Here is a 144,179-nt window from a genome sequence, read left to right as displayed (position 1 = left end):
ATGAAATTAAACGCTGAGTATTTTTCAGTTTTTTAAACATGTATACTATATGGTCACTTGAAGCGTGTATGATGCCTTGTATGCAGTCTATAATCTAAGGAAGTCTAGCTATATATGGCTTTAAGTCACTGCTTGGAGAAAGGCTCCTTAAGATTTCCTGGTAAATACTAGTTTTGCACTGCCTCAATTATATTCTGAATGGGGCTTAACTTTTTCGAAGACCTTCTTTAACGATGCATGATATCGAACCTTCTTAGTTATCTAAGTTTATGAAATAATTGTAACCACTAGCATTTTCTACCCTAGACATGAATATAAATGGGCGTGGGATATATTCCGGCGGAGAACTGTGAGAAAACACGTCCGTATGGATAATGACTGGAATCCGAATCAAAAAGAGGTTATAGCAAGAATGTGCATGTAAATTACACTTTTACAACATTATTTTAACCGGCAATAATGAATACATGGTAAAAGATATTACACACTGATCAGAAAGGCTTATTGGTATCCTACCACCAAATATACACTACCCTAACACCCCACCCCGAATCATTTTTAGTTTTACTAAGGTTGGAAATACATGTATGAATATTTCCTTAGGTGGGGAAACATTTGTAAATGTTTAAACACGCTCTGCTGATCACAGCTGGTGGCTTCGTAATGTCTGTTGGAACAATGGAGTTGACGACAGCCGACTTGGTAGCGACATCTGGGCGAGGTCTGTCAATATTTTGGGACAGAGTTTATTGTTGACCTTCATCAGCTGATGAAGATAGCGCATCATGGAATTGACTCACGTCAAGCACTAACTATTGTCAATTCATTAACTCTCTGCTTGACTAATAGAGTAGCCATGCGACAGACTGAAATCGGGAAATGAACGACAGTTGGCGTGGCGGGATCCATCTTGGCGAGGTCACCCACTACTGTCAATATGGATACACTATTTCCAGGTTTTCCGCGCAAAGTCTAATTGTAATGGATCTAACTCTTCTGCTAACGTCTATACCAGCTTATGTGCGTGTATTGAAAAGCTGATAGTGATTATTAAGCTTGACAATTCCCTCTGTGAGGCTCGAATTATGCAGAGACCAGTTGATATTGGCAAAAAACATTGTGTTGTCTATAATGGCATTGAGAATGACCTACATTCCATATCATGAGACTTTACAAGTTTTCAATAACCATTCTCACAGGTTTAAAAACATGTTGGGCCCGTAAAACAATCTGGGTCAAACATGCTCTTCAGCAACCCATGTTGTCATAAGAGGGAACTGATGTGATCGGGTGGTCGTTCTCACTTACTTGTTTGATGCATGCATCGTATCCCACTTGTGAAGATCGATGCTCATAGTGTCCTGACCATGTTATATATGTACGTCTGTTGTGTTAGATATTGCTAAAACTGAGGCATATGTATTTTTATTAATATTATAGTAGAAACAATATGTCCATATGAAAATTTTCAAAGAATATCTTTGAGTTGTCCTTAAAAATAATCAGATAATGTGTTGTATTTATAGAGAATACTACACGAGGTCTCATTACATACGATTTATACGAAACGAGTGTCCTTCCTATTAGGTATCTAACCGAGCGAAAGCGAGGTCAGATACCATAGGAAGGTCACGAGTTTCGTATAATTCGTATGTAATGAGACCGAGTGTGGTATTTTATTTATTACCCACCTCTCACCTGCATAAAATTGACAAAATAGCGTAGTTTTTTGTCATTTTCAGGCTTCAACCCGAAACCGGTTTCATAAAGAGGTTGCGGAAGAATTTTGTTCTGTAGTACATTTTTGCATGACGTCCCACTGTATTGACGTCACTACGCCATTCTGGTCTGTCCCCTTGGTAACCGACGTCACGATGCATGTCAGTTGTCATCGCCTCGTACATCTTCCTACAGTAAACTACTCCGTACCACCCCGTTTCTTGGTTTGCAATTGCTTCACTCGGCTAACATCACTGGTGGAAACATCGCGTTTATGTTTTTTCGACGGATATAAGGTCTCAATTCGACTCACAATTAAACAGCGATACGGCAACGGTCGCAATGTTTACATTCCCACAATGCATATAAGTTGTAGAATGAATGAATTCTCGTGTTTGTTATGAATGAACAAGTAGTTCCGTCACAACGTGACCTAACTGAGAGGTCATCGGTTATCCACTCAAATCGTTAGAATCTCAGGTCAAGTCATTACGACACAGGTCAACGCGATACGACACTCGTGTGATGTACGAGATTAATATGCAACTACCCATACGTTGACCACGTGGGTAATAAAAAGCTTTCGCTCGGTCAGATGCCATAGGAAGGACACTCGTTTCGTATAAATCGTATGTAATGAGACCTCGTGTAGTATTCTCTATATACGTTTCTGTCGCAATAGATCTTCATCAAATATTCCTCTGCGATAGACTAAATCTTCCCCGTAGCCACAAGCAATTAGTTGTTCCTCGCTAATGTCCACCATAATGAGCTGTGACTTGGTTACAGACCCTAACGTGTTACCGGTCGCCTGCAAATATAAAAATTATTAGTTAAATGTCCGTATATTTCCAATGTGTTTGTTTTGGTTTGATTAAGCATTCATGTCCGTATATGGTCTTGAAAGGACATTCAATGGCACACAACTCCGTCTTATTCCAGATGGTATGACGGACGGACAGTTTATTCAATGTTTGAGGCCCCGTTTTCGCGGTACACTTAGACACATTGTATAGTGATGAATACAGTACGTGAGAATAAATGTTTCTATAAAAACGTTCTTTTTTCAGAAATATGGCTTATCCTTTTCAGGTTCTGCTGTTTCTTGTTGACGAGAGACTTAATAAGTTCTGTTTGAATGGATGTCGACGATAGTAGGGTAACAACATCTCTCTGCTTCATTTACACGACACGCTTATTAAAAAATATATCCGTCCTCGATCTCCATTAAATTAAATCTATCGCAGCTTAGTGATATTGGGTCATACATTTTACTAATGTGTTTCACCTGTATTTCTAAACCACGTGATAAACATTGGAATTTGACTGGAATCCTTATAGGGTATTTCTCAAATTTTGACACAATGTTTACTTTAGGTTCTAATAATGATTTATATGATCCGTAATATCTGTGAACTACCGAAGTATTTTATATACGAAGTTTGGATTGGGATATCAATGCACATGCTACCTAATATGTTCATAAAACTCAATCCAAAATTCTTTGGATATCCATACTTATGCAAATCCCGTTTCAAACAGTACACCCTGGCATATACAACACACCTGCCAGGATACACGACAGGTAAGGACACTGATGGCATACATTTGAGTATATAGCCCACTGACATGCATGTGGAATAGTGGAATGGAGTGTATTTACATCAATACCAGAACTGTTCCAACAGTCAAGAAATCGGCTGTTTAATAAGGATGAATAATGTATGGCAGATACAATTATCAGACATCTCATTTGTCATTAACAGTTTATGAAGCTACACAGTGTCATTCAGATTCAATTTATACTTTCTATTAATTGTTGAGCGGCTAAGCAGATAAAATGTGCATTTAATGGTAAAACCATGAAACTGTGCACATTTATAGACTGATGCATTGTGAACATTTTAGGATATGGAGGCACTCAAAATAATTTCATTTTACGCATGTGCAATAGATAAATAATATTTTGCCTTTTCTGGCCACTGTTATAGCTTTGGACCTGCTATCAATACCCTACTGGGACGACCTTCTATAAAACTACTGTCCAAAATACAAGTTAAACATCTTGAAAACATAGCTGAGTCAATGGTATGAACACTGGCTCTCGCACCAATGCATGTACGTAAGGACTGTTTTCACTTGCATCGGTTGTTACACCCCTTTGTACAGACAAGATACCAACTCCTGACAAGGTTTTGATGCTGGTGTAGTGTCGTCCAGTAGGGAACATACTGTCCACTCTCCTTCTGTATCCAGCCCTATTCAGCTGGAGGTGGGAGTTCAGGCTGTGGAAGAAGTGACTGACCCCAGATATGACTGGCCCCATATATGACTGACCCCATATATGACTGGCCCCATATGTGACTGGCCTGGTAATCTGCCCTTTTGACATGCTGTACAACAGCTGCATGTGTTGATGGGATGACATGAATTGAGTTTTTCTTCGCAAATAATCTCAAATAAAAATTATATAACATAAAAAGAAAAATATTCCAAAAGCATCCTTCCATGATGGTAGGGAGGGAGCAATTGGCATATGGTGCTCTTACTTCGTGTGGGTTGGAAGCTGAGGGAGGTTCTAAGCATACAACACTGTATGCTCGAAGTATCACTGATCTCATCCAGAAGGATATAGTTGTTTTGGATACTTCTGCTTTGACATCTCTCATGAGTGGGATGAAGAGTAGTCTTGACTTCTGACATCTGGCGCTCGTTCTACGTAGATAGATGCATACGACTCTGACCAGACGCAGTGATAAGTCTTCCTTACCTTCATTGCCAAGTATTGAAGATAATGGTCGGATGTGAAACTGTCGGTCTGGCTGATGTTTGGCAATAAAATCCAAACGGAGACCAAGAAGCACTGACGCATTTGTCAAATCTGGTGAGGCTGATTTTTATAGAATGGATCTCTGACATTTTGAGTGAGTTTTGAGCCTTAACCATGGTGATGACAGCAGATGGGTGCTAAAATTGAGCCCAATCTTGAGATTCTTTGAGGTTCTGATGTTGTATATCTGCTGGAATCCCCTTACCTTTGGCAAATTGGTCAATACTCTTCCACTTATCATCATGCAGACTTCTGGTAGATCTGCGCAGAGACAGGGAGACTACTGCTCTGCTGGAATAGCCGCGCCTGGTCAAGTTCTTCGTGATATGCTCCGTGTGTGCAGATCGAAGACACCCGGGTTTTGATGCTTCTGCTTCATGTGAGGATAAGTGAGAATGTTTGACCAACCTGGAACTTTCAGAACCAGATTGCCTGCTAGCTGGATGAGTTGGCTGTCCTGGTCATCAATGACTGATTGTACGTTCGAGGGGCCCAGTGGTTAATGGCCCGGTTAACTGCCTAACCTCGATGATTGATGTGAAGTAGCTTCTCTTCTGGAGACAACAGCCCTGAGGTTACATCTGTGTCGTGGTGTGCTCCCCAACCCTGTAGAGACTCATCAACATACTGATGCAGGTTGAAGATTTGCTCGCTCAAAAGGTCCCTTCGCAGACCTTCGATTTCATCGCCCACTATTGGAGATACTGTAGTAGGTGATGCGGTAGTTGTTGTCTGAAGTCCTGCTGGTCCAGGAGTGAGTTTTGATACCTCTGAATTGGTCGTAGTTGCAGTCTACCCCTCTTCGTGAGTGATTGGGTTGACATTGGGCAGCAATCGTAGGGTGAACGTGGGTTGTAGCAATCAAATTCAACTGATGTGTGAGTGTAACGCCTTGTTGAAGTGATTTAATGCTATTGTCAATCAATTGTCTAGGTAGAAGGTGCATCTATTTACCCTGTTGTGCAGGAACTCACAATGGGCTTGGTTGCCCGTGTGGATAACCACAAGCCATAAATTGGCTAACTGCAGAGCCCTCCACTGGTATTTTTGATGGTTGAACAGGAATCGTAGATACTTCCTGGACCCTGGGTGGATTGGCATATGCAGATATGCATCCCTTAAATTCATGCTTGCCAGAAAGTTGTTCTGTCTTATCATCTGCTTCAGCTGTACAAGGTGGAAAATTCTGAACTTCTCTGTCTTCAATAACTAATTGCTGTTCTTAGTCTGAACCTATCTGATAAATTGTCCTTGGGAACCAAGAAAATTGGGGAGCAGAACCCTGGGTCGAGTGCCTCTTGAGGTATAACTTCTGTTGATTCTTTGGATAGAAGTGACTTTATCACATGTGTGAGCTTGGGTTGTAGGGTTTCTGCATAATGTATCTGCGAAAGAAAGAGTGGAGCGATGGCGTCGTGTTCACCGGAATGGTATATCTATTCCTTATTTTTTGGTGATGAATGGGTCTTCCAGAATGTCCCACTTTGGCCAACACTTCCTTGTCTACGTAGTAAGGTGAGTCCCGCCGATGCGAGCAGATCTGGTTGAAAACAGACTCCTGGTACTTATGCTGGTTGACCATGGACAAAAGCATACGTCCTTTGTTGGACTGTGGATCTTTGAAGTGTGATATCATCGCCTTGTTGATGGATCTAGACATGGTGATGCCCAGGAAGACTCGTCTGATAATAGTATCAAGCTGAGCAAGCTGGGAAGACCCTGCATTCTGGTAGCTTTGGTTTTGATGACTTGCAAAGTTGCTCCAGTTGGTGGTAAGGTGAAGGAGGACGATCCTTCGATGGGAAGCTATGGGTAACCCGTCTTCAATCCTAGTTAGCAGTTTGTTATCATCGTATATTGATGCTGGCCCTTCATGGTGTGAGCCTAACCCTGTTGGCACTAATATGAGAGAGTGAAGAGTCACAGGCTTGATCAAGTGCATCCGCTGCACATGCGCAGCTTGGAATGTGTTGGGGTGAGATGTTTTTTACTATTGAAGGGGAACACAAGCACTTGATTTTCCACTATTTTTCGGAGATGAGATGAGATAAGCAATTAGTATGAGTCAGGATAAGGTAAAATTTGCATGTTTGCACTAAATTAGTTGATATTTACCATTAAACAATAAAACCAATTAAGTATGATTTGTAACGGAAAGACAATCTGAAGTATCTCCCTTGCTTGCCCTTGAGTCATGAAGTTGTGAAATAATCACATAGATTTTCTTTGTTAAATATATCCAAGACTTCTTTATTGCGCTGCATGTCTTTTGCCACTTATCATGTTCATTTTCAGTCAATTTGTATCTGATTAATCCCAAGCACACACATTTTCTCGAATAGTTCAATGGTCCAAAAAGCTATCTGCTAGCCACCATTTTGGGAAGAGGGAATGTTCATTGGTTCGAACTGTTTTGTATTAATCTAACATTATGTATTTCTTGTCATTTCATGAACCTGTAAATCACTATTTATGAAAATTATAGGCGTGTAATGAATGGCAATGTTAAAGATTTAATGGGAAACGCTGAAAATAGTATGTCAAAGTTTATGTACTGCGCATGCGCACAAGATACAAAATGTGAGGTGCCGCCATATCTGAAATTATTTCAGAAATGTTCTTTTATATCCACTATAACCAGTAGCTGGAAATATATTACATTACGTTACATTACTACTTAGAATTTGTACATTTGCTCTATTATTTCCCATCCTACCGAATTGTCAATTATTATTTTCGTGAGAGAACACCGCGTGTTGTCTGTGAAAATGTCTTATGTTAAAATAGGATTTTTGGATTTTTGTACAACCCCAAAAGAACAGAGAATTACTATGGTTTAACTGAACACGTTATGACAAATATCACACATACAAGGTTCTCAACATTCCAATGTCTCAAGAGTTACGAACCCCATAGATACGAACTCTTATACCAAATACGGCAACAAGTCCTAAAGAAAACAAAATGCCCGATGCCCAACCATAAACCCGATATATGAATCTTTGAAACAGACATTATGCGTGGGTCAAGAAAGCACTTTAAATTGTAGGGTATCACTCCACCACGTGTTTCTAATGATTTTAGTACATTATGGCGTGCTCGGAGGCGCTAATTACAACGAACCCGATGTTACAGTTACATTAACAAACCATTGAAATACATGTTAAATACGTGTCAGTCATCTGTCAGTGTATTAACACTCCATTTACCCATTACCAAGTATTTACGCGTACAGTACAACCAGAAATCATTGAGAACTTAAAGATTGTAAATTTGTTTACTTTTTTCACTCATTACTCACGTATTAAATGTGAATATTAGCTGAACATAACTCCAGATTCAAAGACAGGTGAACAGTTAGTATTTTGTCAAGTCACCATGGGAAGCAATGCAGGCTTCAATGCGGCGGGGCATACTACTGATAAAAGAAGTGAGAAAGTCGTGGTCCATGCTGTCCCAATATCGGACCACCTCTTCTTTCATTTCAGCAATATATGTCAGATTTTTCTTATTGACGCTTTCCTTCATAAGTCCCCAAACATTTTCTATTGGATTTAGGTCAGGGCTATAGCTTGGTCAATCTAATAATGTCCGAAACCAGGCCTGTGAATGCTTTGAACGATGTTTTGGGTCGTTGTCATGCTGGAAAATCCAAAAATGTCCATAGAACACGTAAGCAGATGGAAGTAACTGTCCCTCAAGAATATCTGTGTACCGCTTACTGTTCATATTCCCTTCAAATACACAGAGGGGCGTTGCCTCTAACACAGATATGCCACCCCACACGTTCAATTTCGGACTGTACTTTGGGCGCTGATACAAAGTTTTTTCAGTTTGTTTGGTCCAGAATTTCAGTGTATTAGGAAACAGCCACACAGAACTTTCATCTGAGAAAATCACATTGTCCCAGTTAAAATTTCCATGCTGTAAGCACCAGTTAAGCCTTCGCTCCTTTTGTTCAGGTTTCATGATCGGTGATGGAAGTCCTCGACTTTTCTGCCAACCCATTGCATGCATCTCAGTTCTAATTGTCTCCTTATAGACAGCCACAGTTCCTCTATCAATCATATCATATCACAGTCAATTTTCTGGGCCTACCTGCGCCTCCCTGGTGCTCAATGCTATATCCATTTGCAATATTTTTCATGTTCTACTTGAAATCACTTTAGCTGATCTGATGTCCTTGTTATAATACTCTAAAATCAACTTCCTCTTCTCTAAATCATCCATGCTGAGGATCACTGAAAATGTCGTCTGCTAGCAAGTACACAAAGGGGATAACTCTTCACAAACTAATGAAAAAGGATTAACGGAGTTGTCTCTCTTGAATGAAACCAAGCACTTGATAGCTGGTCAAGGTTGTTTACACTAGAAATCCCATTAAACATATTCCTAAAATTCTCAATAATTTCTGGTCATATTATAACAAAGCTAATTGATCTCCACGTCCTACATTCACAGCATTTACGTTTGCTACACACGCCAGAAAACACACGAAAACAATGCCCTGCTTTACCCACTTATGTATACCTGTAAATACAGAGTTGAGTGTTCGTTTATTTCAACACCTCCATTACCCGTGAAGATCCGGGTTAGAATATATTTCTTCAGTAAACCATGCTTGTCGTAAGAGGTGACTAACAGCATCGGGTGGTCAGGCTCGCTGACTTGGTGACATGTCATCGGTTCCCAATTGCGCAGATCGATGCACATGCTGTTGATCACTGGATTGTCTGGTCCAGACTCGATTATTTACAGACCGCATCCATATAGCTGGAATATTGCTGAGTGAGGCGTAAACCTAAGCTCACTCACTCAACACCTCTGTAAACGTGTACAAATCTCACAGCCAAATGATACGGAGATGTCAAACGTTGTTCATATGGTTGCCGTCTGAAACGTTCATTTCTCAGCGAAGGTAAATCTTTGGAAATACTGTTCCTTCGTGTGGTGCGAGTGCCGAATAGCAGGTACTGCATGACACCTAGACTGACAACTAGTCTCTGAAATGATTTACAGATAAAAAAAAAAAATATTTTGAAAATGAGCCTGATACTTTCATTATTTCTTGCCACGTATTCTAGACTTGCATGGGCTTTCTTGGATATATTTGTTTCAGGGTCTGTATGGCAGACTACACGACTCCATACAACAGTATTTCGGTGATTCACACGTAGATGTGAAAGTTTGTTAGTAAGTGCTGGACATCATACTGATGAGTGAGAGAGTGAGTTAAAATTTAAAGTCACTTTGGCAATATTTCAGCCACACCGTGACTAAAACAAGTTATAGATTAACAATAATTAAAGATAGATTATACAATCCTGCCAACGAAGGACAGTAAAACAACTAGAATATCCCAGATATAAATGCAAAACTAGTAATTAAATCTAAAACATTTTAATTATAGAGGACAACACAATATATAAATAGCCTATAGATCGCCAACAACTGAAGGTAGATCACCATACTGGGGACCATGGGGACTTACATCACCTTTGCTACCTACATGGACTCATACTGATGTAGCCCATTGCTGGTGTACCCCGCTGTGATATTGTTCAAATAATGCTTAAAGCGGCGTAAAACCTCACACCCTTACTCACTTGTATGAAACATCTTATTGCCCGTTCGCCTATTCTCTGTGTAGACTAACATCTCAAACAGGAGCACGAGTGGTGTATGTTGCGCGCCTCCAGATCCTGAACGAGCAGTGCACAGACAATGTGTGCACCAACACATGATTGATCCAAGACCAGATTACACTATCAGCCAGTCAATCTGTTTCGTGTATGAGCACAGGGAACATCCTTTGAAATGGTATTCTGATTCACCTGCGATAAAGTCAAATTGTGAGATGCTCGGAGACGGGTTGCTCCTGCACAAGAAGGTTAAAGGATGAGACACAATAAATTTATGGGCAGGTATCAGAAACGGTAATCAGGTCACTGAGTTCATGGGTGTACTGTTTAAAGTGTACTCATTAAAGTATGTTTTGATTGATACAAAGATATTTACACCATTGTATCCAGCAATACCACATGCCAATGATCATTCAATGTACATGTGTTAAGGACCTGTTTGGTTCCGAAGAAATGCTACTGTGTTGTGTTGAGAGATCACAGGATTAGCACAGTTTGTTATGAGGAAGATTTTCGCACTCAAATCCGTTTACTTATATTTGGCGAAACTAATTTCGTTCAAATAATATTTCGCTGTATTCGCGAACTTGGTGATCTCTTGTTGTGAAAGCAGATTCATAAATATCATCAATGTCACTATATCTACCCATCTTACAAAAGGTTATTAAATTAACCTGCATAATATCCGCATTGTCCAACTCAACTTGTTTTGTTGTTTAACGCCACACCCAGCAATAGTCTAGGTATATCACGGCGGTCTGTAAATAATCGCGTCTAGACCATACAGTCCAATGATCAAAAGCGTGATCTAGGCCACTGAGACACGGTGACATGTGTCAACCAAGTCAGCGAGCCTGACCACCCAATCCCGTTAATCGCCTCTTACAACAAGCATGGGTTGCTGAAGACCAATTCTAACCCGGATCTTCTTGGGGATTACTATTACTAGTGATGATACTCCTACTATTATTATCAATCGCAGGGATGCTATTAATACTAGTTTTTCCTACTAGTACTTTGTCATTAATGATTTAGATTTACACATATTCATTCGCATAGTTGTCATCACTGTTCCGCTCAATGATGATAATCGAGTCTGTTGTAGAAGTCATGTATTTAGGTATTTATACCATGTAGAATGGAATGGATGGATAAGAGCCGCTGAAAAATAACGTTGGTTCGTGAAGTCACTGTAACCGAAAACCAGCTCATACAAAACAGATAATTTCAAACACCTCCCTAACAAGGGTCCCTCAAGTGGTCCCTTGAGAAATTCAAAACGTAACCAAACACACCGTTTAGCCCTGACCTTAACATCGATCTTCATGTTCGATAGGGAAGGACAGAAGGTGTATATCCGTTTCATTGTAACAATTTCTGTTCATGTTAAGTGAAGTCCTTTGATTTATTGCTACAATATCTATTGGACGGAGAATGTTTACTGTATCAATTAATTCTCTGTCTTTTCTCCTGATGCAAAGACGATACCAAGATGATTATTACTGGTTGTATTACTTGGGATGCTGGTGCCCGAAATGTGCTACTTATTAGGAAGGCAGTGCAAACATAATTCCTTTTCATTAAGTCCTCATTTAGCTCAGTTCTTTTATCAGATCTTCATTCGCGATTTTGCTGCTGTCAAGATCTTATCTCCGCATGCTACAAGGTACACCTGGTTCATACAGGTAAGAACTGAACTTGACAACCACCAGTGTAGCTAATAATACTGAAAGTGAATTGATACTAACTGTCAGATGTGTTAATACTAATTGTTCCCATATGCAGAGTAGCTCACTGCGTGAATTACTGCTTCGTTGAATAGTCAGTAGTCTCATTGAGTTAATTAATTAATTTAGATCTAAGATATGCCCCATTCTTTGAGCCCATCTAGTGTCAACCTGAACTAGGGGCAGTGAGGTAGCCTAGTGGTTGTTTAAAACGTTAGCTCGTCACGCCGAAGACCCGGGTTTGATTCCCCACATGGGTACAATGTATGACGCCCAGTTCTGGTATCCCTCGCCGTCATATTGATTGAATATTGCTAAAAACGGCGTAAAACCCAACTCACTCACTCATACTGAACTTCTCTCTCCCAGGTATCAACGAGCTGAGAGTTATTATGTTTCTTCTTTGTTCTATCAATAACGTTGTTATGCAGTTGGTGCACCAACTCTAAACGTCTTGACGTGATCTTGGCGCCATTTGTTGACTGCTGATCCTTCGGATAACAGAAGTAAACACCAAGCAAGTGTTTCATTGTCCAGGTTAGCGGCTGTGTTCTGATCTTATTTTTGCGCAGTGTATTCTTGTGCATTCATCTGTGATTTACCTTCCACCATGATCTTATGTCTGTTACCTGTACGACACATTGTAGCACTAGTTCACATGGTATTATAGTTCATATGGTCTCATGTCATGACATGTGCATTTAACTTGTCACTAATTAATACCCTTAACGCTCATCTTTCTATTAGATGAATGACTTCTTCAAATTTGAATATAATGCTGGTAACAAAAATGAAGCCTCTTCCAAGGAATAGACGACACCCTACTTTTACCGGAATTACCGCTTGAGATGGCAAGGGAAGATATAAAGCACAATCATGTTTTTCTCAGTCATATCCATTTACAGCATCTCATGTAATGTGAGCGTATACTTACATGCTGACGTTGAACACAAAGCAAATATAGTCGAATATATGGTGAATACTGTCAAAGGAAAATTCATGAAAGAATGGGTGATTATTTTCAAAGATAGCACTTGTGCTTAATAAAAGCAACAAAACCCTTAGTATATTCAAAACAAAGCTGTGCTAAAAGCCGAGCAGAGTTTATGATGCTGACTATATAATGAGCATGCGTTTATGATTCCCTGTCAGATAGTGATGATAACAAGTGTCCGTGAAGAATAGGGCGTATCCTTCAACAGCAGCGGCAACTGTCACAAACACACGCCAAGGCATGCCAATTGTACCCATAACAACACGGGATTGTAGTATGGTACACGTTGAAATACGGAATTGCATTGGGCTCTTCTCTGTGAGGTGGGTTACAATAAGGTTACCTTATTGTGAAACCTGGTAACATTAGAAATAGAAATATTCGGTACAACTTAAATACTTCCATAACTGTAGTGTATTATTCACATCATTGCACACGACACCACCCTCCTCACACACCTGCACGCTATTCATGTCATACAATCACGTGACTATACAAGAGAAAAGACATTTGTGGAAGGAAAAAGTGTAAAAAAAGAATATAAATGTTTAAAGTGCAACCTCTGATGGGAGCCATGAACGCATGCTCTCGGTTACACTGATCGTATCACACAGAAAACACATAAGTCGTTCTTATGCCCTGATACCCAAGACAGTAGTTAGCATGTTACATCCCTACGGTTTTCCTTTACACTTTGAGAATTTGAACGTCAGTTAAATAAATGAGATGTCTCTTCAGAGTGACATTTCGGAGAGACACAAAGTATCAAATTTTCAGAACCATTTGCCTCTATTATCTAATGTATGTCAGAATGTGTTATCGTTACGTTTTGTTGTCGCAATTAAGTATGAAACCTCAGCACCAGAGAATGAACTTGATAAAGCTCTAGAAAGAAAATATTTGTTCATAGGCATTTCCTGTTTCAACTATACGATCTTGTTAACGTTACTTGAAACATATTGTCGTTTCTGTATTATTTACAGCACGGCTTGCAATATATTTCAGGTGGAAACCTTGCCGAACAGCTGATGTAGCGTGTTGTGTTTGTTAATATCAGTGACACCAACGTCTGGCGGTTGATGCTACTTTATCACATGCTGTGACGTCATGTCTACTGCCTCACAATGCTTAACAGAAGAACAGTCTGCAAATTCTGTTAGCTGTGTGTACTGAAAAAGAATGCAATACAAAGGTCTCTTCATTTTCTGAACCATACTGAGATGTCAGTTTGAATTAATATATGCGGACAAAATATGCGTCCACGTGATTATATTGCATCTCAATAACGTGGTTCTCGTATTTTGTGAAAATGAAGGTGACAAAAAACAAACACACATACTGATTAAAATAATCCTCACACATCCTAGAATTGGACGTGCCTACCTACCGGAAATGCTACCTTCAACTGGTCAACATCACAGATCATTTTCGCTTGTATAGAGGTCCGTGTGTTGGCACTTGATTTGTTGTTGTGTTACGGTAGAATGGGCATAAATTGTGAGTGATTTCAGCTAAAAAATGATTTGTACTTTTCTTCACTAAAGCTATCTTGGTTTCGAATTCGAAATATCGAACATTAATAGACACAGAGCCCATTTATTTAAAACACATTAGGTGTGTCTCAACCATATGTATGTCCAGGTGTATTTCTATGACGACAGATACCAAGCATATGTCTCTCATACAACATAATCAGTGTTAAATGTGATTAAATTCGTTTGAGTAATGCATTTTAATAGTTCTCAAAATTGTGCTCGACATTTTGTTCTTTTCCACTGACTACATTGTGGGATTGATAAAAGAGTGTTACTATAATTCTCAGGATTGTGTATATTTTAGCGCTATACCTGATATCGTTTCAATATAATCACTGGTTATGTCAAGGATAACAGGTACATACCCATGAAAGTAATTCCTGCACATGTGAATTCCTTATTCAGTGTCAACGAATAGTCAGCTACTGGAATGCTAGGATTAATGTTTTTATAGATCTTTTTATTGAAACACCAGACCCCTGATTGCTACCTGCTACCGCGGCGACATTTTGTCCACCCCTGGACATGTGCCCTTCAACTGACATATGTTGTCGACCAATATCCCGGCTACAATACACCCTTGACATGTGCCCTCAACTGACATACATTTTCGACAAATATCCCGGGTACCAATACACCCCTTGACATGTGCCCTTCAAATGACATATATTGTCGACCAATATCCCGGCTACCAATACATCCCTTGACATGTGCCCTTCAAATGACATACATTGTCGACCAATATCCCGGATACCAATACACCCCTTAACATGTGCCCTTCAACTGACATACATTGTCGACCAATATCCGGCTACAATACACCCCTTACCCCGTGACATGTGCCCTTCAAATGACATACACTGTCGACCAATATCCGGGTACCAATACACCCCTTTTGACATGTGCCCTTCAACTGACATACATTGTCGACCAATATCCCGGCTACCAATACACCCTTAACATGTGCCCTTCAACTGACATACATTGTCGACCAATATCCGGCTACAATACACCCTTAACATGTGCCCTTCAACTGACATACATTGTCGACCAATATCCCGGCTACCAATACACCCCTTGACATGTGCCCTTCAACTGACATACATTGTCGACCAATATCCCGGCTACCAATACACCCTTGACATGTGCCCTTCAACTGACATACATTGTCGACCAATATCCCGGCTACAATATCCGGCTACACCCCTTAACATGTGCCCTTCAACTGACATACATTGTCGACCAATATCCCGGCTACCAATACACCCCTTGACATGTGCCCTTCAACTGACATACATTGTCGACCAATATCCCGGCTACAATACACCCCTTAACATGTGCCCTTCAACTGACATACATTGTCGACCAATATCCCGGCTACCAATACACCCCTTGACATGTGCCCTTCAACTGACATACATTGTCGACCAATATCCCGGCTACCAATACACCCCTTGACATGTGCCCTTCAACTGACATACATTGTCGACCAATATCCCGGCTACAATACACCCCTTAACATGTGCCCTTCAACTGACATACATTGTCGACCAATATCCCGGCTACAATACACCCCTTAACATGTGACCCTTCAACTGACATACATTGTCGACCAATATCCCGGCTACCAATACACCCCTTGACATGTGCCCTTCAACTGACATACATTGTCGACCAATATCCCGGCTCATACACTGACATGTGCCCTTCAACTGACATACATTGTCGACCAATATCCGGCTACCAATACACCCCTTTGACATGTGCCCTTCAACTGACATACATTGTCGACCAATATCCCGGCTACAATACACCCCTTAACATGTGCCCTTCAACTGACATACATTGTCGACCAATATCCTGGCTACCAATACATACATCCTGGCTACCAATACACCCTTGACATGTGCCCTTCAACTGACATACATTGTCGACCAATATCCCGGCTATCCTGGCCAATACACCCCTTGACATGTGCCCTTCAATGACATACATTGTCGACCAATATCCTGGCTACCAATACATCCCTTAACATGTGCCCTTCAACTGACATACATTGTCGACGAATATCCCGGCTATAATGCACCCACTTGACATGTGCCCTTCAACTGACATACATTGTCGACCAATATCCCGGCTACCAATACACCCCTTGACATGTGCCCTTCAACTGACATACATTGTCGACCAATATCCCGGCTACCAATACACCCCTTGACATGTGCCCTTCAACTGACATACATTGTCGACCAATATCCCGGCTACCAATACACCCCTTGACATGTGCCCTTCAACTGACATACATTGTCGACCAATATCCTGGCTACTAATACACCCCTTGACATGTGCCCTTCAACTGACATACATTGTTGACCAATATCCTGGCTACCAATACAGACCAATCTTGTGAGTCACAACTGCCGATATAACTGTTTATGAACATTTCAGAAGTGCTTAAATAGTCGGGCTACTTGTCCCCTTTGTCTCGATTATCTCAGTTGTAACCACGAAACGTCAACTTCGAAAACATGCAATTACAAAAAACACCTGCTGAACACACAAATATCACACAATGTATGTTCTGAATCCCGTCTTAAATATGTACGATCCACGATAGATACAATGTACGTGAGCTGAAAAAAACCCTACAAAGTTTATTTAAACATAGTGTATAGCTTTAGATGAAAGGGTGCGGTTGAAATAGGCTTGTATGTAAACTGTGACCCGGTCTGCAAGGGGCTGGTCTGTGTATCAACAAGTTGTAAAGTATTTAGGAAGTGTCACTTTAAAGATGTATGAGTGGGCATATCTAGACGCAGTTCATATAAACAATTAAATTGTTGTGTATATTATTCAGTACGATTGCTGAATATTCAGACAGTTTAATATAAACAGTTAAGAAATAATTATGGTTTAGATCACTTTACAGTAAAAGTGTTGAACTCGCAAAGTGATTTTATCATGCAAAATGGCAAACTATCCATACTGGAAGCGATCTTTTGAAGCGGTGGGTGTTCGCATTTGCTAGGATTATTTTGGTGAAACCACTGCTCTTTAACATTTCAAATAAAAGAAAGTTCGTGTGTTTCATACTTTTAATGGTTATGTTTCGAGTTGATTCCTAAATTGCAATGTGAAGGTCTACACGGACATCGGCACAATTCTGGAGGGCACACCGTGGTACAAATAACAACAGCAACACATAGCACGCCCTATTACAACAGTCGGGCACTTACGAATGTCCACAGTGTGTTGAATAGGATATGTGCTCGGTTTTGAATCAAGGGAAGTGTTGGAAGCAAGCAGAAGGAAGCAGTTTCAGAAATGTGTTATATATGTCAGGCCGTGAAGGAATGCTGTTTATCGCAATGATATCGTTGATACCGATATCTATCTATCTGTCTATCTATCTGTCCCAGAGATTGATAACCGTAACCGCGCATGTTCAACTACGGAGCTATGACTACAAGCAGCTACAAGTAAGGGAGATTGCCAGGGGCCTGATCCATAAAGCTTTCGTAGCATTACGCCATCCGTAATCCTATGATAAACTGAATAGTTACGACAGTTCGTAACGTTAGGAACGCTTTGTGGATCGGAACCCAGATAATTTCTTGTCAAGGTCATAATCAACGCTCGATATTGTACGGACTCTTCAATCGAAAGAAATTTGCAACAAACACTGCGACAAAACTGTTGGGAACTCGACCGTACGGAAAGTGCATTGACATCTGTTGTAAACCACTTTTATTAGATCTACTGATCATGAGCTACTTTTAATGAACACTGTACATATGTGTATGTAGCCAGGGACATTTTGTTGGGAACGTTGAGGCCTTTCGCTGTATGTTTGGTTACCAAATGTAAATATGAAAAGTTTTGTTAACGAAACAGTTAGATAAACTGTGTAAATGTTCCTCGCCATTGCCAGAACCATACAAGAATGGAATTACATATTCACCTTCGTGCACCTTTTTATGCATTTATCAGCATTTTCACAAAAGGCATACAGCGACCGTTTTCAAACGGTACAGAGATATTGTTACGAGTGAAGGTGTGATAAGGGGTATATGACACCAATTCACTCGCACAATGAAAATGGATCACACATCAATCTGACTAATTCAGGAAGATTTATTTATACTATCCTAACAGAAGGCTGATACAAGATACCAATTTACAAATGTGGAAAGTGAAGAGGGAATTGTCTTAGATATATTATGGGCAAAGCAATATGGCATAGTCACCTCATTTTTAAATCCTTCCAAAACTGTACACCATGATTTCCTAGTTTCCATATTTGACACAGTCCCGACGTGGGTGCAAGTTTGTGAATTCACATCATGGGTACAACCACAACTGGCAAAAATCCCGTCCTCAAGAAACATCCCAGCTAGATCAGAATCACCGAGCTTCTCCCTATAAGCTGGCTGGCCACATTCAATTAACTGACCAAAGCTGAATTCATCAAACCCCAAGCTGTACCACTAGTTACATAACAATTTCTCGCTCACGCGAAGGCCCCTCACCCCAAGCTAAAACTAATTACACCAAGTATACTCATCACTATCTAAAACTGTACATTATATTTGCAAAATATGTTTCATCACCCATAACAATATACTAAAAGAAACATTACAGATACTATGCAATTATGACAACAAAACATGTGTAAACAAACCTCGCTTCGGGCATGTCAACCATTCATGTACAAATACAGGACCTATATACACACGCGTGTCTGCGTTAACAGTTTACAGATAACTGAACGCCAGCTATCTCGCATATCTGTGTGCCACAGAGATATGTAAAGTCCGGAAATATGCATAAACATTCGACTGATAAGATTCACCCAATAAAACTGTTCTTATGAGCATGATTTCCGTGATACCTTGGGTTTTATTTGTTCGTCAAGCTAACAAGATGTGCATGGACTGAAGGCCAGGTTAAGACTCTGTCTCACCCATTCCACGTGTCACCACAACGATTCGTAAGAGAACACTGGAATTTCCGGATTTTGGACTTGTCATGTGCTTTTTGTCATACGACACTTTTACGAGTGTGAAGAGAGTCTCTACACAGATGTTGTGTTCTGTTTATTGGGTAGAAACCAACGGAAGTATTGTATTTCTTGTATACTTGCTTGACAAATAACAATGTTAGCTAATGTTTTGCGATGTACCATCTTCTGTTACAAACTAGGCAACATACATAGAATAACTAAGCATGCGTTTAAGTTCTACGGGTGTTGTGAGAAGAATGTATTTTATATCAGTGACTTCACATTGTGTTTCCTAAACACATTAGCCCACGTACATGTTTGTGTGCATAGAAATATTGACGGATCCGCGTGTCGTAGTTGAATTGTTTTATGAGTTTCACTGCTGACAGAACCTAACTACAACTTTCAAATGGTCAACCAATAGATTGTCAACATTTCACCAGATGATAGAGTCTTTTGGTCTCTATTCCATTCCATTTAAGATACAAACGAACATGATCTTTCTATTGAGATTCGAAAAGTCATGTGACTTTAGTTCAAAATATGTTTAAACAGACGCACAGCGTTCAAGGTCTCAGAAATGATCAAGCTGGTCAGTTGTATAAGGTGCACATACTCCGCAGTCTATGTGGTAAAAGGTTTTTATAGGCCCTGTTAAGTCATTCTGATAAATGGCGATCATACAGACGGATGTATCAGTGATCTGTATCTTTATCTGTACCGTTTGTTCTCACATGTCCTTCCTTTTCATTAAGTGAACTAATTTGTCCATACACACTTCACTCACTCAATTAATTGTTCTCGTCACGATATGGCTGAAATATTGCCGAGGTGACGTTAACATTTAACTCACTCACTCACTCACCATACACACTTCTGTCCTACACTGGGACAGACCTATTACGTGTGACATGTTTACTATTGTTACATACTGAATACATTAGAAACAGACCACTTTTTCAAGGCACACCTATAATTGCTCCTGCACAGCCTGCCATGGAACATCGGTTTCATTTTCTTGACAACGTTGACATAGTCCGTGTTTGGAGATCTTACAGGAACACTGTGTGCATTATCTGAACAGTAGAGCTACAGGATTTAAATTTCATTGAACCTATTAGTTTACAATCGTAAAATATTTCGATTTGAAATTTTCAAATGAGTAATGAGTATTGACAATCGAACGTGTACATACATAAATTGTGATTCGTTTCTTGTACATATATAAGGTTACGTAGCCATGGTTACGTGATTTTGTTACAACCTAAAACACCGAGTCACAACTGCTTGCTTACATCATCAAAGTGCATGGATATGGCAAGTACGTATCCTCATGTTAAAGTGTACACTTACTGAACTATATTTCCAGGCTATGCACATATATCAGAATATATATATCAGGATTAACACAAGCCATTTACCCACTGTTGTTGTTTACACTTTCCCTTTTTTCTTTATCTTCAACACATCTGTTATTTGCGTTTCGCGGCCATTAAGTTCGTGCATTTCTTTGAAGTGCATATAGGTATAGTTTTAATCGAAATGTTTTGCATATAAATATATAGCATATTCAACAGTATTTTGACAGTTGTTTTGTGTCTAACCATAATGTTTCTTTACCTTTCGTTCCTTTCATCATCAAACCATGGGCCAGGCGATCTCACCATGGAAACTATAGATGAGTCTCCAGGAGTTAGGCTTGTCTAAGTTCAATATTGGTTGTGTTTTCTTTATCTCCTTATAAATGTCTAATCCAAGACAAATGCAACATTATGCTATGTAATTAATATGAGTGAGTGAGTGAGTGAGTTTAGTTTTACGGCGCACTCAGCAATATTCCAACTATATGGCGGCGGCCTGTAAATAATCGAGTCTGGACCAGGCAATCCAGTGATCAACAACATGAGTATCGATCAGCGCAAATGGGAACCGATGACATGTGTCAACCAAGTGAGCGAGCCTGACCACCCGATCCCGTTAGTCGCCTCTTCCGACAAGCATGGGTTACTGAAGACCAGTATTCTAACCCGGACCTTCACGGGTCGCAATTAATATGAATTGTAAACTATTGCAATAAATAACTGCCACTAACTGGCCATATACTTCTAATCAAAAGTTTAGACTCCCAAGTTTGTGGAGAAATCAATCTTCGATGTAACCATATATATATATACATAACATATAGTAATTGTTTAAAGTAAGTCTAAACTTTGGATGTGGAATATACTATGTTAATCTTATGTATACATTACCTTTATCAAGAAAGGTTACGGTTCAGGCTTTGTTTTGGGATAGGGTGAAGAAACAAGTGTTTATGAAAGCCAGGGGTTTCTGTTCCGACATAGCATAAAGCCTCCACAAGAGTAAGAACGGAGCTTGTAACACACGCGTGTTCTTCAGATCATCTGGCGCTATCGGTGATATACACCCGTGAAGGTCCGGGTTAGAATATTGGCCTTCAGTAACCCATGCTTGTAGTACGAGTCGACTTACGGGATCGGGTGGTCAGGCTCGCTGACTTGGTTGACACATGTCATCGGTTCCCAATTGCGCTGATCGATGTTCAATACTGTAGATTGCTAGATTGTCTGGTCAAGACACGATTATTTACAGACCGCCGCCATATAGCTGGAATATTGCTGAGTGCGGCGTAAATCTAAACTCACTCACTCGGTGACATACAATTACAATACATAATACTTTTACAGTCTGTATTTCTGTTGTACAACAGGTATTCGTTAAACCGAGTAATTGTGATGGCTACCCAATGTAATCTACACATCCATTTAAACGACATGCGAATAGGTACACCAACATCGTACAATGGCGGACACCGGCCATGCTCCTTGTAACCCGTGAAGATCCGGGTTAGAATTGGTTTTCAGTAACCCATGCTTGTCTTAAGAGGCGACTAACGGGATCGGGTGGTCAGGCTCGCTGACTTGAATTGGTTAACACATGTAATTGTATCCCAGTTGTGCAGATCGATGCTCATGCTATTGACCACTTAATTGTCTAGTCCAGACTCAATCATTTACAGACCACCGCTCTATAGCATGAATATTGTTGAAACAACAAACCAACCATGTTCCTTGCTCCACTCTCAATGTAGTATTTCCGTACATGTTGGTCACTTGGTATAATCAGCAAGGGATCCTCACATCACATCACCGCCTAAAGCACTCTGAGATAAAATATGAAAGAGTAAGCCATTTGAAAATATATGTATGATAACCAGATGCGATACTCGTATCTGAGATTAGACCGGCTTCAAAATATGATCAAAAGGTCTTCATGTTCAAATGTGTTATCCACGTTTGAGGGGTACATGGCGTGTGACGATGGTTGCTGAAAATATTTTACACATTGACTTCTTTTGACGTTTCTGTAAACAACCGTGATTTAAGATGAATATTATATGCTCATTTCCCTTTATGAATATCGAACGTATTTTTTGTGAAATATCAAGAGCAGTCAATTTGACAGTACAATGAAGTATGTACAAGAGTATGCGATGAAGCTCAAACGGAACTTCATATCAGCAGGCGATGGCAGAATATATCATTGTTCTGTTTGTATATAATGAAATGACGGAGCTCGAAGTGAAAGTACAACACATCAATGCCGTTTTGGGTTTGCTGATAAAGTCTTTTATGGCACACTGGTGAAGGGCATTTCCAAATTTGAATTCCATGTTTTGACCATGAGATAATCATCTCTTACAGAACACCTGACATCACTATTTGAGATTGATCAATGACCATATACTAATGATATGGTCGGAATCGTACAATGGACTTTGCTTTGAGCATATATTTGAAATGGTTTTGTCGCTTTAAATAAGAAATCGGCACAAGTCAAAAACATTTGCTTTGATGACACTGAAAATGTAGGTGTGTAAAATTATAAAGGACATTTCGGACAACCGGGCCATCGTGTCCTTGAGCTGACTTCCACATGTACAAACGAAAATCACAACACAAAAACCCAAACAAACAAACGAACAAAAACCAAAACTAGAGTGGCAGTTTAGATATCAATTGCAGTACAATTTTCAGTAGCAGTGTAGCAGTAACACATTCCTGGCACATAACTATTTCTGAATCGCGGCCATGCAGTTCTACGGAAACTTAACAAAAACAATTAATACACTTGTTTCATTACCGATGAAATATATTATATTACAACAATTTATAAACAAAGTATGTGTGAATTTATGTCAATGTGTCAATTTGAGTGATGTAAATGAAATATGTGCAATGTCCTTCAAAATTTGATTCCGTCAGTATTTTACGTAATGTTGGCTTACTGTTTGGGAAATCATCGAGAACAAGTCGAACTACAAATTTGTTGAAGGCCATGCGTCTTCAATAAAACAATAATCGTCCAATCACCCCTAACATCGTTATATAATTCTGTTTAACAATACTATCTAAAATATATGCACTTGTTACTATGCTTACTAGAAGAAAAGTTTCATTCAAATTTTGAACTGACATTGTGCAAGGTCATGATACATTATAAGCACCTGTCCAATACTTGCTTCATCTGGCTATAGTTGTCCTTACCATCTTGAACTATTCTTCCTTCAGATCCCATCTTTCAAAGCAAACGGCTTACGCGGACCTGTTTTAACACATGCGATGAATTAACCCTAAAACCGTCATATCATTATTTTCCTCCTTACAAGAGTCACAAACAATAAACACTACACATGTTTGATGACTAGCGATATGGGAATAAAGGCACGGGCATTTGGTTACTCGAATATTCTTTGAGGAGCATTTAACAAATGTTTGGGATCTATTTGCCTGTGCCGGTTTCGGAGAGAGAAGGTTCCGTGTCTTGTTATAGCTGGTATCTAAGAAATTCAAGGAGGTGCCTCCATAAAACGCTTTCCACTAATTCAGTGACAGGCGTCAGTATTTGTGAACATCTGACAAACGGGCATTAAAGACGTGTTACGATATGAATCGTTGAAACTTCATTTACAGAATTCTTAACCTTTGTATAACTCGCGTAAAGCAATATGATGTATGATGAATCATTTCACTCACAAACGTTTCCTGGAAAAGATTTCAATAAGTCCTGGTTCACTGGAATTTCTAATTCAACCATCCCTACAAAACATTTACAAATCGCCGATGGAAGGTATTTATTCTTTGAATGTATTATATAGATACATGATATAATGATGAATTCTGGCTGATTGGCCCATGCCTGTCATCTTAAAAATCTGTGCATTAAGAAAGTATTTTATACTGGAGGAGCTTTGGGGTTTTGTTCGCTCATCAAGCAAAGGCAAGTTGAGATGGGGGGATCGATTCATTACTTGCGTATGGTGTGACGTAAGGTACCCCCTCTGTTATATTAGTAGGATATTGCTAAATGCGTTGTGAACCATACTCGTTCACTTTCTGATAATACAAAAACTGTAGGAAATACATTTTCTACATTACTGTTTTCAAGAAACCTGCCTGACTTTTTTACACGCGGACAAAAATTGTTTAAGAGTTTATCGGGCCACATGAACCATTTCAGACTCGCTGCTGTCGCTACAATTATTCTTTAAACAGAACCACTGTATGACATAGTTACGCATTGTCTGCTGTTGACTCATGTTGACATGTTAAAACAGTGAAAAATAACGAACTGAATTGTAAAGACAGCAACTTTGCTCGTAACGATTTTGAACAAACACAACAACCCAGCAGAAGATTTATGAGCAAGGATGTGCGCTGTTATCGTAGCAAGTATGAAAGGCAAACACTTGTTAGCTTCTTCTCTGTCAGGAAGATAATGTCGCTTCGTGGTGAAAGCATTGGCTCGTCACACTGAAGACCCGGGTTCGATTCTTCCATGGGTACAACATGTTTAATCGTGATATCGCACGAATATTGCCTAAGGGGCGTACGTAACCGTCAAAGTGAATTACCTTGAATAACAAGCCCAAACAATTGGCGACAGGGTTTTTGTGTTAATTTGGTATCTCAGAAGCACCATGTGTCATGTTGTGCTGACTGTCTGTTTGTCCTTCATCAATAATACACTTAAAGATCGAAAACTCTGGGGACGTATGGCAGAACCATTGACTGTTCGTTGTGTTCTATCGCCAATACAGTGAGATAACTGCAGTCTGATGGATGAGTACTGATATATGTATGGCGTTATTCCACCCTGGCTCAGTAACCGTGGTGATGGATTAATAAGCTGTCATGCGTCCAACTGCGAGGTCTTACATGCCATAGCTCATACACCCAGCTATTGGCAAACTGGCATCATAACCTCGGGCGGACTGTTAGTTGTGATCCGTAAAGGATTGACTATTTTTGTTTGCTCCGACACTTGAAACGTTAACGTCCTCCGAGTAGTGTCTGTCGGATTGCTTTCCGGTTGTTTTCCGTTCTCAAAGGGTGCCTCCATTGGAGCAGAATCTGCTTACCTTTTCGCGGACAGCGGATTTAATACTTTAGCAAAGATGTCATGGTGATTATGAAAATGTTTTATAGCTATTTGTTTACATGTATATGTTTCCACGATACGTGAACCTCATAATAATTTTTAACAACTAAATTTTCCCTTACACAAATTGTAAATTTATCTATGATCTGCAGCCAAGGATTACACATGACGAATTTGCGCTGAAGAGAAGGTTAACGAGGAAATGATTACTGCTGTTTATGACTGGGTTTGTGCGCCTAAGAGAAGGCTAACGAGGTGATGATTACCGCTGTGTATGACTGGGCTTGTGCGGTGTCACTGATAACGCCAAATGTGTGATCGATGTCCCAGCTCTTTATCACAATAATTAAACTTCTCATTTGTGTCCAGGAATTCTGTTTTTATACAACCGCTTTATCTGTTCTCTTTCTTCATAATCTGAACTTGAACCGATATGTTCCAACACCCGGTGTTCCTGAGTGTTGTTAGAAGTAGTATCAACTCTTCAATAGATAATAACTGTTTGTACTGGTAAGTGAGTGAGTGAGTGAATGAGTTTAGTTTTACTCCGCACTCAGCAATATTCCAGCTATATGGCGGCGGTCTGTAAATAATCGAGTCTGGACTATACAATCCAGTGATCAATAGCATGAGCATCGATTCAAGCAATTGGGAACCGATGACATGTCAACCAAGTCAGCTAACCTGACCACCCGATCCCGTTACTCGCCTCTAGCATCGGTTACTGAAGATCAATTCTAACCCGGATCTTGACGGGTCTGCACTGGTAGGTACCAGAGACGATGATATACTTTCTTAAAGCTAGTGGAGAGGTACAATTATCCTTGCAGAGTTGCTTCCCTTTGATGTCTCCGAATCCTATGGTCGAGTGTGGTAATTCAATCTCGGTAATGATTAATATGATTCCTGGTTTGATGGCACTATGCCTGCTCTCGTTGGTCACTGGGGACAAATGGCCTTTGCACAAAGAGCGTCAACAACAATAAAAAAGAATAAGCATAAGGAAAAGCACAGAACAAAAACTCAACAATAAACAACAATAATCACTTTAAGGGTGACTAGATATCAGACTATTAATGGAGATACAGAAACTGTTCTGATAGTGTATGTAGTTCAGCTTGATGACTGAATCCTGTGGCTGACATTGATACACAGGTGATGTTCGACGAACATTGCTGGCATATGCTCCTGAGAACTTTAGCTTCATTTTCAAATTCGAGGTAACCAGCAGTTTATTTATACAAGATGCAGGAACTACTTCATCACGCATGATCCTCTTCCATAACATAAATGCACACTACATAAAGACATTTCAGAGAGGTTAGACAAGCGCTGTTAAAGGGCTAAACAACACTGCAGATTATAAAAATAGGAATGACGTTTTATCACACCCCTTACAGTTGTTTCCTGAAGTTTGCACAGCAATACGCTCTGTGTTCGTTGTCTGTGAGATCTGACGTATTTCTGATGAAGGCTGTCGTGTTTATTGGTAAACCCAGCATGCCATCTGATGCCTCTACTGCTAGGCTTTACCTCCTCCTTGTCTCTGTCTTTCATACAAACTAACTCGAACAATGCCCTATGCAATATAATCATGACATGCCGTAGGCGGCCATAAGAGGAACATTGTGCAATGAATTCAACACAATTTTTACTAACGTTTTCAAAATCACTGATCCTTGAGATAGCTATTTACAGAGATGCACACATCATGCAGTACATCTGTGTCACTACACACATGAGGATGGTCACCTACAAGCTGACACATGCAGTATATCTGTGTCACTACACACATGAGGATGGTCACCTAGAAGCTGACACATCATGCAGTGCATCTGTGTCACTACACTCATGAAGATGGTCACCTAGAAGCTGACACATCATGCAGTACATCTGTGTCACTACACACATGAAGATGGTCACCTAGAAGCTGACACATCATGCAGTACATATGTGTCACTACACATATGAAGATGGCCACCTAGAAGCTGGCAAGCAAGTATATCTTCGATGATGAAAGTGTCATCAAATGGCCGTAGTGTACTAACTTATATGTATCTTAAAGGATTACATTTATAACAATAATAAACTCAAACAGACCTCGGCTCACTTCTTGATGCTGATTAAGTACACAAACGTTATAAACTAGTGTTCAAGAGAAAGTATGGCAGTGTGCTGACCAAATTTGAAGAGAAAGAAAAAGCATATAGGAATGAAAATCTGTTTAATTTCAATAGAGTATTCGATTCTAGGCAAATGTACACAATTTCATTTCGAACAAAGTCAAAAGTTACGTTTGACTGACACTGAAAGACGCGCGGTATCATATGCTGAATCAATAGTGAGTGTGACCACCATTGGCTTCAACACACGCCAAAACACGTTGACGCATTGACGATGACAAATGACGATAGGCGTGATCCTGTTGGAGTTGTTGTTCTAGTTGTTGAGAGGTGACAAGTGGCGCTGGTAGTCTTCTGATATGTCGATCCAGGTAGTCCCATAAGTGTTCTATCGGATTCATGTCGGTAAAACATCCTGGCCACGGCAAAATAACGATGTTAACGTTATACAGATAGTCGTTTGTCAGTCTTGCTGTTTGAGGCCTTGCGGTATCGTATTGGTAGACATTGTCACATGGTTGGCAACGCAAGTAGTCGCAAAACTTCATCCCTGTATTCGAGCATTCGTTTTGAGATCGCCGCAGATCCCTCCCTACACCATCACGCTATCGGATCGAAACGGTCGGACTTACTGAACGCAAGTCAGCGCTAAACGTTCACCAACTCGTCTGTAAACAGGAGCTCGGCCGTCATTACTGTGCAGGCAAAACAAACTCTCGTCGGTGAACATCACACTTTGCCAATCACGCATGTGCAAACTCGCCTGGCCCATGTCAATCAACGACGTCGGTTTTGAAGAGTCGGTGATACGGTGTCCGAGTGCTTTGCTTTCGCTGCCGTTGACGTCGCCGTTACAAAACGATTTCTCAGATGAATTTTCCGGACGTGGCGATTGTCACCGTTTGTCACACGTGGTCGACCACTCCTAGGACGTCTGTTTGTGTTTGCATCAGTCTGATGACGGTTGCTCGGTTCGGCCGAGGGTTCTGGCAATGACGGTGTCATTAGTTCTTTGTTGGGCCATTCCGACATCTCTCTCTCTCTCTTTCGATTGGCGGAGTCTACTAATGCCTACAGGGAATAACACCTACAGTCTTAAATAAACAATTTTACGCACCAGTGCTTACAAATTGTACTGCCACTACCCTTTCACTAAAGTGGTAGGTCCCACTTCATTGTGCACTAATGCCTACAGGGAATACAAAACAGACTTTTAAATGACATTTTATAAGATTTTTGCATATCATCATTTTCATTTCTTCACACAAAATTACATTTCATTACATTACATATTATTGAATTATTTACTTGAGATGACATTACATTACATTCTAAATCATATATTACATCATTAATCAACATGAATTATTTACATATGTACAAATATACAAACATACAAATATACAAATATACACTTCTGATGACAACTGAAGTCATTCAAACTGTTTGAGTCATTAACGCCAACTTAATCAGATGTCCGGCAGCTGAGAGGAACTCCAGGGGGGTCGTGATTCCAGTTGTCAGTTGGTCCTTCAGTCTTGTGAGTCTGTGGTCGATCTCTGTGTAGATCCTCTTACGGGGTGGGGGACGGGCGCCGTGTGACATCTGCACCAACTTGTTGAGTCTGTATCTGTAGCCATCTAGTAGTATCTGCTGTCCTCCTTTCTGTGATGTTAAGTACTCGACATTCTTTTGATTTGCCATGGTTAGCAAAGAAGACTTTGGTTACAAGCATTTTAAAGCAATACATTTCCTCCCCAATAAGAAAAATCTCTCTCAATAAATTAAACATTTCCTTCTCACTTTGTTTTATCCCTCAAAATGTTTTTCTATCCTTCAACCGTGTTAGATGGAGCATAGCCTCTGCTAATTGCTCTTTGCCCTCTACTCCCCTAATCCCATTGTAGGCATTAGTGCACACTAACCGGTACAGTCCACTTGTGTGCAGGTTAAGCGTATCGATGTCACAACAAACTTTGTAGCTATTATTCCCTGCAGCTATTTTTCCCTGTAGGCATTAGTAGACCAAACCTTTCGATTTGCCTCAAACGTGCCATATTTTTGTGTTCTTTTTAACGCGTAGTCTGTTTCATACCGTCAGTATCCACGTGCATTTCGTGTTACATCGTTTTGAATTTTTTCGATGGTTAGGCGATTCGTTAAGTTTTGCCGTTTGTTCCCGGATTAAGGATGATTGTGTGACATGGCTTTGTATGGTTTTATAACTTTATTTTTATTTTGTGAATTTTTATGCAATATTTTACGGTGTGTAGTTTCTTTTGAGCACTATTTTAGTTTCAATAAGTTAAAATGCAAGCAATGGGTCTTTTCAATACTTTCAGCAATACCTCTTCTGTGATGTGATCTATTATGTAAATGTTTTGCCTTTTTTGCCAGTTGGGATCTGTTGGCAAATACTCGGCAGTGTCGGTGTCATTTATTATATACGTACATACAAACCCCGATTTCCTTGCTGCGCGAGCCCCACAACAATAATTGCTGGTCACACACTTTCTTCACCGTCCTTATTCGTGTTACTTTCCGCACACCAGAAACACGTCCCAGACACGCATCGGATCCTTTGCTAATTTACCACAGACTTCTTGGTCTTTACCATTCATGACAGTTCATTCGTTATGTGTTTGCATGGTTTTTTTCACGTGTGGTTATGCTTTCACTGAGAGCCATCATGGATAAGTTACGTGTGCCATTTTTACGTTGTCTGGCCATGTTTTATAATTTTTGTGTCACCGACACCAGCGTTTGTGAGCAAATGGAGTAATCAGGCCAGGCGCTCCTGTCAAGATGCTAAACTGATTACTTGTACCGAGTTTTACCGTTGTACGCTTGTTCATACACATTCCAACAGATTCAAGGAAATGTACTTATAACCTTTGGCTTTCAACCGAACAACCTAAAGATCAAAGGTTGAGTTAAAACATCCGATGTGTTATTACAATTGCTTCTCTTCTATTTTATGCAAGCGTGCCACGTATATGTACTGCACTTTTCAACTAATAGTCCAAACAATCATAATTCACAATTCAGCAGGAACCCATTTTGCTTCACTCAATCTGGCCACAGTCAGATGACACATTACACATGTCTGTATACACTAATCTCGCCTTATGTCAAGTGATTTGAAACACTTTCGTTAATGTAGTGTTGGTTTGTGTGACTCACAAATGTGCCATGGTAAATACGTCTATCATAAATAGAAGAAGTGTGCAAGCAAGTAAAATACATGCACACTGAACACTGTTTTGAGTGAAGGGTATACAAAAGCCCAATGGTCTGTAAGCCAATAAGTAAATGGGAGCAGCTATTAAAAGGATCCTTCACAGATATGATCTTGAAAAAGACATGCCATCTCTTTTTGATAGTGATGGTTTTAATGTTAAATACTGGTGTCAGGCACAATCATAATTTGAAAGTAAATTCAAGGGTCCCTGATTGGCAGTAGCTGTTGGTGAACACCTGATATCAGCCGCTTTCAAAAGTTGAGATAATAAGTAACGCTCTGTGAATGCTAATGATTCTCAACAATGATTCGTTACTGAACAAGGTGGAACATGCATTAACTGCGGGCTGGGAAAAAACCGTGTGCCAGTGTATTGTTTTCCTCATCCGGGTGACTTCATGATGGCGTCATACTAGAAACGATGTCACAGCTGAAGATAATTGACGTCATTTGATAACAGAGGTGTCCATAGACGGTGGTCGTGATCAGTGCATTTTCCTACAGAATATTTCAAAAGGATTAAGTTATTTCCTGTTCGATGGTCAGTGGCGCAATAAAGAATTTTTGACACTTGCATATGAGTCATAAACTACATTACCCTCTGTCGTTCCGAAACTCGTTTCGTAAATAATCTGTATACGATACATGTTCGTACAATAATCCTATTTCTGAACTTGATATTTATTTTATCTGTCTTGAGACAGAGAAGGAATTACATTAATTTTAATGGTGGAAGATGTATGGTTAACAAAAGTCAGCACAAACACATTGTAAGGGCAGGTGTATGTAACATACTCCTCATCCGGTATAATGACAGTAACTGACATCTGTCATGCCCTAAAGGTGTATTTCCATATCACACAACCACGATTAACAATGTAAACACGACTTTGACAAGATCAGATCTGGAGGCAAAGGAAAATATTTGTTCAAGGCATCATCTGTATATAAAAACAAGTGGACATGAGGTGCATTACGTTTCAACACCTGCAAATGCACTGCTCACGCGTTCCTGATCGTTTACTTTATCACAGAGTGCAACAAAAAAGTTACAGTTCGTAAAACATTCATGTACAATAGCAACTAATATTATCATCACATGATATACATAATCGTAACTTTAATATAACAAGAGTTATTGAAAAACGAACCTGTGATGCGGCAACCTAAAGCCCACTTTTCGCATAAGAATATATTTTGCATGTTTTAAGCATAGCGCAGGTTTTGAACTATGCCACTGCGTTTAGCATCTTATAAACGTGAATGGATGATAAAGGAGACTTGATGCGCATTCAAAATACTAAAAATGTCAAAACGTCTAAATAATATGAACATTGTTAAGATTTATAGTCTGCAGCTATTACAGTTAACCTCTTAAAGTGAGAAATACCACTTTTCCCTACACAGATTAAAAGAAGATAAACATAAAACATATCATTCTTGATCCCATATCACTGAAGTATGACTCGAATACATTTACAGTGATGCGCCAGACCATCTCCCCCAGTGTGTAAGCTGTACACTTCAACGTTTTGATTAGTGTGACACGGTGGCAATTGCTCCTAAGCAGGGTTTTTTACAACCGTTGTCTTGATGCAAGTAGAGGCTGTATGTGTCTCCCGTGGAGGTTACAGTTGTAGGCAGTTGTTTTTCACGAGGATTAGACGCGAGTAAATACACGTGTGTCGTAAGGTTCCGATACCAACACTGGTTAGTGGAAGCCTGGGAATGAAACTCTCGTTGTTCAAATGAAATGTTTCGTCTAAAAGATAATGCCGAGACAACAAGATTCTCGTTTCCTATTTGATCGTTCTTTCGACATCTATGTTCTGAAAACAGCATTACATCTCTAATTTGTTGCAGGAAGAGCAAAGGTATCTATACTAATACACCTAGAAGTGCAACACATTTCCGATATGAACATCATTTGTTTCATTGACAGGGTTGGGTTCGTGCCTTCAAAGCGGATATTCACAATTCCGAAGATATGAATGGTACACATTGCCTCATGAGTCGATTGATATGTAAGTCAGTGCAATATATATATTCACTACACTTTCGTTCATGTAACTAGATGAAGCTGAGAAAAAACCCACAAGAACCATATTAGAATGGTAATACATACTTACAAAATCCATGTAGCGAAATATAAAATACTAACTAAATGCAGTTTTGTGTCCATTGACCCTCCATAACGACATCACCTGTTATGTGTGAAAGGCTAAATACTATTTCATTGTGTCGGTTTCCTTTGCTATGTCTATGTAAACAGGGTAATGATTAATTGTTAGATTGACATAAATGTGAAACTAGCAAATGAGGGGGTGATTGAGGGAATTGCATTAAATGTGCTGGGACTGCTATTTATACCAAATATAATCCACCTTTAAAATTCAGTCCGATAGAATATTTTTTTTTCTCCCGCTTTATAATTATCACGGATTGGGGCAGCGATAAAAAAAACCAAATAGAGTGTTTAAATTGTTGACCTCAACAAATTTGAATGAGAGTAATGTTTGATTATGAATGCAACGCTCTGCTTCAAATGAAAATGAATTCCCTTATGGGGGGAAACATTTATCGATGATAATCACGAAAATATTCTTTAGGATGCTGCTCCGTATGTGGAAGCATCGTTACAGAAATTGCAAAGGGCCTTTGGCACCTCCAAGGGGTTAATACGTTTGGTGTGGAATTTGTGGATTGAAATATGTGGAATTATGAATAAATCCAAGGTTGCGTTTTGAAAGCTCATTATTTTGTATTTGATTTAGATCTTTGTGAGTATTTTAACTGTAGAATCAATAAACGCCAAGATGCAAGCACATGTTTCAGAACTCGTTTGAGATGTGGCAAACCGCAAATGTGAGTGTGTGTGGCTGTGTGAGAGAGTGAAATTATTTTTGTATACATATATACACTGGTCATATTGTAACTGTAGTAATTATTCACCAGATACAAAATAATCTAGGAGTATAATACTGATATTACCACAGAGAGACTGGTTACACCAACTGGGACAGTTAATCGCCGCTTGGACAAACATTCCAGTGATGAGAGAGATGTGGGAGAGTGAGAGGTCTGAAAGGTAGAGAGAGAGAGAGAGAGAGAGTTTCGACACTGGAAAGAGAGAGAGAGACTCTCTCTCACGCACATTCACACACACACACACACACATGCTCGTTCGCTAGCACGCCACACAAATACACACACATACATGCAGGCTCACAACCACACAAACATACATATATGTAATACAAGCAAGAACGTGTCAGATACGAGTCTATACGTAATCCCCATTCTATTTGAACTTTCTCCTCCTTTATCTTAGCTTGTTGGATTTGCAACCTTATGTAATGGATCATTCTTTTGACACCATGTAACCCGTAACCCGTGACATTTTCTCTTAGTTTTATAGATCATTATAGAGCGTCATTAAGCAGAATTACAAATTCGACATTCCACTATTATAGTATGAACATTATACCATATAAAGGTTTACATGTCTGTTTTACTGTTCACATAACATCAACACTTTCCTCTCACATACACACTCTCGCTGCTGGGGATATTGCTAACCATCATGGGGGCGTTGTTGCGCTCTGTATCCGCACAAAATTAATATCGTTCTCTCAGAAACCCCAAACAGGTGTACTAAAACGAAGAAAACATTTACACTAATTCGTCGTTCCTGTGCTCTGGGCGGTGTTGTCTGCACTGCCATATGCCAGATGGATGCATCTGGTGCATACTCCAGGTACTATGACGACGCGGAGCTCCATACAAGAAGGTTAGATTCGTTTTCTGTGATAACGGTGCCATTTGCTTGCTTGATGTTTGTCTACAGTTACAATGAGGATCAGCTGCGTTACATGAGAGTTGTGACCACGACAGGGTGGGTGATAGCCACCAATGACCTTCAACAGACTTACCTGGCCAGAATACGATTACTGACATGTTACCATGAGATATTGCAACGTATAATAGAAACCCTTCACCGACACCAGGACGGATCTGAAGCAGCTTAAGACATTCTGCGTGCTTAAGACAACTGGTTCATGGGGGTTCAAATTTCAGCCCTTGATCCGGCCGTCACGATTAAACCTATATGTCTTCATATATGCTATACATGCGTACAGCTGAAAATGTCATGAAGCACAATGATGCGCTCGCCTTTGGAACATAATGCACATTTGGACATGAACTGGTTACTGTGAAAATATGTCAGTATCCTGCACTGTGCATGCAACAATGCTGCCTATTTATTGGATCGTTGAGTTAGGATTTGCATGTTCGCATATCGTCTGAAAAAGCCTTAGCTGTGATGGACTGCTTTGATGTAGACGGATGTAATTATGTTTCGATACATGCGCCTAGAGGCTCCATACACACACGCCAACTCTGCGTGAGTTCCTGGATCCCACTGATGTAAAAGGCTTCCTCAAGGTGGTCTGAAGCGTCATCCACAGCAGGTATGAAGTCATCATCATTTGGACAATGACTGCCAGACTTTTACTTCATCTTCAAAGGTTGTTGTTTTAAAGTTTTGAATAAGGTGGCAAGTCTTCGCCTTGCTTACAAATTCTGATGTCCTGTGCGGAAGGAACGTTAATTGTTCACCCACAATCGTATCTGGCGTTGTATCAACATTTTCCTCTGCCTTGCTCTCTTGAACTTCGCTTTTCACCTCTACACGGTAACGGAAAAAATCTGGACCCATGTCTGAATGTATCTATCGGTCAAATGGCAGTTTTGTTACTTTTGTCATCCCGGACTAATTTGTCACACAGATGCCAGCAGAAACTAGCTTTGTTGTTGTGTTTTGGTTCAAAAAGAGTTGTAACCTAACCAAAGCAGCACTGTACGTAAGATGAACATATAAGAGTGTAAACATCATGCACGATAGACCCTTCATTCTGAAGGTCAGCACATCCCTCGTACAAAGGCGTCGCACAAGGAGAAGGAGTGTAAGAAAAGTTTTAAAATGTTAGAAATGTGTCTTAATTATCTCGCGATCAGTCCCCGCAGAATAGCAAACACTTGTATGCAGTGTCAGTTGAAAAAGGCGTTAAGTCAATCGATTCTAATGATATCTATCAATAAATTGCCTTGCTCAGATTCGATTATTTGCAGATTTCTGTAGTATTGCAGCAAGATTGCTAAGTGCAGCCTTAAACAAAAACAAATAAAAGTAGGTAAACCAATACACTTTATTACTCAAAGGAACCACCAACGGTGGTACATGAGTTACATTTTACACACAGTTATATAGAAATTACAGCAAGATGGCATACACAACATTAAGAAATCTTGACAGATTTTTCAGGACATGTATCTTATTAGTCCCAACAAGTTGCTTATATTTTGACATGTTAGGCCATTTATAATAATAATCACTGATAAAGAAGAACGTTTATTCGCCAATGCTTTACATCTAAATAAATAGTGGAATTCGTCGCCAGTTTGTTGAGAGTTACACAATGTACAAAATCTCTCTTCACGAGGAATGTTCGACCAACGACCCTGATCTATAGGCAATTTGTGATTACTTGTTCTAAAATATAGTAAAGGTTTATCCGTGAGTAATACATATATTTGAAAGCTTGGTCTATCTTTAATAATGAAATAATAGAAACCTTTCGGGGAATCCTGAGTGAAACTTCTCCAAGACTGCAAAAACTGGTCCTTTAAAGTTCGAACCACTTTTGCAGTTAACCATTCTTATGAAAAAAAAAATGTGGATATTCAAAACAATGCGGGATACCACAAGTTTTGAAAATATCTTTGATGTAATTTAACCAAGGATAAGAATAACCCTGTGTACGTTTACTTATCATGTAATTTAGCATAAATGAGGCAATTTTATTGGTAGGATTAGGACATGATAACTTGCACCAGTATGCTATAGCAGGTTTATCTATTTGTATGCGTAACGGTTCTCTCCCAAATTCACCGTAAACCATATAGTTGGGTGTTGACATCCTCATACCTGCCGCAAGCTTTAGGATTTCAAGTCTACACGTTCAATTACATAAGTGTTTTCCAAACCCCAGATTTCACAACCGTAAAGAAGGACCGGAAGAACAACTTTATCGAAAAAAGAGATAAGACAATTCAAAGGTAAATGTAAATTTTCGCTCGTTTTAATAAAGACATTGAGGCTTTATTACCCATATCTGCAGCATGTTTGATAGCGGTAATCATTCTTCCGTTTCTATGAAATGTTATTCAGAGGTACTTAAAGGCATCAACAATTTCCAGGTGGCAATGATTATACAGGAATTTGTTGTTATTTTTGCCCTCTCAACCCGATCCCAAATATAAGTATTTTAGTTTTATCTGAGTTAACTTCAAGTTTCCAGAAATCACAATAACGTGAAAACCAATCAAGTGCAGTCTGCAGATGGTAGTTACTTTCGGCTGAAAGAAAGTGTCATCAGTATATAGCAACACTAAAAGTTTAAGGTAGATGGTCAAGTGATCATTATCGTATTCTAGCTTCAAACCATCACACCGATTACAAGTTAGATATTCTTCAAGGTCATTAAGATACAATGAGAAAAGAAGAGGAGATAGGTTTTCTCCTTGACGGACCCCCGATAGACATGGAAGGCAGCTTGATTTCATCTTATTTATCATAACACATGATTTAATGTCATTATACATATTTCGGATAAGATTAAATATTTTACCTTTCACCCCCACAGCATAATAATTTTGTCCAAAGTCCAGCCCGCCACACCTTGTCAAAAGCCTTAGAGAAATCGATGAAAGCACAATATAACTTCTTGTGTCTATATTGTAATACGACTCTGTATAATAAAAACATTATCTGCTGTTTAAAATCCTTAGCGAAAGCCCGATTGATAATGGGAAATGATTTCAAAGTTTTCACAGAATTTCGTCAGTCGTTCATTGAGAATGGAAGAAAATACTTTGCCGAAACAGCTAAGTATCGAAATTGGACGGTATGAAATTGGATGATCGGCGTTTCCTTTTTTCCTATAAAATGGCTTAATAATACCTGTAAGCCATGCCTCGGGTAAAATACCAGTATTTAGTATCAAATTGAAATAGTCAGTACATACAGCTAATAATGTAGGTGATGATGTAATCAGGTATTCATTTCGTATCATATCTAAGCCAGGGGTTTTGTTTTTCTTGAGTTTGTTTAAAGCCGACAGTACCTCATAATCTGCAATAACTCCATTTAAAATCAAATCATCATATTCTGGGGTATCATCGATATCAGTTTCACCATTCACATTTCCACTTATCTCCGTTTGGTTTATTTTCTGAAAGTAATCATGACATTCTTCAAGAGATATTTGATCAGTACTGGGCATATGTTTAGGGTTCAACATTTTCCAATAATGTCTATGTGACGCTTTAATATTGTCTCGAAAACATTTTCTGAGAAAATGCACGTTCTGCTTTACATATTTATTTATTTATACACCGCTTATATTCCCTACTTTTAAGACGTAACATGCTTCTATTTCTGTCACTTTTGTTTCTTGAATATGCATTCTTTGCCCGAAAGAACTGATGTCGCTTTTGTTTACAGTCTTTACCAAACCACGATTTGTTGACACGCTTTGCCTTACGTTTGATAATTGCGTTTTCCTTATCAGGAGCATGCCCAAACGAAGTCCGTGCTGAATCAAGAAACACGTGCGTAATTTCATTGGCTAACGAGTTTATGACCTCAGCCAGATCACCTTGACCTGGCTGTGTTGACCTCATTTTACCAATGACTTTGTTTACACTATGCTGCTGCAGTTCTTTCTTAAATATTGGCACTTTGCTATTGTGAAACTTGCCTGGTTCTTGTATAGTAGCTTCGTTGTTAATGTTTACACACTGTACACTATCACAATCAACTTGATCTTGAAACTGATTAATACCAAAACTGAAGCTAAGAGGGCAATGTACATCAGAGAGTATGGGACAAAAATCATTCACACTAAAATGTGAAAATAATGGCAAAGATCTTGCAGAGGACAAAACGTAATCCACAATACTTGTATCTTTACAAGTTGTATTGCCTTCCAGTCTATCACAGCCAATTCGGCCATTACATATAAACAAATTATGACTTATGCATAAATCGATAAGTTTATGTCCATAATTGTTTGGGTTACCTCTGTCCTTTGTAGCTCTTTGCCTTGGTAAATTGAGATCAAATAATACAGATTCAGGATCTAGCTCTAGTCTTATCTCATCTATGTCCAGTTCTAAATCATTTATTATGTGCTTACTAAATGAACAATAATCCTGTAGTTGTTTGGTCCTTGCATTAAAATCCCCAGTGAGTATAACAAAGTCAGACTCTGACTCAAAATGACATAAACTATTTTCAATATCTTGGAACATGTCTTCTCTGTAATATCTAGAGCTTTCAGGTGGAATGCATACTACACCTATAAACACGTCCTGGTGTAAATGAAGCAGTTTACCTGATAGTCTCAGCCACAACACAGTATCAATATCAAAATCAACAATGGACACATTATCACTATATTCTTCATTGACAGCCGCACCTATCCCACCGGATTTTATAGCGAATGATTTTCTATTTTTCAGGTATACTTTATAACCACTTATAGCAATGTCATCTAAAGAGTCTTAGTTTCCTGTAGTCCTACTATATCATATTTGCCTATAAAATCAACAAACTCCGGGTAATCTAGCCTGTTTCTCACACCACACACATTCAAGCTGACACATTCCAGGTCATCAGGATTGTTCACAACTCCAGTTCTACATCTTGGTGCAGGATTGAAGAAATTAGCTGTTGTTTGATGAGGATCATGCTCAGTACCACCTTCTTCCCTCTAGGTCGCTTGTCTGGGGGTTGTTCTGGGGCAGGCCTGTATGGAGGAGGGGTGGGCACAGGATACAGGGTGTTGTCCACGTATAGCTTGTCCACGACGACATTAGCTTTCTTGTTTTTTTTCCTGACTTCCTTCATAAGTGGGAATAAGACATCTCTCCTATATTCACTCACTTCATCAGGGAACTGCTGCACCATTCGGTATGGTTTACCCTGGAGTTCCCTGCCTGCCCTTTTCACTCTATCCCTTTCCGCAGTTATGTTGAACTTAGCTATAATGGACCTAGGTCTGGTAGAGCCGCCGATAGCTTTCACTCGGGGTCCTATTCTATGGACTCTATGGAAGTTTATCTGATCAGCATCAACCGTAAGTTCATCCTTATTAAATGTTCTCAGTATCTGCTCAGTATCTTCGGGGACTTGTGGTGTGTCTTGTTCTTCGATTCCAGTGAATATAAGATTATCTCTCATTGATCTACAACGTAGTTCTATCATATATTCCTTGGTTCGAAGATGTTGTGCCTGTAGATCAGCAATCAACTTGGGTTGCTCTGAGACTTGCTTCTGAAGCACCTGTAAATCGCTCTCCAGCTTGAGTTTATCAACAGACCAGTCATCAAACTTAGAACTGACGATTTCTACACTTCCTTTCAGTATCTACTTTTGACTTTAGATCCTCTAGCTCCGCTACTTTGTTCCCTAGGCGAAAAACTTTACTTTGGATATCAGAGACAGATTTTTCGATACTGTCAAGCTTGGAGAGTTTACTCTCTATATTACTGAGTGAAGCAAGTATCGGTGACAAATAAGCAGATTGAGGACTTACAGAAAGTGGATGGAGATTCTGTCCAAGATTAGTTTGGGCAGGCGGTGATTGGAAGTAGAGGGCTGAGTGTGGTGTCATGAAGAGTGACAACATTGCCTCTCTCACTGCCGCACCTATGTTTACTTGTGACGTGTCACTCCCGGTGTTGTCCACGTTTCCATAGGTTTCGGGAGTATTAGCAGGCCTTATCTTCTTTGATTTGGGCTGGTTGGGGTTTTATTTGTGGAACTCATTTTGTTGTCTTGATTGGGACAGATAGGTTGATTTCTGGGTGAAAAGAAACAAGTAAGCTTCGGGGCTTTTCAAAACACAACCTACCCGTCCATCTTGCTGACGTCTTTTGAACATATCAGCTTAAGATTCTTTCATGTGAAGATCAGGTGTCATAATTTTATCTTTTGTGGATTTGCTTGCAATTAGGAACTGTTTAGGAACTCGATTTCCTTTTGGTAAATTGTGCGGGGACGTTTTAGACATTTTGAAATGATACCAGAAATTATGTTTTTCTGTTAGTCATAGAAGAAATAGGTTTCCACATGGCAGTTCGACCACTGGAAAGTTAGCATCTTGAAACAAGTATTCCAGTGTTAATCTGTCCTGGACCAAAGATTCCGATATTCCGATATACCAAGGTACGAGGTAACGGTGTCCTGGACCAAAGATTCCGATATTCCGATGAACAGGGTACGAGGTTACGGTGTCCTGGACCAAAGATTCCGATATTCCGAGGAACAAGGTACGAGGTTACGGTGTCCTGGACCAAAGATACCGATATTCCGATGAACAGGATACGAGGTAACTGTGTCCTGGACTAAAGATGCCGATATTCCAATGAACAAGGTACGAGGTAACGGTATCCTGGACCAAAGATACCGATATTCCGATGAACAAGTTACGAGGTAACGGTGTCCTCGACCAAAGATACCGATATTCCGATGAACTAGGTACGAGGTAACGGTATCCTGGACCAAAGATACCGATATTCCGATGAACAAGGTACGAGGTAACGGTGTCCTCGACCAAAGATACCGATATTCCGATGAACTAGGTACGAGGTAACGGTATCCTGGACCAAAGATGCCGATATTCCGATGAACAAGGTACGAGGTAACGGTATCCTGGACCAAAGATACCGATAATCTGATGAACAAAGTACGAGGTAACAGTGTCCTGGACCAAAGATACCGATATTCCGATGAATAAGGTACGAGGTAACAGTGTCCTTGACCAAAGATACCGATATTCCGATGAACAAGGTTCGAGGTAACAGTGTCCTGGACCAAAGATACCGATATTCCGATGAACAAGGTACGAGGTAAAGGTGTCCTGGTCCAAAGATACCGATATTCCGATGAACAAGGTACGATGTAACAGTGGCGAATGTATGTTGTAATGTTAGGTGCCACATGGTCAGATTTATGTGTCGCAAAGCCAGGTAAATAAGAAAAAGAAGATGTCTGTTTCTCGTGAAACAACGTGGAGTCCTGGAGATATATTATGCAGTGATGAGAAAATAATTAGGGTAACATACGCAATTCACCTAGAGCGTTTGTTCAGTATTTATGTATCTACTTTAATATGACAGAATATGTATGCATATAAAATGACCCAAGTCACGACACTTGACACGTCAGTTGAGTAAATTCGACACGGAAAACAATTTGCAAAGATCAATGTGTAATTAATTATCTTCATACAGCCAACCAGTAGATAACCACGACACAGAAATATTGTGAACCATAATCATATTGTAATATGTCTTCAAAGATAACCTTAAAATTATTCATTTAACATAATTTCGCTTCTTTTAAACGCACCTGCTTTTGGCTTTGACCCTGCACGAAGAATGCAATGGAATAAGTTCGTATTGGACATCTGATTAGGTTGCTGTGGCCGTCCACCTAACTCAATCAATGGCCATCTGACGTGGCCATCTGACGTCCCATCTGACGTTCAACGACCTCTGTCAGATGTTACTCTGTTATACTATTTATCTCATAAACGACACGAACTAACAATAGTTGTGACACCTATTTATTGAATATATCCTACTTTTGTAATCGTATATATTCATAAAGTGTTCCCCTTTTCTGCTGTGTCATTTGAATGCATACTAAAATGTTATTCCAAATGCTTTATCAATTAAATATATTCACAAACAGATTTCATGATGGTATCTGATGATATTACAATGCGTTACCTTGAGACAAAGATGAATAAATCGTGTAAATCCAGCCCCTTTTATTTGATACCTAGAAAACAAGATCTTTGTGTTCAGAGCAAGATCAAATGAAACATGCCGGCCACGCGTGGACGACTTAAGTCTCCATCTTGAAGGGACGATGTGGTCATTGTCATTTGATGACCTGAAACCTTCACCTTGGAATACTGATTGAAGTCTCACTACCGTGCCATCAGATGCACTTGTAAAGCATTTTTCACAAAACTTTCACACACAACATCTTTCCCAGTTTGTCTGTCAGCTTTCATGAGAGAGGTTAGTCGAAATGAGTGTCTTGCTCTTTACCTGAGAATTTATTACTTTCCAGATTTCGCTGTAATGTTATGAGCATATCTTGCATATTAAACTCATACAGAATTTGTGGAATGTTCCATACAGTTGATGATGCTATACAGCTGTGTGTGTGTACTGTTTTCACGATAAATCAAAGGTGTAACTGTTACTGATAATTAGTTGCCTCTTTCAGAGATTCATAAACTATATAAGTATGTTTTATATTTAAACAACAGCTGACAAGGCGTAAGTATAACACATATGTTAGAACATCAGGAAAAATCATCAAAAGAGGTATGCAGCAAAGAGTACGTGGGAAAATACGAATACATTTATATTGTAGGTAAACGTAAGAAATTTAATTTTCTACATACATATCTATGTATGCATGTTTTGCGAGGTTCGGGGTTTGCTCATTTTGGTATTTCACTGTTAAAACTTAACATTTAGATATACCCCAAATATTAAACTATCCTCGAGGGTACTTGTAACTGATAAAATATATACAATAAATATGTTGTAGAAACATCACGCTCCCTATAGTTCATGTTTCGTCTGACGTGTTTCACCGTTTGGGCACCATGATCAAACACCCGGTAGCGCCGCTGTTGTACAGTGATGCGTGAATACATGTTTCTGATATTGTCCACATCGCACAACAGACTGCTATTAGGGTATTGCATAGTGATGCGTGAATACATGATTCTGGAACTGTCCACATCGTATAATAGACTGACTGACTGACTGATTTTGGTTTTACCCCGCTTTTAGCAATATTCCAGCAACATCACGGCGGGGGACAACAGAAATGGGCTTCATACTCGTACAATAGAGTACATTTAGGGTATTGCATAGTGATGCGTGAATACATGCTTCTGATATTGTCCACATCGTACAATAAAGTGCTGTTAGACTATTGCATAGTGATGCGTGAATACATGCTTCTGATATTGTCCACATCGTACAATAGAGTGCTTTTAGACTATTGCATAGTGATGCGTGAATACATGCTTCTGATATTGTCCACATCGTACAATAGAGTGCTTTTAGACTATTGCATAGTGATGCGTGAATACATGCTTCTGATATTGTCCACATCATTACAATAGAGTGCTTTTAGACTATTGCATAGTGATGCGTGAATACTTGCTTCTGATATTGTCCACATCGTACAATAGAGTGCTTTTAGACTATTGCATAGTGATGCGTGAATACATGCTTCTGATATTGTCCACATCGTACAATAGAGTGCTTTTAGACTATTGCATAGTGATGCGTGAATACTTTGCTTCTGATATTGTCCACATCGTACAATAGAGTGCTTTTAGACTATTGCATAGTGATGCGTGAATACTTGCTTCTGATATTGTCCACATCGTACAATAGAGTGCTTGTTAGACTATTGCATAGTGATGCGTGAATACTTGCTTCTGATATTGTCCACATCGTACAATAGAGTGCTGTTAGACTATTGCATAGTGATGCTTGAATACATGCTTCTGGTATTGTCCACATCGTACAATAGAGTGCTTTTAGACTATTGCATAGTGATGCTTGAATACATGCTTCTGATATTGTCCACATCGTACAATAGAGTGCTGTTAGACTATTGCATAGTGATGCGTGAATACTTGCTTCTGATATTGTCCACATCGTACAATAGAGTGCTGTTAGACTATTGCATAGTGATGCTTGAATACATGCTTCTGATATTGTCCACATCGTACAATAGAGTGCTGTTAGACTATTGCATAGTGATGCGTGAATACATGCTTCTGATATTGTCCACATCGTACAATAGAGTGCTGTTAGACTATTGCATAGTGATGCGTGAATACATGCTTCTGATATTGTCCACATCGTACAATGGGAGTGCTGTTAGACTATTGCATAGTGATGCGTGAATACTTGCTTCTGATATTGTCCACATCGTACAATAGAGTGCTGTTAGACTATTGCATAGTGATGCGTGAATACTTGCTTCTGATATTGTCCACATCGTACAATAGAGTGCTTTTAGACTATTGCATAGTGATGCGTGAATACATGCTTCTGATATTGTCCACATCGTACAATAGAGTGCTGTTAGACTATTGCATAGTGATGCGTGAATACTTGCTTCTGATATTGTCCACATCGTACAATAAAGTGCTTTTAGACTATTGCATAGTGATGCGTGAATACTTGCTTCTGATATTGTCCACATCGTACAATAGAGTGCTTTTAGACTATTGCATAGTGATGCGTGAATACATGCTTCTGATATTGTCCACATCGTACAATAGAGTGCTGTTAGACTATTGCATAGTGATGCGTGAATACTTGCTTCTGATATTGTCCACATCGTACAATAGAGTGCTTTTTAGACTATTGCATAGTGATGCGTGAATACTTGCTTCTGATATTGTCCACATCGTACAATAGAGTGCTTTTAGACTATTGCATAGTGATGCGTGAATACATGCTTCTGATATTGTCCACATCGTACAATAGAGTGCTTTTAGACTATTGCATAGTGATGCGTGAATACTTGCTTCTGATATTGTCCACATCGTACAATAGAGTGCTTTTAGACTATTGCATAGTGATGCGTGAATACTTGCTTCTGATATTGTCCACATCGTACAATAGAGTGCTGTTAGACTATTGCATAGTGATGCGTGAATACTTGCTTCTGATATTGTCCACATCGTACAATAGAGTGCTGTTAGACTATTGCATAGTGATGCTTGAATACATGCTTCTGGTATTGTCCACATCGTACAATAGAGTGCTTTTAGACTATTGCATAGTGATGCTTGAATACATGCTTCTGATATTGTCCACATCGTACAATAGAGTGCTGTTAGACTATTGCATAGTGATGCGTGAATATTTGCTTCTGATATTGTCCACATCATCGTACAATAGAGTGCTGTTAGACTATTGCATAGTGATGCTTGAATACATGCTTCTGATATTGTCCACATCGTACAATAGAGTGCTGTTAGACTATTGCATAGTGATGCGTGAATACATGCTTCTGATATTGTCCACATCGTACAATAGAGTGCTGTTAGACTATTGCATAGTGATGCGTGAATACATGCTTCTGATATTGTCCACATCGTACAATAGAGTGCTGTTAGACTATTGCATAGTGATGCGTGAATACTTGCTTCTGATATTGTCCACATCGTATGCAATAGAGTGCTGTTAGACTATTGCATAGTGATGCGTGAATACTTGCTTCTGATATTGTCCACATCGTACAATAGAGTGCTTTTAGACTATTGCATAGTGATGCGTGAATACATGCTTCTGATATTGTCCACATCGTACAATAGAGTGCTGTTAGACTATTGCATAGTGATGCGTGAATACTTGCTTCTGATATTGTCCACATCGTACAATAGAGTGCTGTTAGACTATTGCATAGTGATGCTTGAATACATGCTTCTGATATTGTCCACATCGTACAATAGAGTGCTGTTAGACTATTGCATAGTGATGCGTGAATACTTGCTTCTGATATTGTCCACATCGTACAATAGAGTGCTTTTAGACTATTGCATAGTGATGCGTGAATACATGCTTCTGATATTGTCCACATCGTACAATAGAGTGCTGTTAGACTATTGCATAGTGATGCGTGAATACATGCTTCTGATATTGTCCACATCGTACAATAGAGAGCTGTTAGAAATGGGTTGTTGGGATTGTGGAAATGGTTTTCATACTTTTAAGTGAAAGTGGGATCATATACTTTTAAACGAATAGAGCCGAAAGTACTATGTACCATAAATATAGTATGGCAATAAGTGAACACCACTTTGACTTGAATGCAATGCTGTTATGCTGACACCTATATAAAAACCACGTCGACCTAAACTCTCACTATGACATATCCCAGAAACAAATGCAACGCCGAAATGTAAATACCTATATAAACAATGATTGAACCATCCATCTGACTGAAATATACTCTGGTATCTCTGTTCTGTAGACATCTTTCATCATACATGTAACACCGCATCGACTGAAACTTTCTAAATCACCTAAATATATTCTAGTTGTAGCTGTAGCTCTAACACTTGTGTGTGCGTTACCCCTGTTGTAGATCAGAGCTGATACGCGATGATATGTGCTTCTCTAACCTGCCTTTGGTCGTCTGAGATTTAAGAATGTGACAGGCCTACTTCGTGTAAATGATAATAATTTGCCATCTGGGATGAGTGTGCATACAAACTGAGTACTATCTTCATAAAACAACAGCCTTTAACAGTCGTTGACATGCTTTCATAAACACGCTGACATCTTATAACATATATGCCAGATGATCAGGTTACTGTTCACTGTGTGTACATATGTACGCTCGCATTACACCAGATTCGTATTGTACAGTTGATTATAACTGTTTCATACTATCACACGTTGTGCTAATGTTCGTGTTTCCATGCTTTCTGTGCGTATATTTGGAACATGGCTCGATTCATGCAAAGAGACAGCTGACGGCTGGACCGAGAATTGTTGTACAGTAATATATCCATACTTCCAAAGACACGATGCCAGGCAAGTATTATGCCAGATATGCCAGGTTATAATTCTGTCGAGGTCGAGGGCGATGAGGTTAACATTATAGCAAGACCAACCTTTTTGAACATACTTATGCTGATTCTAAACGTGATCTCATATCAAATTAATGGGAGTGTGAGGGACATTGGCTGACAAAATGTTGTATTCGGTTTGTGTCCCGTGCAATATGTGTACACTGATGTTAAACTGACATAAAGTTAAATACGGCAGTTGGTTGATTATTCACTGCTCAGTAACATGTAAGCTTTACCAAGGATCCTTGTGAATAATCGAACATGGACAAACCAAGGACAAAGTCACCACTGTCGATCCAAGTCACTCAATTCACGCGTGTGTTATGTGTTAGATGGTGGGCGGTACCTGATGTATGCTTCTGTTCGTGAATATATGACGTCGTGACAGAAGCATATCCATGTGTATATCAGCTACATGCCTTAGTGTCCTTGTCCTGATAGTGACGTAGTCACTACATGATAAGGTGTCATGAACATTGGTATGCTAAAACAGTGGCACACTATACATAAGCCTTAGACAGAACAGGATTTTCCTGCTTTCCAGTTTCCTCTATGTCTATGAAATACACGATGCCATTCCTCTATGTCCTCCTATTTTGATTATTATATTTACGATTAAAGAACAATATAAAAATATAACAAAAACTTAATTTATTCGCATTGTCAAAATGAAACACATCATAAACTATAACCTCCATGAAAACCACGTGACCTTGTATAAAACTGACCAACTGCAAGCACCGCATCTGGGCAGTGCTATTTTCATGGATGTGTACATATATATGTAGCTTACCATTGAATAATGGTCCTCGTTTAACGCACACAAAGGGTTCTCTTAATGAATGCCCCTTGGTATAGATAAGGTGATAGGCTTGATGTCAACGCCAGGGAAAACCGAGTCTCGACTGCCTACCGGAACAGACTCCTTTGGGTGATCATGGGGTCAACGTGATGTAACTGGCAATCAGTGATGACAATTATCTGTTCGCGAGACTACATGATGTTAAACAATCGTTCGAAATAATAGTGTGTTTGCTCCATTGTCTTTACCACTATCTCACATTATTCCAGTTTTGTCTGAGAGACAAAACATGTTATACGTTCACACGCGTGCACATTCACTGTCAGTTCGTTCGTTGGACAAGTCCAAGATGCTCATATCACCGTTGTCATGGAGGCATTGCGATCTCAGGTATATCCTCAGTTTGTGAAGAAAGAAAACAACTAAATACAAACAGGGTAGAGCCACAAATGTACTCAGAAACACAAGAGGTAGAGTCCGCTTCAGTTTGGACCAATCAAGAATCTTGTAGACATACGGTTCTCCCTTTTCATTGGTCCCACCAAGTATGTGATACACGACACTGAAAACTGTGTAGATGACGCCATAGATAATGGGGTAGATCACGTGATACACACGAACTGGCATGGCAGTGATGAAGAGATTGCACAAGACGTAGATGGAGTTCATACCGTGGAGGATGAATCTCAACACAGTAAGATTTTGATCTGAAAACGTAAATGTCCAGTTTGTCCAATAAAGGTATGAGACTTTGGAATGCAATGGGCATAGGATTCACGCAAAAAGACTACATTATGTTTCAACCATTAAATAGCATGTTAACGACTCTTCAAGTAATGCAACAACATTAAGGATAGCCCAATAAACAACACAAAAACAAAACAACAGCAAAACAAAACAAAACTAAAATATGAAATTGTAAAGGTTGAGGTGCTAAATGACAGCATTGGATAACGTTTGTGTATATATGTTGCGGGGCACTTGAAGAACGTACCTGTGAAAACAAAAATCCAATAGATGGCGCTGATGTGTAAACTCCCTTCAGTGACGACACTGTTGAGGAGCCAGGATACCTGCAGGTACCAGGGTAGATAGGATGTAAAACCTGAAAAAAGTAATTCAACATTAAGCCTTCTGTAACAATGATCAGAATCATTTACTGTTGAATGTTCCTTCAGTTGCAAGTTGGGTTGCGTTCCTTAGACACGCCAGAAATCCGTGATTGTGGGTTCGAAATCAAGCTCACCTAATTTTATATCAAGGTGAGTGAGTGAGTTGAGTTTTACGCCACACTCAACAATATTCCAGCTATATGGCGGCGGTCTGTAAATAATCGAGTCTGGACCAGACAATCCAGTGATCAACAGCATGAACATCGATCTGCGCAATTGGGAACCGATGACATGTGTCTACCAAGTCAGCGAGTCTGACCACCCGATCCCGTTAGTCGCCTCTTACGACAAGCATGGGTTACTGAAGATCAATATTCTAACCCGGACCTTCAAGGGTTTTATGTAAAGGTTGTCCTCACCATACCAGTGACCGTTTGACCAAAATGGTATATCTGAAACCTGCATTCTTTCAGACTTACCTTCCAAAACGCAGTGTTATATACGCAGTGTTATATAAGCAGTGTTAAAAGCGGCGTTAAACTAAGCTCACCCAGTACATCTGCTACCCCAACTGGATTTATGTTTTGAAGTAACAAGTTTAAACAGTGTGTCGTTAAATTTTACAGTGTGTCGACGATTAGAGGATGACGAGAGTAAACAAAGTCTGATCAGGACATTAACCTTGTTTTGGGTCACTTATGAGAAAGGATACTGGTCATAGATTGATATTTGTGGCTGACGTTCACGTGTATCATTTGTGCAACCACCAGTAACGACAAAAAGGAGCCGTGCTGACAGTTGTATGGTGTTGCTTAAGAGATTCCTTTCGCTGCAGTTTGAGATGACATTAGTATTATTTGTGCAACCACCAGTACCGACAAAAAGGAGCCCTGTTGACAACTGTATGGTATGAAATCCTGGCAGGGACATTGTTGCATTGTCGCATTGTCGCGTTGTCGCCCTCTCAAATACAAGCAAAATAAGGCAAAATTAACCAAAACGCGAAATTTCGCCCATTTGTCGCATTGTCGCGATGTCTCGTGTTGCGTTTTAAATAAAAAAAAATTTTTATTCCTCCAAAGGGCGACGCGCGACATAGCGATTTTTAAAGTTCAAAATATGTCGCGTTGTTGCATTGTCGCGTGTCGCGTTTTATTAGTTACGGCGGATTTAATAAACTATCACAAGCATGATTACTTTTCGATGTTTGGAGTGGAGCGGAGTGAGTGAGTGAGTGAGTGAGTGAGTGAGTGAGTGAGTGAGTGAGTGAGTGAGTGGAGCGGGGACCGGAGTGGAGTGGAGTGAAGTGGAGTGGAGTGGAGTGGAGTGGAGGGGAGCGGAGCGGAGCGGAGTGGAGTGGAGTGGAGTGGAGTGGAGTGGAGTGGAGTGGAGTGAGTGAGTGAGGGAGCGAGCGAGGGTTGATTTCTGGCACTCCAAGGGTACGCAACTCTGATTTCATCGGTTTTAATATCATAATGATAACAGTCCATTTGTATGGCGTTTTCCCAAGAAGAATATTACGTTCAAAGCCGACCTAAACTGTCTTTGAGGTGCTGGATGGTTAAGTGATACTACCATCTCATTCTACCTGGTATCCATCCACTGCTGGCTGAACAGAGGCAGATGTCGGACAAATTCATCAGCGTCGGACAGGACTGTACCAAGCAACTCTGTCAGGAGCTAAACTGTGGAACATAGTGACCCATTCGTGGATACACTTGATTGATGTTTCTGCTGATGTGGCCTGAATTTTAACAATATTTCAGTTTTTTCACAACCTGTCAGCTTGATATCGGTGAAATGTCCAAAGTGATGAGTGTGTATGGTGCTGGCATTAGAACCTATGATCATAGTTTTCTGGTGTGACTAAGAGACACAACTCTGCATAGCAAATTGCCCCGCCTTGAATGACAGGGCCACCGTGTGCCGTCATTACAATGAATAGTAGCGCTAATGATTTGTCTTGCTGCTAAAACACACTTGATTGGCCAAATACGTTTACAATATATACAATAATTTTCAAAGCATCAATGAAAGATTTGCATTAAGTTCCAGAAAAGCAGCCCCCATTATCATTACGCGTACTACTTCATTGTAAAAACCATTGGAGGTTACAAAAGACCACTGAAGTGTGAAATAGAGTATAACTTTTCCTGCGTATGCGTAGACTAATGGACTTTCTACGCATGCGCACCGGTAATCGAAAAGGGCGAATATGTCGCATTGTCGCGTGTCGCGTTTTAGTCAATTTTTAGGCTTCTTTTTACACATCATAATTTTTACGACATATTTTGACCTTGAAAATTGTCGCTATGTCGCGTGTCGCCGTTTGGAGGAATAGAGAAATATTATTCAAAACGCGACACGCGACATCGCGACGATGCGACAAATGGGCGAAATGTCGCGTTGTCGCGTGTCGCATTTTGGTTTATTTTGCCTCATTTTACTTGTTTTTGAGAGGGCGACAATGCGACAACGCGACAATGTCCCTTCTCGATTTCCATAGTATGGTGTTGCTTAAGAGATTCCTTTCGCTGCAGTTTGAGATGACATTAACGTGACTGCGGGGTCAATTTGCATTGTACATTTGACGTTGATTGTACCATCAACAATATCCTGTCTGTTGATCCTGACGAACACGACGATGACTGCGTCCAGGACAGCACTGATGGTCAGCAGGAGGTAGGTCCAGTTGGTGAGGTAGATGAACCACACAGCGCCACCTAGTGGTGACACCATGCTACTGACCAGCCAGGATGTATGAAACAGAGCCCAGAATATCCTCCAGGACAGGTAGAGACGGGGGTGGCCCCACTGAAATAACACACAATCATTGTAATCAATAAAACAGTGACCCGCGGCCTCCAATATTTCACAGATTTCGTGAAGGCTAGACCAAATTATAAGCATAGTCAAGTTGCTGTAACTTAGCACGGGGGCACAGCGAGTTTACTTGATCAGAATTGCTACCGAGATGGGGTGGGAAGGTCATTACCATTATATATTGCTCCGACAGATACAGCAGGAACAGTTCTTCATTGCAATATCTCTTACAATCACCAAAAGCAACGACGTCGACGGAGAGCTTTTCGACAATGGAAAGTTCGTTGTTCGCTATTCTTGACATATACTTGACAGTAAATAATATAATATGGACCCAGCAATCCAGTGATTGATATTATGACCCACGGTCCACGGCCTGGGGACACGCAGTTAACAGGTTACGAAAGAGTGACAACATTATCCATTAAGTCCCCTTGTACAGGTCTTAATTGGTACCTCTCCCGACCAACAGAGGTCACTGGGTACCTCTCCTGACCAACAGAGGACACTGGTACCTCTCCTGACCTCCAATCCCGGCGTCGTTCACAGGTCAAAGAGTACATTTAATAGGGTATCAGTAGCGAGAAGTCAGCTTCATAGTCATTGTTATCTACCAACAAGATTTCCGGCTATTAGCTATGTTCTGTCAATTGGGCATACTGGGTTTCTAGTCTATTACAGTTGCCCCATCGACGGCCCCAGCAGATAATGGCTACATTAACCACCAACGACAAGAATGTGACTGCTCTGTTCATTATCAGTTTCATTGAAAGTTCTTAATTTCGACGACCACTTTTCCAGTTAATAAAAGCTACAAAACCCTTTTCACGTTCATTAGAAACTGCGGCTATAATTATCATGTGCATCTGTGTGTTAACCACTATCAAAAGGTGTTCCCGAAAAGGTGAGAGTATCCTGCCCAACCGGTTCCAACTGTCATAAACAAATGCAAAGTCTGGTCAACTGTTCAACGGAAAAATCCCGGAAGGTATAGTTCAAGACAATAACGGGGAATTATTTCACACATCATTTTTGTCAGTTATGCTTCGACTTTGGAAATTACACGACATGTCAACCATATATGACATTTTAAGCGTTACAATACAAGCTATTTTAATCACAATTCCTAACTTGTTTCACTGCATATAACTGATAAACAAAAGGGTAATAAAACAATCTATTTCGAATACTTACCTGAGATGAAACGAACAGGTGAGGTTCACTGTGAGCTAATCCAAAATTACACATCCGGAATTCACCTTCGATGATCATTGTTAAATTTCTGTTATTCAAAGTTGAAACTACAGAAACAACGAATAGTTATTTGAATGAAACTTTTTGTGTAATCCCTGCTAGTGATTTCTTTACACAGACCTTAAAAGATTCCTCAAAGGCAGAGAAACATTCTTTCTACAGCGTGAATAGATATTTGAAAGGCCGAAAACCCCTCTTGGCACTGTAATCCACAATAAAGCAAATATTACACATCCGTACACACATTTCTACTACGAGGTCGTGAATTCATTCAGCAGGAGTGGATGTTACATCGACGTAGCTTCCATCTAACTGACGGGGGTGCTTGCAGCCGGCGATATACCCCCGGGATCGCGTGCAGGCAGAGGGCGCTGCGCGGAAGCCAGGAGTGTGAAGGAGTCGTGCTTACGGCGGCGGCTACAAAAGCTGGAATGAGGTAACCAGAGGATGACGCTATGCGGTTAGGGGTATCAGAGTGAGCGTTGATGAGAATTGGGATCTATATGCCTTGTAGTTTAGTTTCTCTGTTCGTGGCAATGTATGAGCTGTTGTAATAGACTAACATGGTTGAACAGGTATGGCCAGCATCAGGAGAGATCAAAGACTGGTTGCTTCTAGTTGCGCATGCATTGCATTCATTTTCTCAGATGTTTTGCTGAATTGGTCTCTATTTTTTTCATTTCATATCACCGTTCTCAATGACGATGACAGGTAGGGTAAATTGTCCCCTAGCAAGTTTACAGTATCATCCTGCTACGGCGTTTACAGTAACATGTTTCACTCTATAACCATCCTTTCATAAATGTGAAAACACGTGAGAAATTTTAAAGTTATGCACCTATTAAGTGCGAAAGAATTGGCTTCTTCTGAGAGAGGTACTGCTGTACGAGTGTTGGTCCAATAACGATTATGAGTTGTGCTGTAACCTTTGTAAACGCTAGTCGGGCTTGACCAGAAAATCAAGTCTCTGAAAATCCAGTTGTTGAATATAGTGATACTTACATTTTATCAGATAATATATCTTAATGGGTTCACGGTTCATGGGTTCTTTGTGTTTCACTCGCAAGTCAGAACCATTTCATCTATCTAGCCATAAATACTCACACCAGTGAGTAAGAAACATTTGACTTTATGGATAGTAATTTTAGGTTCATTTGAGATTATTACACTGTTATGAAGCTATAGTGCCTATCCAAAATTTACTCAAATTGGCTGTTGACATTATTACTAACACCAGAGGTCGCTGGGCACTACATGCAATCAGACAGTCATCCGATTCACCAGCGGTCCGACAATCAGGAGGTATTCCTACACCATGAACGGTACACATTCCTATTAGAAGGGACATGGTGGCACAGAGCCTCCCAGTATACGGTGCAGCCATACTGATCATGGGTTGTAATCTCAGATAAGAGGAGCCTATAGACACACATGTATCCATACGGAGCCTGAATCGCGATATTGTTTGTTGTTTCTCGTGGGAGATTTTGCCGTCAGTCCATACCTCTGTCAAACACAAATAATCCTAAACGTTGTGACACCTTTGTCAGATTCAGTGCAACCTTGGACCTCTATACAGAAGTTGATCTGTGAAAGGTGCTGTCAGTACATACACGTTAAAGTTGCATACGAGGTAGGTGCACTGACCTAAATCTTCGAAACCTACAATAATGTAACTTGTTGAACATATACATTAATTTCGAACTTAGCCAGTGATAAATGACCAAATGAAACTAAAACCTGTGAACATCACCTGGAATATGTACAACTTCTTCTTATTCTGTTAAAAACTGGTTTTGTTTACAGTCTAATTAACCTCATGGCTCATCAGCATGTACAACCCAAACCAGGGCTTGATCTCATTTTGACATAGAATTTCAATGACGTTGAAACTACGTCAAACGAGTTTGGAAAAGCACCATATTGATTCTAACGGGGAGTTCCGACGTCATTTGAATAACCTTGAAGCCATAACGACAAACACATAAGTGAAACTTTTTTAAACACAAAACTGAAATGAATTCTTTTGCAAAAAATTTATATAAAACAATTAACTGAAGCGCTTTTTCCACCAACAAGCCAACATGGATTGATATGAATGAACGTGTAAAAGGACAGAACACCATGAAGAATTGATGACGTGTATTACCACAGATCGGTGTGAAATGGATTTGATCATGTATCGAATCGAACCCGGGTCTTCGGCGTGATCAGTGAACGCGTTTACCAGTAGCCTACCCCACCGCCCAACCGAGTTAGCGAAGTTTTGAGTCAGGTAGCTGTTTTATAACGGAGGATTTGTGTCCTCCAAAATATCATCAATGGTCTTTTATTGGGGATTTCAATAATGTTGACTCTCATCAAAGGACGCTGTGAACATGGTTATGTGTGTCCTGTTTCTTGTAGCGGTGGGGTAGCCTAGTGGTCAAAGCGTTCGTTTACATCGTACTTTTCAATATATCAGCTACATGTGTATTACGACGGACTCTATATAATCGGGCCTTGACAAAACGAACTAGACACTACGAACAACGTCCGCCTCTGTTGGGAAGACTGTGCCATGCAATCCACCAAGTCAATGAGCCTGACCAACTGATCCCCTTACGATAAGCTAGTTTGCTGAGTACTAATTCTAACCTGATTTCGACACGAGAATGAGAACAAATCCAGATAGAAGCATGCCTCGCTGTCGTTTTGCAGAACGTTTGTTTAAAGTTTTGCTGTATCTATGTAACCCCGCATCATTCACAAACTATTCACATCTACCAACGTCTTTAATCGCAGAATATTTGTATATTTTAGATATACTGCAAACATTATGTACAATCACTTGCATCTGAACGGGTGGCATAAATCCTACTGGTAACAGTGCAATAACAGAAGCATAATCTAGTTATTTTATACGGTTTATACATATTAGTTATTTAGGTATAAATGTGTCTTGTCACGATATGGCTACAAATTTGCCGATGTGACGTACAATTGTAAGTTACTCGCTTGGGGTATACGTAGACATATTTGTCGATACTATACAAATATAATGCATATACTATCCTCCATATAAATGCCTTCTTGCAATTTACCGCCGTGCGTAATCTCACATCGTATAGCCTGTGGAGAAAGCCGACGCTTGTCAGCAGAACTCAACGTCGTAGTTTCTTCTCCTGTGACGTGTTGGCTGCTATAGAGGAGAAGCATCAACACGTTACTATCTTTCAACAATAACTGTTAAACAATCCCACCAAGGAGGCTGTGATCTGTTTACTCAACCTGCGTGATACGTTATGCAATAACAGCCTATTTACTTTTCACACTCTCTGGTTTTGATTATCTTGTTTCTCCAAGTCAATAATCTCCTTTGCATGCATATTACAGTTTACGTCCAAACCTGCTGATAATGTGGTTCCGCTCCCGAAAACAAATGGATGCTGTTCCAAAGGAGATATGAACTGACGAATGCACTCAAAGGGCTACTCAGCACACATAAACATTCTCCGAAATATGTCTGACAAGAATGTGCGATATACTCTCCTTTTCTTTCTCGTCTGTTCATACAAAGTAGTTTTAGTTTGGCATGTTCATATGACAGAATATGTTTTTGGTTTCAAAAACGGTACTCATGTGGGGAATCGAACGTTTCAGGCGCTAGGTTAACCCAGGGACTCCACTATAATGTTTCGAGTTATACGAGGTTAGAAAAGGATGTCAAAACGATTGATTCAATGACCAGGCTTTATTTCGAGACATCCATACGATCTACACATCAGTTCTGTCCAAATGATTGGTAAATGTCCGCAAAAAACAGTACAGGTGCATCTCGACTGACTTGCCTTTGTGACGAGTGCCAGATTACGCTCACCATTTCGTGAACATCTTGTGCTACCACACGAATCCTACAAATATTTATCATACAGTCGTGTATTGAAGCTTGATTTTGGAAGATATTGGTTTTGATTGTAAAATGGTTTTCTCACTCTGATTTGTCATATTTCACATACAAACACAGGAACTATTTCTGTCTGATAGAATTTAGCAGTTATGTAACATTTCACGACCACATTGTGTGGACTAACAAATCAGCGGAAAGTGCTGTCTCATTTGCATTCTCCTACCAGATGCTGTAATGGTGATGTTAAAGGTTACGAGTAAGTGAGTGATTGATTGAATGAATGAATGAATGAATAAATAAATAGCATGGAATTAACGACAAATTCTATTTTTAATTTTTTGCGTTATATTAGTTAAAATAAGACGTTAAAACAACAATACAGCCTTCAATTTGCTGTCTACATATAATGGAACTGTTGACCTTTCTAGGTGATAACATGAACGAGAAACAGTGACATAAATGAATTCTGCTAATGTTTGGTTGACAAAGAGCTTCACAGCTGCTATGTAGATTTTGATCTTGTATATTTCTTTTTCACTTAAAATAATGATGCAAATAGCTGCAATGTTACACGCTCTTCAGTTTCACATCGTGCGTGTGTTCCTCAAACAAACAGTGATGATTTTATTGTACTTGAGCAATGATGTTATGTTTGAATCAGTAAACTCCAAAGCAGCATGTCAAGTTTATTTATTTCTGAAGTATATATAATTATATACCTGTAATAAATATGTGTTCCTGAGAGTAATGCCTCTAGTATTCACCTTGTGTGCCCCAACATGTTTGTCATTCTTTACACGTTTTGGCCCAGTTGCCATAAGTTGTTTGTTTGAACCTTTCTATTCGATGACCCTCTTCAATGAAACTTTGTACATTGATGTATGACACAATATCAATCTTTAGTGAAACTTTATAGGTTGAATGACAGTATATAATTTGCTGTACAACACAAAAAGTGGAATAATATATACAAACAAAAGTCTCGTAAAAAGGCAAACCGATGTAAAACACCTGAGGTGGATATGAAATGGATTGTGCAAGATGGCACGATGTGTGTCTGTGGCAGAGGAACTGTGGGTAGGAGTGTGGTTCAGTCCTACCTACACAGTTTTGCGCTCTGTGTACCTCTGAGTTCAACAACATAGGTACGATCCCTTGACACACTTACATGATAGAATGCCATCCGTATATATACTATTTGTGTTCTTGGGGTCGGCCATCCCTCCATAAACTGCGAGTAATGGGAGTGTTACACACATGCATCATGTGTTCAGTCTCACGGGGACTTTCAGATGAGTGCATGTGGTATGATGTTGGTTGATATAGTTGGTCGCCATATGATATGACGGATCAGGGCATTACAGAACAACGCCCCCATATTCAGGGTGTTTATCGGGCTTGTACATGTGTATATCAGTGGTTTAAAAGTCACACAGAGATAAAATATACACACACGTTTTGGTTGATTTTGACAAATGTTAATTTAACGTTTTTCGATGCTTTTGTTGGACGTTGAAACCGTACATATGTTCAATACAATGGCAGTGTGTCGAGTTCATGGCGTGGAAAGAACATGTCAATAAGCTTTCTTTAGTTCCTATTGTACAGTGTTTAAGTCAAGACCCCACCAATAATCTTGCATCTACAGTATTTGCACATACGTTGAGGAGCCTCTACAAAGTATCCTACATGAATGTAGACTTTCAAGCAAAAAAAGAGAACACTGTATATTCTTGTAAAGTCGTTTCAGGGCATTTCATCTGGATACGAATATTTTTCGGATATTATGGGCATTTTGCCTTTTAAATGTTCATTTACCATCTTTCAAAAATTGAAGAGACATCTGTTGGTATTGATTTGTTCTGGTTGCTCTCATCCCCATATGACGGCGGCCTCTAATAATCTGGTGTCTGGACCATATAATCCAGTGACTGCCAACTTCGCTATTTCGATATATCAACCGAGTTAGCAACAAGCACCGGTGTTTGAAAACCAATCTAAAACTTATCTGTTTTAAATACAAACGCGAACATAATTTAATCACATTCCATGATGCAAAGACTGCTATTTCAGTAGGGTTGATTAAATGTGTTAACGTCGTATCAGCTTTATTCAACCATGTAGCGACAAGTAACACAAGCTCACACATATAAACAAGTCCATTATAAACATGACATATTCGAAAGCAATTATATATGGACATTTAGCAATACAGTAGTTTTATATAATTTAAAACATGGGTTATAACAATTTAACTTACAATCTAAAAGACTTGCTCTAATTCAAAAACACACAATATTGGGTATAAGGAGTTACAGATGTGCACTTATACAAAAAGTAGGGAAATATTATCTACTTATCTCACACAGTTTGAAACAAAAACATCCTGATTTAATAATGTAAATTGTAAAGAGTTGCAATTTGAAGACAGGCAAACGTGCATGTACATGCATATGCCAACTTCTGTGTTTCGTATTCGTTATTGCATTTCACTACAACTCAACAAGTGATCAGGTTTACATTTAACATCACATCGGTATTTCAGGAATAGAACAGTAACATAAATATCTGTCACAGGTCACAGTAAAACATGAACAGCATATAAAAAGATATTAGACAAATTAAAAAACAAGTAAACAAATACAGCGACAATTTTTTAACGTTTCCGTTGCTAAAGCTATACGTAGTTGTAGATGAAAACGCTTCTCTTCTTCAATCTGCCCAGCTGAGCTATCACATGGCCCACATCCCACACGGTGTCGTGAGAACATACGCTGTATCTCCGCTGTAGTAAACATCCTCCCTCATACTCCACCTATGCGGAATAACGAGACTCTTGTCTCACGTTATAAATACCTAACATCTTATCCACGGAAAAGTCAATATGTCACCAAGCAAACCGTTCATTATGTACGTCAAACGTGTAGTTATATTGCGCCTTCTTTGTCATAACCTTCTTGTCGTAAAATGAGACTGCCAGGATCGATGACTTGGGTCATGCATGTCGTCGTATCCAAATTTACGTAGACGGATGCTCACAGTATCAATCACTTGATTGTCTGGTCCCAACTTGAATATTCACAGATCTTCTTTGTCATCACTTGCTTGATAACGGCGTTAGTATCTACACCGAAACGTCGCACCCATTGCAATAAAGAAGTTGACTATCCATAGAACTTGGTTTTCCTTCATCTAACTTCTAAAATGCCTCTCAAAGAAGTCTTCTTCTTCTGTCAGGAATCATGATGAGTGAGGGGTTAAGCAATATAAACTGACGTACAAAAGAAAGTACACACCTGATGCTTTGGTAAAATGTTTTCCTGAAAACAGCGTCATATTTAGAAATGTGTTTTGATTGCGACTCACAGGTGACATACATTGTGTACGTGTTGCAATAACACCATGGATATCGTACCAAATTGGAACATTGCTAGCAAAATATTTACGTTGTTTTAATAGTCTCAAAACACCAGGTTTGTACTTTCTTTTGTACATCAGTATACAAATAAGAATTACTACCAATTGATTCTTCAGTACGTTTCTTGCCAGTGATTACTTTAATATACTACGTGTCAAATATGTCAAATACATGTACATGAAGTATAACGATCAATGCTAAATTAAGGTGTACATTTCAGTTTCCTTAAATACACAGTTTTACGCCGTAGTAACAGATGTAAGTAGGTGTATCATTTTTATCCAGTTCGTACAACTATTTATGCCGTCTATTGGAACATTTGATGTCAGTACTAAACTTAATGTATATGTGTATATATTGGTTAGACAGAATGGATAAACATCCCTGGAAAAGGTATTTCAAGACCTTATTATCAGAGACATTCGGATATGGCGTTTAACGCAAATCTCAGGTATAAGCTAATGTGATATTGTTCAATAACATTTAAAGAACATGTTCTCTTTTTGGGCTAGACATAAAGGAGACACTCCCTCACCTGTTTCAGATTTAGATCTATGCCGAAAGGAAAGCAAAACAAATTTCCCGAAACTGTTTGAGAAATGGGATGACTTTAACTGTCCATTTTGGACGAGCAGTATTACATATTAAAACATTTAATACCAACTGCTTTAACCCTTGTTGTGTGTAACTTGGTTACACGGTGAAGCAAGCTCTCAGCACGCAGATGTCAATGGCGACCATAACGACTACTATATTCTGTTCTGCATGCCCCTTGTCACATGCCGTAAGTTCAGGTGTGTTTGTGCTGGTGATCAATTGACTTGTCCTTGCATGTTTTAAGTGTTACACATTGAGCCTGTAGATTCAGTAAGAGACAGTGTGTGCTATATTTAGACTTATTTCTTTAATTAGAACCGGTATGATGAAGGGGAACACTTTTTATTGATAGAAGACTATATAGCAATAGATTCGACGTTTCGTTATATATTCTAACACCGTTATCATTTGCTTGAAAAATTAATTGCAAATGATAACAGTGTTAGGATCTACACCGAAACATCGAATCTATTGCAAGATGCAAGATGCTGTTCATTCATAAAATAATATTTAGACTTGTACTGGATTTAGACAGGAAGATCTGGAAAGTACTGCATGGTGGTTCTGAAGTCTAGTGAGTCAGAGAGTACTGTAGATTGTTGTCCTGTGTAAACAAGGGAGCTGGCTTCTTCTTCTAACCTCACAAGACATCTGAAGATACAAAGAGACCACCACTCTGTGATCAATTTGCCCTGCTTTGGCCTATTTTAATTGCAACTCAGATTACTGTTACTGAGAGGTGACTAGTACTATCACGGCCTTTATTGCTATAACCGCTGCTCTTCTAATATTCAGGTACATTTTGATACACTTAGAATGGTGTAGTCTTCTTCACCATCTCATGGTGACAATAAACTTACATTTCGTTAACCCTCACCACGGTCATAGCCACTAACAAGCCGAAGCGGCTGAGTAGGTTGGATCGCTAAAACTGTGTGCCTTACTTTGAGTGTATGGGTGCTAATCCTGGATGTGACGTAACAAAAACAAGAACTTAAGTCTGTACTGAGTAGTGCAATCCTAACTATAAGCACGTATACCATGCTTTGACGTCTTTTTCCTTCACAAACCTTAGGATCGAATCACCGACGCTTAGCCGACGCGCTATCTACTACACCATGGAAGCGTGGTGCATTTGTCCAAGAAGACGTTGTTGATGTAGCTGCCAGGAACATGTCAGGGTTTATGTTTTTCTCTGGTACATGTTTTAACATTGGGAGTAGTGCACGTAGGGAATCACAATTAATTGTGTATGTAAACACTACGGCTGCTTCATACGACCACGGAGTACAGAACAATACACAGCTATTCCTTGTAAATACACACACTGTATAAATATAGGCGTGCTATGTTTGACATAGGCTCACATGGGGAATGTGTTCCATATTACACTTGTGCTTGCGTGTACGTTATCGCCCTTAGCGCTCATGACCACTGCAGATTATTGCCGTCATGTCCTCGAAAGACCTGAATTCGACATGAACTAATACAGAGTTTCATTAAATATGGAAGGTAATTTACTACAGGTGGTGTATATTCTGTTTTGTTCCAGGTGACACACTGGAATCACAATATTAAACCCAAACCGGTTAATGAAATACATTCCCAAAACTTTGCAGAGTACAGTAATGAGAATCACTAATAATTGCATACGTCATCAGTTTGTTAGTTTCCAGTGTTATGATTTTGAACACTGCCTGGAAGCGTAAGTGGAGTCCTTCAAGACATAAGTTGTGTTATCAGTGTGTCAATATATTAACATACGTCACATAAACACACATATATCATTCCAAAACCAGTTGGTAGTGACAAATATTGAGGTATATAAGGCTTAAGTAAACATAAGGCATTATTCGGGAGTTAGATTGGATGAATACGGAATCTCAATATTTTTACTTATGCCACATTTAAGCATGGAAACCAGGTGATGTAGTGGACAACAATTGTTTGAAACCATTGACATAAGGATTCATAAACTTATGGAGCATCATTTTGAAAAGAGAGTTGAAAAGAAAGGTATCTATTTTACGTCATCATATTGATATGATGCAAAACTATGATGTAAGGAATAATATTGTTCCGTTCAGTGGATTTGGACATGCTCTTCGACATGCATTTGGTCATTACATACAACTTAGAAGTTGATCATTTATTATGTTGGTCTCTTTTATCAAGTCTTAGCAAGGAATCCATAGTCCCAAACATAGGGAGAATAAATTCTTATAACACAATTCATAAAAGGATTATTGAAAGCTAAAAAAACCTAGATTGGATGGACTTTTGACTGAAGTTACATTTCAGATCTGAATAAATATCAACTATCTACATATTTACTCTCTACATAGATACAATAGCATATGAATGGTACTGTAATCCTCTTGGAATACATCCAAAGTACATCCATTCTCCGTTGACTTAAAAGAGAAAGATGAAAGGATATTGTACAGGGAGATGTAGTACAGTCTTGAAAACTACTGAAAATGGAGGGTACGATTCCGTTTTGCATATGTATACCTCGCCTGTCCGCACGTTCAGAATGTTGCTATTAATAAAGCTGTCGCCCTCAGTCAGTTGACACGCCGTCAAGACAATGGTACTGAGGGAAAACCAAGTTCTATGGATAGTGATAACTTGTTTGATAACAGTGTTAGTACCTATACCCAAACGTTGCACTCATTGCAACGAAGAAGTTGACTATCCATGGAACTTGGTTTTCCTTCATTATAACAACGTCTAAAATGTCTCTTAAAGACTGACTGACTGACTGAGTTTAGTTTTACGCCGCTTTTAGCAATATTCCAGCAATATCACGGCGGGGGACACCAGAAATGGGCTTAACACATTGTGCCCATGTGGGGAATCGAACCCGGGTCTTCGGCGTGACGAGCCAACGCTTTAACCACTAGGCTACCCCACCGCCCCTCTCTTAAAGAAATGATACTGAGTATGACATTTAGCTTGAGTATGACATGAACCGTTGAACATCCAACCACTCCACCCCACCCCAAACCCTCACGGATTGAAACGTTTACCAAACCCCCACCCGCACCCCCCAACCCTATACTCAAGGGCGTTCTTACGCCTATGGCACATCAATCAATAATTGTCCTTTGAACAATTAATCCTTTCTCGGTAAGCTTTTACTCAACGACAATTTTATACCCGTGAAGATCCGTGTTAGAATGGATCTTCAGCAACCCATGCTTGTCGATGGACTTCCCTGTTTCCGCAGATAATCAAGACTGGTTGTTCTCTTGCGTTGACGGTGTATGTTTACACGTGCGGAACCTGGGACTTGTCTTTGGCCTGATCAACCAACACTTCCACAGCTGTGTACGACAAGACAAGGCTGCTTCAGTGAGTGTCTTGTATTCTTAAAGCACGATTCCAAAACCTAGGTAATCCAGCCCTAAAGATGGTATTTGTGAACTTTGAGATGTTAAGGTAATTAGTTCCCACGTGATGTTGAAATGTACATGTAGCTTAGGGTCTGACAGTTTTAAGTTTTCGTGAAAAAATAAAATGTTGTCATTTAAGAGATATTTCATGATACCAGCCTAAGATAACGTCGTCGTCCTTTCTACATATTAGATTATATATTAGATGTGACACTTGCTGCTCACTATATCAACTCCTTCAGCGCAACGCCCACGGCTAGCCTGATTAGAACCAGTGGAATCTCATTGTGACAAATTGTTCATATCATCAAATTGAAATAATAGTTGCAGGCGAGTCACTTAGTTCAGAGTGACAATAAGACATTGTATGACGAACGGGGGGACTTCGACTTTAGAATTATTTTAAAAAATCCTCATAGCGGCCCCAGCCTTAGCGGTCTATATTTCGCAAATTTTGAGGTAAATTTACCACGAAGGTTTAAAAAATTGTTTGATCAGGGTTACAGAAATCTGAGTAGCCAATACGCCGTGAACTCATCATGCCATGACTGATAACCCAAGTAGGTATATTTGACCGATTAATGATACATATGGAAGTTTATTGATTCCTTCCTGAATGCCCCGCCTATATGCATAAAATCGTTCGACAGTTGGTTTGAAATCCTTGTATAAGACAAGCATCGGACATAAAGGTTTGTTAAGAGCTACAAAGGTAATGCCGAAATGATCTGGTAACCAGCAAAAGACGGCGTTGCATTGTCTATCGATACCGTTGTGAAGTTCTGACATTTCAGGAACTATTCAGTGACTGAGGAGGAGACACTTAAAGTACCTGAGGCTAGACAAGGCATCTGTCAAGTAAATGAAACTTTTACAATGGGTTAGATGTTTAAATAGTAATGACACATTTTTATTCAGCATATAAGGCCATGGCCCACATTACAGAATAATTTTACATTTTATTTGATGCTTGTAAACCAGTAACAGTCATACATTATTGCCTTTGTGAACTATGAAAACATTTTTCACAATGTACAGGCATAATATACCCTTCTAAAGATAACATGTGAATCTTATGTGCAGAATATTGACTGAAATTTATGCATTTCTAATTTCACAAGCCTTTATAAAAAACGTATCAATACTGATCAAAACATTGTCATCCTTATATGACAGAAGTCTTACAAAACTTTTCCTACATGGATTACTCATATAAGTATGGTGGAAAACATTCAATTCTCGCATCGTTATAACATTGACCAACCATCAGTAAGTGGTATTCATCTTCAACTATTGATATGCCCTTGCTATGGCGATATAAACAGAGTCTATTACAGCACATTGTATTATGCCTCCCTGTTACAGTTGGAAGTTGAAAGGTATAATATCTGGATTGTCTTAAAACATGTTTGTAATACTGTAGAATATGACTAATGAAAAATATCTTTCAATTTGCACCACTGTCTTAAAGTGACATTATGTTGTAACACTCATACAATTTAACATCCATATTGTTATTCCAATATACTGACCGTGACGTAAAACGTTGGGCGCCGTGATTCTTTGTATGGGTGACCGCGCGTGACAGATTGACTCCTGAGAGTTTCTAAGACTTTAATCCTGCCCCACAACAAAGCACATGTGATACATGTGGTCTCACCTTAGGTAAGTTTGTTCCATATTGCCTCTGGTCACCCAGAAGAAAATGGGTACCCGGTGAAATACGTCGTGAGACTATTATGGCGATTATCAGGCAGCTTGGGTTATCCGGGGTAATAATGATCAGAGTGTGCTATTTGAGCAGCATATCTAGCCTGGAAAAGTCGCGTTATAAATATTCTCATTATAATAGTAAAATAGTACCCACACTAAAAGGAGCTGCGTCATATTTCATAATACCGAATCTGAGCGTGTAAATACACATGACCGTCACTCACACCATTGCCTGGCCTGGTGACGCAGCGATGACTTGGAACGATGACCACGGAATGTGAAGTTTCTTACAAAAATATAGACGTTACTGTTGTCACATGTTTACATATCCTCTCATGCCATTTATTCAGTTGATTTACTAGGATAAGCTTTGGATCTGTGTGGATGTTTCCAAAACGTAACTACGTGATTATAAGCTGGTTCAACATCATGACGAATTAATTTTTTTGCGCGAAGATGGAAACGTGGATAGCTACACTGATTATATGTCCGCATCTCCAACATTTCCTTCCTCTGGGCTAAATGTTTTTGTCAGTCTATTTACATGGAAAGACATATTGGGTCGCATGGCAGAATCATATCCTGAAACGACAATAATGAAGATTCTTCTCTCTTAAATACACAGCAGGATATAACGTAATGTAACGATGGAGATTGGACAGAAGCCTTCGCTATACAAATGTGTGTTACATAGTCGTACAGACATGGTATTTGACAGACTGCGATTCTAAAAATTCTTAAAATTACAGTAAATAACTTACCGTGCTGCGAAAGGCATGCATGAAGAAAACAGAGTAGCCAAAGATGTAGCATGCACGGAGCATCAGTCGTCGCCATGTCTCCGACCAACACACACACACACACACATACACAAGGAAGTAGATTTTCAAGGACTGAGAAAGTGGTATGCATATATATATGTTACAGATGCATACAGTGTTGCCAGTCACACGGAATCTGTGATAACTAACTCCTCGGGAGAAATGAATCGTGTTGATTTCTGATAATATGAACGTGTTCGAATCCCGTTTGCTCCCAGGTTTCTAGCTTTCCGTTTCATACCTGTGCTTGCTCGTGGGTATCCCATAAGGCGTACACGTCTGTTATCTGCTAGAATACGGGTTTCCTCCCAAATTTAGCTGACACCCCGTGATATAAATGGAACACTGTTCAAAATGGCGTTAAACCCAAGTCAAGACAAGTAAGGAACACATTTCGACCTGATGTAGAATCACAACTAAGGTATGTTGTACACAAAACAGTTAAAATCTGATTTCCTGATTCACAGCATACCATCTGAATTAATAGCAACTATAAAGATATGGTACGTCAGCAGTGTTTGATTTCTACGTAATGGTACGTCTACATTTATTTAATATCTACGTTATGGTACGTCTACACTATACGTTATCGTACGTCTGTATTATTTGATTTCTACGTTATGGTACGTCCGCACTATTTGATATTCACCATATAGAATGTCCGCACTATTTGATTTCTACGTTATTGCACGTCCGCACTACTTATTTCTACGTTATGGTACGTCTGCATTGTTCCATGTCTACCTTATGGTACGTCTGCATTGTTCGATGTCTAGCTTATGGTACGTCTGCATTATTTGATGTCTAGCTTATGGTACGTCCGCACTATTTGATGTTCGCCTTATTGGATGTCAGCTCTATACGTTATGGTATGTCTGCTTTATTTGATGTCTGCGTTATGGTACGTCTCATTATTTCATGTCTGCGTTATGGTACGTTTGCATTATTTGATGTCTGCGTTATGGTACGTCTGCTTTATTTGACGTCTGCGTTATGGTACGTCTGCATTATTTGATGTTCGCCTTATTGGACGTCAGCACTATACGTTATGGAACGTCTGCATTATTTGATGTCTGCGTTATGGTACGTCTGCATTATTTGATGTCTGCGTTATGGTATATCTGCATTATTTGATGTCTGCGTTATGGTACGTCTGCATTATTTGATGTCTGCGTTATGGTACGTTTGCATTATTTGATGTCTGCGTTATGGTACGTCTGCATTATTTGACGTCTGCGTTATGGTACGTCTCATTATTTGATGTCTACCTTATGGTACGTCTGCATTATTCGATGTCTACCTTATGGTATGTTCGCACTATTTGATGTTCGCCTTATGGTACGTCAGCACTATACGTTATGGTACGTCTGCATTATTTGATGTCCATGATACGTCTCATTATTTGACGTTTGCATTATGGTACGTCTGCATTATTTGATTTCTGCGTTATGGTACGCCTGCATTTTTTATGTCTGCGGTATGGTACGTCTGCTTTATTTGACGTCTGCGTTATGGTACGTCTGTATTATTTGATATCTAGCTTATGGTACATGTGCATTATTTGATGTCTACCTTATAGTACGTCTGCATTATTTGACGTCTGCGTTATGGTACGTCTGCATTATTTGATTTCTACATTATGGTACGTCTGCTTTATTTGACGTCTGCGTTATGGTACGTTTGCATTATTTTATGTCTACCTTATGGTACGTCTGCGTTATGATACGTCTGCATTATTTGATTTCTACATTATGGTACGTTTGCATTATTCGATGTCTACCTTATGGTACGTCTGCATTATTTGATGTCTCCCTTATGGTACGTCTGCATTATTTGCCGACTGCATTGTGAAATGCAACGCTATTTGACGTCCGCGTTATGGTACGTCTGCATTATTTGCCGACTGCATTGTGGAATGCCACGCTATTTGACGTCCGCGTTATGGTACGTCTGCATTATTTGATGTCTACCTTATGGTACGTCTGCATTATTTGATGTCTCCCTTATGGTACGTCTGCATTATTTGCCGACTGCATTGTGAAATGCCACGCTATTTGACGTCCGCGTTATGGTACGTCTGCATTATTTGCCGACTGCATTGTGGAATGCCACGCTATTTGACGTCCGCGTTATGGTACGTCTGCAGTATTGGCAGACTGCGTTGTGGAGTGGCACGCTATTTGACGTCTGTGTTCAAGGAACACTACCTTCCTGTTCGAAATAATGATAGCATGTTTCGAACAATGTCCTGACAAACGATGCAGTGTGCACCTGTTCATGTCTAATAAACTATGGAGCGGGGATTCGATTGTACATGGACCATACATATATGCTAATATACGTTATATTACAGCACCGATTGGCCCCATGACGACTCTGTGATACTATAGACTAATGCGACTGAATCCCGATATGTGGAAACGCCCAGATTGTAATATCCCTTGTCGGCTAGAATGACCTCAGCAAGGCAGAAGTGTGTATATGAGTTCCTCTGGTAGAAGGTACGTTCAGTATAAGGTTGGACAACTGATCAACACTGTTGATGGGGATTAGCTGCGGTGGTTGTGGGAGCTAGGGATGGGGATGGGGATGGATGTTTGCCCTAATGTTCTGTTCATCCTTTTGGTGTGCCAGGAAACTTACAATAAGGTCTTGAGCTGGAATGCATTACTCGGTGTTGTTTATTCCAGGTGCTTGATGGTTACCTCAATGGATATACTTCAGATTCCAGTCCATGTCACACCGAATACAGTTCCAGCCATTGTATGTCTTCATACATTCTGAGTCAGCTTGGGGCCAAGTGACTGTACTCACAGGGATAATGCCAGAAGCAATGTTTCCTTATATCATAATACTGAGATGCCGCGTTATGTTTTATATTAAGCAGTGTCCAAGCGTCAGCAGAACGTTCAACCGGAAATACATGCATTTCTCGTGAATATCGGTCATTCGTGAGCAATGGAACCTCAGCCATTTTCACTCAACATCAAGTCGTTATTCTTTAAAACAAACACTGCTTGTGACGATGCAACGTGATGTTACAGTCTGACTTTGTGAACCAGAGCCGGATATTGCCCATTGTTACACGTCCTGGTTAAAGTGTTGGGTTGAACGCACAGAACGTCCTGGTCTAATTAAAGACTAACTAACTTATTTAAGACAACTTCATCCACGTCTCGATATGATCGAGAATGTTCCTTGTCATTTTATCTACCTTGTACTATCTAGTGTAGATGTAGGTGGATGGGTCTTATTAAAACAACTTTGACATAATTTCAGTTGTATTTGGAAGGGGCAGCATCAGAGGAAACCTGTTGTCTACTAAATTTCGTACACATTTCTAATTGCCTGTTTCCTGATAAATTCGAGAAAAGGTATGGGGTTACAAGACAAGAATCACTGGGCACTCAACTAAAAGTCGAAGCAAATTCCTGCGCCCCTGCAGTGGATTTTCTCTGAGCAGTTGTCCACGAGTTTACCCGACAGTGGAGTAGAACTCATTCGTGCATGCACCATGGCAGCGCAGAACTGGCTTTATAGTCTCAGTAACCTATCTCCATCAAAATCATGTACACGTCTCATCTGCAGTGATATGATAACAGCTCACCATTGCCTCCTAACGGTGCATGGCTGAGATGAGAACCAGATAGACGAACTTCGTTTCACATCCCTCTGCATCAGTGGTGGGTATGGCAGACAATCACATCGCACGCTTAAAGCTCGACATTGATTATTAGCAATAACAGCAACCCCTTTGTTCCTTGTTCCACTGTTCATGGTGGTGGATACAGGATGTGGGTAAATGTTTGTCTAAAACTAATGTATTTAGTTGTACGACACTAAAACTCAATCTGATTCTTTATCGGATGACGGGGTAGAAAAACGCGTTTGTGTGTGTTCACCGACACTGAGTTCTTTTCCTTTATGCCTGGTCACACCATGACATGTGGTCAGCATAGAGAGTCCAGGACACTAAGGGGAGTTTGGGGATTGAAGGGAGTAGAGAGTGAAAAGAGAAGGAATGTTTCGAGAATCCTGGTTACTGAATGGAATCTTGGGATGGGATGAGAGTGCATGGTAAAGAGAGTCCGGATGGTAAAATGAGAGTAAAAGGGTTTGAAGTGAGACCAGACAAGTGAAGACAGTCTTGTGATGCGAAGAGACTGCAGAACAATAAAGGGAGTCTGCGGTTGTAAGGAGAGTTCGGGGGTGTAAGGAGAGCGTTGGACAACCAGGAAATAAAGAGAGTCTGGGATGTGAAGTGAGTCTCAGATGTAAAGAGGATTCAGGAACCTTTGAATGTGATGAAAGTCTAGGACAGCAAAGAAAGTCTGGGGATGTAAGGAGATTTCAGGAGCCTGTGAATGTGATAAGTGTCTGGGACAACAACAAAATTACATAGTTCTCACAAATTATTCCAAATACAAAAAATAATCAGAATTATTCAGATTGTTCGATCAACACAGACACATTCAGAAGAAACAAATGATTTTAGCTGAGATCAGTTGTTGCTTCAGTGTGTCCCTCTGATTAATAAGACATTGTCAAATTTGCCTCAAATGCAGTTACCCCCTACTGATTTCATTTACACGGTTTGAACATCGTTGAGGAATTTAAGAATTTCATTAAAAACAGAACTGAACAAACAACAACATAACGGTAATGTGTAAAACACATAATATGAACATCAATTACCATTAGGATTGTTGATAAAATCGAAAATGTATAAAGTTCCAAAACAACTACCAATGATCCATCATGTACCCACAGACGTCTCACAGAACTATTACAAATATACTCGGTGGAATGGCAGAAAGGATCGTCCAACAGGAACGTGTTCTGTTGCCACACAAATTTAAGACAAACAAGGACAATTTATGTAACGAAATATTTATTGAAAGATCGTGTGGGCACAGATCGAGAGGAGCGTATACATACGAAGAAAAAGCAATAGTATTCCTGGATACCTAGTTATTTGTCATGTTGTGCAAGAGAATCGCGCTCACGCGACACTGTATCTTCGTGGATCAAAAATATTGTATTAGGATTTTAGCTATTGATTTAAATGGTATTAATTGATAAAAATGCTGAACATTGTCGAAACGTATATTTCAGTCATGTTCATAGCAAGGACGTTTGACGTATCAGCGTGGATAATGAGTCGACAGGAGAACTACTGACGGTCATAGCTTGGTGTGGCTTTGCGCTAGTCATGGCGCCTCGGTAAAATTCAACCATTCCTTAATTATTTCAGTTGCACGTACCAAATGTATGATGTCATGATTACGTACTTGTTTCAACCAATGTGATCAACGGTTATTTTCCGCTAATATTCATTTCGCTTTGTTGACGTTTTCAGACGTGTACGATCACAGCGTTTGTCGTGACACCCAATATGTTTCGCCTGAACCATTTCTACTTTGAGATAGACATTTGTTTTCTGACAAATACGAACATTATTCATTGATAGTTTCCATTACTGGCATAGACAAAATATCATTTCGGTAACAGTATCGATTTCATGTTATGTTATAAACTTATAAAACAAATCCCCCATTCAAGACTATGATCAGAAAATCTTACATACCGGATATTTAGAAAATGAATTCTTCTTGTTGTAAATCTGCTTTCTCACTACAAACCTCTGCATTGTCCACGAAGTGACCAGTCATTACTGAATAAAGGGATGTATTGGTGTGTAGATTAGTTAAGTTTCACTTAACTTCCAAATGATGATTCAACAGGAGGGCTTAGCGACATTGGTCATATAGGGGTTAGGGGTTAATTGGAAAACATTCAGTATAAGCGATATGTATAGTTATGAAAAACAGTTTAAAAAATGGTAACATAAAATAGTGCAATGTATTTGACACAGTTGTGCGAGCAGCATGCTGGATGAGGTGGAACTCTCAGCATCAACTCCAGGATACAAGGATCTGATCCAACATATTGATGTTTCTTAACGTCAGCACCAGCATGAAGGAAGTCCATGCAGTCGCTGTCATCAGAAGTACTTCAGTGCTTCTCTCAAAATGTGTTGACCAAAACGTGTGTCCTTATTTGATGATATATAGGTGTATCCTGTTTATGAGAATTTACATCAGGATGCTATTTTGTACTTTTGAGCAGAGGATCATAATTCTGCTGTCATCAACGGGAGCTGACATGGAAATATTTTAGCTTCAATAAGTTGTTTAAAGTTCCATGCTTGGGGAAGCGCTTACACATTGTGTTTGTATATAATAATAATATGCATGCACATACTGACACAGGGTGTCCACAATAACATGGGGTGATAATATATTCGACTCAAAATGACTATAAAACATTCATGGCATGATGACTAATTTACGCAGTGTTATCTGTGTGAATGTAAACTATGAATTACTATTACGTGGCAATGCAGATATGATTGTTCACATAAATCAAAATATATCTAAACCTGTGCAAACATATCTATGTCAATCAAAAATGATTTTCTTAAGTATTGCAATTGTTCCTCTTTTTCCTCTTTCTGTTATTGTCTGTCCATCTTGTATAATTAATGTAAATAATATTAATATGTAAATACTACAAGGAGGGTGTTCTAAGTCGTATAACTTGTACCCAAACCTTTTCTTATGAATAAACAAAAAACAAACTATAAAACATTAAAAAACATAGCACATAAAGCATAAGCTCCAACTATAGCCAACTGTCAATCAGACGAAAAGAAAGCTGTAGGTTAGAATTCTAACCAAATATTCTCGTATCCATCCAAGGTTTGGTAATGCTATGTGTCCAAGAAACATGTTTCATTTAAAACAAGCGTTCTGTGACATATTACATTAACTCTTTGTTTCGTAATTCTGTCTGCTCAGTTAGCGTTGATGAAATCCTAATCAATGATGTACTCGTACACATTGTTCAAAGTCTTCTGGTATTCTTTAATCACCCTGTAGCAGAACTGGTACTGGGCCTGTAGACAGAGGGACGTACATATTAGCTTCACGTTCTTCTTTCTTGAGGTCTGACTAGCAGGTAAAATGTAACCCAGGTCTGATTGCAACAATCTGACTGTCAAGTACTAAATATAACAACGGAAATCTAGAAGCTGGGTCCGATCATTGCAACAATCTGACTGTCAAGTACTAAATATAACAACGGAAGTCTAGAAGCTGGGTCCGATCATTGCAACAATCTGACTGTCAAGTACTAACAACGGAAGTCTAGAAGCTGGGTCCGATCATTGCAACAATCTGACTGTCAAGTACTAACAACGGAAGTCATGAAATTGGATCTGATCACGTACAGCAATCCAACTATCACGTATTCACACAGGAAATCACGGCGTAACACAACAGGAATACTGTTCAACAGGACCATAAAACCTACCAACCCCCTCACTAACTCGGCTGGTTGTTTGAGGCAATCTCACAATTCAATACTTACAAAGGAAGTCACGAAGTTCGGCTTGACTGTCTGCAGCAATCTGACTGCCAGATACACGTCTATCTCCTGGTCTTGCTTCAGACGTTGGATGATATTCAGCACAGCACACAACAGTCCGCACTTGCTGGCACCATCCCTGGAAGACGAGGCAACATCAACAGCCAGTGCATTAATCTTCTATAACACATTAACCAACAGTTATGAAGTCGTGTTTGGTTTATCACCAAACTACTAGAATTGGCGAAGGGGGGGAGGGGGTTTTGGTGGTGGTTGTGTCAGACTCTTTTATTCCAGGGTCAGACTCTTATATTAATATATGGATTCAATGTCATACAAAATCATTCAACCACAATGATATACATGTCAGTGATGCACTTGAGAAGGGTAGAATAAACATATAAACATTACTATATAGTACATCATTATCAATTAAGTTAAACTCAATACAAGGTACCTTTACCGTTACGAAGGTTTAAAACAAACATTTAAAAAAGTTATAATTAACAACTGCATGTCTGTACTAATAATATCTGACTTAACATGATCTGTATTCATTTATCATGAATATTTACTCATAAAACATTGCACCTTTCTTGAACAGCGACCATGTTTCAATATAGGGGCGCCCTTTACATCAAATACGGTACGCCCGTACAGTGTTACTTAACAAGTACTGTTAATACCCGATGTACGGTAAATTTAACATAACAGTTACTGATGAGCAATGATATATTTGACAAATAAATATCTTTGAACCAGTTCAAAATATGGAGTGATATACAGCTACTCCATGGATGTAAATGAAAGACTATGTGACTGATCGTTAGAACGCACTGAGATTAACTACGGTACGTTAGGTCACAAGTAAGCAATCGATGTGTGGACTAGCTGTACTGACCAGCGTGGCGGCATGCTAATGAACCGTTACCGATGCATTGCTGCACAGTTTCTACAGCGTTAGCATTTATTCGTTAAACTGATGTGCTTTAAACTGATAATGTAAACAAACTCACTACATGTATTATAACTGAAGTAGCTGTTAACGGGCTCAATATAGAAAGTTATGTAGAATATGTCTGTCAGTTTGGGAATCTGAAAATCCCCGGTTCTTTACGAACTAACCTACAATACACTTACACTAAATTTCGTAGCTTTCAAATGATTGCTATTTACAGGATATTTTCCGACTTAATAATTCACGATAATGAACGACAGCAGCGTATATCAAGTGGAAAGTATATATTCACTTAGGCGTTGCTAATGATGTACGCATTTAGTCAGAATAACTTAACGTTTAAGTATTTCTTCTAAACATATGCAGAGGTGAGGTGAAATTGGGTTCAATCGTCGTGCTTGAGAATATTTCGCTCATATGACGACGTGAATGCGTGTGTATGTGTATGTGCGGCTGCTTGTACTAGCCCAGGCTGAAGCTGGTTTTATAGTGCTAGCCCACTAAGATACCATGCCGCAGTGAAGCATGAATACCCCACTCAGACACATTATACTGACTCCGAGCCGACCAGTCCTTGTTGTACCCATTAATGCCGAGCGCCAGGCAGGGACCAACAAGTACCATATTTTAACGTCTTTTGGTATGACGCGGTCGGGGATCGAACCCGCGACCTTCCGCTCTCCGGGTGGACGCTCTAACCACTACACCACGGAGGCGGTTAGTTACCTAAGAATACAATATCTACGAAAACATGTAGTCACAATATAAAACATATACTTGCACTGAATTGGTTTTGGTTTTCGACAATATGTGATGGTAAAACAACTGATTTGAAGTATACTGATAAGTCTGTCCGTGTGGCAGGAATTGTACATGAACTGAACAGTGTATTGACACCGGATATAGCTAATGCTTCATATTATTTAACATATTGCATTATATTTGAAAATCATTTTACTAACGGCGCACTGCGACGAATTTTACACATATGCACTTTACAGTCAGTGACAAATTAGCGACTTAAAACATATTCTCGCAGAGTGTAACATGTACATATTCTAAATTACAGAACGTACGTATATACATTGTTAACGGAAAACTTCCAGGACACATATTACGAAAGTTAAGGTCGTTGATGAGGCACAGGATTTGTGATGTATTTGTAGGCGTGTCCTCACCCTCCTCCTAGTCTCTCAGAAACAGCAACATCTTGGACATGAGCCTACTTCAGCTGGCCCAAAGATCTGACGAGCCAATTGCTGCCTTTATCACGAGAGTTCAGGCAGCAATTGTTTGTAATATTACATACAAACAAAGCCTTAACAACAAAATGCATTCGCTAAAATTACATGAAAATGTAAACCAAAGTAGTTTGGACTTATGTGATAGTGACGGGCAGAACCTACATGCACATGACAGCGATGTTGCCGGCGGCGATTCTGGAGTCGAGGTCGTTGATGAGGCACAGGAACTGTGATGTGTTTGTAGGCGTGTCCTCACCCTCCTCCCAGTCACTCACAAACAGCAACATGACTTCCTTGTTGGTGCTCTCATCAGAGTCCTGTGATGAGAACGAGTTGTATGTCAGAACAACGTGTAAAATGTAACGTGGCAGAGGTGACATTTCAACCATATATAGAGTCGTGGTTTATCTATGCATGTGTGCCTATTTGTTTCCTAAACTTCCACTTACTGACGACAGCAGTAGCGATACGGCCCGTAGAGATGTTCTGCATACCTTTAACAAGACTTTCAGTGCCATAGCCTTGTTCATTGATTCCAACTTCTTGACACGAAAGGGTCCACACTCCAAAACCTCATTTGTCTTCGGCCAAAATAGGGCCTCGTCAGCCTATCAGATACATGATAAGCGTTTAGTGAGGATACATGTACACATGAGGGATGGTATTGTCATGCACCCACGTTAACGTGTATACGTTTAAAACATGTTGATACAGTTTAACACAACTTATGAGCATAAAGCTATATGTAATTAAGAGTTTAATTATTAAACTAAGTCCTTATCTGCTGTAACATTTGGTGCACTGATGTTACACAATAAAAGCATTATTTGAGAATTGAAAGTCACAGCTTGAGCTGCCCGTGATTTGTCACGTTGCCTCCATGTCTTTGGTGATCAACACACTAAGCGAATCCCTTCTTCATTATCTGTACATTCTTCTGGTCGATGCCTACGTGTGTTCGCTTAAGTAACCCATTGGGTCACAGAATAATCCCCCCCCAGCCCATTATTATCCCTGTTTCTCCAAGTCCTTTCAAAACGAGGACGATATTATAGTTTGCTTCACAACTGTAATACCAAACCAGTCAATAGACATTCAGACGGTCACGAGACACCGTGGCCCAAGTTATATTACCTGTGCTGAGCATTCCTCTGAGACGAGAGACACAATGGTCTGGACATTGTGGTCAAACACCATCCTCCAGAAGTCCACCACAGTCGACGACAGAGGCAGCTGTGTTGCCAGTAGACATTTCTGGCGGGTCTCCGTCTACACATTGAGACTTGACGTTGAGATACTTGTTGGAGTTAGAAGGTGATTAAATGTGTTTCGGGTAAGGCGACTTTGAAATACTTGTTTGAGTAAGGTGATGACGTAATAAGTGAAAGGCATGAACTGGAGAATGTTTTCCAAGATGCACGTGTTAGAGTTAGGTTGCAGTTAGATTGAGCATTGTGTTTGGGTGAGTGGATGAGTGAATCTTGCTTGACGCCGCACCAGCAATTTTGCAGCTATTCGCGTCATGTAGTATATGAGTATGTTTTGACATGTTTGAGACATATGAGATGTCCGAGACACCCAGGCATCTGTCTCAAAGACGAAAGTGAAAGTAAGGAGACATGGAGACCTCTGATATAGCTGGAATTCACCGAGACAGGCGTTTGTAAAATCATGAAATGAGACATGCGGTATAGTAGGGGGCATTGAGACATCAGATATCGGGAGATATCATCCCGCCTGTTTGAGAACGGAAACATCAAGGTACGTGTGACAAAGTAGTATCGTAATAACATCAGTATTAAACAATACAAATTCATATCTTGAATGGCTATTTTATTACAAATTCATATCTTGAATGGCTATTTTATAACAGTCTACATTTTTACTTCTTGAATTATCAACGAGATTCGTATAGTCGTATAACCATCTAACAATATTATATAAATCCATATAGACCTTTGCAATACCGTACAAGATACGAAATGAATCTATGTGTTTGAACTGAATCTTTGACAAGTACATCGTACTTACAGGCACGAATACACCGTTGATATAATCGTTACTTTCAGCAACCGGCAGAGTTAAGAGCGGTCTGTATTTATCAGCTGAAAGAACACTTAGTTATCACATTTGAACAAAAAAATAGTTTGTGGTTTTCCGAAAAACGCTGCAGCAAACGCAGCAGAAGTAGCAGCAGCGGCAGCGGCAGCGGCAGCAGCATGCATGCATACATAACATATGTACTGACAGTGCACATCTGTGTTGATGTAACGACAACCATACTCTGGTATCGTCCTGATATCCCTCAATTAATGAAATCATATAATCGGATACTAAACACAAATCAACAATATCCAGTATACAAATGGAACATCAGAGGTGCAGAAGGTCACCTAACACCTCTTAAGAAACACAAAAATAAAAAATCCCAACAAAATTAAAAAGAAAAGAGAACGAATAAAGTTATGGCATGTTCAAAATTTGGTATCTGGGCTGATTGGTATCACAATATCTTCCACAACATGATACACAGTTGGAGTAGGAGAAATGGTACCTGGCAGAATGTCCTTGCTACGATTTTTCCTCCGGTTTTCTGGCAGGAGAGCTCCTTTGGTTTCTGAAGCATTCCATTCGTCCTTCAGTTCGTTGAGTTTCTGGAATAATGTGGGCATGGTGAACTAGATTGTATATAATTTCTCTTTGTAAGGAATTGGTAATTTTCATTTGTCGCAGGCTTTTATTATCCAGACACAGTCTAGAAAACACACCAATCCAAATGGGGTTATATCTGCGTATCCTGCGGTTCATACGCGGCATCAAGCTGATCTCCTGGCACGAGCTATGAGCCGCGTATATTGGACGTATACACGCACGCTGAACGACCTTTTTGCAAATCCAATGTATTGCACGAATCAGTACCTTTTGTCCTGAGATGGGCAGTGCATTGCACATATTTGTAAGTTATAACAACGCACAGATGGCGTACAGATAGCATACTAGCCGAACATCCAGGATACACTCAAGCTTTCGGCGGCCCATGAAGACAAAAGGTTGATGCTCACATTATGGAATCTGCACTGGTAACGGAAACAACCGCCTTTTTAATACATCGGGAATATGCTCGGAATATGCTTGACATTCGTCGGATTGTGGTCAGCAGAAAATGGGTGTGTCCGAAATACGCATGGCATGCGCATTTCATATGAAGCAATTTGCAGCAAGAAAAATAGTGTTACGCAATTCATACAAAATGCTTGCCTCGAATTCGTTATCTATAAGCTAACTGTGCGTCACACATTAGTGAAAGTAATCCAAAAAAATTCAACTTTGAGTGTACGGCTGCATATTGATTTGTTTTATAAAGAACTCATAAGCACTTGATATACGCAAAAGTGTGACGGGGGCTGTAGGGACGTAGCAGGGCCCTAAAATCAAGACACTGACAGACTGCCATAGGCCACACGATGGATCAAACACAGATGTCAACTGCTTGATTCAGTAAATGTAAATGTAAACCTACATTGTAAACCACCCACGGTAGGATCAGTGTAGCGTAAAGGCAGCACTTTACCTCCCATTCTTTTTTCAAGATGGCTTCCTCTGAAGCCGAAGCAATTTCGAGGTTGTCGGCGCTGAACTGGCTCTCAAACGTGGCGAGCGTCATTTGCGTCATGTCGCTGTATAGAGCCTCCAGCACCACCTGGTGGAGAAACAGGTACTGCTCCTGGTGAAGACAAATAAACGTGAGTGGGAACTATCATTGATGAAGACATATTCAGGGGAAGTAGGATCCTATAATGTTATGTTTAGAATAGTTATAGAGCAGCCACGGCTTTGCTGTGTTGGGGTCACTGCTTCCGTTGTTAAATTGGGGCATAGACCCAGAACATAATTAATCATGTTGGAGCCGACTGCGTTGACTTTGAACTTCAAACAAAAGTGTATCTTTCAACGGTGTCTGTATGAAAAATGTTACTTTACTGGCACCGTTTGACAACTGACATGCATGGGGTGATAGACAATATTACTTTATGAAGCTTGACTAATACTTTGAACTCGTTTTTTTCACTGACTATCAACAATAAAACCACAATTTCTGTCTCACCTTTGTTTGCACCATGCTGACCCGGTCAGCACACATCTTGAGGACGAAGTCATTGACGTCCACCACCCCCTCCTGTCGAGCTCGCTCCACTAGGGCCTCCAAAGCAATGAAGGTCCCTGTCCTCCCAACACCAGTACTGGAAATATGAGGGAGACTATGACGATGACATCACGTGACTACAATTACAAATGACTAACAATTGAAATCTGAAATAATGACACGGAACGATTCCCCTACGGACCAATACAACGCTGTTCATCAGACACACGTCTTCTGTTGTTGTCTTCATAGGCTGTTGTCAGTTGTCACATGTAATTATTGGGAATGACCCCCCAACAGCAGTGACACAGTCTGGACAACCGCGCCTCACTGACGACACAAGATGGTTGAGGAAGGAAAGGTGGATGTCAGTCCAGGCCTATCGTAGTCTAACGACGTTTATTCATATCACAGTTTTGCAAAAGACAACAGATTTCGCGCTCAGCAAGCCAAGGAAATATAGGGAAGTAGTATAGGAAATGACAGCCCGACGACAGGTCCCCTATAAGTCATATTTTACGATCCATTGCCCCAGTGGGAGTAATAATATGGTTGGAATGATGGTGGACCACCGGTATGAGGTTGCTTTCCACGGTGTTTTCCAGTTGAAGATGCGTTCCGACGGACTTCTCGACCCTGTAGGCCAATTTTTTGGAAAGTGATTTCTATCGCCATCCGTTGCAAATTTGTTATACTACTATTCGTAGTGGTATATAGTCCTACCATATCTCTAATTGATTGTCAAAGCTGTCGAAAAAAAAGTAGTACCAATCTTTGGTAGTCCTGGCGAATTTTACACTCTGGAAACCATCACACTATGAAGCCCGCTGATAGTGATTAGCGATTGAGAGCTACTGATCGATCTGCACACTCAAGCGAGAGACAACCAGCTGTGATTACCTCGTACTTTCACTTATAATTTTACAGACGTCGAATGATGTCCACCATCATTCCAACCATATTATTACTCCCACTGGGGCAATGGATCGTAAAAATATGACTTTTTCGGGGATCGGAGTGTCATTTCCTATACTATATATTTGGGATGTGCTGCTGTCCGATGAAGTTTGTGACACAGCATTAGCAATTCTGAAAAATCCATATCAGTAATATTTTCCAATGAGACTATTTTAGGGTGCACATTATATACAGTCCACCCCAGGGAATTATCAGTCACGAGTACCTGCAGAGTGTAAACAGCCGCCGTACGCCCAAATTTTCTCAGCTATCAGCTGATAATACACACCCACACACACACAACAACAACAACAAACAAACAAACAAACAAACACAAACAACAACAAACTCAGTAACTCACACATGCACTCACACCGAGATAATTTTTAATATGATCACGTTTTCAAAAGGCCACTCTGATAAGAAGAGGTAGGCTAAATTGTCAACCTGCAGTGGACGACGACGGGAGTCTTGCTGTCATCCGCCATGGCGCTGAACACCTTCCAGAATCGGACGAACGCAGGGGTTGATGGGACGTCATGGTCAGGCCACGAGACATAGTGCAGGTGCATCACTTGACGGCGTTCATTCAGCTGTAATGTAAAGTATGTTCTTTTTTCAGAGTACATAGTTAAATATCCCCTGAGAGAGAGAGAGAGAGAGAGAGAGAGAGAGAGAGAGAGAGACAGAGAGAGAGAGAGAGAGAGTAAGAGAGACAGAGGGGAGGGAGAGAGAGAGAAGAGAGAGAGAGAGAGGAGAGGAGAGAGAGAGAGAGAGAGAAAGAGAGAGAGAGAGAGAGAGAGAGAGAGACACAGAGAGAAAGAGAGGAGACAGAGAGAGGTCTAGAGGAGAGAGAGAGACAGAGAGAGAGGGAGAGAGAGAGTAAGAGAGAGATACAGAGAGGGAGACAGACATGAGTAGAGGCCCTGATCTACAGGTGTGGGGTGATGTATAACATGATACACAGTCAGGTCACACATGAGGTACAAGGACCTGGTCTACAGGTGTGGGGTAATGTATAACATGATACACAGTCAGGTCACACATGAGGTACAAGGACCTGGTCTACAGGTGTGGGGTAATGTATAACATACACAGACACACAGTACAGGTCACACATGAGGTACAAGGACCTGGTCTACAGGTGTGGGGTAATGTATAACATGATACACAGTCAGGTCACACATGAGGTACAAGGACCTGGTCTACAGGGGTGGGGTAATGTATAACATGATACACAGTCAGGTCACACATGAGGTACAAGGACCTGGTCTACAGGGGTGGGGTAATGTATAACACGATACACAGTCAGGTCACACATGAGGTACAAGGACCTGGTCTACAGGGGTTGGGTAATGTATAACATGATACACAGCCAGGTCACACATGAGGTACAAGGACCTGGTCTACAGGTGTGGGGTAATGTATAACATGATACACAGTCAGGTCACACATGAGGTACAAGGACCTGGTCTACAGGTGTGGGGTAATGTATAACATGATACACAGTCAGGTCACACATGAGGTACAAGGACCTGGTCTACAGGGTTGGGGTAATGTATAACATGATACACAGTCAGGTCACACATGAGGTACAAGGACCTGGTCTACAGAGGTGGGGTAATGTATAACATGATACACAGTCAGGTCACACATGAGGTACAAGGACCTGGTCTACAGGGGTGTGGGGTAATGTATAACATGATACACAGTCAGGTCACACATGAGGTACAAGGACCTGGTCTACAGGGGTGGGGGTAATGTATAACATGATACACAGTCAGGTCACACATGAGGTACAAGGACCTGGTCTACAGGTGTGGGGTAATGTATAACATGATACACAGTCAGGTCACACATGAGGTACAAGGACCTGGTCTACAGGGGTGGGGTAATGTATAACATGATACACAGCCAGGTCACACATGAGGTACAAGGACCTGGTCTACAGGTGTGGGGTAATGTATAACATGATACACAGTCAGGTCACACATGAGGTACAAGGACCTGGTCTACAGGTGTGGGGTAATGTATAACATGATACACAGTCAGGTCACACATGAGGTACAAGGACCTGGTCTACAGGGGTGGGGTAATGTATAACATGATACACAGTCAGGTCACACATGAGGTACAAGGACCTGGTCTACAGGGGTGGGGTAATGTATTACATGATACACAGTCAGGTCACACATGAGGTACAAGGACCTGATCTACAGGGGTGGGGTAATGCATACGATAATACACAGGCGGGTCAGATGTTGCAAACATCCACCACGTCCTGAGTAGTCATTTTGAGAAGTATATAAGAACCTTCTTGTGGTCTATGGTAATCCGTCTGATGCAGTAGTCCGGTCTCTCAGTGACCCCGTCGTTTGTGATGGTCAGGTATCCAAGTGTCAGCCGCTTCTTCTCCTCCGGCCAGTACTTCTCGCACTTCACCTGGAACCCCCATGTACACCTACTTTCAGATAAACATATTCACTATCTTTCACAACAACATACACATTTCACTGACATTCACAACAACATACACATTTCACTGTCATTCACAACAACATACACATTTCACTGTCATTCACAACAACATACACATTTCACTGACATTCAGCAACACAACAAGACACACGTTTCACTGACATTCACAACAACACATTTCACTGACATTCACAACAACATACACATTTCACTGACATTCACAACAACATACACATTTCACTGACATTCACAACAACATACACATTTCACTGACATTCACAACAACACACACATTTCACTGACATTCACAACAACACACACATTTCACTGACATTCACAACAACACACACATTTCACTGACATTCACAACAACACATCACTGACACAACAACACACACATTTCACTGACATTCACAACAACATACACATTTCACTGACATTCACAACAACATACACATTTCACTGACATTCACAACAACATACACATTTCACTGACATTCACAACAACACACACATTTCACTGACATTCACAACAACATACACATTTCACTGACATTCACAACAACACACACATTTCACTGACATTCACAACAACATACACATTTCACTGACATTCACAACAACATACACATTTCACTGACATTCACAACAACATACACATTTCACTGACATTCACAACAACATACACATTTCACTGACATTCACAACAACATACACATTTCACTGACATTCACAAACAACATACACATTTCACTGACATTCACAACAACATGCACACATTTCACTGGCATTCACACAACAACACACACATTTCACTGACATTCACAACAACACACACATTTCACTGACATTCACAACAACATACACATTTCACTGACATTCACAACAACATACATTTCACATTTCACTGACATTTTACAACACATGCACATTTCACAGACATTCATGCACATTTCACAACAACATGCACATTTCACTGACATTCACAACATACACATTTCACTGACATTCACAACAACATGCACATTTCACTGACATTCACAACAACATACACATTTCACTGACATTCACAACAACATACACATTTCACTGACATTCACAACAACATACACATTTCACTGACATTCACAACAACATACACATTTCACAGACAGTCACAAAAACACACGCATTTCACTGGCATTCAAAGCAACATACACATTTCACTGACATTCACAGCATCACATACATTTCACTGACATTCACAACAACATACACATTTCACTGACATTCACAACATCACACAACACATTTCACTGACATTCACAAACAACATACACATTTCACTGACATTTCACAACAACACACATTTCACTGACATTTCAACAACACACATTTCACAACATACACACACATTTCACTGACATTCAAAACATACACATTTCACTGACATTCATATCAACACACACATCTCACAGACATTCAAATCAACACACACATAGGCATAGACATTCACATCAACACACACATAGGCATAGACATTCACATCAACACACACATAGGCATAGACATTCACATCAACACACACATAGGCATAGACATTCACATCAACACACACATAGGCATAGACATTCACATCAACACACACATAGGCATAGACATTCACATCAACACACACATAGGCATAGACATTCACATCAACACACACATAGGCATAGACATTCACAGGCATACATAGGCATAGACATTCACATCATCAGCACACATAGGCATAGACATTCACATCAACACACACATAGGCATAGACATTCAACGTACACATCAACACACACATAGGCATAGACATTCACATCAACACACACATAGGCATAGACATTCACATCAACACACACATAGGCATAGACATTCACATCAACACACACATAGGCATAGACATTCACATCAACACACACATAGGCATAGACATTCACATCAACACACATATAGGCATAGACATTCACATCAACACACACATAGGCATAGACATTCACATCAACACACACATAGTCATAGACATTCTCAGCAACACACACATAGGCACAGACATTCTCAGTGACACTCACACATTTCACATCAAGGCCCACATACACACAGACATTCACAGGAACACACACATACACACTGACATTTACATCAAGACACACATAGACACAAACATTCACAGCAACACATATATAGACACTGACAATCACAGCAACACACAGATATATACCCCAACCTTCACAGTTGGTAACTTAGCTTTACAGCTCCTGCAGAACACAATACAAGACTTGCAACTGTTTCCAGTGTATCCCAGATGCTGCCTTTCGATAGGAAAGGTTCGCCGTTACATAATTAAATATAATATGATTAATCAATTATGTTTGAAATATTAAAGATGAGCAGACAGTGAAATTGAATGTTTGAGGAGCAGCATTACCTCTATTCCCTCCTTGAGTCTTGTGAGCATGACGATGATGTCGGTCTCCTCCTGCCAGACCATCCTCCAGAAGTCGCCCACAGTCTTGGGCATTGGGCCTTGTGAACATACACAACACTGTTACTGTCGACACTGCCACAGCCACTTGAAACAGGACATTCTAACTGTCCTGTCATAGTGAATTATATCCCAGGACATTGTCATCACTGAAGAGACAGGGTTCGTGATTTGCTTTTTAGAGTTAACTTTGGATTATGATAATAGAATATATTTTAAACGTATCTGAAATGTAGGTGAATTAACTCGAAAGCAGCGACATATCTACAATATTATGATCATAATGCAAATCAGTGTGTAAGGACAGGTTGGTTTAAACCTTACCTTGGGTTGCAATAAAGGCCTTCTTCCTCGTGTAGGTCTGTTGACAAGTGTGCAAACATTATAATTTATACCATACTTTCAGCCCTCTAAGTGACTCTATTGAGCAGCATTGGTGTTATCGACTTTTGGGTTTCAGGTTATAAAGATAGAAACGACTCACAAAGTAAACATCATATATCAGCTCAGTACTCGATAGTCATCTGATGAAGGGACATGAACTAGACCGTCAAGGTCGTTACAAACAATAACGAGACTGTCAATACTTCTAATAAATATCCAAACACGGCCAACTGTATGTCCATACCACATCACAAACCAGGTCACTTATTCCTTATAACTTCTTACAGTGTAACTATGTAAAGCGTTAATGATAAGAAAGACATACGTCGATGTAGTTGGCGTTGATGTAGTCGGAGTGCTTGTTCCCAGGCGTCTTCTGTAGGACAACCCGAGAGTGGTCATCTGGAACAAATCAACAGAAAGAGATCTAAACTTACTAAACTGTACAGCAGCCATACAGGTGATATGCCACAGCGTTCTAAGAAATAGATCTTACAGAATTAGCGTTGATGTGATATAATAGACAACACGCTGAGTATGTTACAGGTGACTAAATATAAAGTCGGATTATGCATCATACGATATGCAGCTTGGGACAGTTATTCATCTGAATAAAGAAGTAGAGAAAGGATTACTTAGCTTAGATGTACACGTAATTGTATATTCTATTTCACCGATGAATTGTCAATATTTATTTTCGTGGTATGTCGCAGTATATACTATTCTATGTTAAAGGCATGAAAAGCAGAGCTCGTACATGGATATAAGGATTTGAATCTGTTCTTGGGCCTGTGTTCTGGGGAGGCGGCGACTGCGTGGGGGTGAAGCAGACCCACAGGCACTCTCTGGAAATACAGACGCATATAACTATTTCTTCACTAAGAGTTGAGTTAAGGTATATGAAATACATACAGATGTTCGATATAAGAGTCTTAATGGAGGGCACAATGTGCATATGCAACTTCAATCATCAGAGTCATCAGAGTGTACACTACATCAATTGTTATCTTATCTCACATAGAAACGTCGTTTTTGACTCTCTGAACGCTCTTCTATTGTTTTCAATGTATCCTGCTTACAAGCGAGTAACATTTTCTATGTTACCCGTTGGAAATACTGAACTGTGGAAATCCATTTGGTACTTTGTGTTAGTAATTCTTTATCTCGAATAACCGAGTCACGTATGATGTACGGAAATGTTTGGGAATGCAAATTGATGGAAGGGAGAGAACTCTAAATTTGTTTTTCTTATCGTCTGTCGTTGTCGGTATTGGGTACTTGCCTAATTATGTTATTCCTTATTATGATCCAATACCCGTGCTGCAAATATACTAGCCACATAAAGAAACTGTATAGTTCAAATATATTGCGATGTACGGTTAGATACATACGTTTGTTCACTGGTCTCTCGGGGCCTATGGGTTGATGTACCCTCTATGGCTGTTTAGGTTAGAACCAAACATAAAGGGTGCATTAAGCCACGTCCCCCTCGTGACCAGTGAACGACTTATAATATTCCATCAATATTTGAGATTTGGTTTGGACACTGTCTGCGGCATGGCAGACGCAGCATGTAAGATACCCTATGGAACGCATAATGCATTCCTCGAAAGCTCTTCGAATATTTTTGACTCATCAGTTCTATTTCATGCAGCCACATATGGGATTACTACTTTGTAATGACACAAATCTGCAGTAATATCTGTTTTGGAGCAAAGCAAACGTCAGTTATTTGACGGAAATGTACGGCCCTATTGGGTTTGGAAGGAGAGATAAAAGAAATATTAATAGGCACAGTGTAACAGAATAAAGTAGGTACACTTTTACGTACCTCATGCTCGGACACAAACTTATCCTTTCCCTTCGTGATGTATTCTCGAAGCTCAGATACCTTCACCATGGTCGATTCCACATTGACGTAAACGTCATCAGCAGCCATCTCTTCAACTTAAGAATCATAGATATTCACTGTTGCAGACATCCCAATTTTGGATACTACACTCTTCAAAACAAAAGAAACGCACAGGCGTTTTCAGCTGTTCATTTCGATATAGTTTTACAGCAATCGTCATAACAACTCCGTTAATCATGTCGTGGTTGTTGTGTATTGCGCGCAAACGCATCGTAAAATTTGTTTGTAAACGGACAAAACGTTTTCCACGTAATGCACATGTAATGCGTGTGACACATGAGTAGAAACATCAACTACATAAAGGGAAACCAAATTCATCATTTTATTACAAAGTTTATGACGTAAACGAAGGTTGAACGCTACTGACCAAAATATCGCCATTGGACGTTTGGAATCAGGGAACTCCCATTCTGTCGTTGAAAGACACTTTAACGTCTAGTAAAGCAGCATATCTCGATTATGGCATCAAGTTACCCGCTTCAATTCCACCCAAGATCGTCACAGAAGCGGAAGACCAAGAGTGAGTGCTCCTGCTCAGGACCGATTCATCCGGGTATTTCACCCATTTGCTACAGCAACGGACACTGCAGGACAGGTGCCTGGTCTTCGAAGAATTTCCAGTCAAACCAAGTCGCCTGAGAGAAGTGAGAATTCGAGCATATCGACCAAGAGTTGGACCTGTCCTGATACGACTATACTGACAACGATGCGTCCAATGGCACAACATGGATACAGACATGGAACCTGGGGTACTGACAACGATGCGTCCAATGGTACAACATGGATACAGGCATGGAACCTGGGTTACTGACGCGTTTGGTTCAGCAATAAATCGTGTTTCCTCCTCCAACAACGAAATGGGAAACATCGTCCCTATCGACGTCGACACGAACGTTTTGCACCGAACTGCGTTCGACAGGTGGACAGGTTTGGTAGAGGTTGCATCATGGTGTGTGTGTTTGTGTGTGTTAGTGTGTGTGTGTGTGTGGGGGGGGGGGGAGGGGGGTCCTACACGGGTAGATCAGAACTAGTGGTGGTTCACGCCAATCTTACAGCAAATCCTGCGACCTCACCTCCTCTCACTTTTTAACCGCCAGAGGGAGCTGTTTTAATACGACAACGCTCTACAACAACAGCTCGTGTTACAGGTGCCTCTCTAGCCAATGCAAACGTCAATGGCATTGGCTTCCAAATCACTTGATCCGAACCCGATCTAGCATCTGGAGGACGAACTTGATCGACGCGGCCGTAAACGTCACTATCGTCCTCAGACACTTGCACAACTTGCCAACGCGTTGCAGGAGGAATGGCGAAGATATCCCCAAGCAAATATCCAAAGACTTGTGCAATCCCTTCCAAGGCGGTGTCGAGCAGTGACGACTGCAAGGGGTGGTGTCACATGGTACTGATCTGAACGCCCCCTTGTGTCCACATATGAGCAGTGAGTGAACTGAAGTAATGCTGACTATAACAACAATAACATGTTCATCCGTATGTCCAGTTTCATTCATCTATGTTCAAATATAATCGACTTATGTACACTTAACTGCGTAATAATATTTCCTTATTTTTGGCCAGTACGTTTCTGTTTTTTAAGAGTATGTGAGGAACATCTGCTCGGACTAGGAGCAATGCAATTAAACAAAAAACGTTTCACTAAAGGCTGTAAAGATAACCTGATGTGATAAAGATCGTGTAGCCAGTTGCTTTCCGCTGATCGCGATATCAAGGTTAGCATTGAGAGGACTCACATATTCCATTCCATATTTTGATCACTGCCTTAAGGTTCAGAGTGACGAACTATTCACTGTGATACTGAAGAACGAAAAGCATCGTGAACAGTCTTGTTCATATGTTAAAAGTTGCAACAATAAATACCTCAGTAAAACTTTCAAAAATGTTGTTACATATACTGAGTCAAAAAGAAACTTCACAAAATGTAATTTGAAAAATAATGAATAATTTTTCTCTGATGATACATCTATGTATCCGAAATGGGATCCCTATCTTTCGACTCTAGAAAAACGTTAGCAAAACCCACTCAAACCCATCCATTCGTCGTGCAAATGACGTTAGTGCTAAATCAGGTTTTGCACGTGCAGTCGATCACGTGATCTTCGAATCGAAGTTTTCTTCATATGCACGTGTTTGCATTGGCCTAAAGAATTGAAAAAAAACACTTTTAAACCACAGTTCTAACGGTACTTGAAATGCCACGATTGTCAAATGTGCAACGTGAACGTGCCGTTGGCATGTTGCAAGCGGGAAGATCATTTATTGACGTCGCAAGAGCAATGAGATGCAGCCGTACTGTGTATGACTTGCGAAGTCGTCTACAACAAACTGGCACCACTTCTGATCGCCCAAGGTCGGGTCGTCCACGTGTGACGTCACGAGCAGAAGACCGTCAAATCGTCCTACGTCACCTACGTGACAGATTTCTGCCGGCTACACGAACCAGGGCTGAGATGTTTAGAGGTCGACTTTCCTCACAGGCCATTCGAAATCGGATGCGGGCTGCCAATCTCCATTCTCGACGTCCATATCGTGGGCCAATATTGACGCCGTTTCATCAACGTCAACGTCTGCTGTGGGCCCAACGTCACCTCCGATGGACCCAGAGAGACTGGAATCGAGTCGTCTTTAGCGATGAATCCAGGTTTACCCTCAGATTCGCGGACGGCAGGCATAGAGTCTGGAGACGACGTCATGAACGGTATGCCCAATGTTGTGTACAGGAAGTCGACAGATTCGGGGGCGGAAGTTGCATGGTGTGAGGTGCTTTCTGTGGGAACAACCGTTCCCGACTTCTGGTCATCCGTGGAAACCTCACAGCTGCTGCTTACCGCGACCAGGTGCTCACCCCTGAACTCGTTCCTTTCATGGCGGCTCATGGCCCAGGTCTACAGTTCCAGCATGATAATACTCGGCCGCATACCGCGATGTTGACACGAAATTTCCTTCAAAACGCTGGAATCAACGTCATGGACTGGCCATCGAGGTCCCCTGACCTGAATCCAATAGAGCACGTTTGGGATGCACTTGGGAGAAGGCTTCGTGGTCTTAGGAACCAACCTCAGAATTTGCAGGAACTTGGCGCTGCCTTGCAAGAGCAATGGGGCAGAATCCCCAACCACGTGTTCACAAGCATCAGGCAGTCGATGAGGAGATGGTGTTTGGCAGTGGTGAATGCGCGGGGCCGTCATACACGATATTGAACTGAGAAATTTCGCATTTTTATTCTTGTGACTTGACATTCTGTATACCCATGTTTTGGAACGGCGGTGTAGCCTAATGGAACTGATTATGGCACTGTCAGTGTATCGAGTACATCACACAGATCTCAGCAATGAAATAATAACAATTTAACCATCTTACCATCTCTTGTTCTTTTATAGTGCCCTGAAGAAAGAATGTGAAGTTTCTTTTTTGACTCAATATACTTTATGTTCAAAACAATTTCCCTTTTTGACTTGTACCATATGTTTTCACTTACAATAGAAGGTCATACTACCCCTACTCGGAATGGGGTGAACACATCTAAGGCTTTCGTAATTATTCCAAAACAAAATCGTATACATATATAAATGTACAAAGCTGTTTATGAATAGAGAGAGAGTTTTTCTCGTTTTCAAATTTCAATGCACTTATACTTACCCAGAAATGCTGGATTAATAATGGCATCGGGCGAAGTTGTGGCGACTTCAACATTCGTCATTCGTTGTTTCCGTCTGTGAAATGTGGTCAAAGTGCATTACAAACACAATGTAACCTCAGTTATCAACTAAAAAGGCAACATAGTTATCTTAGTAATTTAAGGAAATAGCTTTCAACTGTAGCAATATATAAATAAGACCAGACTATCTATAAAATGTGTGCAATGCTTTGTACAGTTGTAAACTGTTATACTTCGTAATGGTATTTTGTAATGCAGTAAACTGTCGTGTTTTGTAATGCAGTAAACTGTCGTGTTTTGTAATGCAGTAAACTGTCGTGTTTTGTAATGCAGTTAACTCTTATGTTTCGTAATACGTCAACAGTAAACTGACGTGTTCTGTCATGCAGTAAATTCTTATGTTTTGTAATACAGTAAACGGTTGTTTTGTAATATTGTAACGGTAAACTGTTGTGTTTTGCAATGCAGTAAACGGTTATGTTTTGTAATGCAGTAAACGGTCGTGTTTTGTAATGCAGTAAACTGATGTGTTTCCAAATACAGTATAAATATACCCCGCAGCCAAAGATTATGTGAAATGTGCACAACTATTAATTCAAACTTGATTACCATGTTCTCCTGTGTTGTGCCAAGTATCATCATCTAAGGGAAACGTATATCAGCCAACATTTCTTTGAAAATCCATCATTCCATAGATTCGCTCAGCTTATGCAATCCACTTAAATGAAACAGCTATGTTCCTGTACAAAGTGTTCAACGCACGTCGTGTAACTTCATGAACTTTAAAACTAAAATTCATGCAATATGTAATTTTCTGAATAAAACTGATATTTTATACTTATCCTGAGTTATGATTATATGCTTGTCTCCCTTTTCTATCCGAAAGATAATGGAACACTTGAAATCCCTTGAAGTTCCCTTCAAAGAGGTGGACGTCAAATCATTACTCACCCACGAGTAGCCTCCCCTGCCTTCCTAAATTGGCGCCCTTATAGGTCACATGACCGGCCATGTTTGTCACTCTCTCCGAATTTAAAGCCCAAAAGGTCTATCAGAGGGGATCCTATTGTCTGCATGATGAGCCGAAATGCTCCTGGGTGTAACATCCATACCGTCGGGGATGGTTGTAGTGGACGAGATAGAGCGTCTGCCATAACATTCTTTGCTCCTGGGATGTGACTCGCCTTTATGTAGATGTTCAGATCGTCTACGATGTTGAACAGATAAAAAGTGAGGTTTAACAAACTTATTGATCTTGTTGATCCCTATTTGTTGATGTAAAACGATACTGTGGAGTTGTCCATGTGGACCGTAATCATTGCGTTCCTCAGTATCCTCGACCAGTGTTGTAAGGCGTTGATCACTGCTTTCATCTCCAATTGGTTGATGTGGAGAAGTTGATCCTGACTCGTCCACTTCCCTGCTGCCACCTCGTTGTCGAGGCGAGCACTCCATCCCTGAAGTGACGCATCTACGTAAAGGTGAGTGTTGCAGGTCGGGGCTGTTAAAAAGGTTCCTCCGCAAACATTCGACTTCTGAGTCAACCATAGTAGGTATGGGTTCAGGTTGTCCGGTAATATCAGCGGATCCAAACTGTTCAGATGGGCGTTCACAAATCTTTGTAGTGGGCGCAATTGTAACTTCCCTCTGCAAGTCATGTCTTGAGCTGAGGTCAGTAGACCGAGTAGACATTGCCCGTCGTCCAGGTAGAAAACACTGCATAGACCTCGACGATGTAGATAAATGACGATGGGTTTGGTCACCCGAGTAAACAACCAGGGGGCTGACGATATTCCAGACGGTAGCACCTTCCACTGGAAGTGAGGACCTTTGAATAGGAATCTTTGATATTTCCTTGAGTCTGGATGTATAGGGATGTGTAGATAACCATCCTGTAGATCTATGCAGACGAGGTAGTCTAACGGACGAACAAGATGTCGGAGCTGAGGAAGATGAATCATCTTGAACTTCTGCGAAGATAATCCTGGTTGACTGACTGAGTTTGGTTTTGCACCGCTTTTAGCAATATTCCAGCAATATCACGGCGGGGACACCAGAAATGGGCTTCACTCATTGTACCCATGTGGGGATTTGAACCCGGATCTTCAGCGTGACAAGCCAACACTTTAATCACTAGACTACCCCTAATCCTGGTTGAAATTTCTCATGTTGTAAATGAGTCGGAATTTCTCCTTGGAATTCTTTTCCGCTACTAGGAAAGTAGAAGCCGGGCGTGAGATGCTCTTGAATTATGTCTTCGACTGCAGCCTTGTCAAGCAGTGTATTGATAGCGTCGTCCAGTTTCTCTCTCTGTTCGGTCGCGTAATTGGAGATAAGTGGATTGCTTGTGAGTTGTGGGATGGCTTCTAACTGTACCTTGTATCCTCTGCGTAATATCTGAGACACGTAGTCGTCCTCTAGTATTCCCCAATTTTCCCAGTACCGTTGCAGATGTCCACCCACTGTCAACGGTTGTACAGGAACAGCTGGGGATGGAAGTGTCCAGTCGTTCCAAACCTGACCTTCAGCGTCTTGCTCCTCTTTTACCTCTGGGAGCACGTCCTCTTCCAGAGGTGATCCTATGAATCCTGGTTGAGCGACGAAAAGAGCCTCTTCCGCCTCTAGAGCTGGAATATTCCTTTTCTCTGGCCTTCTGGACTCCCGAGAATTTAGACTTGTATGAGTAGCGCTGAGACGTCTGACGAATAACGTTTGTCAAGGTATCTATGGATTGGATCATCATAACCTCTCTTGAATCGTGTGTAACATTCCTGGCAATTTCTTCAATTTTTCCTCCAAAGAGAGATGATGCTGACCATGGGACTCTGAGTAATGGTTTAGTAAACCGTTCGCTGCAGGTACACGCCGATAATAAACCCTGTCTTCTCAAGAGCGTTAGGCCCGCTGATGTAGATGCCAGATGTTCCGAGATAAATTGCTGATCCTTTTTGTAAATCAGTAGAGCAGAAAAGATCATCCGGTGCTCTTCGAAAGTCGAGGTTCCTGAATTCGAGATAAGCGCCTCGTTGATAGCTCTAGATCTGGCTAATCCAAAAAAGATACGTCTTATAGTCGTATCCAATTGTGCTATCTTCTTATCCTCTATTTTGTAGGATTTATTGCGGGACTCATTGATGATCTTGTAATCCTCGTCGATCTCAGGTGCCTTGAAGAAAGGTTCCATATGATGCAAAGGAAATCTCCTGCTGTTAAACGACAGGACATGCTGACCTTGGCTTTTAGTGGCGTTATCGAAGGCTGCCTTGAGATTATCAGTTATCTTAGAGACCAGGTCGATAGGTGGAAAGGTGAGCGTGTCGAAGTCGTTATTATACATCTTTTAGGTGAATGCTTCATTCGTATACTTAGATGGCGACTCTAGTTCCAGACCGTTTGCAATCCATGAGGCTACTTCATCCATCATTTCCCGATCCGATGAGTCATATCTGCACGCAAGCCTGAGTGCGGGTGAGTGATCTCGGTGCGTGTCCCTCCTAGAGTCTTCAGGACGAGGATACTGCAAACGGGAATCCTACCTAGTGTCTTGTGTAGACTCTCTGCATCTTCGCACAGGTTGATTTCTTGACGTAGGGTCTTCCCTCTGAAGTGAAGATTGCCTGCGCGCAGGCTCTGAGTCTGATGGTGACAACGATCCGTAATCTGTGAAGATGGTAGGATCTAGGAGAATGACTTGATGCGATTCTGCGTGAAGCGTCTCTCCTGATGTTAGCAGTGTTGTTTAAACTTCTAACTTCGGACGGTGAAGATCTCCGGGAGTGTGAGCCTTCGCGCAGGCCTTCCTCTTCATCCAATACAGCTGTAACAGCTGTTGTGCCTTCGTGCAGGCTGGTAGATCTAGGAGGTGTCTTAGTAGCAGGTTTCTCCTGTGCAAATCTGCGCTCCATCAGAGACATCACCTGTTCCGTGAATTGTTTCATGAACAATCCCGGGTCGAAATTCTGCGACGTATGTTGCGACTGCTGCAGGGTAGATGATGCTTGAGAGCATGCTGATGCCTCTTCTTGATGTAGTTGAGAAGAGTTGACGCTCTTAGCGTGTCTGGTACCGGATGTCTGCGTCGACAGAAGGTCCTCATTCATAATCTGCGCTGACGTAGTTGCTGATCTCGCTGATGTATGTGAAGCAGCAGGCTGCGATGTTCTACCGATGATTGTTATTTCAGGTGACAGTATCGGAGGGTCATCAAAGACGTCCGCTTCCTCCGGAGGTACAATCTCCTGAGAGAAAGACCTGGTCTTCGAAGTATATCTAAGTAGAGACTTCCACAAAGTTTGTGATGATCTGTGCATCTTTGTCTGCGATGACAGCTCTGCTGACGCCGATCTCTTCTTGGAGGAACCGGAGACCAAGGCTGGAACGGACGTCTGCCCAGTGGAACGCTTGGCGATTCAAAGAAACAGTGAACATCAATATCAGTAACCAGCACAAGGTTAATAGCGCAATCATTTGATTTACCAGACATGACTTTAGAATACCTTCTTACCCAGTCCTTTGCTCATCTATGAACAGAAACAATTTAATTATTAATTTCAAAATTCAATAATTTCTGACAAACATTACAGCGAGAGCAAAATGGACATAATCAATCAGAAAATACGTTGTCATCAAATGTAAATAACAACAACGTACAAAATACGTAATATTATGATATAATTTCATAACATTTTGATACTATATAAGCCCAAAACCGTATACAGCTGAAATTTAGATGTAAAAAGGTCAAAATATCCTAGAAAAAGTGGCGTATAGGGACCCAGGTGCCTTCACAACCATCCTCCAGGGCGATGAAGGAGAGAGTGACAAACATGGCCGGTCATGTGACCTATAAGGGCGCCAATTTGGGAAGGCAAGGAAGGCTATTCGTGGGTGAGTAATGATGTTACGTCCTCCTCTTTGAATGGAACTTCAAGGGATTTCAAGTGCTCCACTATCTTTCGGATAGAAGAGGGAGACATGCATATGGTCGATTCCAACGAAAAGTGTACACAGCTAGGTACACGGGGTCCACAATAGAATTGCTTGCACCTTGTAATTATATATGTATAGTTGGAAAACCAACTGCAAACCTTATGCAGATAAATTGCACAAGGATCATGCATCAAATTGCTGAAAAGCTTGTGCAAATATCGTACATGTGAACAGCTGCATTTTGGTGTAAAGTTTTGTTCGGAATTCGCCAATTTTCACAGATTGTTATCATTTATTGAACTCATGACAATAATGTTTTCAACGTTACGAATTTGTTTTACAATACATCAGTTCATGTGTAAACAGTTCCTTTAAACAGTATGGAATATTTTGCAAATTTAGTTTAAAACAGTCGCCTGAAGTAAGTCGCTATATTTACACTAGTGAGTCTAAACGTCTGATGAGAAGTACAGAAATTGAACTAAAATCAATACATCTGAAATTGTATTTACCAAATGTTTCAACTGACTTTTGTATCCAAAGAAAGCACATCACAAATGTTTAAAACGCTTGAACTATTACCGTATACCATATACCATTATGTACAGATAAACATCTCACTAAAACAATCAATACATTATGCGTCTTACTGAACTACAACACTGCTTTAATTACCCATATTTTGCAATGAAAATTGCTATTAGATAGACATTTACAGAACGTTTCAACTACAAAAACGAGCTACCTACGAATACGACATACCTTTGACAAATCTAATTACTAAACCCATGCAACTAACTTCTACTAAAGTCTCAATTCTCCTATGTTCGCAAGTGCATCGGTGACAGTCCTGAACAAGATATACAACTTCAAACACACTGACTGATGTTACCTACAAATACACATGTTACCAACGAATACACATGTTACCAACGAATCTACCGTTTATCGCGTGATATCAAGCAAACGTTTACTTTTATCACCAAGATCAACTTGTTTTCTGACTTTTCAATCAAAGAGAATTCATTATATCACTATAATAAAGTCTAAACCACGAACTGAAGTGCATCACTGAATAGAACATTTTTATTGAACGCTCAGTTATGTAGCCATTTGAAATTCCAAGGAACCATTTCAATCTACTAATATGCAGTACTGCGTACCTTATCAGTTTTATGATCTGCAATAATTGTTTTCAGTATGAATTATGTTATAGCAGCGTATTGTGTTCTCTATTTCATTTTGTTAACAACGAATACATGTTACGTACAAATACCGTGAGCCACAACCCAGCGGGACACCATGTCTTACCAGTTTGAGCCCCCATGTCAATTTCACTTGCAGTCTGTGGCCTTATTTTACAATAACAAGACTTAAAACCTCACTAAAATTAAATTTGGTTAGTTGTAACAGGTGTCATATGCATCCTATCTTATTGTGACATGGGTTTATTTATATAACATTCTTACAGAAAATGTAAAATACACTTACTAATCACCAATATGTTGTCTGGTCACATCTATGATGACTTCCAAATGGAACACATGTCACGTATTGCCATTCTATCAATCTATTTGAATGTGATCAGTTGTTGATACTTGTAGGTAACATTTGGGAGTTAAAATTTACCTTCAAATACCGGTTATTTTGTGTGATATCTTCGTAAAAACAGCACAGAAAATTTTCAGATGTGGCACACGTATAACTTGTGGGCCTTTACACTTGAACTTAGGATATCATTCACTAATGTGTTCATCTGTGGAAACAACACCATGTTTCACTAGGTAAATGTGTTCATCTGTGGAAACAACACCATGTTTAATGGTATTTGTAGGTAACGTGATTTATGTACCAAATTATTTAAACTTTGATTTTCGTAACATTTTTTTCAGATTATTGCTATCAAGTTGTACTTGTAAGAAATATTAGTATAACGCCATTGCATTTCCGAGTACTTTACATATTAATGCTTAGTAAACTGTCAATGAAAATTAATACAAAACATAACCTTGTGTTGAAAATGATTTACATAAATTGACATTGAGCTAAATCTTATCATTGACAACTGTATTCGTAGGTAACGCAAAAACCCACTTGAAATCAAAATTACCAAAATTACGAATTAAGCCCTAGACAAAATCATTTCAGGGGATTTATTCTCGAACTATTTGGCAAACAGATTAATAAACTTCTGTTCATCCAGTTTGACTAGTATTTAACACATAACATGTTTTCAACAAAACATTTGTAAAATATAAGTCAAAATGAATATAAATGACCTGTTTTTGTCTCCCAGAAGCTTAAGTTTTAATTAAAAATAGTCATGTTAAAAATGTCCCGAATCGTCTCACTTTTGCCGATGTGATGGGCACCCCCGAAATAAGTGAAAATAGTAATGGTAAATTGTTATGGGCCCAAACATGCTGTGTACACTTTTCGTTGGAATAAGGGTCCGAGGCCTTATACTGTAATAAATCTGTCTGTCTGTCTGTCAAACTCTTATGCTTTGTAACACTGTCACCTAACGATTGCACAGTAAAGTAATGTCTTATTCCCGTGTAACGTAATGTTTTCTAAAGGTCTTAATTGTCTGTAGTACATTGATGGCATTCTCTGTCGTGCTGTAAAATGTTTGTTACCGTCTGAAAAATGAAAATCTTGAACGTTTTGAAATGTTTTGAACTATTATATTTTTTGATGGTATGAGGATTTATAACACTGTTGATTGCAATGCATTGTAATCTTACTGATTGTAATGGTTGTATCGTTGACCAGTGGTTTTAATATTGCATTCTGTTATGTTTTGTACTGTGATGTGCACAGTGTTGTCATGTTACACACCATAATGCTTTTTAGAGTGTTTGCAGTGTTTTGTAAGCGTGTTATATGTGAGCTTAATTACCTCTTCAGGAGATATACAGCTATAATCAGCAGCACGGCGAGGACACAGACAAGCGTGTACGCCACACCCACACTGGCTAGACAGCCCACGTTCGGGAGTTCTAAAAATGTTGATTAGCAATATTTACTGTCGCAAAATGTAATTTTCTGAATAAAATTGATATTTTATACTTATCCTGACTCATTGTTGTCTCCCTCTTCTATCCGAAAGATAGTGGAACACTTGAAATCCCTTGAAGTTCCATTCAAAGAGGAGGACGTAGAATCATTACTCACCCACGAGTAGCCTCCCTTGCCTTCCCAAATTAGCGCCCTTATAGGTCACATGACCGGCTATGTTTGTCACTCTCTCCGAATTAGGATTTGCAGTGAAATTCAGAGTGCCATGAGAGGGGAGGTTGGGTGGAGTTGACCTCATGAGTCAGAATAAGTATAAAATATCAATTTTATTCAGACAAATACATATATTTCCTTATCCTGACTCATGGTTATATGCTAACAGAATCCAACGGTGGTGGGTCAGACCACCTCTTGAATTCACTGGCTGTTGTTTTATGTCCTGAATTCCCTCACCAACACCCCCAACCCACCCCCACCAACCCCCACCCCCACACACACACACACACACACACACACACACACACACACACACACACACACACACACACACACACACACACACACACACACACACACACACACACACACACACACACCACCACCACCACCATGGGAACTATGACAGCACTATGACAATCCTGTTCTTCACACTATCCTCTGATTTATCAGGGGGACCACAATTTGTCAGACTTTCTTATGAAAGGTTCTTCTGACTTTATAGTGTGGATATAGATATACTAGTGTCTTACTAGTTATCTTTCACAACTCGGTGTCTTGATGCGTACATCAAGTGGAGATGTGACCCTTTTAATTTTATGTACGAGTAATTCCTATACAAGTACAGGGTCTTAATCACTCATGCTAGCCTGTCTTAGACGTTCACATGGACTTTCAACTATTTAATTCTCGGAGCGATGGTATCAATAAGTCATGTGATAAAAAGGGTGAGATTTTCTCAGCGCCTTTGTGGAACCATTAGCTGTTGTGCTACAACAAGTGGCCCGAATTGATGAATGTCTGAGACGTCCTCGGTGGCGATGTCTCTGAGATAATAGTTGGCAAACACCATATCAGATTTCCAAAAGCAGCTCTCAATTATAGTTGTAATCGAGCAATTTCCATGTAGAGCGAGTGTAGACGCCAGAGTTCTAACTTCGTGTGGATTGGAGGCTCGTGGAGGTTCAAGTCCTGCTGCTTTATAGGCCCTTAGTATAACGATTCTCATCCAAACTGATATGGTTGTTCGTTAGACTTCTGTGGGAGTTTCCGTAGATAAGGGAATGAAAAGGTGCTTGAAATTTCGTCTCCTTGTTTATGTTCGATTTAAATAGATTTTCAAAGCTCTGACTGGACAGAAGGATAAATCTTGTGTATCCTCTGGACAAAGGACATTGGATAATGCTGGTATATGGAATTGTCTGTCAGGCTGGCCGGGCAGTTGATTCTTTGCAATAAAATCCCATCTTAGTCCTAAATGTACAATATTACGATGACCTGTTTCAAATCGTGTCCGCTCAGTTCAAAGGATGTCCGCTCTAGAGGCTCGTAGTCGTCGCTTGTAAGATGTTGCAACACTATGTTGAGATCCCAAGCAGGAGCCTTAAATTTCTTTTGTTGGTCTACTAACTTGAACAAGCGTAATAAGGCCAGTAATTCTGGTACTCTGGTCAATTTAACACTTGTTTTCATGGTGATAACTGTACTGAGCGCAGCTAAGTAGGTTGAGCGTGTAGAACCTTTTAAACGTCTCGTCTGTCGTAGATAACAGAAATATTCCGCCACTTGAGGATGAGATACTCTAGAAGCAGAACATCCTTTCCGTCTTGCATATAACTCAAATCTCTTCCATTTGTCATCATAAAACGAGCGAGTTCAACAACGTTGAGCAAGTGTTACTGCTTTTGCCGCTCTGGTGGAGTACCAGCTTTGATACAGGGTTCCCGTGAGCGTGCTTGGTGTGCGGATGGACGAGAAGGTTCGACCACTCTGGTAGTTTCAGGCTTGGATTTCCTAGTTCTTGAATGAGGACGGGAAATCATACCTTCGCTGGCCAATAGGGTGCGACCATAATCAGTTGTAGCGCTGTCGTGTGTTTGATTTTCTTTAGTACTTGTGGTATTAATACTGGAGGTGGTAACGTGTACGTATTTGGTCCCTCCCATGAGATGCTTAGAGCGTCTGTTGTCCATGCCTGAGGATCCGGTACTGGTGAGGCGAATGTTGGTAACAGTTTCTTGAACAGATAAAAGGTGACGTTTGACAAACTTATGGATCTTGTTGATCCCTGTTTGTTGATGTAAAATGCTACTGTGGAGTCACTTCGGTGTCGAGGTGAGCGCCCCATCCCTGAAGTGACGCATCTACGTAAAGATGAGTGTTGCAGGCAGGATCTGTGAAAACGGTTCCTCCGCAAACATTCGACTTCTGAGTCCACCATAGTAGGTATGGGTTCAGGTCGTCCGGTAATATCAGCGGATCCAAACTGTTCAGATGAGCGGTCACAAATCTTTGTAGTGGGCGCAATTGTAACCTCCCTCTGCGAGTCATGTCTTGAGCTGAGGTAAGTAGACCGAGTAGACATTGCCAAGTGGTGGCGCGTGGTCCTGTGCTTAAAGCTCAGGTCACAAATCGGTGAAGTTAAGCAGCGTCGAGCTCGGAGAGTCCTTGGATGGGTGACCGTGTTTGGCAGCTTGACTCCTGAGAGTTTCTAGGACTTGAGTCCTGCCCCACAACGAAGCACATGTGATACATGTGGTCTCACCTTAGGCAAGTGAGTTTGTTCAAAATTGCCTCTGTTCACCCAGCAGGAAAATGGGTACCCGGTGGAAAAAAGTCATATGACTATAACCTTCTAGCGCCTAACAGGCACTGGAAAAAAAATCCATCTTTCCAAGCTTGGAAATGTCTTGGAAAGATGATGTTTCCAAGACATTTCCAATTTTTGGAAAGATGATGTTTCCAAGACTTTCCAATTTTGGAAAGATGATGTTTCCAAAAATTTCCAATCTTGGAAATATCCGCAAGGGGAGATAACTGGTGGGTGATGGTAAATTATTGTTCTGCATGGGCTAATTGCAATAGTGGCATGGGGCGGCATGAGTCTTTCATGGGGTCGTTAAGGCGACTGGCGGTAGTCTTTGATGTTTGGTGTTGTTTTAGTAATGATTGTTTAAGGGGTTAACGAAAGGATAATCGACTTGACTAGTCGAAATTGCAGTGGTGAACACATTTTAAATGTTCAATGTTTTAGGTGAAAAGTGAATTTTGTCACGTTTAGTTTAGGTATGTGTCATCGTAAGCTTATATCTAGTGAGTGAGAGTTAATTTCGTACAAGGGCCACCGACCCGTTATACAATTATGAAGATAACAATACAATCCAGCGCCATATATAATATTAAGCTGTATGTTTACATGTACAATGTCTTATTTAACCTTATACTCTATATTCGACAACTTCGCTCTTTTTGTCAATGCAAAAAATATAAACTTAGCAAGATTGTTAACAGTTGTAGAATTGGAAGACAATAATAAGTTGATAAATTTAGTTTCACATGGATTATTTATGTAGTATTGTTGTAGCAGGCTGTTTCTCAGATCACAGTAAAATGAACATTTAATAAAGAATTGGTACTCTGATTCAATGGTAAGTACAATACACAGAGGGCAGAATCGCTCATGTTGTTTTATATTTACTTTTCGCCCATATTCCAACATTAAAGGATGGTCTGAACAACGAAACCTACTCGAGGCAAAACGAATCGTTGCGTTGCCATCAATCGTTGCGTTGCCATCAGTCGTTGCGTTGCCCTCCTAGGGGGTCGAGTGATGGTGTCACCATGCACTAACTTCCACCGGACCCCGTAGTTCGTGCTAGATGGGTTATGTTTGTGAGTGCGAAGCGAGCGTTTGTGGAAGCTTGGAACGATATCTTAAATATGTTCAGATCGCTTCGCGGCAGTTAAAGAATCAAAACAACCTACTAGTATTAGTACAATAAATATATGATTGATGACCAAAAAGATTTCCCATGACACAACTTGAAGCATAACGATTTCTTTCTCGGAAGCGAGGTTGTGGTGGAAGTGGCAATAATATTGTAAGTAGTATTATATTGACATTCCACCTCGCTTCCACGAGAGAAATTGTTATGTTATAAGATATGTCATTCAAAAATCCTATTTGACATCAATCAAATATAGATTTTACTAGTAGTAGAAAGTAGTTTTGATTTTGTAACTCGGTGAAAACCAACCTAAATAGCATTTATTCTCAGACTGGCGGATGTTTTTAATAATCGTAACATCACGGGCTAAAGTCTGTTAAAGAATTAATGAGATTATGGTTTGTTTTCACAAGTTAGAAAATCGAAACTACTTTCTACTCGTAGTTAAACATGTATTTGAGAAATGGCCAACAGGATTTGGCATGACACAACTTGTAACATAACGATTTCTTCCTCGGAAGCGAGGAAGTGACAATACTGCCCAATAAATTTCTTGCTACATTCACGTGGTAAACGTCCACTCACCAGTATGTAGCTACTAGTCAACGTGCGTCTTTATATTTGGTCTTATTATCCTAATTAGTTTATTATCATACTTGTATGCATTTTGAAACTAAATAAAAATCTGTAGGCGATCTGCCTATACTTATAACTGGAATATCTAGACATTTTATAGTTTGCCAATGTAAATCATAATTCGCACACGCCCTAGTGTATGTTGTCATTACTTCACGACGAAAACAATGATTCTGTGGAATGCTACGAAAAATGAAAAAAAACCAAAATGCAATTATTAAAATTAAAACAGATTAGAGTTATAAGAACAATGTCAGGCGATTACTTTGTTCAAGGAATGTATCCATCAATATCCACAAAAATGAGTGATATACCATTCACTTGCAGCAGTTCCAAATGATGTGTCTTTTAACAGTCTAATACATGTTTACGAAAAGTGATATATCGTTTCAGGTATCTCACATTGGTATATAGTCTCATTGGTCACCAAAGATAGCATACCTGGGAACTAATTGCATAATGTCCGCCATTCTTTACAAAAAATTAATTTAGTTAGCCAATAATGAGAATCTATGTCTTGGCGGTTAATCCTTGGAAAGAAGGAAGTTGTTTTACGCAGACACGACAGAGTGTATTCAGTATAGATTAGTAAATCTACATACACAAACACTACCTTTTGACAAATCCGCTGTGTAAGATAAAAGTATGGGTTAATCGTTTGATCGATGTTTATAATGTTGAGTATTTACTCCAGACACAAGAAATGCAAAATGGGAACATTTGTCGGGTTATCTAAGTGGTGTTACCACCAATTATACCTGTTATAAATTCATTAACTGACCATCAAGTGAATGATGACAAATGACATGTGTAGGTTTATACCACCTAACACGGGTTACAACAAGGGAGTATTAATTGCTGTATTGCATGTGAAAACCTATGGGCCGACACTATTTTGAGAATACGGACAGAACTTCATTGTTGCATAAGAAATACATATAAGCATTTGCTGTGTGCTAAAACTGTATTTACCTATTTACCTAAGTAAATTTTCAGAGTCTTCTAGCAATAGCAAAGTGCAAGGATGTGTTAAAAAGTAGAAACGCAGTCAAACAGTTACTGTTCGAATTGCATGAAATATGCAAGAAGCATGACATATTCAAGAACAATGTTTCCAATTTTGGAAATATGAGATTCCCAAAAATGTACAATTTTGGAATATATCTACAAGGGGAGATAACTGGTGGGTGATGGTAAATTATTGTTCTTTGCACGCCCCAGGACCTAATCCCTTGTTGATTGATGAGTGAATCAAGGCAGTTAATAGTCACCAATTAACAAGGCCTACCGCCTTCTTAATTAACACGTTTTTATGCCTCTTAAAGAAGCCTCTGGAAGTAAGTTAAATCTTTGATGGGCATTAAGAAGTGGAATGCATTACTGTGACCTGATTTTCACCTAATGAAGGAGCAAGCATATGCTCGAAACTTCGTGTTATTCTCAATAAAGAAGTAGACATCCATAACTCTTATTTTTCTGATTAAAAAGGTAAGTTATTAAAATCTGCTGAGCTGTAGGTTTGTTAATCATGTAGCGATGTGATTATTGCTCTAACACACCTGAGAGATTCGTCAACAGTGCGGTATGCACAGGCGGTGAAAATTGTATTGTATTACATTGGGTTGGTTGCATATTGTTTTGTTTTATGCTGTCAGTTTGTATGTATGTGTGAATGAGGAACCTCACATATTATGACATTGAAAACAGACTAAACTTAACATTATTCCATGGTCAATATCGCAATGTTTGTGAAATGGTAGTATACGGAAGTTTGTTTCACATTTTTGATAATACCTTCTTTTATGCAGATAAATTTATTAAAAAATGAATGAATAATGCCATGCTTCTCTCAGAGTAAGGGAAGATAATTTATAGAGTGATTCTCATCAAATTAGATATGTCTTTATCGTCCGAACAGAATTCACAAATTACGGATGTTTTGTGTGGGTGTGTGTGCATGCACGCGTGTATAACATCTAACTTGATAGGTATTAATTAAAAATCAGGCCGATTGTAACCATAATGACTTTATTGGTTGGAACACTCCAAAACAAAAATAATTTCACTCTTCAAAAGGAACTGGAACAGTAACATTTTTCATGTTTTCATATGAGCTTCAAAACATTGAATGAAATAAATGCTGTATGATGAAATGGATCAGAGAACATTAGAATGGCATACATGACGTGTGAATGACACATGTAATGGTCAAAAATATATAATCACTATGTTAGTTAACTCATGACCAGACACGTCAAACTGGTACCGATAGATTTATGTCTAATATGTAAAAATGCAGTATTTTTAGAACCTGAAATAGAAAACACGACTTTGGAATGAGATGTTTTAATCTGAGATGAATCTGTTAGGTAGCAGTTTACTTAAGTAGAACTTAAATCAACTTCAAAAGATTGGTCATTCGCAAAGTGAAGCAGTTTCCACTTATACTGCAGTAAACAGTATGGCGATACACAACGAAACATACCACTTATGTGATAACAACTCCATGTTTATTGCATAGAGCGGCATTCCGATGTACAACGTTCAGGATAGACAAGCTGATTGAATGTTCATTGATTCCATCACTTGGACAAAGGAGTGGATTTAGACTTGTTGATCTTACTCTCCTGTTGGCCCCAACGATGTGCTAGTTGCTGAATTACCTGGTGTTAATTTGCTGCTAGTCACTATGCATATATACTTCTGTTCACCTGGTTGTAGTAACTGTTATCTTGATAACGGCGTGAGAATATACATGGAAACTCCCCTCTATCGACCTTTGGTCCAAACAGATGAGTTAAGAGAAATGTTGATGTCCCGTCCGTTACCAAATTAACATTGGATTATAGAGACAATGACAGGCCTACGTGTTGATAGAAGAGGATATTCCGGATTATGCGAATGACAGCACACCAAATGAGAAAACGAGCCAAATATATGTATAAAGATAGTGTTTCATTTCAGTCTCAGCATATAAACATTGAAATATAAAACACATAAAAAACATAGAAGGCGTAAGCCACGAGTGGTAACGGGAGACTATATGGACAGATTCTATTTAATCGAAATCGAATGTACACTTTCATGCTTCTTCTCATTACATGTATATATCCCCATGTAATAAGAGGGAACTGATCCAGAGCGATTAATGTTTCTCGCCAACAGTCTAATTACCAAACCAAACTGCACGCTTGTCGGTATCTGCTCCCTCAACCATGACGGACACAGGGACTGGGCTTCTGGCCACCTTGACAAAATTTCTTCAACCCAAACAGCGGGACATTAGGAAGGGTGGATGCTCATCAGATGTTGTTACATGTATTTGAGAATACCCCCAGTAGTTCCTGTCTGATTGCAATAAAGTATACAAGCAGTGTATATGCTTTTCGGATTTTTTAATGCATAGATGGCATAGTGACTGATCCAATTTTCCAATTTGATCTTATTTCTGTGTTTTTTTACCTCGATATTTAATCATGCAAGGTAAACATATGATGTCTATTACATATTGTATTAATAACAAATGAAACTGTACTCAGGTATATACAATTTTAACTTCAGTACACATCCAATGCTTATATGTATTTCTTATGCGTTCCGTTAAGTTCCGTTCATATCCTCCAAACAGTGTCGGCCGATAACTTTTTTCAGGCAATTAACATTGCATGCAATTCAGCGATTACTACCCCTTTGCTGTAACCAGCTGAGTGTTTGGTGGTATAAACTTACACATGTTATTTGTCATCATTCACTTGATGGTCAGTTAATGAATTTATAACAGGTATGATGGTAATACCAATCAAGTTACCCGCCAAAGGTTCCCATTTCGCATTTCATGTGTCTGGAGTAAATACATCTACTCAGCATTATGAATTAAGGTCTGATGTGACAAATGTATTACATGTTATGCAATATGCTCATGGAACTGCAGCAAGACGAATTATCAGCTGAGATACAAAACAAACATTGATCAAAGGGTTAACCGATAACACGCTGATTGATTAATTACTTTTTCTTTCACAGCGGATTTGTCAAAAGGTAGTGTTTATGTATGTAGATTTACTAATCTATAGTGATTACTACCTGTCCTGTACCCTGTACCTGTAAAACCTGTAAAACAACATCTTTCCTTCAATGTATTAACCGCCAGTAAGTTGATGGGGTGTTCCTCTTTACCAGTCGGGCAAGTTGTTTATTTAAGGCGTAAGAGGATCACCAGACCATGTTAATTAGCAAGACAATGGTATGGGTGGGTGGGGAGGGTGGGGAGGAGATGACCAAGCCAAGAAAAACACAAGTGGATTAAATGCTCATTATTGGCTAATTAAATTACCTTTACCAATGAGATTATACACCAATGTGAAAACTGAATCAATGTATCCCTTTTTCGGGTATTAGACTGTTAAAAGACACTTGACATGGAACAGGATTCTTTGTCAGCTGCAGATCAATGGCATATTGTTCCTTTATGTGGAGGTAGTGTCCCATTTTTGACAGCGTCTTGGTCACTGATTCGCGAAGTTTCGCTCTCAAACATGGGATAACTAGCTGCACCAATTAAGGGTAGTTATGTTAATGCAATCACCTGAGAGAAGTACAGAACAAGTAAAATCGGAGATTCTACCAGATCACAGTCTCTACCCTGACACATACATTGACTTCGTTATTTTTCAGTCCTGACATTTTTTACCACTGGCAGATGATTAAACTTCAAACTGTTTTCATTTGTTATAATCAAAATGATGGAAATATTATCGAGTAAAACAAGATTTTATTTTTGTTGATCAATCTACACCTATACGATCAATTGCGCATGCGGGTTGCGCAGCAAAGGTCACGAACCAATCGAAAATACTGGGATATCATCCGGGTGTTCAGGGGAGAAAAGCAATAACAAAAGCAACAACCAGTGCGCGGAAATTGCTCTGGATCAGTGCCCTTTTAAATGTGTTTACCATATGATTGTTTTGATCATGTTTTTACACGGTCGGCTTCAGTGTGCGATGTGTTCACTTCCATCAACCACCAGCTTGTAATAACACGTCACATGAGATTAACCATGTGCTAAAATAACACCCAAACTTTAAAGCGTACCCCTTGTCAATGTCCTGAGCCATATAAGAATCGAAAGGTCGGCTTCCTGAGTCGACATCTCAAACTATGGTATGTAAGTGGTAATAATTCCTGAGCATTAGAGAACAGATTGGTTTGTTTGGAATTTAATGCTTTTCATAAACTAGAATCTGATAAACTATTTGTCTCTGGAATCACCTGTGATATGAACTTGTGTAGTGATTTCTCTAGAAATTATTTAACGTTATCTAAAATAGCGACATTTAGTCACCTTTTATTGTATATGACCAAATTAATTAGTTACAGTATGAAGTTTTAAGAAGGAATTCATTTGGGTTCTTTTGCCCCAGTCCGCCTGTGTGTGGACAATATAACCAATTATCTATTATTAAGTTCATGATATTTCGTGAATACACCAACTGCATAACACTGTCTCTGACCACAAACCCAAACGGGTTGCTCTCTATTCGCCTACAGTCTTAAAACAACATTTCATGGTCTGTTGACTGTTGATTTCGCAATGATAAACCACCCAAACGGTCCATCCCTTGTGTCAGGTGTTAATTAGAGGGTACCATTAAAGAATGTATTCTACTACAATAAGCCTATTATTCCCTGGCAAGGGTTCACTTTTATGACATGTAATAAACCCTGGCCAGTCAGTCAGTGGGTCCGGTAAACTTTTATTTAATCAATGATGTAACGTAGGTCTATGTAATTTGTGTTTATGCAAACCGTGACAGGTCAAAAACTATTTGCGCTTTTGTGGATAATAAGTAAACCATGCACTTAAAACTGTATTTTGGAAAATGCTAGCCATATCAGGGCAATATGACAGTTAATGTCAATTTTTGACACATAGAACAACAAGGATGCAGACGAGAGAAGTTATACCAGGAATAATCTACAACGTCTTATAGTCTCCCTGGTTATAGTTGCTCGCATAGGAGGACGAATACACTCCTAGGAGGACGAATACACAGTCTATACACTCACGGGGATCCTTGGGAAAAGGATAAACTGAAAGAAGTAGTGGTAAAATCCTTCCTAAATTTCCAAAAATTTCCAAGCCTTGGAAATATCATCTTTCCAATTTTGGAAATTTTTGGAAAGATGATATTTCCAAATTGGAAATTTTTGGAAATCACCATTTTTTTTCTTGTGAGGCAGCTTGGGTTATCCGGGGTAATAATGGCCTTGATTGTTAGCGCTATGAGCATACCTAGTGTGGAGTTTGGCGCTATATAAATGGACACATTAATTAAAAGTGCGAAGTGTCAACGGAGAGAGCATTGCTTGAGATATCATGGCTTGTATTTTGACTCAACGATCCTCTGGTACGACTATGTGATTTAGCGTCGTGATGAATCCTATTCCCAAAAATTGAAGATCCTGCTTTGGTTCTAACTCCGACTTGAGAAGATTTACTAACCAACCTAGTTGAGTGAGTAGTCTGATGGTGAAATCTAGTTGCAGTCTGAGTTGACTGGCACCTTGATGAACTTAAATCCCGTCGTCCAGGGAAATAACACTGCGTAGACCTCGACGATGTAGATAAATGACGATGGGTTTGGTCACCCAAGTAAACAACCAGGGGGCCGACGATATTCCAGACGGTAGCACCTTCCACTGGAAGTGAGGACCTTTGAATAGGAATCTTTGATACTTCCTTGAGTCTGGATGTATAGGGATGTGTAGATAATCATCCTGTAGATCTATGCAGGCGAGGTAGTCTAACGGACGAACAAGATGTCGGAGCTGAGGAAGATGAATCATCTTGAATTTTGAAGGTCTGTGAATATAGTCCTGGTTGAAATTTCCAGGGTTGTAAATGAGTTGGATTTTCCCCTTGGAATTCTTTTTCGGTACTAGGAAAATCGGGGAGTAGAAGCCAAGCATGAGATGCTCTTGAATTATCTCTTCAACAGCATCCTTTTTGAGCAGTGTATTGATAGAGTCGTCCAGTTTCTCTATCTGGTCGGTCGCGTAATTGAAGATAAGTGGGTTGCTTGTGAGCGGTTGGATGGCTTCTAACTGTAGCTTGTATCCTCTGCGTAATATCTGAGACACGTAGTCGTCCTCTAGTATTCCCCAATTTTCCCAGTACCGTTGCAGATGTCCATCCACTGTCAACGGTTGTACGGGAACGACTAGGGTTGGAAGCGTCCAGTCTCTCCAAACCTGACCTTCAGCGTCTTGCTCCTCTTTTACCTCTGGGAGCAAGTCCTCTTCCAGAAGTCGTCCTATGAATCCTGGTTGAGCGACGAAAAGAGCCTTTTCCGCCTCTAGAGCTGGAATATTTCCTTTCTCTGGCCTTCTGGACTCCCGAGAATTTAAACTTGTTACAGCAGCGCTGAGAATAACGTTTGCAAAGGTATCTATGGATTTGATCATCATAACCTCTCTTGAATCGTGTGTAACATTCCTGGCAATTTCTTCAATTTCTCATCCAAAGAGAGATAATGCTGACCATGGGACTCTGAGTAATGGTAAAGTACACACCGATAATAAACCCTGTCTTTTCAAGAGAGTAAAGTCCGCTGATGTAGATGCCAGATATTCCGAGATAAATTGCTGATCCTTTTTGTGAATCAGTAGAGCAGAAAAGATCAACCGGTCCTCTTCGGAAGTCGAGTTCCTGAATTTCGAGATAAGCTCTAGATCTGGCTAATCCAAAGAGATACGTCTTGTAGTGGTATCCAATTGTGCTATCTTCTTATCCTCTACTTTGTAGGATTTATTGCGGGACTCATTGATGATCTTGTAATCCTCGTCGATCTCAGGTGCCTTGAAGAAAGGTTCCATATGATGCAAAGGAAATCTCCTGCTGTTAAACGACGGGACATGCTGACCTTGGCTTTTAGTGGCCTTCTCAAAGGCTGAGTTGAGATTATCAGGTAATTTAGAGACCAGGTCGATAGGTGGAAAGGTGAGTGTGTCGAAGTCGCTGTTATGCATCTTATAGGTGAATGCTTCATTCGTATACTTAGATGGCGACTCTAGTTCCAGACCGTTTGCAATCCATGAGGTTACTTCCGTATCAGAGAATACTACGTCACCTTCTTCATCCATCATCTCCCGATCCGATGAGTCATATCTGCACGCAAGCCTGAGTGCAGGTGAGTGATCTCGGTGCGTCTCCCTCCTAGAGTCGAGGATACTGCAAACGGGGATCCCTCCTAGTGTCTTGTGTAGACTCTCTGCATCTTTGCACAGGTTGATTCCTTGACGTAGGGTCTTACCTCTGAGGTGAAGATTGCCTGCGCGCAGGCTCTGAGTCTGATGTTAGTAGTGTTGTTTAAACTTCTAACTTCGGACGGTGAAGATCTCCAGGAGTGTGAGCCTTCGCGCAGGCTTTCCTCTTCATCCAACACAGCTGTAGAAGCTGTTGTGCCTTCGCAGGCTAGTACATCTAGGAGGTGTCTTAGTAGCAGGTTTCTCCTGTGCAAATCTGCGCTCCATCTGCGCTCCATCAGATTGTTTCATGAACAATCTCGGGTCGAAATTCTGCGACGTAAGTTGGGACTGTTGTGGTGTAGATGATGCTTGAGAGTATGCTGATGCCTCTTCTTGACGTAGTTGAGAAGAGTTGACGCTGTTTGCGTCTCTGGTACCAGATGTCTACGTCGACAGAAGGTCCTCATTCATAATCTGAGCTGACGTAGTTGCTGATCTCGCTAATGTATGTGTAGCAGCAGGCTGCGATGTTCTACCGATGATTGTTTCCTCAGGTGACAGTATGGGAGGGTCATCAAAGACGTCCGCTTCCTCCAGAGGTACAATCTCCTGAGAGAAAGACCTGGTCTTCGAAGTAGATCTAAGTAGAGACTTCCACAAAGTCTTAGGAACTGCTGACTTTTTTTTCTGTGACGATGGTGATCTGTGCATCTTTGTCTGCGATGACAGCTCTGCTGACGCCGATCTCTTCTTGGAGGAACCGGAGACCAAGGCTGGAACGGACGTCTGCCCCGGTGGAACGCTCGGCGATTCAAAGCAAAAAGTGAACAGTAACCAGCACAATGTTAATAGCGCAATCATTCCATTTACCAGACATGACTTTAGAATACCTTCTTATCCAGTCATTTGCACGTCTATGAACAGAAACAATGTAATTATTTATTTCAAAATTCAATAATTTCTGACAAAAATTACAGCGAGCGCTGGAAGAACATGTAATTGTCTAAAATGGACATAATCAATGCGGGTCAGCCGCAGACAGCTGGTACCTACAACAGAAAATACGTTGTCATCAGCAAAATACGTAATATTATGATATCATTTTACAACACTTTGATAATATATAAGCCGAAAACCGTATACAGCTGAAATTTAGATGTAAAAAGGTCAAAATATCCTAAAAAAAGTTCTGTATAGGGACCAAGGTGCCTTCACAACCATCCTCCAGGGCGATGAAGGAGAGAGTGACAAACATGGCCGGTCATGTGACCTATAAGGGCGCCAATTGGGAAGGCAAGGGAGGCTATTCGTGGGTGAGTAATGATCTTACGTCCTCCTCTTTGAATGGAACTTCAAGGGATTTCAAGTGTTCCACTATATTTCGGATAGAAGAGGGAGACAAGCATATAATCATGAGTCAGGATAAGGAAAAATTATAATAATACATTATGACACAGGCTTCTTCTTTCTTTTCCTTGACACATGAATTTGATAAAATACACCCGTTTTTGGTTGGTGTCTTGGGCGCCATGCACTTACGTTCCTGACAGCCCGTCCCAGTGTATCCATCACGGCACCCACTCTTACAGTGTCCAGTGGTTTTGTCACACAACTCAGATGTGTTCTTACAGAAACACCAGGAACTGCAGCCAGGCCCGAAGCGTTCGTCAGCGCACACTATTGTTCAGAGAAAACACATACGTTTCTTGAAATAAATGACAAACATCGAAAGTAGGTCCATTCCAACATTACAGGAAGTGGACTTGGTCAAGTGAGTATCAAGGACAGCATATTCACGGACATAAAGCATTTGTGACAGGTATACAACTGTTTCCGAAGCGTGATAGATCGGATGACATTTTTACAGTCAAGACAACCTGTAATCTATTTTTTACACTAAACAGTGAGATTATGACGTCACACCGTACCACTGTGTTCAAACAAATATGACGTCATATTTGGAAATATGGAGCGCAATATTAATGCTCTCCGCGTTCCTAAACACGAAAATAATCATGTATAAACAGACTGCGTTCTTAATAGACCTCACTTTAGGTTTGACTGTTGACGTTCTGAATGAAGGAAACATTGGACACAAGATGTAGATAATCCACAGTTGTTTTGCATATCAAAATACTTCACTTTCGTACATGAGAGACGCGACTTGTTAAACAACTATTTCCCGGATTACTAGATCTAAAGAACTGGACTGACGCATATCAATGATATGACGTCACATTGCACATTTTAAGATGGCAGATATAACGTCACAGTCAGACATTCAGGGGCGCCTTGTATTTAGGTCCATTCCGTTCTTTATGATCTCATAATGTGTCATCTCCCCCGTCCCCGTTCAGGTGTCTGCAGCACACCACTTGTAACCTATAGCTACACAACATACGTGTATAATAAGTGGGTCTGACAGCTGACGTGATCACAATGACCACACTACTCACGCGTATGACAGTCCAGTCCTGTCCATCCGTCTTCGCATCCAGAATCACATTGACCTGTCCTCTTGTCACACACTTCATGCCTGTCCTTACATCTACACTCCATGTCACACTGGTCACCGAACCAGTAGTCAATGCACTCTGGAATAACACACAACAGTCAACAATCCACGCCAGTACCTTTGACCTCATGAAGCGTATGTTCAAGTACATTCAACCAAACAAACTACAAAAACGTTGTGCATTTGGCAATAACTATCCGTCTATTAACCCATGCTTCCATCTACTTGATCCAAACCTTTGCAAAATGTTCCTCTCCAGTTGTCTTGGCAGCCACGTGTACAGTTCCCGTCTACCTTGTGACAGTTCTGATTTCCTTCAGCACAATGTCCACACGTCTCCTTGCAGCCAGAACCATAGCGTCCCAGAGGACAAACTGTAACGATATTGTATAGGCTGGGCCATTTTGTTGAGAGCGCGGTGAAAAGGAAAACATGGATACATTGTCACAATGTAATATGATAATACATTTCATTCTTGACACATGAATCTAACAGAATTCACCCGTGTTTGGTTGGTGTCTTGGGCACTTACTTTCCTGACAGCCCGTCCCAGTGTATCCATCACGGCACCCACTCTCACAGTGTCCAGTGGTTTTGTCACACACCTCAGATGTGTTCCTACAGTAGCACCAGGAACTGCAGCCAGGCCCGAAGCGTCCGCCAGTGCACACTAGTTTTCAGAAAACAAATATATTTCTTGAAATAAATGACAAACATCGAAAGTAGGTCCATTCCAACATTACAGGAAGTGGACGTGGTCAAGTGAGTATCAAGGACAGCATATTCACGGACATAAAGCATTTGTGACAGGTATACAACTGTTTCCGAAGCGTGATAGATCGGATGACATTTTTACAGTCAAGACAACCTGTTATCTATTTTTTACACTAAAGAGTGAGATTATGACGTCACACCGTACCACTGTGTTCAAACAAATATGACGTCATATTTGGAAATATGGAGCGCAATATTAATGCTCTCCGCGTTCCTAAACACGAAAATAATCATGTATAAACAGACTGCGTTCTTAATAGACCTCACTTTAGGTTTGACTGTTGACGTTCTGAATGAAGGAAACATTGGACACAAGATGTAGATAATCCACAGTTGTTTTGCATATCAAAATACTTCACTTTCGTACATGAGAGACGCGACTTGTTAAACAACTATTTCCCGGATTACTAGATCTAAAGAACTGGACTGACGCATATCAATGATATGACGTCACATTGCACATTTTAAGAAAGCAGATATAACGTCACAGTCAGACATTCAGGGGCGCCTTGTATTTAGGTCCATTCCGTTCTTTATGATCTCATAATGTGTCATCTCCCCCGTCCCCGTTCAGGTGTCTGCAGCACACCACTTGTAACCTATAGCTACACAACATACGTGTATAATAAGTGGGTCTGACAGCTGACGTGATCACAATGACCACACTACTCACGTGTATGACAGTCCAGTCCTGTCCATCCGTCTTCGCATCCAGAATCACACTGACCTGTCCTCTTGTCACACACTTCATGCCTGTCCTTACATCTACACTCCATGTCACACTGGTCACCGAACCAGTAGTCAATGCACTCTGGAATAACACACAACAGTCAACAATCCACGCCAGTACCTTTGACCTCATGAAGCATATGTTCAAGTACATTCAACCAAACAAACTACAAAAACGTTTTGCATTTGGCAATAACTATCCGTCTATTAACCCATGCTTCCATCTACTTGATCCAAACCTTTGCAAAATGTTCCTCTCCAGTTGTCTTGGCAGCCACGTGTACAGTTCCCGTCTACCTTGTGACAGTTCTGATTTCCTTCAGCACAATGTCCACACGTCTCCTTGCAGCCAGAACCATAGCGTCCCAGAGGACAAACTGTAACGATATTGTATAGGCTGGGCCATTTTGTTGAGAGCGCGGTGAAATGAAAACATGGATACATTGTCACAATGTAATATGATAATACATTTCATTCTTGACACACGAATCTAATAGAATACACTCGTGTTTGGTTGGTGTCTTGGGCACTTACTTTCCTGACAGCCCGTCCCAGTGTATCCATCACGGCACCCACTCTCACAGTGTCCAGTGGTTTTGTCACACACCTCAGATGTGTTCCTACAGTAGCACCAGGAACTGCAGCCAGGCCCGAAGCGTCCATCAGCGCAAACTAGTTTTCAGAGAAAACAAATATATTACTAGAAATAAATGACAAACATTGAAAGTAGGTCCATTCCAACATTACAGGAAGTGGACTTGGTCAAGTGAGTGAGTGAGTTTCGTTTTGCGCCGCACTCTTCAATATCCCAGCTATATGGCGGTGGTCTGTAAATAATCGAGTCTGGACCAGCCAATCCAGTGATCAACAGCATGAGCATCGATCTGCGCAATTGGGAACCGATGACATGTGTCAACCAAGTCAGCGAAACTGACCACCCGATCCCATTAGTCGCCTCTTACGACAAGCATAGTAGCCTTTATGGCAAGCACATGGGTTGCTGAAAACCTGTTCTACCCCGGATCTTCACGGGTATGGTCAAGTGAGTATCAAGGACAGCATATTCACGGACATAAAGCATTTGTGACAGGTATACAACTGTTCCGATGAGTGACAGATCGGATGACATTTTTTCAGTCAAGACAACCTGTTATCTAGTTCTTACACTAAAGAGTGAGATTATGACGTCACACCGTACCACTGTGTTCAAACAAATATGACGTCATATTTGGAAATATGGAGCGCAATATTAATGCTCTCCGCGTTCCTAAACACGAAAATAATCATGTATAAACAGACTGCGTTCTTAATAGACCTCACTTTAGGTTTGACTGTTGACGTTCTGAATGAAGGAAACATTGGACACAAGATGTAGATAATCCACAGTTGTTTTGCATATCAAAATACTTCACTTTTGTACATGAGAGACGCGACTTGTTAAACAACTATTTCCCGGATTACTAGATCTAAAGAACTGGACTGACGCATATCAGTGATATGGCGTCACATTGCACATTTTAAGAAAGCAGATATAGCGTCACAGTCAAACATTCAGGGGTGAATCTAATAGAATGGTTGGTGTCTTGGGCACTTACTTCCCTGACAGCCCGTCCCAGTGTATCCATCACGGCACCCACTCTCACAGTGTCCAGTGGTTTTGTCACACACCTCAGATGTGTTCCTACAGTAGCACCAGGAACTGCAGCCAGGCCCGAAGCGTCCGTCAGCGCACACTAGTTTTCAGAGAAAACAAATTATACATTTCTAGCAATAAATGACAAACATCGAAAGTAGGTCCATTCCAACATTACAGGAAGTGGACTTGGTCAAGTGAGTATCAAGGACAGCATATTCATGGACATAAAGCATTTGTGACAGGTATGCAACTGTTTCCGAAGAGTGATAGATCGGATGAGATTTTGTCAGCAAAGTCAAACAGTTATCCATCAAGTTTTTATACAGGTGAATTGTCTATCCTCTAAAATACTATCTAACCAATGGCATGGTTAATTGTAATAAATTTTCTAATTTGATATGTTACTTTCAAATGACAAATATTAATACGATTTATTGAGCATTCTATGCGAAACAGTATTTTGAGGTGCGTATATTGGTAAAGAGTTTCGTTAGGTTTCCATGTGTTCCTCTTTCCACGGCTTGCGGCTATGGTTTTGTGTGTGATGATTATTATATTCTACCAAGGCCTATATTTGCAAGTTTGGTCACCGTTGCTGAGAGGTGAATATCGCCATCACTATCTTTATCGATATAACCACTGCTCTGGTATTCTATCAGCTATGAATTTGTGCAGCCACACCATTTTGCACTGCAATAGCGATACCGTTGTACTGAAATGCAGTGATTTGTTAACTCAGATTACAGCTGTTAATTGCATCACATTTCTTCACGTTTGTTGGTTTCACCCCTAGTTATCTTACTGACGGATCCCCGATGAACCTGTTGAAGTTGGGACTCAGTTCGTAACAACATCAATCAAACAATCACCATTTACCCAACTTACGGGTAAAGTCCGGAAATACGACCTGGACCACTGTGCAGTCTTAGACTTTACCGAAAATAATGGACAGTCTGTTTAGAATAGCATTCTTAAGAATACTCCCAGCACATGATTGAATGACGTCACAATGACTATGGAGGTTACCTTCGTGTTACTAGATTATAAGAGATGAATCGTATGGAAAACTGTGTGCCTTCTTTTGAGAGCAATGGCCTCGAAAAGCCGCAATACTGCTGCATTTAAGTTAAACCACATTCACAGCACATCAAAGAGATTCAGCATGGGAAGAACTAATTCCCTTGACGAATTATTGATACAACAGGTGTTCGGTCCATGTCGAACGCGCCGTTCGTGAAGGTCGACATCTATATATTTCCAAACTTACGTATCTATATATTACAAACTCAAGTGATAACGCAAAGCCTGGAACTGCAATGTTCCACTGCACCATTAGAGAGAGGTATCGTCGAGCCGAAGTTAATGTTCAAGGATAAAACAAAGTATTGAATGAAATATTCAGAAAGTTCAATGTCATCACACTTGGCACAACCTCCGAAGTATCTACATTTACAAAGAGTATTTGATACATATATTCGGGTATGTTAGTGACAATCAGTACATTAGCCTGTCTGCCAACACGGAAGCCTTCAAATCCATGCGTTTTCACGGAAACCTGTAAGTGTTGAGAAGAAACATCTTCCAAGAATCAAAAAGACCTAATTTTTGTACAGTACACGATTGATGTATATATAATTATTCATTTGACACTGAAGAGATATCTACTCACGTCCCTGGCAGTCAGCCCCGACACGACCGTCAGTACAACCACTCTCACAGTGTCCAGAGGTTTTGTCACACACCTCAGATGTGTTCCTACAGAAACACCAGGAACTGCAGTCAGGTCCGAAACTTCCGTCAGTACACTCTGGAGAGAAACAAAGATACATTTGTTGGTATTTGTTGGTACCTGAATAGTAAACACAATCAGGTATAACAACAATGTTGTGATTATCATAGGAGCAATCACCGTATCATGAAATGGGTTATCAAACTAATAAATATTTAGCATAGGTCTATTGTAGTCGACAATATAAACAGATAGAAAATATAAGCATGCATTATTTACCAAATATTTCCACTTCACAGAGATTGAGGATGTATTCCGAGTCGGCCAGTGTTGGCAGCTGGACAGTGACATGTTGTCCACGTGTGGGCGTGTCACAGCTGATGTTGATGGGGGAGCTGGGGCGGTAGGACAGGCTCTGCTGATAGCAGAGACGATCGTCAACCCGTACCAAGAAACCTCTCATTCGTCCTAGAATTAAACAGAAACACACATCAATATGAGCATTTAACATGGTCAGTGATGTCCGTTGAACTGGAAAATGTGTTTTATTTGGGTTTACACTTTCTAAGTAAAGTACAAATTCTAGTACTTTTTGAGTTGAGCCCCATCCGGGATTCGAACTCACACCGTCAGAGTCAGAAACCTAATCGCCAGCACACAAAGTCAGCCGCCTAACCCTCTCAGCTACCGCGACTTCCACAAAAATGGACGTCAGACAACTGGTAGTCTAGACTGCGCGCTTTGGAAAATAACTGTTTTAATAATATTGCATATACAATGTACCTGTCTGTTGGAGAAGTACATGTATTTCGGGTCAGATCAAAGACGGTAAACGAATGATCTGGGGGTACAGTCACGACACTGCAGTATTTGGCTTGTTTGTGCGATTCTCATACAAACGTCTTTCCCAAGACTTGGGAAGCGTTATAGTCACGCTGCCTATATTCAATCTGACCTATATTTACTATATTTATCAGATCTGAATGATCCACGGAAATCCAGAGAGATGGGATGGGGTGTATTTACACAAGCATGACATTAGTGAAAATATTTCAAAGGCGAATTGTATTGTGGATGGATTGACTGACCACATGGTATTACCTGAGGAGGTATTGTAACATTGTATTGTGTTACCTGGATGGATTGACTGACCGCATGGTATTACCTGAGGAGGTATTGTAACATTGTATTGTGTTAGCTGATGGATTGACTGACCACATGGTATTACCTGAGGAGGTATTGTAACATTAACATTCGTATTGTGTTACCTGATGGATTGACTGACCACATGGTATTACCTGAGGAGGTATTGTAACATTGTATTGTGTTACCTGATGGATTGACTGACCACATGGTATTACCTGAGGAGGTATTGTAACATTGTATTGTGTTACCTGATGGATTGACTGACCACATGGTATTACCTGAGGAGGTATTGTAACATTGTATTGTGTTACCTGATGGATTGACTGACCACATGGTATTACCTGAGGAGGTATTGTAACATTGTATTGTGTTACCTGATGGATTGACTGACCACATGGTATTACCTGAGGAGGTATTGTAACATTGTATTGTGTTACCTGATGGATTGACTGACCACATGGTATTACCTGAGGAGGTATTGTAACATTGTATTGTGTTACCTGATGGATTGACTGACCACATGGTATTACCTGAGGAGGTATTGTAACATTGTATTGTGTTACCTGATGGATTGACTGACCACATGGTATTACCTGAGGAGGTATTGTAACATTGTATTGTGTTACCTGATGGATTGACTGACCACATGGTATTACCTGAGGAGGTATTGTAACATTGTATTGTCACTGCTATGAACAATGTGTGTCATAACACTGGCTTAGAATTTATAACTCTTATCCTACTGGTACCCGGCTAGATTGACAGGTGGGTCAGTCGGTCGGTCCACAGGCAAATTGTAGCGCACTTAGGGTTGCGCAACAAAGAGAAAAATGATCAGTCTTTCCATATGCGAGCGAAGCGAGCAAAGGTTTGCAACGTGCTTCCGTCGCTTCGGTTCGAAAAATATTTTTTTAATATCAAAATAAAATATCGCTTCGCTCGCATATGAGAAGACTGGTCATTTTCTCTTTGTTGCGCAACCCTATTTACGCTACAATTTGCCTGTGGTCGGTCGGACGATTCGTTGATTGATCATACCTTCTGTTACAATCGTAAGCCTAAACGTATTCTCGGGCAGATCATTATTTGCCAATATTCTAATCATACATTCCGAAAATCTTCAAATCAATTAGTAACACATTGAAACAGTCCTTATTTCAGTACACTCTGTGACACACAGACGAATATAGTATTTCTATTCAACTTTGATTACATATAACACTCAGTTGATGCGTTCCTCGAGTAGTGAGTAGTGATGCATTACTGTACAGTGTGTATATAATACTTGCGTGTATAAGAGGAGAATATTCTCAGATTGGTGATGAGGTGTGTCTCTCCCAGATCCACTCTCCACTCGGCGGATGTCCGGCCTGGTGCCGTGTGTGTACATGTCCCTGACCAGTGGCTGCTGCTGACCACACCGTCCACAGCCAGGGAGGAATTCTTGTCTCCACACACGTCTCTCTTGGCGGATGTGTCCGCCCACCGACAGTCATTGACAGTGCTGCTTTGTTGCGTGGGTTTGTTCAGAGCAATGTTCCCTTTAAAAAAAAATGAAACACAAAAGTGTATAATTATTCATACACTTTATTTATTTTGTTAAATGACTACTAACGGCTAGTATTGCTTGGCAATACATGTTTGGTAGACAATAGCATGCTAAAAGACAAAGAGAGGGTTCGTGTTTTGCGTGTCACATATATTAAGCAGCAAAAGAAACGTCAGTTTGGAATTTTCCTTCGCAGAAACGTATAACTGTGAACTTATTTAATGTTTTGATTGTATATTTCTGACATCACCAACTTTACCTGAGCAAAGACATTCCTCAAACTCAGAATGGAACCCAAGAAATAGTGTCAAAAACGCAACCCGATCTCGGAGATGGTATGGTGTTCTCCATGTTTTTGATGCAACTGATGCTGCACGTGTTGTTTACAATGACCATCCCTATAAAATACACCCCCAAACCTGGTTGAAACATTCACATTACAACGTCAGTAGGATGTCGTGACTCACCACTGCTCAGAGGAACCAGGCGCTAGGAAGGCTTGAAGCTGACCACACTGCACAAGCCGTTGCCAGGTCAATGTTTCCGGGCCACCAACACCACAAATGATCGCCCCCGTACTGGCAGGCCAAGGGTGACCACAAGACGACAAGACCGCCATGTAGTGCGACAGCATGTACAGAATTCCTTCATGCAGGCATCCGAAACAGCACACCAGACAGTGGGAACACAAAGAAGACCAATCACTACTGTTACAGTACGCCGACGTCTTAACCGCGGGAACCTCGATTGCCGTGAACCTATCCTCCCGCCCCCCTAATCATCGGCGTGAACGTCTACAGTTTGCTCTACAACACCAAAACTGGCGATGCAGGCAATGGAGAACTGTTCTGTTTACAGATGAGAGTCGATACTGCGAATCGACTGCAGATGGCAGAACAAGAATATGGTGACGACGTGGCCAGCGTTACTCAGACCAATGTGTTATGGAAAGAAACTCATGGGGAGGTGCCAGCATCATGGTATGGGATGGAATGGGCCTTAACCAGGGACTGGGTCCAGTGGTGTTCCAGAACCTTGGTCTAGGCAGAGGAGGCGGCATCACAGCGGTGCGCTACATCGACCAAGCTCTCTCAGACTCCACGTCATACCAATTCCGCACATCACCGGAACAACATTTTCCAGCATGATAACGCACGGGCCCATACTGCCAGAGCTACACGGGACTTCCTACAGCAGAACGGTGTCAACATTATGCAGTGGCTAGCCCTTAGTCTTGGTTTAAACCCAATTGAACATCTTTGGGATGAAATTCAGGCGAGACTGAATAATGTCCTACCAAGGCCGAAAACAGCCGATTTATTGCGCCAGGCTTTTCTCAGATTGTGGTTCCAGGTGCCAGTGGCCTTCATCAATCCATTGGTGTATTCCATGCATAGACGCTGTGCTGCAGTTAATTCCGCTCGTGGTAGATACAGAAGTCAAGAGTCTGAATGGACTGCAAACGTTCACGTAATGTCTTGAAATTGTGTTGAGTTATTCATTCAAATATTGTACACAAAAAATGTTTTTGATCCGCTTATTATGTCAATTTCTGTGATGATTTGATTACAGTGCCTATCTAATTTTGAATTCGTACTGACGTTGTTTTGCTTCTGAGTATACAAATTAAAAGTGAGAGCTTTTCTGCATCCGATTTGAAATAATTCCATGGGCAACAAAGTATGGGTGTGCGTGTATATTTATGTGAGTGTGTTACTATTCTCGTTCTTAGCACTTTCCAGTTTTATGACAGCGGCCTGTAAATAATAGACGAGACAATCCCCTGATTGAGATTGTTGGCAATGATACACGACTTCCGCTTGATCACTCGATCTCTTGCATATAGCACAGGTTGCCTGGTAGCAACTGTTATCCGAAATCTCCACTGGGGTCTCACAATAAGCTGTGTGACGTTATATTAGTTTTGGGGGTTTTCTTGGTTACTGGAAGTGCTGAATCCCTTACAAATCAATCCTTTTGCCGTCTTCAAGGTATCCGGGGAGAGACAAAAAATGTCGCTCGTCCCCGGAACGGTTCACTTTCAGCAGAATGTTTACGTAGGCAACAGTCAGTCTATCTGCTGGGACTACAACAGTTTGTAAACATCCAGGCTGTTGTCTCTAGATATAACTCTGTACACTTGTAGAGGTATTATTAGATACAGGGCCACTGTCTCTCAGATATGACAGAGATGAGATTGACACAACCAGGAAAATGCCTAACATTGATTCAGTTCCAGCTACACAGAGATGTTGAAAAGCCTTTTCCTTCAATACCTCCTGTTCTGGTTCAAAATCTATTTGAATGGCTTGACATTCTCCGATCTTCAGAGGTGAGGTGAGGTGATATGGGGTTTAACGTCGTCCTTGAGAATATTTCGCTCATATGACGACGTGCCTGCGTTTTTTCTGCGGCTGCTTGTACTAGCCCAGACTTAAGCTGGTTTTATAGTGCTAACCCACTGAGATACCATGCCGCAGTGAAGCATGAATACCCCACTCAGACACATTATACTGACTCCTAGCCGACCAGTCCTTGTTGTACCCATTTTGGTATGACGCGGTTGGGGATCGAACCCGCGACCTTCCGCTCTCCGGGCGGACGCTCTAACCACTACACCACGAAGGCGGTCCCGATCTTCAGAAACTGTTTGACCAGCTCTCTAGACCTTGTATCATTATGGTTGATCTAAACGGGCATTACCTTCTATCGGGAAGTACTCATGCCAATGTTAGGGGGAAATCATTACAGAGTTCATTGCAGATAATAATTTAGGCATATTCAGTGATGGATCAGCCATATTTGCAACCGGGTATGGGGACGTATTCCGAATTTGATTTGTCAATCCCAGGTTCAAAAAGAAAATATTTTTTCAGCAATTCATTTCGATATATTTTTACAGCAATCGTCATTAAGACAATTCCTATGTTTGTATGCCGGTAATCGTGACGCGATTGTTGTGTATTGCAAGCATTTGGTTTAAAAATGAAAATGTTACGTGAAAAGGTCACACCGAGAAAATTCACTTGCAATGTGTCGGAAACATGAGTTCGGACGTCGACTATAAAAAGCCAAACCAAATTCGTCAGTTTATTACGAAATTTACCACTTAAATGGATATAAAAAAGTTTGCTACTGACAGAAACATCACCATTGGACGTTCTTAAGCAAGGAAGTCCAAGTCTGCCGCTGCAAGATACTTCAACGTCCACCACAGCACCATAGGTCGATTATGACATCGATATCCGGCCGGGTGTTTCACCTACGTCAACAATTTGCTACAATAACGGACACTGCAGGACAGGTGCCTGGTCTTCGAAGAATTTCCGAACAAACCATAAGAAATCGTCTGAAAAAAGTAGGAATTCGAGCATATCGACCAAAAGTTGGATCTGTCCTGACAAGACTGCAATGACAACGACGTGTCCAATAGTGGAATATGGTACAGTCATGGAACCTGGGAATCTAATGAAGAGTTTGGTTCAGCGATGAATCACGTTTCCTCCTGCAACGATGGGATGGGAGACCACATGTCTATTGAAGTCGACACGAACGTTTTCGCCGAACTGTGTCCGACAGGTGGACAGGTTTGGTGGAGAAAACTTCATGGTGTGTGGAGCCATGTCTTACACGGGTAGATCTAGGCTAGTGATGGTTCAAAACAGCAAATCGCCACATCGTCCAAATCCTGCGACATCACCTCCTCTCACTTTTTAACCGCCAGAGGGAGCTGTTTCAACACGACAACGCTCGCAAGTCAAAACATTGATTACACAACAGTCTCCTTTCCTGCTGACTGGGTTCCGTCCTATTGCGCAACTTAGTACAATAACCAGTCCAGAAGTTAGAGACCAATTCATTCAACTGGATAGATAAATATTTATTTGATACCTCTAAGCATTTGTATATTGCAACAATACGCGCCTTCTAATCCTTGCAAACAAGTCGTGCAGTGTGCTCTGTCGTACAGCGCACTCTGACAAATCGAAATCTGAAAATCGTGGAAATCTCAAAACGAGGCTCTGCCGCTAGAAAGGTTTGGCGGTCTGGTACGGACTTGCTATTATATCAATCACACTGTGAGTTACAAAACTACACCGAATAAGCGCAAAGAATACATATCCGATGTAACCAGTGAGCCAGATGACTTGTGAATCATTTTACGACTTCATCAAACAGGGGCGTCTTAGTTAAGGTCATGCTGTCTACACCTCGCCATGAAATAGGAAATAAAAATAACTTGTAAATGCCATTTTCTTATGAAACAAGAAATTGAAATTCAGTGTAACCATAGTTGTTTGTGGTGTCTCTTTTCACTTCCACGCGGGAAAATTCGGATCGGCTGAAAAGTAGGTCATTGTCTGAATAGGTTAATGAGACTCATGTTTCGGTTTGCCTCGCATAGCTCGCGTAACAGGTGCCTATCTCTCCAATGCAAACGTCAATGTCCTTCACTGTCCTTCCAAAGCAGTGTCGTCCAATGACAATGATAACAATACAATGTCACCCGTGTGTCAAATTTCTTTCACTTCTGTCCAAGATTAATTGACTTTAGTCCACTTTAATACATTTTCCTATTTTGGGACTGTGCATTTCTTCTTTTGAAGAATTAATGTGTAATGAGCTTGAAAGGTCGGTCCATGCTGCCCCTTTGTGGAAGTGGCCAAAATGTACTTTGTTGATTGGCGTGGCCTTTTCGCATAACTGCGGTCAACAATATCACCAAGATTTTATTGTTGTCTTGAGTATTCCGTCTTAATGGTTGAATACAGACTGGGAAGCTATTATTTTATTCTTTAAGAGAATTGATGTGTGTATGTCTTGGAGTTCTAAACATAAAAGCGGTGTGCATGGTTTGCGTAAACAACGTGCGTACATGCGCCCATATACACTTCCGTGAGCGAGTAAGGTATAGCACGACTCTGAACAGAAATCAAGTTATATCAGGGCCTGTCAGCATGATACTGTAGGAGAGCACGGCATTAGTGGATTTGTCTTAGGTTAGAATCTTACGGGCAGTGTTTCAGATGTATATCAGTGTGTCAACAATGTGATTCGAACTATGCAACTTCTCACTGCAGATGTAGTGTTCTACTCACGTATCTGACACGTGGGACCCGACCAGCCCTGGAGACAGCCACTAGCGCACCGGAAACCGACGTCACATCCACTTGTACAGTGACACTCCCGCAACGCTGATGCTGAAATATGACCTTCTGTTACAGCTTGGCTTAAGGCAGTCTGCACTTCCAAAACACCGAATTGCACATTTCAGACGTTGTTAAAATATGTCGCGTATTTATAGGCAACTGAAAATATCCATGATCCAAGTATGAACAAAATACGCGGCATGATGGGATATGAGCAATCTCTATAGATGATATCGCAGATGTCCCCAGGGGCTCGAGAACATCACGACTGGAAGCCCGAGATCAGCTGACCTACATATGCCAATGAGCATATTAGTAGTTATATAATGATGGTTCTATTACAGGGTACCTTATAGGCTTATTTCTACGTAATTCCGCTCCCAGCGCCTAGTGATTTTCAAGCAAAGATATCATTCGATGTACAACCGAGCTTGCCAGTCTAGACCCGTTAAACTCGCAAAGTGTCTATCATTTTTTCAGCAACCACTGACTAGACCACGACATGCCGAGTGGAGTTTCCTTTATAGGGGGTCTTAGAAACTCCCAAGCGTCGAGGTCTAATCAGTGGTTTATGCGCGTGTGTCCGTACGCGTAAGTCGTGACGCCCAGTTTTTTGGAATACAGAACTAGTTTGCCTAGGTTCTGCCTAGTGCGCACCTAGTTTGTACCTAGTTTGCACCTAGTTTGTACCTAGTTTGCCTAGTCCGCCGAGGTTCTGCCTAGTTATCCATATAGACAATTGTGCGAATGCAGATATATAGTACAAATAAAATGCCTCCGGAAAGACAACTATCGCAAGACCAAGTGGATAATATTCGCAAGATGCGTGGACAAATCTCTGCACAAGAAACGAAACAACGATTTGGAATCGGTTCCAATCGACTACGCAAAATATGGAATACAGAGGAAGATATGCAAATACCTACAAAGCCCATTTCTTCCTCCCCCGCTACAAATCCGAACTCTAGGACATCCGTATTGCCAACCGCAGAACCGTCCACCAACACCCTCTTGCCCACTGGCGAGATAGCTCCAAATCCGACGTCTACCTCCAGCACAACCGTATTGCCTGCTGCAGAACCGTCGACTGCGCCCACCGTCCAGGACTTCTACGACCGCTTGGGGAGGCTCGAGGCTCGTGTGGAACAAAACACGACGATGTAGTCGGCTCGTGCAGAGCAAATTTGTTGTCGAGGCTAGACAAGGACGACAACGACGAAGAACTCCGGGAGGAAATAGAAAGCGTCGAGGAGGAACAAGAAGAGACCAGTCTGGATATCGAGAAGGTGCGGCAGATGGTAGAATCGGCCCAAAGGTGGACCACCCTTTCGCTAGCCACTGTGATTCTCTTGAAGGTCGTCTACAAGACCTGGAAGCACAGCACGCCGGCTAGCACGCTGGCCCACATACCGGTCGACTAGAAGACGGAAACGCCAACACCAGTTTCCACGCCCAAAATTGAGGACCCCCACTATATGGAGAAGAGAAATCGATGTGTGGAATGCAGCCTTTTTGGAAAATAAAGTATTGTAGTAGGGTATACGAACCATGCGTTTGTTTTTTTCGTCCAGGCATGCGCCCTACTTTCCGTACCACGAATTCCTTGAAAAGCAGTTGGAATACGAAAACGTTGTGCGAATGGGGCCTAGACTACACAGAGCTGGGCTTTGTTTTGTCAACAGATCCATATCCGCCACGGCACAGCCCATCCAATGTCCGTGTACGGGAATGTCTACATCGTCTTTTGGCGCTCCATTTTCGTCCAGCGCTTGTAGATACAGGATAGTTCGCTTGTTCCCACGATACATCTGTTTTGCAAACCTATGGATGGCATAGACCCCTACTGGAAAGTCAACACATTTCTGGATGGCGAGCAAACAGACAGGTCGACGAGAAAACGCAGACACCAGTTTCCAAGGTATACCCCATCCTCATGCAGTAACATTCATTTAGACATTTGACTTTCATAAGGTATACAACATGTGGTACACAACCAATTAGAGAAACAGCTTTCATATGGTATACAACCATGGCTACCGTCAGAGAACTGAAAGCGTTGGCTAGGAAGCGTGGTGTGACTGGTTATTTTTGCATGAGGAAAGCCGAATTGCTGGCCTCGCTCGACATGACCTATGACAAGCCCCCAACTGTATGAGAGCTCAAAGCTCAAGCTAAAGAACGTGGATTGACTGGTTATTCTCGCATGAGAACAGCCGAGCTGATCGAACTCCTGGAGGACACCGAGCCGGTCGAGTTGAGGTTCGTGCCGACGGACCATGCCGTGGCTAAGTATCTCCGAGGTTGGAAAATGGTTGTCGATTCTAATATCGATACTGATAAAATCAAACCCTTAATCGACAGTAAACTTCCCGAAGAATTAAACGATTTGAAAAGCATCAAATACCAGTTGACCCTTAAAATGTCGCTCCAAAACCTCAGTCGGATGGCAGTACCGATTCCATTGCTCCCTATTTCAGAGGCAAACAGGAAGTCCTAACTCAACCAGAATCGATTGAATCCTCCATCGAGACGTCGTTCCAAAAAATGCAAGAATCGTTGGAAAAATATACCCACATGGGCTCTGGATGGGTGGTAGATTTACAAAATGCAAGAACACCAAGCCTGCGGGTTTGGGTGGTCGTCCGATGCGATGGAAAATCGGAACCACCGGTGATTTACCGAGGTCGCGACGCGGCCGAAACGTTTCTCACGTTCTTACAACGCGAAGAAAAAACATAAGGGAAGCGTTGTTGGATCCTGCTCCCATGAATATGACGCCGGAGGATGAGTTCGCTCATCGACGAGCTAGATATTGTCACGTATGTAGAGGACACCTGAACGGTGATTCGGTGAGAGATCATTGTCACATCACCGGTCAATACCGAGGCGCTGCTCACTACGTGTGCAACTTAAAACTTAGAATCAACCCCCCAAAATCAACATCCCCATGGTCTTCCACAATTTGAGAGGGTACGATACTGATTTGCTCATGCAGGCCATCTCGAAAGTCGGCGGTGATATCAAATGCATCCCAAACAACATGGAGAAATACATCTCCTTCTCGCTCAACGGTCTGAGATTTATTGATAGTGCCCAGTTCCTCCTCTCGTCGCTCAACAGTTTGGTCAAGGCCAACGGTACCTTCGCCATCACCCATCGATACACAGATGAGTCAACAAGGCCTCTGCTGCGTGAACCCGTACGAGTACATGGACGACTGGACTAAGTTCGACGAGACGCGATTACCTCCCCTCGACCGATTTTACAGCAACTTAACCGAATCCCATATCACCCAGAATGTATAGAACAAACTGGGTTGCAAAAATCTGGGCGACTACCACGACCTGTACTTGAAGACGGACGTGCTGCTGCTGGCCGACGTGTTCGAGACATTCAGAAAAACATGTTTGGAACAGTATCAACTCGACCCCGTGTGGTACTACACCAGCCCCGGTTTCTCGTGGGATGCGCTCTTGAACGGGTGTCAAACTGGAATTGTTAACGGATTACGACATGCACTTGTTCGTGGAAAAAAGCTTGCGAGGCGGGATTTCCATGTCCTCCAATAGGTACGCGAAAGCCAACAACCCGTACGTGAAAAACTATCATTCGAACAAGCCCACCAATCATCTCCTCTATCTCGATGCCAACAACCTGTACGGCTGGGCCATGAGTCAGTTTTTGCCTAAATAGTGAATAGTGGGTTAATAGCGAGCATTTTAATCTGAAAAACATTATGGCCATCCCCGACAACTTCGACATAGGCTACCTGTTCGAAGTGGATTTGGACTATCCCGAAGCGTTGCACGAATTGCACTACAGTTATCCGCTGGCTCCAGAACGATTAATGGTCGATCGAGACTGGATGTCAGACTATCAACGAGGCTTGTTGGGCGAGAAGACACTGGCCAACGTGGAAAAACTCGTCCCGAACTTGATGAACAAAACCAAGTACGTTGTGCACTATGGAAACCAGCAGCTGTACCTGTCGCTGGGTATGAAGCTGACCAAAATACACCGAGTGCTCAAATTCGATCAAAACCCCTGGATCGAACCGTACATTCGGTTGAACACCGAATTGAGAAAACGAGCCACAAGGGAATTCGAGAAAACACTACCAACTCATGAACAATTCGGTGTTCGGCAAAACCATGGCAAACCTGAGGAAACGCGTCAACGTGAGGCTCGTGCGATCGCACCAGGAGGAAAAACTCAGAAAACTGATCGCCAGCCCGGCATTCAACCGAAGCAAGTTATTCGATAATGACTTGGCAGCCCTCCACATGAACAAAGCCATATCAAGCTCAACCAACCCGTCTACGTGGGGATGAGCATCCTCGACCTCTCCAAACATCTCATGTACGATTTCTACTACAGCCGACTCAAACAACAGTACGGCGATCGGTGCGAACTGCTATACACGCGTACACGGACACCGATTCCTTGTTGTTGACCAAGGACGAGTACGAGGACATGGCGAAACACAGCCACTTGTACGATACCAGCGATTACCCCCCAGACCACGCCCTTCACAGCAAGACCAATGAAAAGGTCCTCGGCAAGATGAAGGGTGAATGTGCGGGAACACCCATCGCCGAATACGTCGGATTGAGACCCAAGATGTATTCCATCCTAACAGCCGACAACGGCGAGACCCGAAAGGCGAAAGGGGGTCAAGAAATACGCGGTGAAACAACACATCAAACACGCCCTCTTCAAACAAGCTCTGTTCAAGAATAAAACGTTCAAACACCGAATGAATGCGTTGAGAAGCGACAAACACAACATCTATGGCATCACCCTGAATAAAACCTCCTTGTCGCCCATGGATACCAAACGGTGGATCGCCGTCGACGGCGTCACGACTTACGCGTACTGACACACGCACATAAACCACTGATTAGACCTCGACGCTTGGGAGTTTCTAAGACCCCCTATGTGGGAAACTCCACTCGGCATGTCGTGGTCTAGTCAGTGGTTGCTGAAAAAAATGATAGACACTTTGCGAGTTTAACGGGTCTAGGCTGGCGAACTCGCCTGGACATCGAATGATGTCGAAAATCACTAGGCGCTGGGAGCGGAATTACGTAGAAATAAGCCTATAAGGTACCCTGTAATAGAACCATCATTATATAACTACTATATTCGTGTATGCGAGGTAGCAGTGTATCATGGCCAAATTTTATCATTGTTATAGTGGGCGACTTTGTAAAGCAGGTATTCTATTAATTAACCATCCTCAGCAGCTTGTGTTCAAATATTTAAATGTATAATTGGGCTTAAAATGTGGACATTCCTCATAAATGCTCACCACATTCATATTTATAGATCATATGATCTGTATTTCAAATACCTCTCAGAATGGCTTTATATATACACTGCAGGACATAACGTAATGTAACGATGAAGATTGGACAGAAGCTTTCGCTATACAAATGTTACATAGTCGTACAGACATAGTATTTGACAGGCTATGATTCTTAAAATTACAGTAAATAACTTACCGTGCTGCAAAAGGCATGCATGAAGAAAACAGAGTAGCCAAAGATGTAGCATCCAGGGATGCGTCGCCATGTCTCCGACCAACACACACACACACACACATACACAAGGAAGTAGATTTTCAAGGACTGAGAAAGTGGTATGCTATATATATATGTTACAGGATGCATACAGTGTTGCCAGTCAGTCGGGATCTGTAATAACTAACTCCTCAAGAGAAATGAATCGTGTTGTTTTCTGATAATATGAACGTGTTCGAATCCCGTTTGCTCCCATTAGGTTTCTAGCTTCGTCCGTGCCATACCTGTGCTTGCTCGTGGGGTTTCCCGTGTAAACGTCTGTTATCTGTCTGAATACGGGGTTTCCTCCCACATTTAGCTGACACCCTGTGATATAAATGGAACACTGTTCAAAGTGGCGTTTAACCCAAGTCAAGACAAATAAGGAACGTGTATTTAGAAACGAGGAACAAAAGGCACAAATTCTGAAACAGTTTCAGAGTCAACTGAAAGTGATTCCAGTACATACATGTAGTTTTATTACAAACGATGAAGTACATTTCGACCGACTGTAATGTCACGACTGAGGTATGGAGTCTATATGTCCGCATGTTGTACACAAAATAGTTAGAATCCGATTTGCAGACTCACAACATCTACGCCAAAGCCGAAATAATACCAAACTTTAGAGAGGGTTATTTTGTAATCGAAACAAGGAAGGGTAGAGCAGTTAAATACCACAAGCCAAATAGTAATGGTTGGAAGACGCATGACTCTAACAGAATGTTTAACACTTCAAGCCTAATGCTTCAAATGCCAAAGGTGCTTGATGGTTACCTCAATTGATAAAGATGCTTGATGTTACCTCAGTTTATAAACGTGCTTGATGGTTATCTCAATTGCTAACGGTGCTTGATGGTTACCTCAACTGCTAAAGGTGCTTGATGGTTCCTCAATTGATAAAGGTGCTTTATCTTTACGTCAGCTGATAAGGTGCTTGACGGTTACCTCAACTGTTAAAGGTGCTTGATGATTTCTCAACTGATAAAGATGCTTGATGTTACCTCAGTCTATAAACGTGCTTGATTGTTACCTCAACTGATAAAGGTGCTTGATGGCTACCTCATTGGATAAAGGTGCTTGATGGTTCCTCAACTGATAAATGTGCTTGATGGTTACCTCAAGTCATAAAGGTGCTTGATGGGTTTATTTGAATTGATAAAGGTGCTTCATGGTTAATACAATTTCTAAAAGGAGTTGATGTTTACCTCAACTGATAAAGGTGCTTGGTGGTTACATCAAATGATAAAGGTACTTAATGGTTACCTCAATGGATAAAGGTATTTGATGACTCCTCAGATGATAAAGGTGATTCATAGTTACCTGAATTGTTAAAGGTCTAACAACTGACATACTTCAGACTACAGACCATTTCACGCCGAATACAGTTCCAGTCAACGTTTGGCATTCAAGCAACTTACTTACAACTTCATACAGTCTGAGTCAGCTTGTGGCCCATTGACTGTACCCAACAGGGTTTCCTTATATCTCAACAATTACCTGCAGTATTCTGTTTCATATGAAACAGCGTCAAATGCAATACTGTACGCGAACATGATGTCAGCAGAACGTTCAATCGGAAGGACATGCACTTCACGTGAATATATAGATATCAGCCATTCGTGAGCAATGGAACTTCAGCCATCATTCTGAAGATTGTGTCGTTATTCTTCAAGCCAAACTCTGCTTGTGACGATCCAGTATGACATTGTGAAGCAGAGCCGGATATTGCAGATCATTACATTACTGGTTGAAGTATTGTGTTGAACTCACAGGACGTCCTGGTCTGATTAAAGAAACGATGCATCCATGTCTCGATATGATCGAGAATATTCCTTGTCATTTTATCTTCGTGGTATTATCTACAAGTCCGTTTGAGTCAGAAACGGACCAATGAATTGCAAATATTATCATTGTACAAAATTGCCACATCAATATAAATAGTACACATGTTTATCATTTACTTATACCCAACAGCTTTCTTATATTTGACAATTTTCCGGACTCTACCAAAAAAGTTGTTTAAGAAACTATCATCATTGAACACGCAAAAGTTGTTATCTGTCGCGGCGGGGTGAAACTGCAGAAACGGAACAGCCACTATCTCGTCGTGCACGGGATACACAAACCTGATGAAAAATGAAGTTGAATGTTGACGTGAAACAGCTGATGAGTAAAGGCTTTCTCCCAGGCTGCAACTTGGTATTCAGGGTAAAGTCCACAGATAACAGAGACTACCATTCCGAGATGAATTGTGCAGTTTTCCTCGATTGGGTTAAAAACAAGTTGGTACCAGCTCTACCAGAGAAGTATTTATCGTAATGGACAATGCCCCATACCACAGCGTGCAGGACCCCGACAGTAAAGCCCCGACATCGAACAGTCGAAAAGGTGATATGATATCATGGCTCGACAAATTTCAGATCGCACGGCCTTCAAAGGCAACGAAGCCTTAGCTATATGAGATCATAAAACCCCACAAAGGTGAACCTTTCTACAAAGTTGACAGTTACATAAAAAGTAAGGGTCACGATATTCTGCGACTTCCACCCTATCACTGTGACCTTAACCCCATTGAAATGATATGGGATATTGTCAAAGGAGATGTTGCCAGATCAAACACAACTTTTAGATTACGTGACGTAGAGGTTTTGGTTAAGGAATCCCTTAACAAAATCACGAGTAAAACTTGGCACAACTGTGTCAACAAGGTAGCTAACGTCATTGAACAGGGTTACTGGTCTCGGGATGGCTTACAACAGGCAACTGTGGCACCACTTATCGTCCCTTTAAGTCTTGACTATGACACTACGACGGACAAGGAACCGACAGGTCTCCCGGCATAGATTTTGAGATGTCCCCCCGCCATGACTGGCTGTTCTGTTTCTGCAGTTTCACCCCGCCGCGACAGATAACAACTTTTGCGTGTTCAATGATGATAGTTTCTTAAACAACCTTTTTTGATGGAGTCCGGAAAATTTTCCAATATAAGAAAGCTGTTGGGTATTAGTAAATGATAAACATGTGTACAATTTATATTTGTGTGGCAAATTTGTACAATGATAATATTTGCAATTCATTGGTCCGTTTCTGACTCAAACGGACTGTAGTGTAGATGCAGGTGGAAGGGTCTGATTAAAACAACTTTGACATAATTTTAGTTGTATTTGGAAGGGGTAGCATCAGAGGAAACCTGTTGTCAACTTAATTTCTTACACATTTCTAATTGTCTATTTTGTGCAACAAAGGTCTGGGTTCCAAGACAAGAATCATCGGGGAACTCAACTGAAAATAGAACCAAATTCCTACACCCTTGGAACGGATATTCTCTGGACAGTTGTCCATGACTTTACCCGACAGTGGAGTATGACTGATTCGTGCCTGCACTATTGCAGCGTGGAACGGGCGTTACAGTGTCAGTATCTCCATAATGTTTGTTTTGCATACACAATTTACGTTGCATATTATCTACGCCATAACCAAAGCAGCAAAATCCATGCATACTTCTGATCTGCAGTGATATGATAACAGTTCACCATTGTCTGTTTGACGGTGCATGGCTGAGATGAGAACCGGATAGACGAGCTTTGTTTCACATCCTCCTGCCTCAGTGGTGGGTGTGGCAGACAAACACATCACACGCCAGATGTTACTAACAATAACACCAATTTCTTTGTTCCTTGTTTCAATTTTCACGATTGTGGATTAAGGATGTGAGTAAATGTTTGGTTTGAAGGAAATGTATTTCAAAAATAAATATCATTCTGAATCGGACGACAGGGTAGAAAAACGAGTTGTTTGTGTTGACCGACACTGAGTACGGTTTTTATGCCTGGTCACACCACGACATGGGAGCAACATAGACAGTCCAGGACCCGGTTGTATGAAACTTTAATGAAGCATTAACGTGCCATTAAACCTTCATTAAGTAATGTATCATTAAAATCTGTTGTACTAACGTTTTAATGATGCGCCCTGTCATTAGTGCGTCATTAACTTAATGAAGGTCCTGGGGTATCATTAGAGCGTCATTAAACTTCCTGGAAAAGGGAGCATTGCGCCAGAATTTCGCCGCACTGGATCTACCTACAGCTATAAAATCACACAGAAATGTAGAGTATTAAATGTCATATCTCATGGTATAAACTCAGTTGGAAAAGTAGACACTGCTGAATGTAAGTCCGAATTTTGTTATGCGTTAAAAACAGTACATTTCTCTGCTTTTTATCGTGCACTGATAAAAGTACTGTGCTACTATATTTTCAATTTGGCATCTTTACGGAAAGTGTGAGCGACCAAAAATCAACCATGCCGCCATTTCAACCGCTAGGACGACAAGAATTAGGTCAAGGGAGATAACTCTAATTAACATGAAGAGCGGTAACTTAAGGCCGTTGGCTTGCCGCTAAAATAAGGAACTAACATCATTAAAAACTATTTAAATAATAAAATATTACTTTAATTCCAATCTCATTCCGTGAAAAACTGTGAAATAATAACTAGACCGAAGCGATGGGAATATTTAATGCAACAAGTGTAATTACACGTTCTTATTCCCTGCCAACATGCGGTGGCTCAGAGAAATAAGAAAAAACTTCCAGCCCAGAAGAGATTGGACTAACGTAATAAACATGAAGTGAAGTAGATACAATGACATAAAAAAAACCTTCTCAATAAGTATCTAACAACTGGGGAGAGATGTTCCAAACTTTTGTGAAGCTTCTAATTTTGTTACTGATTGAATGTTAATGTATCTCAAGTAAGCTGGGCTTTTCCAAAAGCCTGTCTTGAATTATCTCTCCCGGCATCTCCTGCTTGAATGCCCAGCTTGCTCCACCCCTTCGAAATGAATGTCCAGTGATTCGCATCGAAGGGTCGGTCTCGTGCAGTATGTGATTGACAGTCTCTAAAAACACACTCTCTTTCAATGCCTCACGTTGATTGTTACACAACAAAGGTCCCGCTCCATCATCAAGACCATGTAGCTGTAGGAGGTTGACCATAGCTGAAACCGGGTCTAATGGATGGGATTCAGTCGCCGGCAGTATTACCTGCAGACGATTCTCACGAAATTGTAATGTCTTAGACCAGCGTAGAGTCACGCACATACCCCCCTCTATTGTTGATACATCACACAGTCTTATGTCTCTATCCACACTAAACACAGTTTTGCATAAGAAATTGCTCGGTCGGAGCATACCGTAAAATCCCAGCAGGCAACCCATTAATATTGATGCCCCAGGCAGTGTGTCCAGTTTCAATCTTGAACGGACTGAGAGCAGCATCTCTGGTGTCACGGGTACAGCCCCTGCTTGTGAATCTCCTAGTGCACGTCTGGCGCCTCGCAAGGCTTGTCTAATTTGCAAACTATCTTTGACGGGGTCATTGTAGCCATGCCAGAGATGAACATTTGTGACTATACACAAATATTGGCGAACACTTTCATATTTGAAACATTTCACATCAACGAGATACATAATATACTGCAACAAATGAGCTTCCAACACGGGAACTGGTTCTATCTGTAGTAATCTACAGAAGTCTAGAAAACACTTGAGTTGACTGGAGTACGTTTTTGACGTTGTCTGTGCCCATCCGTTCATAAGTAGTCTATTAGACGACACCTTCAGCATGGTCTGCAGACTTTCCCCACCAATTTCTCCAGTTGTTTCTTGCTGGCCTGCTTGCGCTCTTTGTAACTCTGCAACACTTCGGTTAAACCACACACCTTCTCGTCTGGTAATCTCAACACACACTGCACTGTATCAATTTCAACTCCAAGGAAAGTGAGTCTCTTGGTTGGCCCTTCTACCTTATTCCAATTGATATTGAAACCTAACCGACGTAATAGTTGCTCAAGTAATGATAGTGCTTGTACACAAGTATTCATATCATCACACACTATCAGAAAATCACCCAAGTAAGCGATGACATCCAATCCATACCGGTTTTTCATGATTGTACACACAGCTGCTGTTAATGACTGAAAGATCTTGGGACTTTTAGATGCTCCAAAGGGTAATTTTGCATCATAGAAATAAGTAAGTTCTGTGTCCCCCTTAAACCGCCAGGCCAAACCAGTGTACTGATAATTAGAAGGATGAATTCTAACTGACCTGTAAGCACTTTTCAAGTCAAGTTTTGCAATATAACTCCCTTCCTTGATTAATTTGGTTGCGTGTCGAAGGTCCATATAATCACAGTCACATGAAGTCATGAAGCTGTTCATTCCTTTACCAGCCGGCAAACTGCCATCATGAATTAATCTCACTTTTCCATTGGATTTTGGGATTGCACCAATGGCACTTACAATTTTTGGTTTAGATGATACTTTAACATAATTCCCTAAACTCATTTCTTCTAAAATTTGTTGTTCAACCAACAACTTGCTTTCCATTGCTGATCTATGATTCTTAGAAATACAATGTTCAGTCTCACCACTCACATCATCATCATCAATAAGTTTAAAACCATTTGCAATCCCATCAAGTATATAGTCTCTATCTGGATCTGTGAGTGGTAGCAGCTCCTCCCAAGCAGCAAAATTTAATGAGTTGAATTCCCTTGTGACATCGACTGGCCGGTTTTTTTTTATAAAAACGGTCTTCTCTAGGTGATCCACGAAAGGATCCCTGGTCAGCAGTAAGGTCATGGTCTAACTTGCTGTGCCTTCCAAAACAAACACTACAGACATGCCTCAGTTTGCACAGTTCATCTCGACAAAATGTGAAATTGTACCGCCTACATATTTCTTGACCATCAGGTGTGAAAGGTCCTCGTGGTCTATACAGACGCCTGTTGTTGCGTGATTGCTCATTCTGCCTCAACAGTTCTTTAGTTGTACCATCATTAGTTGTACCAATTAAAACAAAAACGTTTAACTAAGTTTTTTGTTTTTAGTGAAACAGGTCCGCGTGGTGGGTAACAACTTGTTTCATTTTAAGCTGCGATTTCAAACAGGTACCGGAACAGTGAATGACATTGAAAAAGCATCAGTGATGTGTATTGTCATCCACTTTCCATGGACGTGGAAATCATTGACATTTAGTGGCTTGTAGATTCCCTATTGACAATTTGAATAAAAATATCTGCCATTTGTAACAGCATGTATGGGACGTTAAAGAACGTAATAATGACATTTTTAACGGCCTGATGTGTTTTTCCTTATTGTTAAGAAAGGTTTTAAAACATTCATTTGTGTACATTTCAAACAATAACGAAGATTTTACAACTGTTAAGAAATGGTGTTACCAATAGTTTAACCGTTCATTACCGTTGAACCGGAAGCTGACAGGGACAATGGAGGCGAAGAACGATTTGACATTCCACAATTTGCGCTTAAAATGTTGAATTAAAAATATTGTACGTGAGTAATTATTAAAAGTCAAAGTCAGTATTTTGTGTGGCCTCGATGAAAGCGTTGGATGACATGTTGTCTAAGGAAGTCCAATGTTGCTCCGGCAGTGTGGGCACGAGCGTTCTCTTGCTGGAAGATGTGATTTTATGTAACGTCCAAAATATGGTACACGGTGGGGTTCAGATCGACTCTCTTTCAACAATACACTCATTGGAAAACAGTTCCCCACGCTTTCACCATACTCTCACTCTGCCATCGACTGTCGAAACACAATATCGGCGTCCATGAGATAAAAAGTTCTGTTCTCCATTGTCAATAACGCCAATTTTGATGCTGAGCTGCCCACGCAGTCGGTTTTGGCAGGTCTACGATATGGTTCCTGAATTCTCCTAACATAAGGTACTCACTTCATATCCCAGACTCTCTTTATTTCCTGGTTGTCCAGCACTTTCCTCACATCACCGGACTCTCCTTACAACCTAGACTCCTCTTATTTGTCTGCATATTCCTCACAACACAAGACTTTCTTCACTGGTCTGCTTTCACGTCACATCCTCCAACTCTTATTTTCCATCCTGGACTCTCTGTACCTTACACTCTCTTCCAATCCCAAGATTCCCTTCACTAACCAGGAATTTCGTTGCACACATTTTACTCAGTACTCCCTTCAATCCTCGAACTCTCCTTAGTGTCCTGAGTGTCTAAGTTGCTCCCATGTCGTGGTGAGACCAGGCATAAAAGAAACGAACTCAGTGTCGGTTAAGACACACGCAAACCTATTTTTGTACCCCGTCGTCCGATTCAAAATGATATTTATTTTTAGAAACTAAAGTCATTTGCCTCAAACCAAACATTATCCCAAAAAACTGAATCCACAATCGTGAAAATTGAATCAAGGAACAAAAAAGTGAGTGTTATTGTTAGTTACCGATGTCGATCTCCTGGCGTATGATGTGTTTGTCTGCCACACCCACCACTGAGGCAGATGGGTTGGTGTTATTGTTAGTAACCGATGTCGAGCTCCTGGCGTATGATGTGTTTGTCTGTCACACCCACCACTGAGGCAGAGGGGTTGGTGTTATTGTTAGTAACCGATGTGGAGCTCCTGGCGTGTGATGTGTTTGTCTGCCACACCCACCACTGAAGTAGAGGGGTTGGTGTTATTGTAAGTAACAGATGTCGAGCTCCTGGCGTGTGGTGTGTTTGTCTGACACACCCACCACTGAGGCAGATGGGTTGGTGTTATTGTAACTAACCGATGTCGAGCTGCTGGCGTGTGATGTGTTTATCTGCCACACCCACCACTGAGGCTGAGGGGTTAGTGTTAGTGTTAGTAACCGATGTCGAGCTCATGGCGTGTGATGTCTTTGTCTGCCACACCCACCACTGATGCAGAGGGGTTAGTGTTATTGTTAGTAGTCGATGTCGAGCTCCTGGTGTGTGGTGTGTTTGTCTGCCACACCCACCACTGAGGCAGAGTGGTTGGTGTTATTGTAAGTAACCGATGTCGAGCTGCTGGCGTGTGATGTGTTTATCTGCCACACCCACCACTGAGGCAGAGGGGTTAGTGTTAGTGATAGTAACCGATGTCGAGCTGCTGGAGTGTGATGTGTTTGTCTGCCACACCCACCACTGAGGCAGAGTGGTTGGGGTTATTGTTAGTAACCGATGTCGAGTTCCTGGAGTGTGGTGTGTTTGTCTGCCACACCC

At 40.7% G+C, this 144,179-nt stretch overlaps 2 protein-coding genes across 2 annotated transcripts; both read right to left on the bottom strand.

The window, feature by feature from the left end:
- Positions 1-48,675: 48,675 nt before the first annotated feature.
- LOC124252962 (protein rolling stone-like) lies at positions 48,676-54,430 on the bottom strand. The gene is made up of 4 exons (XM_046686665.1): positions 53,973-54,430; positions 52,559-52,769; positions 49,838-49,948; positions 48,676-49,550 (listed from the first exon to the last, which is right to left on the bottom strand). The coding sequence occupies exons 1-4, from the start codon at positions 54,048-54,050 to the stop codon at positions 49,144-49,146; spliced, it is 807 nt and encodes a 268-aa protein (XP_046542621.1). The 5' UTR covers positions 54,051-54,430; the 3' UTR covers positions 48,676-49,143.
- Positions 54,431-72,744: 18,314 nt separating this feature from the next.
- Positions 72,745-135,134, bottom strand: LOC124253012. The gene is made up of 31 exons (XM_046686728.1): positions 135,056-135,134; positions 129,501-129,602; positions 124,142-124,393; positions 121,986-122,237; positions 121,647-121,784; positions 119,937-120,074; positions 118,876-119,013; positions 118,581-118,718; positions 118,286-118,423; positions 117,371-117,508; positions 117,075-117,212; positions 116,780-116,917; positions 115,863-116,000; positions 101,375-101,474; positions 93,525-93,598; positions 89,787-89,902; positions 88,713-88,800; positions 88,281-88,357; positions 87,896-87,932; positions 87,515-87,612; positions 84,913-85,041; positions 83,047-83,192; positions 81,604-81,739; positions 81,070-81,222; positions 80,053-80,152; positions 79,530-79,603; positions 78,633-78,767; positions 77,993-78,106; positions 77,661-77,815; positions 75,300-75,435; positions 72,745-74,826 (listed from the first exon to the last, which is right to left on the bottom strand). Exons 1-31 carry the CDS (start codon positions 135,123-135,125, stop codon positions 74,746-74,748), a joined length of 3,867 nt encoding a protein of 1,288 aa, XP_046542684.1. The 5' UTR covers positions 135,126-135,134; the 3' UTR covers positions 72,745-74,745.
- Between the last annotated feature and the right edge of the window lie 9,045 nt (positions 135,135-144,179).

The sequence above is a fragment of the Haliotis rubra genome, unplaced genomic scaffold (genome assembly GCF_003918875.1).
Source record: "Haliotis rubra isolate DU_JTF1 unplaced genomic scaffold, ASM391887v1 Scf53, whole genome shotgun sequence".
NCBI lineage: Eukaryota > Metazoa > Mollusca > Gastropoda > Lepetellida > Haliotidae > Haliotis > Haliotis rubra.
This window is presented reverse-complemented; position numbering and strand designations above follow the sequence as displayed.

What these genes read in the sequence shown, in the direction of transcription:
- LOC124252962 (XM_046686665.1), bottom strand. Translation starts at nt 54,050, where the DNA reads ATGATCATCGAAGGTGAATTCCGGATGTGTAATTTTGGATTAGCTCAC. An exon ending in ACCTGTTCGTTTCATCTCAG is followed by an intron (nt 52,770 to 53,972) that starts GTAAGTATTCGA and finishes GTGTTATTTCAG; the next exon opens with TGGGGCCACCCCCGTCTCTA. An exon ending in CAGACAGGATATTGTTGATG is followed by an intron (nt 49,949 to 52,558) that starts GTACAATCAACG and finishes TACTTTTTTCAG; the next exon opens with GTTTTACATCCTATCTACCC.
- LOC124253012 (XM_046686728.1), bottom strand. Translation starts at nt 135,125, where the DNA reads ATGGCGACGCATCCCTGGATGCTACATCTTTGGCTACTCTGTTTTCTT. An exon ending in ATTCAAATCCTTATATCCAT is followed by an intron (nt 88,358 to 88,712) that starts GTACGAGCTCTG and finishes GATTTGTTCCAG; the next exon opens with ATGACCACTCTCGGGTTGTC. An exon ending in GACTCAAGGAGGGAATAGAG is followed by an intron (nt 85,042 to 87,514) that starts GTAATGCTGCTC and finishes TGGGGGTTCCAG; the next exon opens with GTGAAGTGCGAGAAGTACTG.